Source organism: Aquila chrysaetos, chromosome 3 (genome assembly GCF_900496995.4).
Source record: "Aquila chrysaetos chrysaetos chromosome 3, bAquChr1.4, whole genome shotgun sequence".
Taxonomy (NCBI): domain Eukaryota; kingdom Metazoa; phylum Chordata; class Aves; order Accipitriformes; family Accipitridae; genus Aquila; species Aquila chrysaetos.
In genome coordinates this window covers 1,580,714-1,685,885 of record NC_044006.1, presented here as the reverse complement: position 1 = coordinate 1,685,885, position 105,172 = coordinate 1,580,714, and the positions used below count along the sequence as shown (strand labels likewise).

General features: G+C 45.1%; 3 protein-coding genes and 1 long non-coding RNA gene across 18 annotated transcripts; 2 read left to right on the top strand and 2 right to left on the bottom strand.

The window, feature by feature from the left end:
- Positions 1–3,856: 3,856 nt before the first annotated feature.
- On the bottom strand, positions 3,857–56,883 carry RTEL1 (regulator of telomere elongation helicase 1). Of its 13 annotated transcripts, none has more exons than XM_041122548.1 (37): positions 56,820–56,883; positions 56,313–56,430; positions 54,941–55,139; positions 54,478–54,571; positions 53,445–53,526; positions 52,772–52,832; positions 52,449–52,524; positions 51,649–51,733; positions 50,431–50,496; positions 48,441–48,594; positions 48,064–48,102; positions 47,334–47,412; positions 46,529–46,626; positions 45,136–45,191; positions 41,496–41,570; positions 40,508–40,589; positions 36,330–36,462; positions 36,057–36,170; positions 32,484–32,524; positions 31,304–31,389; positions 30,449–30,526; positions 29,631–29,708; positions 27,527–27,670; positions 26,604–26,719; positions 25,655–25,778; positions 24,356–24,509; positions 22,567–22,721; positions 19,636–19,731; positions 18,165–18,375; positions 16,764–16,901; positions 16,098–16,214; positions 13,939–14,181; positions 12,147–12,323; positions 10,787–10,972; positions 10,168–10,271; positions 9,860–10,057; positions 3,857–4,818 (listed from the first exon to the last, which is right to left on the bottom strand). In XM_041122548.1, the coding sequence occupies exons 2-37, from the start codon at positions 56,412–56,414 to the stop codon at positions 4,744–4,746; spliced, it is 4,116 nt and encodes a 1,371-aa protein (XP_040978482.1). In that variant the 5' UTR covers positions 56,415–56,430; positions 56,820–56,883; the 3' UTR covers positions 3,857–4,743. The 13 variants fall into 13 exon arrangements, 10 of the variants coding, with proteins under 10 accessions (XP_040978482.1, XP_040978480.1, XP_040978481.1 ...); XM_041122546.1 differs by lacking the exon at positions 56,820–56,883 and adding an exon at positions 56,573–56,744; XM_041122547.1 differs by lacking the exon at positions 56,820–56,883 and adding an exon at positions 56,573–56,744 and having other exon boundaries at positions 16,113–16,214.
- Positions 56,884–61,451: 4,568 nt separating this feature from the next.
- On the top strand, positions 61,452–80,861 carry STMN3 (stathmin 3). 2 transcript variants are annotated; one of them, XM_030009398.2, is made up of 6 exons: positions 61,452–61,603; positions 62,815–62,964; positions 72,378–72,473; positions 72,955–73,130; positions 73,959–74,150; positions 74,671–80,861. In XM_030009398.2, exons 2-6 carry the CDS (start codon positions 62,946–62,948, stop codon positions 74,728–74,730), a joined length of 543 nt encoding a protein of 180 aa, XP_029865258.1. In that variant the 5' UTR covers positions 61,452–61,603; positions 62,815–62,945; the 3' UTR covers positions 74,731–80,861. The 2 variants fall into 2 exon arrangements, with proteins under 2 accessions (XP_029865258.1, XP_029865257.1); XM_030009397.2 differs by lacking the exon at positions 61,452–61,603 and having other exon boundaries at positions 62,683–62,964.
- A 1,670-nt stretch (positions 80,862–82,531) lies between these two features.
- Positions 82,532–85,031, bottom strand: LOC115339494. The gene is made up of 2 exons (XR_003922743.2): positions 84,927–85,031; positions 82,532–83,671 (listed from the first exon to the last, which is right to left on the bottom strand). It is a non-coding gene; the product is annotated as an uncharacterized LOC115339494 (long non-coding RNA).
- Positions 84,877–103,776, top strand: GMEB2 (glucocorticoid modulatory element binding protein 2). Of its 2 annotated transcripts, XM_030009555.2 has the most exons (10): positions 84,877–84,998; positions 87,946–88,137; positions 92,914–93,011; positions 93,826–93,953; positions 95,413–95,516; positions 98,295–98,452; positions 100,176–100,247; positions 100,802–100,939; positions 101,505–101,627; positions 101,834–103,776. In XM_030009555.2, the coding sequence occupies exons 2-10, from the start codon at positions 88,007–88,009 to the stop codon at positions 102,478–102,480; spliced, it is 1,599 nt and encodes a 532-aa protein (XP_029865415.1). In that variant the 5' UTR covers positions 84,877–84,998; positions 87,946–88,006; the 3' UTR covers positions 102,481–103,776. The 2 variants fall into 2 exon arrangements, with proteins under 2 accessions (XP_029865415.1, XP_029865416.1); XM_030009556.2 differs by lacking the exons at positions 84,877–84,998; positions 87,946–88,137 and having other exon boundaries at positions 93,831–93,953.
- The last annotated feature ends 1,396 nt before the right edge of the window (positions 103,777–105,172 follow it).

The following is a 105,172-nucleotide window of genomic DNA, read 5'->3' as shown; positions in this document are numbered from 1 at the left end:
ATGGGACAGAAAGGGCTTCCCCAGGCAATCTCTACCTTCTAGGGAGATAAGAGTCTGGGAGAACAACAACCTCCAATTAATCTTTTTTCTGTCTGGTTTTTTACTTGCCCAATGAACCTCCCAGAATGGGTTTACGGGGTCACTGCCCGATCACTGGAAAGCAACAATTCGACTCACTACTGACTTTCTGACCTGCGGAGGGAGCTTAGAAAAGAAATTCAGCATCATATTCTCATGGCTCTGATTTCACTTCCCCACACAGGACATCATTTCACACTTCTGAGAGCTTCAGGCTGTCCAGCAGCACAGCTTTTCGAAAATACTCTTGCAAAATCAGGTTTCTCATTAATATTTAGAGAAAAATCCAAAAAAGCAAAGAAATTCCTTGTTCTCCGTCAGTAGCTGCTTCTCCAGGCAAAGACACAATTCATCTCTTTCCTCACACGACAGTTGCTTTGTTATTTTTGGTCTCTTTCCCAAGTCCTTTCAGCTTTATTTGGGAAAAACAGTGGGAAAATTTTTTTCAATGACACATCACTAAAATTGGAGACAATATTGCAGGTATAGTCATAGCACTGCAATGCAGGGGCAATAAAGAGAGATTAATATCTACTTCCTTCATGATCCGTAACTTGTGTGTCATTTGCTTCCCAAAATCAGCAAGGAGTGTCCGTCATCGGTTTTCCTCTCCCCGAGCACTCAGTTTGGATCAGTTCCTCTACCCACATAGAACAACATAGATTTTTCTGAAACAATTCTTATTTTCACTTTCTGGTCTTCATAAATAATGTATGATCTCCATCTGTCATTCTTGTAAATTCAAGTAGTTTCAAGATGACAGAAGATCGCTATCTGCAGCATGTCCTGACAGCTGGTTCCTGGAGACCCTCTTCTTCAAGGTTTCATTGGAAGCAGCTTTATCACTGGGGCAGGCATGGGAGGAAGCAGCACTCTGAACACATTTAGGAGGACCATACTGAAGTCACCAAAGGTTCGGTGACACACGAGCCTCTGAACATTTCTTTGGAAGATGGGGAGTGGAAACACGTATGCACTGTCCTTGGTGAGAAGTGATTCTTGAGCAAGCTGCCATGGGGAATGTGTGGTTGACACAGTGCTCGGCTGCTGGGCAGAGGCTGGAGAGCTGATCGCAGGTCAGATAACATCGCTGCCAGGCGTCTGCCGTAAACCAGGGAAGGATGCCCTGGAAGCCCCAGCATAAACACTCTCCTAACAGGTAACAGGGCTGCTATTTAGTGACACCAAGTGATCTACAAGAGTAGAGGCCTTGAGACCTGCTCTCAAGTTCAGAATCGTGTTCTCCCACAAGAGGAGTTCCTTCAGGTTTACTCCTTGGTGAAGGACAATACCACATAAAAGCCTATTTGCTCCCCACTGGTCAGGGGTGCAGCAGCTTCCCCCACCCCACCCCCAATTGACAGGCATAACTCTTCAGCAAACCTCTCCAAGATAGGTGAGGAATGACAGAATCATTAACTTCTGTTCATTATTAAAACTAAAAGTAAGCGATGAGCAGATAAGGCACAGACAAGGACAACCTCCTGCCAACTGGATGTTCTCCCGTCACCAGTACGCGTTAGCGTCCATCTGTCCTGCCCGAGACACCGACAGCGGGGAACCAAGACTTCCAGACCTGCTACAGTGCAACCCCCACCCCACCAGAAAGCAGCAACAAACCCAGACCAACTCCAAATCAATTCCCTCTGCACATGGCAGATTCACTGACGGGGACACTGAAGTGTTCCAGAGCTTGTCAGGGTGGGTTCAGCTAGTGAAGGCACATAACAGTAAATCTTTTCAGCAAGATGATCCAACTGCTTAAGAGTAAAAGAAGGAATGTGTGAATCTCTTCAAGGCACCGAGATATTTTTAACATAGTTCTCTGCCCTGTCTCACTAGCAACTGACCATTCCCAGGTAGGAACAGTCTCCAGACCTAAAACAACTCCAGTGGCAAGGAAAAAGAACAGCTAGAAAACTACTCTAGTTGAGAGGAAAAAAGAGTGTAATAATTTTTGTCCCAGCAAATCACACATACCTTTTAAGTGTTTCATTCAGTCTTGCTGGATCTTACAGCATTTTTGCAGTCCATAGCAGATGATTTCTTAACAGGCAAACCTAAACAAAACCATCATTTCCCTGCCTCTCTGAATATGTTCAAAGCTCATGTCCTGTGCTGTGGTTTCCCTCCAGTGGCATAAGCAGTAAGCTGCAGTTCTCCCCAAAGAAAAGACTTCACGGAGTAGACAAGGCACTGAACTATCTTACCACTAAGTAACATTTTACTGTTCACTACTCCCAGCCTTCATTCAGCTCTTAGAGTTCCCATTCCACTCCTCGCCCAGGCTGAGAGAACGCACCAAGAATTCAAAATGAGCAGCCACAAGAAGTCACAGGGACCTACTTGGAAGCAGCTGTGAGCCTTACCCCACACGGACAATTCAGATTGCCCCAAAGCTGCCAACTGCAAAACATCAGCATTGGCCTGATCTGCTTTCCCCCTCGAGAACATCAGCTCCCCCCGCCCCCCCCCGCCCTTTTTTGAACTTCTGTAATGCAATAGTTATTGCTATACTCGTTAAAAAAGCAAAAGAGAACAAGTCATGATAAAGAACACTCAGGGCACAACTTGTGAAGGTGCGACCTCAACAAAAAACACTTGACCAGCAAATAAAATGAAGCACGTTTCAGGTATGGAGTTGCTTTGTTTTTTGGGAAACAAAGCTGTCTTCTTCCATGTTTCTGGCTAGATTTCAGTCCAGCAAAATGTAGCTTTTCCATCATTAAACATAACACAGTCACCAAGCTACAAAACTCAGAGTCCTTCTGAAGGACGAGAGTTTAATGCTACCGCCTTCTTGACACCATTGCTCCAACCCTTTTTCTGTTCATTTTTACAACGTATATACACATACATACATATATTTTTCTGTAATTTTTTCCACTTAAAATTCAAATATCTAGGGCTTTCTTGGCATTATTTATTCTTGTTTTCAGAATCTAAACCCCTATCAGTAGTGCACTGAATAGATACGTGAGAACAGATAGAAGGTAAAATTCATTCACAGATTTAAACGTGTCAGAATATGCTAGCCCCAAATTTCTAATTGTCAGTTCAATGAAGTATGGAAAGTTCCTGTTTCACTGCCATTTAAGAATACCACTTTTCTTGTTCTTCAGATAGTCTGACCACAGTGAACCCCGACTTGAATACACACGTTACTCAACACTGTAACGCCCGAGAGGCACAGGATCACACACACTACTAGGTTGTTTCTATGTAAAGTGGATTCCAATCTGGAAGAAGAAATTTCTCATTGAGGACCAATCTCCCAGCAACTATGAGATTTGAAGTGACACTGGGTTTGAATTCTATAACAGGGGGAAATAAGAACCTTTGAATTTTTTGTTAAAATGCAGCTCACTTTTCAATTTTGAGTTATCAATTATTAACATAAAATTTTCCAAAATTCCATTGGTATGAAATCCACCTACAGGCTGAGGAAAAAACCACCCCTAAAACTATTAAAGAATATATTCTCCCAGAAAATTCTGAAAACATTTGCTATATACAGTGTGTCTGTCATCACAGGAACTCCAAAACTAATCAGCAAGTGAGAATACAATCCTTTGCTCATTTCTGTCAAACAAAAACATTCAAGTGTCAAAAATCCCACAGTATAAACCTTTCCGTTCACTCCTCCCAGGGCGATTGGGACTCAATACCCAATGTTTTTATATCTGGTAAAAATTAAAAACAAAACAAAAAACAACAACAACCCCTCCCCCCAAACCAAACCAACCAAACAAAAAAACCCCAAACTACCAAACCTCAATTAAAACAAAAATGGTTTTATTTATAGTTTAATTTACAGCAGCTACTGAAGATTTAAAATTGATACAATTTTTCAGGTTAACCACTTATATCCACTACTCATAGAGAGTGGAAGTATTAAGGAATTTTTTTTTAACCCATCTAACTTGATTTATTTTAAAGTTTTAAATCAATTAGTTCCTTTTTCTTCTTGGAAAGTAAACATCAGGTAACACAGGGACAGCAGAAATATCAGTACTGAGCAGCAAATAGAGCCTTCTTAGAAGCATGTTCTCAAAAATCCCAGCACAATGGAAAGAATCAGGCTTTGGGGTACACAGCAGATGCAAGGGAGTGTTTCTGCTCACTATCCAACCGCTGGAATTTGTTTTTGAAAAACATCCTTTCAGTGTTTTCTGCTATTGGAGACAGCAGCTGCTGCCAAACACCAGTGAATGTGAATCACTTTTTCCAGGAACACCAATGCAATACGGATGGGTAGCCTGGCCTTCTTATTTAGCCAGCTCAGTTCCACTGCAGTAGCTAGGGCTCTGCCAGGCTCTGATATTACCTGATAGGCCCATGAATGACAGCCGCCTCTAGGGTATAAAATTTCGGCCTAAGAGTGGCCACAGTAGCATTTACAGGCTAAAATAAGGAAGAAATTAACCTTCTTAGTTCCAACAGAGGACAATATTCTGCTTTGTCTCCTGCTGGTGGTTGAAGAGAGAAACCTTTCAGACTTGATCACCTTTGTAGGAAGAAATGGTATGAGTTTGTGCACAGCATGTAATCCAGAGCCAGGGATCAAAGATATATAAATGAACCTTCATCCTGCTTCCATTCAGCTTGAGAGCCAGAGTGCAGCGATTTCTTTCTGCTGACATGAAGTACTTTCTGTCAGTAAGACTACGACCAGAAGAAAACTTGGATTAATCGCTGCTTCTTCACATCACTGTGGCACTCTGGGCACTTCTTCACCATCTATATAAATAAATGCACAAAATACATAGATAATATATTAAATTTCTCTATCAAGTTTGCAATTGTCCAATATGAACTATAAGCCATGCTAGTCATTTGACAGTCCCCAAGATACCCTATCTCTTATTTTTAAAGGTGGTGTTACCAGGCAGTCATTTAACTGCTAGTAATAAAAAAATAAAATGAGGAAAAAGAAAGCCTCCCAGTGAAGTAGCAACAAATTTTACAGCAGTCATCTCGTTAATTACAGCTATGACATATCTGGAAGACTAAAATACAGGAACGAGGAAATACAGAACTGCAAGAGCTGTTGTGAAGTACAGATGTACTTGTTATTAGTAAAATCCTATCAGATGGCTGGTGAGTTCCCTGAACTCCTGCCTCCTCTTGCACAGATGAGAAGGAAGCGATCTCCTGGGCATACCAGGACATCGGTGATACATGTGGTCATGACCAAGAGTTTTGTAGGGGAACCAAGTACATTTATTTCCTCCTACCACCCCACACCTTTCTTGGTTAACAGCAGAAGACTGGGTACATGAGGCATTAATTTCTCCACCCAGGTTTCAGTTTGCTTCTTCGCTAATCTGAAATTTTGAAGTTGGTCTTCAGCCATTTTTCCTACAGATGAACCCCAGCTGTTCTTTTTATACTTTGCAAGTTACTAGTAAAACTAAAATGCTCTGCTTATTTCAAACATGAGATAGTAAAAAAAAAATTTTTAACAATTAATCTTTATGAGAAAATTGCCAGCTCAGTAGGTTAAAATGATGGTTACCTACATCAGTGGTGCTGCACAGGCTTCCCTACAGTATCGAAGTTAATCACTGCAACAAAAGATGTAGACTGCAAAGTAGGCTAAGGCACTAGTATTTTGATTCTAGAAATATTAATTGAAATACCATAAATGGAGGGGGAGAGGAAAACTCACTTTACCTCCCAGTAGACAGTGATTTGTCAAAGAGCTCTAAAAATTTTAAGTGTAATATATAATTGTGAAATATTATATTATTTGCCCACATTACAGATAGTCCAAGTGAGAATAACTCAGGCTCTCTGGAAGACCTGCAAAGAGAGCATGATAAACGATGCATTTAAACACTGAAAAGCAGCAATAGACCTCTGCACAGAAAACTAAAACTAAAAGCAGCGTATACTGGCACAGTCTCTGCAAGGCTTCCCCTAATGCACTGAAAAATCACGCAACATGCACAAGCACTAATCCCTCTAATACCCCTCCAGCTGCAGGGAATTCTGTCTGCTCCTCCAAAAGCTTCTAAAATGTTCCAAAATTGTTCACTGCCTCTCCCCACCACTAAGCTATTTCAGTAAAATAACAAATTGGAAAAGACATCACAATTTGCAAATCCCAAGTCATTGTATTTTGAATGATAGGCTGTTTAGTCACTTCCTCATAGGACAATATGCACAAAAAGTGCTTTTGAGCTGAAGAAACATAGTGAGTAACTTGTTAGCAAAGCAAAAAGATGTTTTCAAATTCATCCCAGTCAGTGGTGACAAAACCAGATGCCATCTGATGAGAGTTCAGAGCTCAGACGCAACAGACATGGTTGCTCATTTCCTGCTGGTGAGGATACCTCTATCACAAACAAAGCCCTTGCCACGAATGGAGGCAATTGGCTGTACAACCAGCCAACACATGGATAGGAATGTGGATGGAAGTACTGGGAGATGGTTCCTCTGGGATTGGTTTCAGAGAAACATGGAATAATCTTCTTCCTGTTTGCAATCCTGTGCTCTCAACCAAGCTGTTCTTCCTCCTCATCTGCATGACTAGCAGAGAACAGTTTTGTCTCATCACTGGGAGAACTATCTCCCTCCATCAGTCCTCAAGTAATATCCCAAACTACAAGATAGTTGACTTTTCATTAACCAAACTACATTTGAATAGTATCATAAGCAAGCTAACGTTACTGTATACTGAGAACCATTCATCACTACAAAGGTATGTCATAAGTAAGGTAAGAAAAGGTGACGAGACCATGTAGTTTCATGTTCTCCATAACAAAGGCTATAGAATGCCAGTCATGCTGAACCTTGAGGGGTGCTTGAACAGTAGAGCAAAAGGTCTCAGCTGATGAGAAGATGCTTCTTACATCCCCCACACCCAACAGTTTGTTGTTCAGAGCAAGAAAAAGAAAACTCAAAAAACCCCAAACAAAACATTCTTAGAAATAAGGACTTTGATGTATGTTGTCTATGGAGAAGGCAAATGGATCACACTGTTGGTGTATGTAGAAAGACTCCAAAGGTGCACTTATGAAGGACAGAGTATCCATGACGCATTTTTCTTGAGAACTGGAAGAATATCTTGTTTGTCCTTTTCAAACAAGCTGGGCATTAAACTGAACTAGCAAGAAGCAGGTTCAAAACGGCAACAAAAAATGTGACAGTTCTTCACATAACGTTTGGCTAAGCTGTGGAAGTGCTTGCTGTGGGACGTGGATGACAAGTTCCTTTGTTTTCAAAGGGAATTAGGCAATGTGGTGGAAATGCTTCAGAGGTTTCTGAATATACAGAAGCAACCTTTGGCTCAGGGAGTTCTTGTGCTACAAATAGCTTCAGGGCTGAGAGATCACCTGCAAGAATCATCACTCATGCTTGTCATGTTCCTCTTTCCCAGCTGTCATTTTTTGGCCACTGTCAGAGACAGACTGCTGGGTTGGACAGACCTGTACTCTGACTCAGTACATCTGCTATTATGTTCTGATTATTTGCTTCAAACTGTATCTGTCTTTCCCTATCTTCACAAATTATAAGACTGTATTCACCTCAGGGGGCTGTGCTATGCTACCACAAAACAAAGCTCTGATTCACCTTGCTAAGAAAAACACAGATCTTTTCTTTCCCCTGCCACCACCTGGTACAACGTGGGATGAAGTTTCACTGTAACTAGCAAGATTATTCAAGGTAGTGACTCATTTCCCCAAATACAGTTTTTTTATTGGATACCTGAATAGAACAGAAAGAATACTTCCAGTTGGAAGGGACCTACAATGATCACCTAGTCCTACTACCTGACCACTTCAGGGCTGACCAAAAGTTAAAGCATATTATTAAAGGCATTGGGGCATCGACCACCTCTCTAGGAAGCCTGTTCCAGTGTTTGACCACCCTCTCGGTAAAGAAATGTTTCCTAATATCTAGTCTGAACCTCCCCTGACACAGCTTTGAACCGCTGCCACATGTCCTGCCACTGGATTCCAGGGAGAAGAGATCAGCATGTCCTTCTCCATGTCCCCTCGTCGGGAAGCTGTAGAGAGCAATGAGGTTGCCCCTCAGTCTCCTTTCTCCAAACCAGACAAACCCAAAGTCCTCAGCTGCTCCTCACAGGACATGCCTTCCAGCCCTTCCACCAGCTTTGTTGCCCTCCTCTGGATGCATTCAAGTACCTGAATCTGAAATACAGTCTAATCTAGTAGATCAGACTATTTTAATCCCCAGTCTAAGAGATGTGCAATCAGATAAAGGAGTGATTAAAAAAAATCTAGACTGAGCAAGTTCTGTGATTTATCTATGAGCCATGAAAATGCACATGAACTTGGGGATTAAGGAGAAAACCAGACCTCAGAATTACCAATTTCAAGACAAAAACCACAGAACAGGGCAGTAAAATTGCTCAATATACAACAGTTCTAATTTTGTGGATTCGTAATTGTTGTTTCGTCAGCTTAAAAGTTACATGTTACTGGCAAAAGGAGAGAGTTTTTCCCCAGACACTTACAAGATGAAAATTTATGAGCTGAGATAACATAATCTCCCTGTAGGATAATAAATGCTTGCCTAACCAAAAAAAACTCCCCAGGGAGCTCATTCTGTTCCTTCATCAACTCAAGTCTCAAGCAGCAGAGATTATAAACACATGCTAGTAAAATTCTTGTCATGACTTTCCTAGTCTTTTCTGAAGTGGAGTATGCCAACTGTCAGATGTTCATCCCCGTATACTTTGTCATAAAAGGAAAAATTGAGTATTCAGTGGTAATGCCTATTCAAGGCAATTGGTTTGACTGCCCAATCTGCAGCAAACATGAGATGCCTTCCTTTGGCTTTCTTGTACTTTCTTTCATATATTCCTTATAATCCAATACTTTTGGATTTTAACATTTTTAAAGAAATATGGCACCGCAGACTGAGGATGAAATTTAGTCGAACAGCTATTCTGAATTCCCTCTAGGAGATACATGCCTGAAAACATCAGTCTGGACATTATTCTATATTTCTCTTGGACCAAGTCTGTCTTGGTCACTGTATTTTATTTGGATGTTCATATACTGTTTATTTTTGACACTTAGCTGACGTAATTCACTGTCGTCTTCTGGAGAAAAAGACCTTTCTCTGGAACTCAGAATGACTGATTATTTTGTACTTGCTTATAGATTCACAGGTTGAAGAAATTTCTTTTCCTTCTGTACTGTTTTTATAGGTTCCTGAGCTCCATTGATTAGTAGCCTTCTTCATCACCTATGAATGTTTATTAGACTTCCATACCCAGGGTCACAGATTATTAATACCTGGCTGCCGAATCAAATGTTGGGCAAGATGCTACCAAACACATGCACTGTGGGATCGGTTACATCCTCTTACCTAAAGAATTTAAACCACCAATTTACTCATCCAGGAAAACCAAAGGACAGGATAACACAAGAGATATTTGAGCATAAATTTAGAGTCGCAGATTCACAGAATCGTTTAGGTTGGAAACAGACCCTTAAGATCATAGAGTCCAACAATTAACCTACCACTACCAAGTTCACCACTAAACCATGTGTCAATTCTTTAACGAATGTTTGAGACATTGACTATAATTTGTCAGACTATCACACCATGGCCCTAAGCGCCACGTAAACTTGTCTTAAATACCTCCAGGGATGGTGATTCAACCACTTCCCTAAGCAGCCTCTTCCTGATTTGCCTCATCTCATGATAGTGCTTTACAGTAGGTTTTTAGATAGGGAAAAATATGAAACTAAGCAAGAAAATAAAATTAAAATAAAGGTTCAGATGTAAAAAGAAAACAAACACAAACATTTTTCAAGTTGACTCCACAGCTCGTTGCCTGTGTAGCTCTAGACAGGAAAACATGTGGAGGCAGCTCAGAAGAAAATGCAAAGGTGTAAAAACCACACCATAAGGCTGAGGTCTGCCTCCAATCACATTGCAGAACATGGTAAATAATGAAATAAGTGGTAAATCTTCCATTAGGATTTGGGTGTTCTCCCTGTAAACAGAAGAATTCTGTTTCCAGGGCTATCCACGTGGTTCTCCTGAAAAGCATTAAAAAATTCACCAGCAGTTTCAGGAAAAACTGAAACCAGTAAACAAGATAACCTTTAAGAACTGTTCCCAGCATGTTTTGCAGCAAGTGAAGTCACATAATGGACATTTAAAAGGCACATCATCCTCAGATTTGCAGTTAGAGCACTGGAATCTTCCTAGAACAGGGGCAGGGAGTGGGGGAGAGAGAAAGAGAGGGAAGACATGACTAAATTCCAATAACGACCTGTGAAATTCTCATGCATACATGTTTCCAGTGCAGTCCAGAAAACAACCACGAGCTTTACAAACTACCTTAACAGTGCAGTACCTGGCCCTGTTACATTATTTGTTTCACATGACCTCACTCAAGTCTTTTGGTGCTGCAGGTCCCCATTCAGAAACTGGGGTTACATCCTCGCTTTACAAGGAAGTTGTTGAGAAAAGTCTGTAAGTTCTCAGGAAACTATTATACCATTGTGATAAAGACAATGAAGTACTTTGAGAGAACATATGCAAGTAGCAGAAAGTACAATTCTATTTAGCAAGCCACAACAGTCATTATTGCACCTTAGCAAATACAGGCATGAACCAGTCATCATTTAATAGACCATCAGCATAATTCTCATTTCTATAACGTATCTTTATTCCAGAATATTAGAGAATTACATCCAAAAATCTCACCTATACCTACCACACTCTGGCTCCATCTCTAGTGGAAAGATAGGGACAGCTCCAGAGCCTGTGGGTGCTCTAATGTTACTGGTTTCTTTTGATACTTTGGTCTCTGGCAATTCAAGTTTGCTTTTCTGGTTAAAGTAGAAGGAGGAAATCTTCCTCTGAATTTTTTCTGGTGCCTCACCCTTAGAAGTGGCTGCATCTGATTATAAAAAAAAAAAAACCCCAAAAACAAACAAAAAACTCACACCAGCATACAAAACACTATAGTGCAGAATACAATACGCAGACTCCACAAAACACAATTAGCAGTAAGTTCAGTAAGTTCTCATTATATAAGAAGAAAAACACAAGTTGAATAATGTCGTGGTTTAACCCCAGCCAGCAACTAAGCACCACGCAGCCGCTCACTCACTCCCCCCCCACCCAGTGGGATGGGGGAGAAAATCGGGAAAAAAGAAGCAAAACCCACAGGTTGAGATAAGAATAGTTTAATAGAACAGAAAAGAAGAAACTAATAATGATAATGATAACACTAATAAAATGACAACAGCAATAATGAAAGGATTGGAATGTACAAATGATCCGCAGTGCAATTGCTCACCACCCGCTGACCGGCACCCAACTAGTCCCCCTGCGGCGATTCCCCCCCCACTTCCCAGTTCCTATACTGGATGGGACGTCCCATGGTATGGAATACCCTGTTGGCCAGTTTGGGTCAGCTGCCCTGGCTGTGTCCTGTGCCAACTTCTTGTGCCCCTCCAGCTTTCTCGCTGGCTGGGCATGAGAAGCTGAAAAATCCTTGACATTAGTCTAAACACTACTGAGCAACAACTGAAAACATCAGTGTGTTATCAACATTCTTCACATACTAAACTCAAAACATAGCACCGTACCAGCTACTAGAAAGACAGTTAACTCTATCCCAGCTGAAACTAGGACAAATAACTATTTTTTTATGTCATGCTTCTTGGTAACAGAAGTTTCTGATACTAACACATGCATTATTACTGAAAGCGACTCTTTATATTGAAATAGTTCTGTGGAAATTCTTCCTAGACAGAGCGGATCTCGATCCACTCATGCTCCCACACCACTTAGATGCAAAAATTCTGCCTTCACCCATAACACACTTCACTGTTTAAAGAAGATGGCATTATAACAAATTTTTGTCTTGTTTCCTTGCACTGCCCCATCTCACATTGCCTTCCATCTTACACTTGTTTTTCAAACACAATTTGGACACGGCCAATTGCTTTGATCTTCCTTTACACACCTAGTGCAGGAAGGCCCTAGCCCACAGCTAAGGCAGCTGGACACCACCCATCATAATAATAAAGAAGATTCTAAACTTCAGACAAATGTTCCTTCCCAACCTTGTACGTGGCTGTCTTCTCCTTTAGTGCACCAGCTCTCCAAACTCAGAGGGCTCCCTTCACCTTGCACCTGCTGTTGTAGTTGCTTCTCTCCCTCGCCACAAATCATTCCAGTCAAATCTTTACACATCTGTTTGAACTGCTCTTTGTGATGAGGGCGCACAAACATGTAAAACCCTGTCCAAAAGAAAATACAGTCAAACGCATAGGAAAATAAATGCCTGACCATGGAAGACTCCTTGCTTTGGAGGGGAGAAATTCTTTGGAAGCTGAACAATATCAGCCATATTGCTCAGAGTATTTTCAGGTTGGTGGAACACTTGATGTTTTTATTGATTTTACGATTATGGGGTTTTCCTTGCCAGAAGACCCATGAATAGTTAGTATTGAAAATAATCTCAACTTACCTCAAAAGTCTTCTGTTCTCTATAGCTAAGCATAAATACCTGATTCAGCCCTTCACCTGACAACTGATCTACTGAAATCAGGTACATACACAATATCTGAAAAGACTTTCTCAAAAAGGACATTTCTTTTTACTGTTTGATTGACAAGGATTCACAACACATATACAGAAATTCTAAAAAATCCCAATTATGACTTACTGCCAAGCACGGACAATTCTACCACAAAGTCTTCTGAGATCAAAACTTTTGCTCAGTAAAGATACTGACTCTCTGTCTGTGGGAAAGAATGCTCAGGGGGAGATTATGACTCATGGTGCCACACAGTTCATTTCCCTCCCACTCTTCACTGTGTCAAGACTAATCTGACTAGTTAATACACCACAAAAACACCACCTATTTTCTAAAAATTTGGAGACTGTGACGTTTATTCAAGGTCAATGGAATACTTACTGTTATTTCCTAAAGACAACAAATGAAACTACATCAGCATTTCCCAGCATACACTGTATGCATCATTTCCTGTGGAGGAGTTCACACCAGAGACACAGAAGAAGGTGAAATTGAGGTGCTACATAGCACAAGACAAGATGTCTCCACCAAGGAGATCAAGACAAGCATATAATCCCCCCTCCTTTTTTTTTTTTTTTTTTAAAAAAAAAAAAAAACCAATAAAGCCTGATTTCAAATTTTGAAAACCTGTAGCGTCCTAAATCCTTCCGTCATTAAACCCATGAAAGGAAAAAAACCAAACCAAACCACTTCTGAGAACATAAGTATCAGCTTGAAATTTCTAGAAGATTACTATGAATGATAAGGATACTGAATTATGACACAGTTCCATAACTATTCCCAGGTAAAGCTCTGTAGAAGAACAGTGAATCAAAAGTGTGACTGCTTATCCCAAAACCTGGAAGTGATCCAAGAGCTTAGCACCAGTGCAGCAATCAATGCTCATGAGAAAAAAATTGAGTCAGTTCAATAGTCAGCACTGTCTGTTCTAAAGAGCAATCACTTGTAGTAATTGAGGAGACAAAAAGGTAATTAAGCCATTTGATTGAAGTTAGCTTGACTGAAGGTTAGGACTGGAACTACTGAGGTCTTATCTAATATTTTTAATGGACAATTTCTAACTGAACAAACAGAGATCTCTGAATGACATTAATTTAACATATCTTTCCTGCTGCTCCATTTTTCTGGTCTGCTAAACCAAAAGATGGGAGATGTGAAGTTTACCCATGCTAAAAGTTTTTCCTAGAAGTGGAGAATTTGCAAACTAAAGACCAGTGAAAAGTTATTGCTCACACGAGATCACAGCACCTACATCTTCTTTTCAACTAAATTAAAGTGATTAAATAAAAAAAATAAATAAAAAAAAACCACCTTACTTTGCAGGAGATGAAAGTCTTCTGGCCTCTCAGTGGTGAGGGCTGCTATCACTGATATCATAGCATCATAGTTATCTGTCTTCTTGTAAGCTAACAATGCTTCATAGAAACGGCTGTAAGTGCTTTTGTTCAAAGCCCTTTTCACATCGTTGAGATAGGTAGCCCTGAGGACCTGGTGGTGATCTCTCCTAGAGCTTGAAGCTTTTTCAACATCTTTCCTTGGAGCTCGACTGGCATTGTGCCCTGAGAGACAAAGAATGCACATGAGCAGGGCTTGGGGAGGAACAAACAGGTCACTCCTTTGTATCAACTTCTCTTTTCATTCAGAAGGGGGTTCCTGGACTACTTCAAAGTGGTAAAGCCAACACTGCCTGCACAGCCACACACCTCCCTCTGGCATGGCCTTGGGCAGAGCCAAGACCTGCACCTGGAAATGGCAACGGAGCAAATTAATTCTCGGGATCACTTTTAGCATCTTCGGGAGGCTTTTTTGATCTTTTAAATGGAGAAAAGTATCAGACAGTCACTAGGGAATGAGAAAAAGGCGACACAGAAGACACTGTGCATGGAGGTCAGCAATAAATCAGGTTTTGTGATATACTGAAGGAGTAGAAGCATTTTAAACAGATGGCTTAACCAACTCTGCTGGCCTGACACATGGGCAAGTAAACAGTTGAGAGCAGTTTTAAAGAATAGATTTCTCACCCCTTATTAATAAGAGGAGAAAAGGCATGCGTGTGTGTGCGTTTCCCAACAAGAAAACAATGTCAAAAAAAAAAACCCTAACCTGAAACAACACACAGGATAGCACAAGAGGAAGGTAGGAGCACAACAGAAGGTAGGAGCAGCTATGAACATCTTGCTAAACTCCAAGTGAACTTCCGTTCAAAATGTCAGTCTTTGATTTGTGATACATTTTAGAGGAAAAAGTTCTCATGTGGATCTTGTAGGCATGCAAATATGGATGAAGTATATGATAAGAAACTGATTTAAATTAACCACCCACATCTTTTGGTATTTAGATCTTTATTCTCCACTTTAAGAACTTTAAAAGAAGTTAAAGAAGATAATTAAGTTTTAAAAGATGGGCTTAGTTCAATTTCCCGACAGAGGAAAAACTTGGGTGTGAATTTTATAATCAGTGTCTTTTACTGCATATCATACAGCTTTCTGACACTTTCACAGGAGCATACTCCACTTAAGGAGTGAGCAACAGAAATAATACATGCATTTATTGCTATTATTTTCTCAATTACTTTTAGTGGAAACAAGTTTCTGCAAAAATCAATCTCATGGACCTCAGGACAAAATAATCACCAAAGATTCTATTCTGTTCAAATGTTCTTAAAATACAAAACAAAACAGGAAAACAAATCAAAAGAAATAATGTGGCTTCATACATGAAAAGCTTTTAAAGCCTTCCAGGAAACATTGGCTTTTTTTTTTTTTTTAAAAAAGAAAGGATTAGCCTTTGACTATTCTTTACCCTCTAAAGAAAGACTTCTAAGCTGTCCAACTATCCTACTCATTTCCTTGTGAGAAATACAAAAAAATTCCCAGCTGTTCTCAGGAAGATCTTTAATCAAATGATAACTGAGCCTTTGACTTCAAAGATAAATACTGGACAGTATGAGATTAGAGGGATGCATACAGAGATTACGTGCAATTGTGAGAATATGTTTGAGAGTCTGTTTCTGCAGAAAAAAAAAAGACTATCCACATGAGGAGCGTACACATTACCAATAACGAAACAGGAACTGTTTTCTTCTTCGTACCTGGATTCATATTGACCTAATCTAAAATGGCATTCCTTAAATGGCTCTCTTTCATGAGCCCTGGACAAACAGGAAGCCCAGCAGTCTTGTGCTCAACTCACCCTTTCCCTCACTGACGTATGCGAGCTCAGTCTCTAGTGCAGACTTCTGGCTTTAGTTGGTTTCTTTCATATCCACCTTGATTTAATTTATTGGCTTCTGTGTTTTGGTTTGTACAATGCTTGCTGAAAATTCTGAATTACCATCACTCCTACCTACAGATAGTGAGCCACTGTGCTAGGTGAACACAAAAATCATTGGCTTCCGCCAGAATTTACAGTCAGTGATGAAATAAAACAACACGTATTACCATGGGACTGTGTTTTAATTTAACATGAAGGGTACCTGCACTATTCAGACCTGCTGTCAAGTGGGATCCTCCCCGGTTCAAGTGGAGGCCAGGGTTTAGCTGAGCACACGAGTCCTTTGAGAACGCAGTTTTCTGCTGACTCCGTTTTTCTTCTGTTAAATCAAACCAGTCCGTTAACAGTGAACTTAGGGAAGAATGAACATAGAATGGTGCATTTCAAAGCATGCCATTCTATGCTGAAAACACCAGAAGTTGTAGATGTATTTCTCTGATAAGAGGGGATGAGCTAACACACCACTTTTTTTAGTACTTTATTGTTCCAGGGTTTCAAAGATTTCACAAGCTCTCTGAGGACATGATTACCCTCTACTCACAATTCTGGTGGCACTATGTGGGTAGCAAAGAAGACACAAAGTTTTAAAATCCACAGACTAGATTAATGATTTAAAAAGATCTGTAAAATCCCCTTTTGAAATAAAATGGCATCATTACTAACTACGCAATGACTAATGCTCAGGCACCTGCATATGCTCACAGGAAGGCAGGCAAGAGGATCATGCAGAGCAGAGACTTAGCTCAATATTGATTAAATTAAATTGCCTTCCATCCTTGCATTTCTACATTAGATGCATCTTGCTCCACGATTGGGTAATGTCCATCAAACCATACAACTGCCTGCAGAGCTGAAACAAGCTCCTCACCTATTTTCTTGGCTAGTATCTCTCTCTCTTCCCGCAGGAGGCTGTGCTCAGGTTTGTAGCCACAGCCCACTCCAGTCAGATTGCAACATGCTTCATCAAACTGTTTTTTATGTTGAGGTCGAACAAACTGGTAAAATTCTTTTATTAGACAGAGGGAAGAGGGGAAAAAAAAAAAAATTTTTAAAAAATCAGTCCACAACAGGTAATAAATGCCACAGAAACCTACAACAGCAGGACTTCTAGGTTAGGTAACATGAAGATATAAAAGTGCAGCTAAATAACTTAAAATCTAAGTGTCCTTATCTAATATTTATACAATAAGCACACTTACAAGTTACACAAAGGTCAGCTATCATTCAAACTTCCAGCAATATTATTACCGGCAGGCAATAACTGTAATTTTTCACTGTAAATATGAAATAGCTTACCTCTTGGTGAAACAGGTAATTACAGCAAAAGGTCATAAACTGTGGGGTCAAAGTATCTGCTAGGCTGATACGTTGAATAACTGACATACTGTTAATTTTTCACCTCATCTTACTTACTTACCATAAAAAGCTTCCCAACCAAAAGCCTAAATATCAAATGAACTTTAGGTTTCAGGTGCCTGCCACTTTCGAAAACTAGACTTAGGCCTTAATTTGGCAATCAAATATTTTCTTATTTATATATATAGTAAGATCAGCAAATTGGGAAACAGACTGTGGCTACTATTAGTACTAAGTGGTCATACTGAGCTTCCCATTCCTTAACCTTAAACAATTTACAAGATGCGTAACTATGCTTTTTTATTGTAGTAGATGAAAAGTCACAGAAAAATCTGCCCATTTGCTCACAAGTTGAGAGGGAAATTAAATTCACAGAGAAAACACTCTGTTAAACTAGAAGAGGTGTTGGTGGGAGTCCAGTTCCTGTCAATGCAGTTCTTAAAAGCCAAGAAAATACAAACTAAACCAGTAAATATCCATGCTTGCCCAGATCACTTGCTTTATACTCAGCATTATTTAAATAGATAATTTCTCTAGATATTCTGTCTACTTATCTACTGCTTTAACACTGAACCCTTATGAATGCATCTATCCAACTCACACAACCACACTCTTGATCTTACCTCCTAGATCATAGGGAATGAGCTATACTACTTTTAGGCAAAGTTTAAAATAACACGAGCTTCCATGGAATGTGATTTTTTTTCAGGCCTGTCAAGATGCAAACTAACATATGATAATTAGATTGAGAAGATTTTCTGTGTGATCTGGAGATATAAAGTGATGAATGTTCATGATTATCATCCTGATTGATCTGTACTTCAAATCTAAAACACTTACCTCTGAAATACCCAAGTCTCTTCAAAAAAGAGAAAGGTCATGTCCTATAAATATACTAGGGAAGTCATCATACCTCGTAACAAGATATGCTTTTTTTCATCCTCTATAAAGAGAGCGCTCATTTGGGATAACATAGCATGGAAGTCGTCTGTCTTCTTGTAGTGCTGAAGAGCCTTAGAGAAGAGATCATAGTTCTGTTGGCTTAGGGTGTCCTTCACCGTTGCGATGTACAATGTAGCTCGGGCCTTCTTTGGCTCCGTCAGGTCTGCTTTCTTATCAGCTTGCTGCAAAGACAGGAAGACTTTTCAGTAAACAGTATGACTTGAGGAGTTACTCTCATGTGAATTCAGATAGAAGCAATATATTTACAATTCCATCAGCACACAGAACAGTGAATGCTTTCAACTAACAGGTTACTGTCTCTTGCAATTATGGTAGTCACGGAAGTATCCACGTGCTGTTTCCACTCCATCCGCCCCCCCCCCCCCCCCCCCCCCCCCCCCCCCCCCCCCCCCCCCCCCCCCCCCGCCAAAAACCAGCTTCAGTACCACAGAACAAACATATCTATTTCTAAAACATTAATCCCTCTAACGACTGTGAACATTCATTCCCTCACAGAAGAAGAGCAATGCTATTCACGTTCTGACAACTGACTGCTTCAGAAGAGTATTCCTAGAGAAGGCAGCCAAGTCTCATTGCACAATTCTCTTCTTAGGAGAAGGCTTAATAAGAGAGATAGCATTTACTCCAAACCTTGAGGGCTAGGCTGACTCATCATGATATCAGATAGCAACAAATTGCAAACACAACTTTCTGCAATGAACCTGCTCCCTTCCTCACACCTTAGATATTATCGGCTTCAGGATCTGTTACTACTTTTATCAGTTTCGTTTGCTAGGTGACTGGAAGTCTGACAGACAGCACCCAGTTAGGACAGTACCTTGGACGACTACTGGCACACACAATCATCCAGGGGATTCTCATGAATTTATCATGACTCAAGCAATCAGCTGCATAATGAGCTAACTGAGTTTGGAGGCAGGGCAAAACAATAATGTAGAACTGCAAACATAACACACAACAATGACACACCGCACATGAGGTTAGGATGTGATCGCTTACCCAAACAAAACCGGTCAGTTATACCATTTGAGGCTCTACCAGCAGCTAGACTAGATGATCATTGTAGGTCCCTTCCAACTGAACTATTCTATTCTAATAAAAAAAACAAAACAAAAAAAAACCAAACCACCTACCACACCTGGTCAATGGGAGAAGATGTTCACAAGGTAATCAATGCCAGAAAATGATTCTTTTCACCTACTAGCCCTAACTGGACATGTGCTTGATTGGGTCTGTGATGTCTAGATTTGAGAAAGAGCGTGACAGAAATAGATTTCAGATGTGCACTGACAAATATTTATAATGTGGAGAAACAAACATAATTGTTCTGGCATCAGTTGTCTGTCTGCCTGGAAATTTCCAATTCAAATTAAGGCAGTCTACAGATCAAAGGGATGGCACAAACACATGAAAAAACATACTGTATTGCTGACTAGCTTTATTTTCTTCCTTCCTCCTTTCTGCTCATCTGTTAACCTCTTCTCGTACTGAAGGGAAAGCGTTGACAGACGTTGTGCCTGTGAAGATTAAAAGAAAAGAAGAAAAGTTAAAAAAAAAAAAATGCTTTTCAAAGTTACTGTCCATTTAGTTTAGCCATTTCCAGTAGTAAAGCTTGTTAACCCAGTTTGTGACACCATTCAAGAAAGTGAAAGAAGTCAACCTAAATTATTGCAACAGAGCCTGGGACACATACATGTTTCTAGAAGGTAATCACTTAGTGGACAATTCAGAAGAGACCAAAACAGAGGAAATTAAAGACAAAATTAGTCTTGAGGGTGCAGATTCCCAATTAAGCAAAGCTGGACTTATAGCTAACTGTTTCAGGGTAGCCCTGGGAGTGTACACATACCTGTGTGTAACTGATGCCTCATGTGCCTCTTCACTTTCCTGGCTGGAAGTACTTCTCTTCTGAAGAAAACCTATATCAGGCTTTTTTGGGTTACTGAGAAAGGAAGCCTAGGCAGTCTTGTAGAAAATATCAGGGCAGGTAGGATGGGACAGTAGCAGAAACACTTGTGGGTTGACAAACTCTTTAGCCTCTCCCATTCCCACTAACGAAGAATTGCGCTTGTACTGCAGTGACTGGGAATATTGGTATATACAAAGCTCCAAAAGACAAGTGAGCAGGCATAAGCAAGAAGAGTGGAACTGCTTAATAGCAGAGTCTCCAATATTAGACAAGCCAGTATCAACCACATTAAAAACAATCACCTAAGTAACAGAAAAAACTGTGAGATAGCCCATATTGCCAGTTGGTTTCTACATACCTGTTGAGAAAGCAGGTATGTGAAGTGATTTATTTCTTTGCTCTTGGCCAATAGAATTTCATAGCAAGTATGCGACTATCAGCGCATTTACAGAATAGCGTTGTTGATTTGTGAGAGGAACCAGTGAAACATAACAGTACCCCTATATATTCCACTGTGACTTCTAAATATGTCTATTCAGATCACGAAGCTTCAGAGTAAAATTTCACTAAATACAACTAAAACAACAACACTAAAAATAAACAAAACCCTAACCCAATAACCTCAGATTTGCCAGTTTGTAAAGTCGGTTGCTGATACTCAGAAATACAACCTTCAGTGCACTCATAACACTGCAAGAATACTGAATTCCAGAAAAGCCTGACCATGATTTAAATGCCTATTTAAGTGTATTTTATTTAAGCATCATGGAACAGAATGAAGAATTGGAATACAAGCAACAAGTCAAACATTTATGATACGTGCCATAAGTCAGAAAAATGAACAAAAACATCTTAATCCTGGACTATGTAAAGGCACCACCTTGAATAGCATGATCCAGAAGAAACAAGGCTTCTGAAAGACAAGTTTCCATAAGGCATATCTCACAAGGAAAACTGATTAAGGGGAACTGTCAAATTATTCTTTAAATGGATTGAGAGACTATTTCTTGTATTTTGAGATAACAAAGGCTTCTCTTCTTCTTTTTCACCCCAAGCAAATTGTTTCAGAATGACAGCAGCTAAATTTCCATTATTTAGGGAACAAGGGTACAGTATAACCTTGATAAAAGAAAAAATGGTAACACAGATACTATGATGGATGGGGAAGAAAGATATGAAAGCACACCAACCCCATTATCAGTCCAAATTCAGTACTTATTAAAATCAGCTCAGTGCTAGACTCAGAATGAAAGCTGGCTCCCTCAGAGGCACTGCATGTCTCAGGACTACACTCCGCACATCTCTGGTGCCAGAGTTCATCAATTTAGGTGCAGCACATGATGACCACACAGTTCTCTGCAAGCCACAGATGAGTAGTAAATGGCAAATATAGAAAGCGGACACAAGCTGACTCACTGCCAAGCCATTAGGACCACCAACTTCTCTGACTTAAGGAGATGCTGAACTATGCTAAAAGCAGTGCAGCTGTGTTAACAAGATACTGCAGCTGAGTTACCGAGTCCCTGGAGATGTGCCAGGCTTTCCAAAGAATAAGTTCTGGTATCTATGACATGATGGCCCATGGGTGATGGAGCCAATTTCTCAATCAGCTGCACACAAGTTAAATATTCTCTATCCTCGTTCGTTTCTCCAAGTTTGTACATTCCCTCTGTTTTGTACATGCTTCCAGCCATCTCCCTTAGGCCTTCTTGGATATTTCCCAGATACTCCTTACACCTCCACGCTTTCCCTTAGGCATTCTTCCCCTAAGCATTATTCCCCTAAGCCAACTGCTTAGGTATGTTGCAACAGGCATTCCTGGAGTCCACACACTAGTTACCAGCCAAACTGAGTCTGCAAGCCAGGAGTTTAATATTCCTGCTGATGGTAGCCAGGTAAGGGAGCTACCCCACCAACAACTGCAAACAGGGATTTTGGGAAAGCAAGAAGAACACAGCCTAATCACTGATGTATTAAAAATACCAATCCAAGAGGAAAGAAAGTGAGCAGCACAGAAGCAGCTTTGTTGATCTTAATGCAATAGTGGATTTTTGATTCAGATAAAATATTCTGCAAGTCTGCAATATTCACTCTCTGAAGCAAATAAAAGATTTTCACCTGACACAGATTCCACCCAGGAGGAACCTCTTCTTTGAGAGCTCTTTGCTCTCCAGAGAGCACCATTAACTTCCAGGAATCTACGTGGTCAGCAGCTATAGAACACAGTACAGGCATGTACCTGTTGGTCATCTAGTTGAATGGGGCAAGAAAACCCTTTGATTAAGCTTAATTGTGAGAACTTGCAGTTACCAGTGCCAACTACAGTAAGTTTTTCTTGAAAGACAGTTGAACTGGTACTCTTAAATCAATGCCAAACTTACTTTGCTTTTGAGTCTGCAATTTTTACTTATGAGCAAGTATTTTGCTACACCATTGCCATTACCTTTTCCTCTCCCGACAAGTCACTTTCCTCCTCTGCATCTTCGCTGCTCTTCTCATTGCGCTCCAATGCATCCAAGAGCCCAACACATTGTCTTCTAGGTGAGACAAGCTCTTGTTCATATTCCATGCATAGGCTGGATGCTCCATCTCCATTTACTGGCATCACAGCATAATACAGATAACAAATTAACATTCCACATTATCTCTTGCATTTTCTTTGACTTAGTAATACCTCAAAATCTTACACAGCAATCCACAAAGATGTGCTGGTTTATTTCATCTTCCACATCTTGCAAAATTGCATTACATGACTTAGTAAGAAGACTGCTTTGGTTAATCACTCCCAAAATTGCTCAAGCATTTGTTCCATAATGTGGTGGACTTCTCTCAAACTTTTCCTTAAGTGGTGGTCATATTTAACCTCCAAATGTCTTAGGATCAATGGAAAAGAAAGGTCTTACTGCAATGGTTGTCTGTCTAACTACTTTAGCTTTATGGATTTCCCCAAAATTGAGTTCCTGTTTTTAAGAGATTCTGGCATGAAATATGATTTATTATTTTTAAACAGGACAAGTTGTTTTTTTTTTTAAAGCCTACAATTCTCACAGTATCAATACCTATAAGTCATAGTCACCCTCAGGTCCCAAGAATGCATATTCTCACTAATCAGGATCCAGGTATATTTGGTTTTACATATAAGAATTTAGAGTTGTAGGTAGTGTTAAATTAGTATCAGTTTGCTACTTCTAAAAGGTGTTCTCTTCAAAATATATTTCCACTACTTTGTGAAATCACTTCAACAGTCAGTTACTAAGAAAAGTGACTATCTTGAGAAGAATGGAAGTATATTACGCTATAAATTAAAAAGTCAGTACAAGAAACTCTTTAGCCAAAACTATGATTACATGTGCAGTTTGATGTTACAGATGATGCAATGCAATTGAAAATCTGTATCAGAAGAGGCAATGCAGCTTCTTCCCTTTACCTCCAGTCACACATTCCAGCCCATCCTCTGAGATGGATCTACCAGTCATGTGGATGAAAGGTAAATTGGTTCAGCAAGCTCTGCTTGCTCCGCAGCTGCACAATAGATGGATTCAAATCAAAGGAAGGAGCATAAGCGCACGGTTGGAAATTGAGGAAGGAAAAAGTGGTGGCCAAAGTAATCCCTTTCAACGACAACTTGCAGTCAGATTGGCTTAGATCTAATGTGAAATCACCCACACACTCAGTCATAACTGTTTTGGAACCACAGTTTTAAACACAACTTCATTGTTCTGTTCCAAAACAGCAAGCAATCTAGAATGGAACATTCTGAAATAATATCTGACATGAGAAATACTTTATTCTTTGGCATTAGCTAACCACAAATTTTAAAATGCTGTTTTGTTCCAAGGTCAATGCTGTCTTTCTATTTTCTTAGTCAGACTACTGTGTAAGAGTCATTTATACAACAGGATGGAAGAAGGACATATGAAAGTCAGTGCTACTCAGAAACAGACTTTCAGTTCTTACTTTTTAAGCTACCTATGATATTCCACCAAACGCCTCCTGTTCTGCAGGACACTTTCAGGCCCCATCTGCCTCTTTGCTCTGTAGTTGCAACAGGCTCCCCCATTTTCTACTGCTGAGCTATGTCCCTTCTGATCAGACTTTTACATTGGTCTTTGAGCTCTCCTTGCTTTCTCTCCCATTCCAGTTTCTAGTCTCTTCCTCCTCCTTTTTTGGTTCAGCTTTAAAAAAAAAAAAAAAAAAAAAAAAAAAATTTATCTGCAAGAACCCAAACCTACCTTTTCTTTTCCTCTTCAAACTGGGAACATGGTCATCCAAGTTTTTTGCTTTTTTCAGGGAGAGGATCTGCTCAGATGAAGTAGATGGCACCGTATCGCTTTCACTTAGGGAACCAGCAGAGCCAGAAGGGCATTGTGGCAGTGGTGGGGGCATCTGCAAGCAGTTTACAAAATGTTAGTAGACAAAAGCTACTCTTCCACTCCACTTCCTTTGCAACCAAAAATCTCAGCAACAACCCAAAGACATCTCCTTTTTCCCAAATAACCCCTGAGGCAAGATTGTTAACGCATTCTGGCTTTATGTGCTTTTGAAAAAAGGACCCAATAACTAGGAAGTGAAACAGACAGATGAAATGTAGAAAGCAGGCTTAGCATTGACCTGTTTAACAAAAAAAAGGCCATGACCCCGCTAAAGAACAATTGCTTCCTAACACTATCCCTGCAACATAGCTCATTCTGGCAAAGCACATTGGGTTGTGATTCTTATTCACCATGAAACTCTCATTTATGATCAGAAAAGATCATCAAGTCATCCACTATCATCCATCTGTAACTTAATATTTTGAACAACTTGTATTTGGCTAAAGCATCTTCCAGGAAGTCAGCCAAGTTGGCATGTGAAATTGTGTTTATTTTAATCTTAATCTCTATTTTGGGGACAAAGAACTCCTCATGCTGGCTTCCAGCCCATTTCTTGTTACGACTTTCTCCAGTCAATTAGAAGTCTTTTTACAATATTACTATTTAAATCAAGGAACTACTACTGAGAAAGAGCTGCTTAATGCTAAAAAAGAAGCCATATTAGTACAGATGACCCACTGATGAACTGTAATAACTGATGGGTTTGTCTCACACTTTATACCGGTCAGCTTCGATTTAAATTTAAGGGTTTGACTGATTGTTCCACACATATACCCTCTCCCTGAGGGTGAGGTAGAAAGCTTTTTGCTTCTGACATTAGTTCCAGTATTTGCACACCATCCAATGAAAGCTGTGTTTATTTAGGAGGAACCAGAAGAGGAAGTTATTTTTGTGACCTAACCTAATGAGTCGCCCAGCATGACAACACATCCTCTCCCAGCTCGCTCTTCAAGAAAGACGAGGTGTATCTCCTTTCCTGTAAAGCTGCCAATGTGTGGAAGTGACAAGTGACTGCGTCGCATCTCTCACCTGGCTTAGTATTTCCAGTTTCCAATACTATCAAGAAAATTTGTTGGTTGTTGGGGTTTTTTGGGGTTTTTTGTTTGGTTGGTTGGTTTTTGGGGTTTTTTTTTGTTTTTTTTTTTTAAAACCACTTACAATTTCTTGAGCAACACGAAAGAAGACAGAGACACTTCGGACTGCATGCCCAAAGTTGTCATAAACATTCACGTAAGGACGGACCCATGAAGGCAGCTTGCCTCTTACATCACTCATTGTGAACCTGTGTAGGATTGGAAAAGGAGAGAATTATTTGCCAGCTTGGCCTAAATGAATTAAACAAATGCTAGATCAGGGTCAAAAATGACAAGGGAGGAGCAGCAAGACAACAAATGACTGAAACAGTGCAGTAAATATAACGGGGTGATGTCTTCACTCAGGAGAAAAGGGCTTTGTTGATACCATGTACCATGCAATCAGCTAATTCCCATCTTTCATCAATAAAATCTTTAACTGTGCAACAGCAAGAGTAGTACTGAGCTGTGATGCGCTCACTGTCCCCAGTTGAGCCTCAGCATTGAAGGCTATCAATTAAACTCTTATTGCCTATTATATATGTATTATATTAATTAATGTTATATTACCAGATATTAATGCAATATTAACATATTATATTAATTTAGATTATATTTTTTCAGTAATACAATCTTTCCTCATTTTCACCCCCCTCCTCTCAAAAAATTGCAGTGCTTGTGACTGCCTTCTCAAATGAGAGATGGAGAAAATGCAAACCCATAAGTTATTATCACATAATTTCCAGTAGCATTACAAACATGAATTCAGCAAATTAGCTTATTTTGCATTAATACTATTAATCTCTTTCTGCAGCTCCCAGACAGTACGTTCTGGGAGCAGAAGATAACAATCTAGTTACTTTCTTAAAGTAGTGCAGTATTTATATAACCTGTTATATAAAATAATTTAATTACTTATGAACTGTAGCTTTCCCCAAACAGTAATATCAGCACATTTATATACAAAATACCATTACCCGTGTTGGGATATAAAGATGTTGATGTATGTTTATGTTTTAGAACCAAGGTTTTACCTGTGGTCACACAGGAAGATAGCACCATAGTCTTGGCGATGTCTGATGACCCTGCCGATCGCCTGATTAACAGCCCGGGAAGCTTGCTGACTGTACCACTCACGTCCAGATAAATACTGTAATAGGTGGGAGGAACAATCAACATTACTTACCAGGTAAAATGTAATCACCGTGCCGTACAGTCACTATTTCTTTCTAAAGAAATAAATTAAAAAAAATGTATCCAACAAGATCTACTGACAAATCTCTAAAAGCCTAGGAAAACCAAATATAGGTTGACTCAAATGTCACACCTGACTTATGGTGCACAGAAAACTCAAGTAGTAATACCCAACTTTAGGAGCTATTTAGTGTATGATGCACTGACAGCTTTGGTAGTACAATAGACTCACCACATTATTTAAGACCTAACAGCTATCCTGCAGAACAATAAACTGAATTTATAATGCCATTCATTCTCATGCCTGAAGCAGCAGAAAAAAAAAACCAACACAAAGCAAAACAAAACCCAAAAACCCAAAACCAAACAACACCTGCCCCTCCAAACCACCAAAACAAAAATCCCCAAACCAGCCAGCACAGGCAATTCTTCCTGCCCATCCTCTCTCTGGATGAAATAATTCCCTTAGAAAGACAGATGGATAATGCCTACAAAGATTTTGACTGAAACTTTAATTATACCATTTTTTGAGCCTATATTTGATTGAGGCCATGTCACCAGAGACAGAATTTGGAACCCTTACCATTATTAAAAGGAAAAGGTCACTGTATTTGTGACAAAATCCCAAGGTTGTTTGACTTTTTCATATTCATGGTCCCATGAGGCTGGAAGGGTAACAAAAGCCAAAATCCACAGAGACAAGAGAGAGAAACAATAACACAAACCTGAAAACAGCCAACAGTGAAAAGTTGTCCAGCATTACCTGTGCACCTGCACCACTTCTTCTCATTTCATCCAGGAACTGCATCTTTAAAATTACTCTGGGCTCCATACGAGGAGGAAATGGAAGCCCAGTAATGATGACTCCTCGTCCATTTATGTCTGCAAAGTCCAAGCCTTCACTGGCCTGAAGAGATAGTTTTTTCCATCATCAACAGGATTCAAAGTGACAATTCAGAGCAATTCAGCAGTTAGGCCTTTTTTCGCCATTAAATTAAATCCCTAGCCAAGTGTAGTTTATGAATATGTAATGAACAATTTCAACTAGATTTGTTGCTTTTATTACCAGGACTTTAAACTTAGATTTTTCCTCTAGGAGGTCCTGGACAAAGCATTCCTCAGCCAATGCCATTAATGCATGTCTTATTCCTGGATAAGCAGAACATCTGTATTCAGAAGACATCTTAAAAGTCAGTCAATACCTCTGTTTAAACCTTCCATACCCTGAATTGTTAACAAGACGTGATAAGAACACAGCAAACCTTCTCTGACATTAAAAGTGAATAGAATCATTTCAAAGCAATAACGGAAAGCTATCAGGAATCTGCTCAGAATCATAGTGTCATATTCACCAGCTACACTGCTTACATCCACTCAAGTATTTGTCACTCATGCCCCCTGTACATGGTCATGTCCCATGCTGTGCTGGCAAATCACTTTGTGAAATGAACAAAATCAGAGTTGAACAGACTGAAAAATAATTGGGGTGGAGGGCTAAAAATAGTTGGTTTATTTTTCAGCTGAATCAATTCTTCAATCTCATTTACCATGCCACACAAGCGGCTGTGATGGAATATAACATCAGGGATGGATGGGTGCGTAGAATGACCAACTCTACTCTGCTTTTAGTGGCAGTGCTAGCTTAAGCTATCACAGCTTGCACTGTAATCCATCTGGAGCTAGCAGTCATATAGTTGTATTTATGCACATTTTATCTTGGGCACAAAGGAAATTCCGCAGGCTCCTAAGAACCTGAGAAGACCAACCTTAGAAAACCACCAAAACAAGCCTGCCCTTCACCCACCCAAAACAGGAAAGAAAATTCCCATGAACTTTTAAAGACACCCCAGGCCTAGATACAGCTAGCAAAAGAACTAGAGCAACTGGGACAGAATCTCCTCTTCATAAAAAAGACTGGTTTTTTAGGTTTCTTTCAGGGAACAGAGAACACAAAAAAGCTTGCTAGAACCTACTGCCAATGTAAAAGCTGAGCAATAACCTGGGAGGGAATCCTGAAGTGGTGGCTGAGAAGGGAGCTAGTTTTAGAGCTTTTGACAACATGACTCTCTTGGTTTATCTTCTCAAATATTTTTAATTTTGCAGTCATACTATTAAATCTGTGACTACAACAAACTAAACAGTCTATCCTTCAACTGCATGTTACTGCAGACCATAATCTCTCCACAGACTCTATTCCTCTTGGGGTAATACACTATTGTTGGAAGGGCAGGCATATTCAGCTGAGAGTCCCACCCAAAAAAGAGCTACATCTTTTCTTCACTGATCCAACAGCCACTTTGGAGACTGGGACTGAAGGTTCAAAAGAAGTTGAATCTTCTCTTGGTACGCAGTAAGCAGCAGCAAAAGTGATTTTATGATTTTGCAAATATTTACACTGATAATCATAAATCAATTTATCAGCACTGGAAAATGTAAATGAAAGGCCATCAAATGTGTCCAGAGGACCTGAAGTTAATGTAAATTTTTTAAAGGTAAGCAATAGTTTTGGTTTTCAGCAGTGGTGTTCTAACATGCTTGATTACAAATGTTTCTTTTAGCTCTCCTCCAAAACAGTTGTTCTCATCTAATGGGTTGAGTTTTCAGTGAGCAGCTACCAGGAAATATAAGTATGATGCTCATCCCCTTTAAAGAACTCAAAGATGTATCCCTTTAATAAAAACAGGATTAAGGCATATGTAAACCTGACATAATTCTGAAAAGACTTTAGGGCATCCTACTTCTTGTGGGTTTTTTTTCCACATATAATTACAGCCAGATAACAGAAATGTACTGAAATCCAGAATGATGTTTTTTCCAATCAACTATATAACCTGATCTCAGATGAAACAAATTCTCAGTTACATTACCTTTCCCCGACATACTGCCAAAAAAGCAGCTCCGTTGGACTTAGGACAGACAATTTTATCATAGTAGGCATCCATTACCTGAAAGATAAACTAGTTTAAGCAAGAACAGGAATGGTATTATTCTTTGCATTTACATAAGTAGAAAGCTTTACTAGCTAAATTTGACTTGTACACTAAGATCTAAAATGTGATTAATCTGGCTTAGTGTAATTTTCTTTACTTTTACTAACTGCAGATGTGAGAAGCAGTTTGCTTAGCAAAATCCTCACATTACTCTGAAATCGAGAATGCATCTGGGTAAGCACAAAAGTAATATCAGATACTTCTGATGAGAAGGTAAAACACGGACTGCCCTGTGTTTCTTCAGATCCTGGAGTAAAATAGGCAAACCAGGAAAGCAGTTCAAGGATATTATTTACTCTAAGAAGCAAACAGAGCAGTTATAAATAAACAAGATGACACTGCACAATTCCTTAACACCCAAAGCACGAGAAGCTGGGAGAAAATGTCCCACGGAACATTAAAAGATGCTGACTACTGAAGTGACAGCTTTCTACCATCTTGATTATGCAGTACCTATGTATGTTAGCCACTGCTACATCACTGTATTTCAAATGAAGACTGTACCCCACACAACCAGCCAAAAGAGTAAAGGAAGGATGCACAGAAGAACTACACTTCAAAGAAGCACTGAGAGTTTTAATTTCATCCTAGGATAAAATTGGGGTGTTTCACACCCAAACACATCTTAGAGAAGGTATTTAAACATAAAAAACAGTTTCTGAAAATGTTACAGGTGTGTAATGCAAATAATCAACCTCTGCAAAGCTTCCTTTGTTCCTGGGTTCCACAAACATTGGCTTCACTTCTTCTATTCTTTTAGCAAAATCATGCTCCTGTTAAACAGATAATGAACATATCAGAAATGGCCATGTGAAAGTAAGCACATACCAGAAGTGCCCACAAGAAAGGAAATGCTCAAGAGTGGTCACCACAGACTTCCCTAACACAGTCTGTTCCTCTCTTGCCAAACAGAGGAAGAGATGGAAGCAGAAACATACAATCCTAACAACACTAACAGCGATTCCTTGCAGTTGGTGCAACTCGGACATTATGCAGACAGGAGATCCATTTCTTTTCTTTCTGACTTGCAAGTTCCCAACATCCACCTCCCAGAGACCCACTCTGCAGTATGATACCTCTGTCCCAGCACTCACTTTTAAGGAGGAGGAGCATTTAAAACAGAACTGTGCTACCAAGTCTCATGAGGGACACTCAAGTCATGAGCATAGCAGTTACAAAAGTTACAGCTGCAACAGTTACAAATTAAAAATAAAGAGAAATGCTCATATCGGGGTTCCCCCCAAAGAGTTGGAACACTTAGACCAACTATAATTTGGAGGTTGAATAAAGAGAAGTCTGGTGAAATTAAATGAACTCTGAGATCAGATCAAATGAGGTATTAAGATTCTTTTGGGTTTGGTTTCTGCAACGCTGCATTTCAGAGTATTGTGATCAAAATAAAAGAAGCCTGACCTGGGTTTTTACTTCACAGATTTTATAATTTACTTATTAACAAAGAATTTTTAATGACCATGGTTAGATAGCATAACTACAAACTGTCTGAGGTGTGTAACTAAACCACCTAATAAAAGGCAGAGCAATTAACATACTCTCCAATATTCCAGGCTCTTATCCATGACAGGATATGACGGGAAGAACACCAACAGTCCATGTGGTACAACTCGCACAAGGTTACCTGCAATGAGATAGGCAAGCGCATAGCTGAGCATATTTTCATCCTGGGATGGAGTACACAGACAGCAGAGGAAAAATAACAGCATGGGTTGCTTCCAAAAATCTTTTCTACTTTCTTGACATGAACGTTCGTGTATTGAAAGTTGTTCCATTTTTTAAAATCATTTCAATAATCTTGTCGTCAAGGTATAAACTTTAATACAGATGCCTAACTAGCTTTCTAAAGCGTAGTTTTAAAAGGATAAAAGATATTATGAGCTACACCAAACACTATAGACAAGATACATCATCTGCCATATTTTCCCTTGTGACAGTAGGATCTATTTTTAGATAATTTTCTCCACTCTTTGAGCACTGCTGTCCAAACATTCAAAGCAATGGGTGAGGTACAAGATTGCTTTTGAGAATTTTCTGGTCAAATAGCATACACTTTACTGAAAAAAACATTAATCTGCTATTTTGTGAAAGCATTTTCTTAATTTCAGCTTTTAGGCCAAGCTGAACACCTCAGAGCACCCTCCTCCATTTCCTTCAAACATTTCTAGATGTAACAGATTCCTTTCAATCATATCTCAGCCAAGCTACACAAACGCTCTTCTTTTATTCTGTCATATGTTAAAATTTTGTAGTTCTAGTATATTTGTAAAACATTACCAAAACAATAAATGCTGACGTAAGGACGGGCTTGACATGGTGCCTTTAAAAATATCACAAAAAATTACATTGAATTCTTGTGATCTTTAATTGCTCTGCAAATGATGCTTGGCTGCATCATCTCTGTGCATTGATTTTCTAGTTTGCACCACTTTCTGACCATGTTTAGGAACCACATTTTTGACCCAAACACAAACACCTGACAATAAAAATGAACTCCTAACCCAGAAATATTAAACCAAGGACTCAAACTCATTTTTGTATGCATTACAGTAGCCAGCTGCCTGAGCAAACAGAAGCATACAAAAACAGACAGCATTTATGTATGCAACGCAATCATTTACCTTTCTCCATCTTGTCTTCTTTAGTATTTCTCCTTCTAGGAGATTTCTAAAAATCCTGTGCAACAACCCATTTCCGAAATTCGAACACTTCACTTACCAATCGTTTTCCCCAGAGAAGATAAATAATCCTCTGAAAACCTACAAAGAAGAAAAATCAAGTAACATCATTGTATCTCCTTTTCTATGTTTTTCATACATATTGACTTCCTTTGATATTCATCTAAGATAGCATATTCATACTCACAATTGCTCCCCTTCCTGTGGCAAGCACCCATACCAATGACACAAAATTAGTAATACCTTGACTACACATCACTATTAAATATTCTTATTATTAGCACTGAAGATGATCTAAGCTTCAATATTATCAAAACGTAACAAGTAGAAATAGGCAGCCGTATGAGTTTTATGATTAATACTAGCAATTTAATGGTGAAAGTTCTGCCAGAAAAGCCTGCAGATGCTGTCAAGCCCGACTAACATTACAACTATTTAAAATAACTACTGATGAATTAGGTGTGGTGAGGCTGTAGGGGCAAAAAGAGTGGATATGGTTACTATGGTTATTATTTACTTGTGGCATAAGCCAAGTAAATCACTTTTGCTTTGACTGAAAAAGTACTGCTCTACAACAAGCAGTATTTATGTTTCTTCCAGCCCTGACTGAAAAGTCACCTGTCTCCTCATGCCTCGGTTTCTTTCTTTTTATTGCCCTGTAATTTTGTATACTGTTTTCCCAGGAAACTTACATATGCAGGGAAAAAAAAGAACATATTTATTTTTATAAGACCTACAAATACCAGTATCACCACACAGACATTGTCAAAACGCAGCAAACACTATGAATTCCCTTCCTTCAAAAAAAAGATGTTCTATGCCTTAGGGAGGGGATCCCCAACCTTGCCCCTTTGAAAGACAGTATCTTCATGTGGCAGGTTGACCCTGGCTGAATGCCAGGCGCCCACCAAAGCCGTTCTATCACTCCTCCCTCCTCAGCTGGACAGGGGAGAGAAAATAAAACAAAGGGCTTGTGGGTTGAGATAAGGACAGGAGAGATCACTCACCAATTACCATCACAGGCAAAACAAACTCAACTTGGGGAAAATGAACTCAATTTATTACCAATCAACCAGAGTAGGGTAATGAGAAATAAAACCAAATCTCAGAACACCTTCCCTCCACCCCTCCCTTCTTCCCAGGCACAACTTCACTCCTGGATTCTCCACCTATTCCCCCAGCAGCGCAGGGCAACGGGGAATGGGGTTTACGGTCAGTTCATCACACGTTATTTCTGCCGCTTCATCCTCCTCAGGGGCAGGACTCATCACGCTCTTCCCCTGCTCCAGCGTGGGGTCCCTCCCACGGGAGACAGTCCTCCACGAACTTCTCCAACGTGGGTCCTTCCCATGGGCTGCAGTTCTTCATGAACTGCTCCAGCATGGGTCCCTTCCACAGCGTGCAGTCCTTCAGGAGCACACTGCTCCAGCGTGGGTCCCCCACGGGGTCACAAGTCCTGCCAGAAAACCTGCTCCGTGGGCTCCTCTCTCCACAGATCCGCAGGTCCTGCCAGGAGCCTGCTCCAGCGCGGGCTTCCCACGGGGTCACAGCCTCCTTCGGGCACCCACCTGCTCCGGCGTGGGGTCCTCTACAGGCTGCAGGTGGAGATCTGCTCCACCGTGGACCTCCATGGACTGCAGGGGGACAGCCTGCCTCACCATGGTCTTCCCCATGGGCTGCAGGGGAATCTCTGCTCCGGCGTCTGGAGCATCTCCTCCCTCTCCTTCTTCACTGACCTTGGTGTCTGCAGGGTTGTTTCTCTTACATGTTCTCACTCCTCTCTCTGGCTGCCGTTTCTGTCTGTCCCGGCAACATTTTTCCTTCTTAAAAATGTTATCACAGAGGTGTTACCACTATCGCTGATTGGCTCGGCCTTGGCCGGCGGCGGGTCCGTCTTAGAGCCGGCTGGTATTGGAAGCTTCCCCTGTGTCAGACAGAGCCAGCAGCTTCTTACAGAAGCCACCCCTGTAACCCCATCCCCTACTACCAAAAGCTTGCCACACAAAGCCAATACACTTCAACAAAATACTAAGCTTCTGAAAATGAAAAATACAGCCTGAGGGTTTTCCAGACTACTACTTCTCTGCACAAAACAATTACAATTGCTGAGTCCCTTTCCGGTGCTGTGGAACACCTGGCATTTTTCCCTTTTTTTTTCCCCCCAGTAAAAGCTCTCTGAGATCTTTTTTTTAATTTTTCTGTATTGCTGAAAAAGAGTAAGTCAGGCCTGCAGCAGGCTAAGTTACAGAATTCTCAGCCAGAGGTTTGTCTATAATGTTGAAATTGAAATAGATTTAAGAATGTGCCAACACAAAAATGTGTGCACTACAGGAAGAAAGTTAAATGGAAGAACATGTGTATCATACACAAGGAACTGATACTCATTTCAAAATACTACAGAAGGATTACATGCCTAAACACAGTACTCACACCAATGTGATGCCACCCTTCAGTAAGTTCAGAGAACTGGCAAGCACAGAACCTTCTGCCATGTGCAGCAAAGCATGAAACTGCCTTTTAAAATTATATGGAGAGATGCTAATGAGACTATCATATTGCACAACAGAAGTCAATATACAATGAAATTAAGTTTTGGCCTTCCATGCTGGCAGTATATTCTGCTGGGAGCAGAAGCTGCAGCAGAAGCACTGTCTACTCTGAAGAACAGAAAGACACAGGCAAAATGATGGAAGACCAGAGAAAAGCAAGAAAAATTGTGATGAAAAGCTTGACAAATACTTGGATAAATTTTCCTTAAGAATGCAACGCAGAGGTAAAGGAAAGGCTGGTCACGGTGACAAGCTTTATAAAAATAGTTGTTGCAAAGGCCAGTCATGTTTCAAATCAATTAAGCTTTCAGCAAAGAAATTTAGGATGGGGCTCCATGTCAGTGAGGGGAGACTGCTCTGTAAGGGACAGGGCAGTGGTACCTGAGCATGATATGAAAGCGTGCAGGGCAGGGGTCTTGCCAGCCAGGGCCCAGACCCACAGTAACAGAGCAAGGCAAGCAGGAAAGACTCACATGCAGTAGCCAGGCTCAATCACAAGTCCAGATCATCAGGCAAAGTCATGGTGATGGAGAAGGTCCAAGGTCAAGCCAGGAATTCAACTCGGTAAACCAGGAGCAGATCCAGTGACAGTAACGAGCGTCACAGTCCAGGGATGGTGAGGCAGGACCATAGTGACAGACAGGTCCGAGGTCAAACCGGGAAGTCAATCAGTAGGTCAGGGTCAGATCAACAGGGTCCATGGCCAGGTGTGGTTTTGATGGAGCTGGAGACAGATAGTTCTATAGCTTGGGCAGTGACTGAAGGCCTATGCCAGACCTTAAGTGGAGCTCCTGGGTGATGGTTGTGGGTGGAGGTCCCAGCTGAGGCTGGTCAGGGCCAACAAGGACTATTGGTGCACTCAGTGCCCTGACATTTGATCCCTTCTAGCCCTCCAGTTCTAAATTTTTAACAGTATTGGTTAGAGAGTGTTGTTATTCAGCAAAGTGTTTATCCAAGAAAAGAACTACAGAGACCACTTATTTCACTAGCACCGTCCTGTAAGCAGAACCCAAGATGTCAGAACCCAAGACTTCAAAGCAGAATTCTGCATGGAAGTTCATTACCTTCTTTCATAGGTAGAAGTAAGCACAGCTCCATCAGGTCCCTTAGGAATGATCCCAACCCAGAGCTGGTGTTTATCAATAACATGAGGATTCTCCAAGCAAACAGGAAAAGGGCTAAAGAAACACAAAAGTAAGATCCCAGTCATACTCATTATACGATTCCCTAATGGCTAGCAGTTCAGAACACTCAAAAATCCAGAGATAAAATCTAAAATCATGAGAGCAGATTGTGCATTTTCAGTAATGGTCCTGTTCATACATCTAGGTACTTACATCTGCATTTCCATTGTAAATGATGAGAGTGGGGAGAGAGTCCCACTAGTAAGGATAATTGTCCTGACACCCTGTCGAACAAGTTCATGCATGCTGTATCCAGGGCTGAAACACCAATAGCTTAAGGTCTTTCCTGTATAAAATAAAGAGAAAACACTAAGAAGCAAGTCTGTAAGTGGAAACATTGGAATATGAATCGCATATAAGCACAATGCATCTGAACTTCTGAAAGTATAACAGCCAGCATCTGAAACTAAAATTCCAGATGTATGGTATGTTCTGCTTTGGTCCTTCCCGGAGTTAATTATTACACCCAATCAAAAATATAGTTTAAAAGGTCATTGCTCCCTCACACCTTAAGTAGATTATACTTTTAATCAAAAGATGGTTATGGAAAAGACAGAGCATCAGATCTTTTTGTCAGCAAGTACCAGGCAGATTGAGCAGATAAAACTACTCAGTCCTCCATCCACTGATGCACTTCCTGCTGTCAAGGACAATGGGAAGGGGAAGCATAGTAGAAGAACTGCAGAATACTGGGATGAAGGACAAACAACTGAAGTTACTAAAAAAGAAAAAAAAAAAATCTCCAACCCTACTCTTGCTTGAAGAGAAGAACATCTTCTCCATCAGGAATTTCCAGTGGCTATAAACCTTTCACCTAAACTTTTCATTTTCCCCACAGTCAACTGCCAAACATTTCAACTTCTGCTCAAATCTTCTGAGATGTGGATATATAATATGCATGACACTGAAAATCTAATCTATAAATTATCAACAGAAAGGATATAAAGAAAAATGGATAGATCACACTAGCCATTTCTTTCATTGCTCAGCTTACAGTTGCACCATTGCCGGTCTTGCTGAAAACTTAGCATCAGCTTTTCAGAGACAGTTTTGCACGATTAGTTTCAGTAAAAAACCCCAACTATCTAGCATCCACATATCACATGCATGTCTTTCAAATGTACACACTTCATTCAAAAACTATATTTCTGAAAAGGAGCCAACAGTTTCAGGAAATCCCCACTAATATATGCCCAGTGAGTCACTTACTGCTTAGAATTACAAGAGAACATTTATTATAAGGTAAAGTTTTATCCTTCTATCTCATTTGGGCAAGTCCATCCAGATGACGTCCAGATTCTAGAAGAATCACATTCCAAAATTTAGCAAATTCTGTATCTCTTTAACTCACACTAAGAATTGGTGCAAATTACAGTTAGGATCTGTATATGGACAGGCCAGTAAGTATCTACAGACAAGAGCAAAGTCACTTATGTCAGGAGCCTAAGAAATTCCAGCATAAAAGCAAACTGTGCTGATATGGGATGGCCTAGAAGAGACGAACACCAACCACTCACATGTGTCTCGCCAATGCTCAGTTTGAAATATACCTCTCTGTAACCCTGCAGGATGACTGCCAGGCACCAGTTGCCCAGTTCTTGGAGAAGCTGGAATTGTAGTACATTTTTAGCCTGGTGTTCTGCAATTATGTCTTTAAGCTCAACAGCTTAAATCCATTTTAAAGGTCCCATTCACCAGCAGGAACTGTTGGATGTTAGACAAAGTAGACCTCTGCAGCAGCTTTTTCCATTCCTGGTACAAGGAGCAGCTAATCCACAGAGAAACAGTTTGCTAATAGTTTACAATATGGTGATTTAGAACAAAACAAGAGTAAGAGCATTTTATCTTATTGTAAAACTGCAACAGTTCAATATTGCATTCATAAGTGGCATCTGTGCACAGAACAGATAGCTAGGGCAGTCATCTCATCAGTTATCCCAAGCTATGCCACTTCTTACCAATTACAGTTTGTGGAGAATTACGCTTGAGTGAATAATTTCCACAAAAGCCTTTGAAAACAGCTATTCTTAAAAGGTTTGCATTATTTCTATACTATCTGCTATACCACTACAGGAAACTGGAGACTTGATCAGTCTTGTCTGGCCTCTTTGAGGTTTGCACATAGTGCAAGTCTCAACAAATTGCTAGTCTGTTGCATAGGTACTTGCAAATACTGTTTTTATTTGAAAAGCAAATATATCAGCAAGTGTCTACTAAGTCACAGAATTCTGTGACTCCTTTGTATTGTTTTTATGTATAAATCCTCCAAATTATGCAATAAACCTGAAGTGTTTCTATTGGCCTTTTCCTGCACACGTATTTAACAAAATCTACTTAGAATTATTCCTGTAACTTCAAACTCCAATTGAGCAATATCTCAGGAAAACAGTATTTGCACATTACCAAACTGCATGCCTCTGTTCATAAACAGAACTTACTCCGTGGAACACTGAAGGGGATATTATGTGCAAACCCACTAAATTCCTGGAAACTCATTCTTTGAAAAATGTTACTTCTCTCCCTAAAAAAGGGACTTCTGTGAAACAAATACATTCTCAAGAGCATTTAACTGAGTAATTAAGTAGATAGTTATGAGGCAAGGTATTTACAAAGATCCCTGGAGAGTATTAAGAAGGCTTAGGTAAAGGGATCTGCATCTATCTTCTCTAATCAGAAAATGATTTGTTTTCCACCCAACTGTATTTATTAAAAAACAAATTAAAATATCAGAAAGAATGAATGTTGAAGTCCAACAAAGCCAAGTTTGGTGCTGCTTTATATGAGCCTTAGGATAAGCCTTTGATTCAGAAGCCAAGTTTTCTTTTCTCCTACATGTTATTTTGAAGCATGGTTATATTGAGGTAGTTCCAGATACCAAGTTCTGCAGAGCATAAGGAACAAAATAGGTGGGAGGAGAGAGACAAGGAGGGGGAGAAATCTCAGTTGAACAAGAAGAACTGAATAGTACAGTTGAGGCTGAAACCATCAAGAAGTGACAACATGCCCTGAAGAACTTAGGAAGTTGCTCAAAAAAAGTCATATCTCAGAAGGTAACAGTGCCCTGAGGCTGTTACCTGTCATGGCATTTTCTGGCTAAGAATTCACATTCTCAAGTGTTATTTCACTGGCACACCACATGAACCTTCACTACAGAGCTTCAGAATGAGGCAACCAGTTATAACTCCTCCACTATATATGAGTAATTTCAACAGAGATTAAGAACTTTCATGGAATTTACTCTTATAATACCTTTGGCACACATTTTCAGTATCATACCTATACATGAATCTCCTTCTTGTAAAAGGTAGTTACAGCCTTAGCAACACTAATTTTGTGTTTAACACAACACAGTTACACAGAGAAATATAGCCAATACGAGGATAACAGAACATTTCATAAACCTGAATGTCAATCCTGAAGGAGGGTTTCCCATTCTTGGGCTGGTCTGAAGATTTTCTCTACACCAATACAAGCAACCATTCCATAATGGAGATGATTTTCTCTCACTGGAATAATTGCACTAGAAGAACTCTAGCAGTGCACAAAGCAACACTGGTACAAGAATGCTTTTTGTTGAGATTGCTTATGTCACCTCCCCTTTAGAAGTAACTATAAAAGTGAAAAGCACCTCCCCGACGTATTTTATCCGCAACAGAGCTGTACTTGGAAACATAAAACTGCAAAAGGAACAGCCTCAAACAATCCTAGAATTCTTCAAACTTAAAGTCCCAAAGCCTTAAAAATCTACCCTGCTCTAGAGAAAGAGAGCTCTGGGGCAACACTAACGCTCCAAATCTCTTCATCTTACAGAAGATGACTAAAAAAAAAAAACAACCCACAACCCCAAAAAACACCCACCCTACAACCAAACCACACACTGGTTCTCTGCTGAGTGGAGGGGGAAAAAAAAAAAAGAAAAAAAAAAGTCTTTCCCAATCCCAGATCTACTGATGGTTTTAACTTGGACCATGGCAACAAGGCATACTAATCATGCACTTAAGGCTTTCCAGCTCTGAGGAACACTACTATGCCATTTGGGTTTAAAAAATTTTTTGCATATAGGCAGGTCTGGAGCATGCCCTCGTTAAGTTATTCTGTTCAGCCCTTTATTCCTCAGAGTCGTTTTTAACATCTAAGATAACATAGGTAGTGTTTCACTCAAAATCCTACAACGGCATTCCAAAATTTGCCAGAGGACTCCCTGTTCACAAATGTGAAATAATGCAGATTGGGATGTCTTCAATTGTTTTCTCTTATTTGAATCAGAAAGGAGCAGCTGAGTAGTTTTCATGCCATCTTTGTTTGAGCCTCTCCAAGACCAAGTCCTGTACCTTGTTTTTTTGCAGATGATGAATTCCAGAGATCTGTCCTTTGTTTCTTCTTCTGATTACTGTTATCCAGATGAATATGTACCTGAAGGGAAATAACAGAAACATTTCTTGAGATGGCTACAGAAATGAACCTGCACTTCATCCCTCAAAAAAGCCAGCCCATATTAAGTGTAGTTAATGTAATTAGTGTCATCTTTATAGTGTTACTAAGGTCATATTATTTCCTGTCTGTCTTTCCTATTTTGTCTCCAGTCTTTCATAACATATCTAACAAGGAGCAAAGAAGTGTACCACCATTTAACCAGCCATTTTGAGTCAGTTTATAGGAGCAGCTTTTCATGGGCTGCCCTGAGCAGGGACAAAGAACCCAATTATTTCGGTATTGTCCACCAGAATAAAACACGCAGACTAGGAAAAAAAAAAAAAAAAAAGTATTGTGTTAGAAAGTCTTGCTTCATTTGGCAACAAAAATAGTATCAAGTCTTAAACTTCATATGAAAGTTACCTTTTATCTAAAAAAAAAAAAAAAAGTCTGTTCCTAAAATTCATTATAGTATCCTAGCCCGTAAGTCCCAAACTCTAAATAAATTCTAAGGACTTCGGGAGGGAGGTTCAGTGGCTCTCCTGTACTTGCTTGGTAGTAGGCTAAACTTAAGTCAAGAGAACGGTTATTGGAAGAGCACATCAATTCCTGCATAATATGCAGTATCAAAGTTTTCAATAATTCACATTTGCTGCACTTTCCTAATTTCATTTTAGAGTTTCTTTAAAAACTACTGTATAGCACCCATTTTTCCTTGGAACCTACACTAACCACAGTTCCTTTGGTGTTTTATTTGCTTGTTTGTTTCTGGAAGAACTTACATATCCTCCCTGTAACCAACACCATCATTTGCTATACTATCCACATCGTTCTGAGTCTTGGATACACTAAGCAGAGACATTAAATGCCAGCAAGGAAGAATGTAGATCACAAAGCATCCCATACCTTATAATATTTAGATATCGACTGATGTAGCATAAAACCTGTTGTGCCTTCTGGAGAATCAATGTTGAATACTGTCTGGAAAATGGATGTAAACAAATGGAAAGATTTAACAATGGTTTCCGGCAAAACCCCTAAGGTATCTTTGCACTGAGAAGTATCTCCACAAGTTACTGCTGTGATAACCTTAAATCTATCTCCTTGCTCCTGTTATTAAATACAGAGAATCTTGAATAAATACATTTTTACAGGTAATTCCTGCTAACTACATGGCTTTCTCATTGTTCCAAAAAAATGCAAGCCAGTATCTAAACGTGTTCAAACTATACAAATGACAGTATTATTATTCACACTGTTCACGACTTCTGGCTGTGGATAAACACAAACACACTACACGTTCATGAGATCACAGAGTTACAACTGGGTGTAAAAGAACTTTTTGAATTTCCTTAGTTTAAAATTTCAGCCATGATACCCTACACTAATAATACTTTGCTTAGAAAAAAAAAGTTGTAATCATATCTAGTTGTCCATATATTAAATTAAAAGTTTCTATCAACTCTTCTGCATAGACTTATGCTTCTTCCCCTTTCCTGTATGTGATGTCTTATGACTAAGGGTGATGCTCTTTCAAACATACGGCATTCCAGTGCAACTTCAGTGAAAACAGCGGTGGTTCTCAAGTATTTATAACTTCTGTTAATTTTTCTAAACAAAATTTCTTCAGACATTTAAGAGGAATTATCCATGCTCATAAGAATATCAGGTAGTTGCAACAAGAAAGCTGTTCTCCACCAGTTGAAAAAAAAAGTACAATTCCTGCAAATACTAACTTCTGAAAAACAGCCAAAGATAGGTTGTACAAAAAAGATTTTGGTAAGTGTTATTCTAAAAGGAAGAAAAAAAGTTATTGTTAATAACAAGCTGGTTATAAATTAAGTCTTGAAGACAAGGCTCTGCATTTAACCAGTGAAGACTCTGTGACCTAGTCCTACTTGAAAGTATCTCAAGACAACAAACTATCACGTGGCAGATGATTTGCAATAACTGTCCATGTGCATGTCCTCAGCAGCAGCAGCAAAGGGATCTTAGCTTTCAGTGAAAGACTGCTCTTCCAATTCAAATCACCTTTCATCTATCCACAGGCTAAAAGAGCACATACAGACATTTAATTATTCCCCGTCCTGCAGCACACACCAATCTGTGGGCTCCAGTCACTGGGGTCAGGAGACCTGGCTTCTACTTCTGAATCTTCTCATCTCTCAGCTTTGAAACGCTGCAAAATTAATTTAAATTAAGCATACCTCACCTTCCCCACAGAACAGGGACACTCACCTTCTAGTACAAATCATTTTGGTATCAGTGTACACAAATTGCTACTACCGTATCAGAACATACACATAGGTTTTGTTGAACCACTGCTATAAAAATGAAATACTGTGTATGCCGCTGCAAATACACCCTCACAAACATCCATGCATTCGATGAGTTCAGTATTGCAAACCTACCAGGACTGTTCAAAAAACAGCTAGATAACTTGTCTTTATCATGCAGGTCTGCAAAGTTCGAATACATTTCTTCATTTTTAGTTTTACATGGGGTGTTATTCTGCAGTGTCATTTTGGACATGTATGCTCTCCACCAGCATAACAGGTGCAACATGACTTCATACTACTAGATGTACTACTAGACAAAGCACAGAAAGAAAAATGAATCATCTATAGGAATTACTGTGTTAACTGGAGCTGTCTGTTTTCTCACAAGCATCTAATAATGTTTTTAAGAAAATTTTAAATTACAAAGATTATACTTTTCTATTAAATTCCAATTCTAGAAGAAGAGGATTCAAAATTAAGCTAAGATAGCAAGTAAATTCTTAGGTGAAAAGCAACAATACTGAACAATTCACACCTCCTCTCTGTAAGATTTTCTAGCAGTCAGGAGGAAGACTACCTGAATGTTGTCAGTAGATTTGACCTGAGCAGTGTCATTCAAAATAAATAAATAAAATCCAAGACTCAGGATAGGACTTATAGAGAACATGGCTAAAATCAAATCTAGATTATTTAATCCCTCCTAGTCTACTTAAAAGGGACACTAAAACCTATAAACAGTAATAATCTCAAGTAAAGGGAAAAGTAAGTGAGACTGTTATAAATCCTTCAGCAAAAAGGGAAAAATGAAGTACATAGTCAGTACCGCACCCAGATAGAAAAGAATTTTATTACAAATCTTCTAACGAGTGTTCTGCAAATAAGGAAGAATATTGAGGAAAGAAAAAAAGAGTTCATATGCTGTTGCCAAATGCAGCGCCAGACACAGAAGTAATTAACTTTTCAGATTAAATAAATTGCTGTGTTCTTCCTCATTTTTGCTCTTGCATAGATTTTACTCTCCTCCTGCCTGTGTTTCCATTATTTTATCACCTTTTTTGACACTCCTGTGCTTTCTATAAACATAGATGATACTTGTAAGCAGCACATTTTCCAGAAGAAAGATCTACGACATCAAGGATTTCTGAAAAAGTCTGGCAGCTAATCTATTAGGCAGGCTACCAGTGAGTAGAACAAAACCAGAGAACTACAAAGAGGCTGAACATTGCCAGCCACAACAGACTTAACTTCATGGAATTTCTTGCATCAGTGGCTGCATTATAATTTTTAATACAAAAAAAAAAAAAAAAAAAAAAAAAAAAAATCATTAAACCAAGACAGAAAAGCAATGATTAACATACATTAAAATGTCATCATTATTATCACCCACCTACTAAAGATGGATCAAAAAGATCTCTTTCCCCCCAAAGAACTCACAAGCATTTGGGAAGTAAAGGTCTTGTTTCACTGTCAGGAAAACATCTAATTCAACCTGACACTCAGTAACTCAGGCCAAGATGATGCTCTGAAATCACCAAATTCTGGGAATATAGTGAACTTAATCCCAAGTGTCAGCAGATTTTCCAATATGTAACACTATAGCTAAGATGCTATTGTGTTTGAACTTCAAGCTGTCCAAACATTACCCTCTCTTTGAGTACCACTCAAGACTATTAGAGCTTTGGTCAACTTCAGAGGGAAGCTAGAAATTGAATTTCAGGCCACTGGCCCATTGCACCTTCTAATTTTATGGGGCCCAGTTTTTCCATGTGCACAACAGGGAGAGGACTGACAGCACCATATGGATACCTACAAGTGTCACATTCAGTTCCTGTGGCACTACAAAGATTTTTATTTTACAGATCCCTTAATTTAATAATTAAATGAAAAAAATAGAGTTAAATTATCTTTTGTTTCCTTTTTTTTCCTTAGTCTGTCCCATTATTTCATGAGAAGGTCTCATATTCCCAAATATTGCTGCTAGAAAGTAAACAGCTCAATAACCCAGCTCCACCTGGTGGAGGCTAAAACCAGACAAATTTAAATCAAGCATCTCCAGAAAGGGACATCAAAACTGTAAAAGAACAGCCTGGGTAAAAATCAAAGTAGACCATCCCATTAGGCAGCAGCTTTCTCCTCAAAAACCCACAGACTTCCATCACTGCACAAGTGTACATACAATCAAGAATAAAAAGGATCCAATGTCTTTCCACGTTTTTTTAAACGAACTCTTCTATCCTTCAGACATATATAGAAGCAGAATTATTTACCTGGATAATATCTGAGAGCTTATGCAATCCAGACGTATTGACAAACATCCCAGTACCTAGACAGAATAACACATGATTACTTTTACAACACAAGTATACACCCATTTGTATATATCCCTATCTTATCTGAACAGCACAATGCTCTGCATACAATGACTTGAAAATACAATCTGAAACAAATTATTTCAAGTTTTTCATCATTATTCAAGATGCAAGGAGAAATGTTAAAACTGGCATTCCAAAGGAAGTTTCATGTCTCTGACGCATTGGGAAGCTGTCATCTGAGACAAATTACATAAACTTCTTAAGGCTCCTCTACATTAAAAATTGGAAAGGAAGTAATTAAAACAAAGATAAGCACGATTAAACTGTTTGGTTACTTTTTCAAAAGCTCATACAACTAATATTAGTCTCATGAAAAAAAAAAGAATAGAGCATTGACTACCCCATTATGCAGAGAGACAAAACTAACCTTTGCTATAGCTATAAATAGCCCTTTACAATCATCTCCAAGCTTCTAGGAAGTAGAAGAGGAGACTATACTTAAAACAGTGACTACACAGGAGCAGTTAAAAGAACGTTATGAAATACACTGAAGACGAGAATTTGACCACAGAAATGATAAACATATGTGCCTATTAAGCCAGAGTGCAAACAGCCTAAAAGGAGAAAGATGCTGGGGAAAAAAAAAAGGAAGGATAGATGTGCTCTCAAAAGATGCACTTGCAGAACTGACAGTCTATACTCTAGTCTCCATGGAGTGGGCTTGCTCTCTTCAACGATTTTTACTGAAAAGTCTGCTAAGACTAAGAACTAAATAATTTTCTTAGCACATGTAGAAGTTGGATATTTTTCTTTGCAGAAGGGCAAATTAAGAACAAGATGCTGATAGACAGTAGAGCAGAAGCTTGCCAAATCAAGAAAAAAACCAACCAAACAAACCCCACATTGTGTGATTCCCAGCATTCCTGTTTCATAACTCCATGACCAGGGAAGAACTCAAGACACTAAAAACACCATCAGCAAAATGTAAACAAGCTCCACCCCACAATCCTTCTGGGTTTAGAGAAGAATACTGTTGTGGGCAAAAACCCTCTATGTATACATACATGCGCACACATACGTTGGTACACACTCAGGTTTTGACACAAAAGTGGTTCTTAAAACTAGTTCTGTTGCATGAACAGACATAAAACATGTTTCCCAGCAGAGGACCTTGCAGCAAGTCTTGATAAAAAGAGACAGGTCCTCAGTATCAGATTTTAGCTTTTAAAAGCTTTATAATTTAAATTTAAACAAGCCTTTCTCCTCCTCTCCCCGAACAACGCAAACTTCCAGTTACTTATATCAAAGAGAAAAGTCTGAGTGAAACAACTAATAAATTTACACTTACGGCCTGAAAGAAACTGTAAAATCTGCTCTAGTGACTCCAAGAGCGACGATTTGGTCTGGAATGTTATTTGGGCCTCTGCAAACAGATCAAAGATGTAGCTGCAATTTACAAAGAAAAAGCACAAGTGGGTAATCACTGTAAATAATCAGATGGACACAATTACTGTTACTCTTTTATAACAACACCAATTTCACCATCTAGTAGCAAAACATGTTCTTGTCTCCATGACAAAGACAAATTTACAGGAATAGAAGTAAGTATTTAGTTATAAAGACAGCAGACAATATTGACATGACGGAAAGCATACTGACTACATCCTTCACATCTTCCATGATTTCTCTACAACATACAATACATACTAATTTAGAAACAGATTTGCATGCAAGTTCCATGATTTTTTTTACAACATACAATATGCATTAGTTTAGAACTAGACTTACAGAGCTCTGAGGTACCTCAGACCAAATCACTGCAGCACTAGTACCTCTGTTTAAATCATGATGCAAAATTGAAAGAAGTGCAGTGACGAGCTTCTTCCAGTTCAGAATACCCGACAGGCATACACACAGCATAGGATTTTCTACTCTTGAAACACTTTAAAAGGGACTTCCACCAGAAATAATGATTACTACAGAAAGGGGATTTAAGGAAACCCAAACCCCTGAACAAACACTATTCCCAGAAACTAGAATAGTACTGCCAATCCTAACAGCTGCTACCAATCCTAACAGCTGACCCAGTTTCACCTAGGTCTAGAATCTGCTATACTTTTAACATGTAAACATATTAACAAGAAGAAATTTACCTTCCCTCTTTGGTGACTCCACTATCATTCGGTGGCAGCTCCACTGCATCAATAGCACTTTCTAGCTGAAGAAGAATTTCTTTAAGAGAACCAAGAGGGAAAAAAGTTAGGGTTCATGGAAACTCACTTCTGGGACACATCTAAGCCTCTTTTTCAAATGTACTTTATTACAAAGGCTGTTACCAAAGACAGAAACCTAGCTATTTTCTTGATTCTGTAAACAAATCAAAATGATCAAAAACAATTTCCTAGATATCATCTCTAAATATTCATATTCAACTTCAAAAACTTTTATGACCTCAATTCTTAGATGAAGCTTAAGTTATCAGCTCAATGTTAAACTCCTCCCTACAGAAAGGGAAAGCTGTTCTTGGAAATGCTTTGTAAACATGAGACATCAAGCCCTTGCTATTAACTTTATATAGCATCGTGTTCCTACAGCAGAATGATGCAACTAATACAATTCCAGCACACTGACAAGATTAGAAAACAAGGGAATTTCTAGCTAAGAAGAAAGTAATGCATTCATCTGCATTATCTCAACTTCTCGGGAAAAAAACGTAACTAAACATTCCACAAAATTCTTGGGAAAAAAAAGAGACAACATAAACTTCCATGAATTTCTCAGTTATGAGCAACATCTACAGAAATGCTACGTGAACCTGGTTTATAGTTGTTCAGCTTTCGAAACTGTTTCAACAATTTTCAACAACACAAAAAATAACCTTACTTTTTATCTTTGCTATATCTTCAAGTTCCATGTTCAGTCCTGTTGAAGAAAGGAAAGATTTCAAAGAGGATGTTTCATGTCTGTTTCATTCCTATTTTCTTTACGCCTTTTCAGAAGTTATGGGCATGAAGGCTAGAACTGTGTACACGGAAAGACATCTTCTGTATTCCATTCACTGTTCTCTTTCATGACCCCTCGTGTCACATTGGTTTGGCCAAATCTTTCCGTATTTGTCTGGCAGTGATTACTAATTAACCATAATTTATCTTCTAATGAGAGTAAATTTTCCAGAAACTGTTAGGAAAAGTTATTTTCCAGTTCTTGGTAGTGGCACCCTATAATCCCAGTGAAAGAGTGGTTTGTAGTTGTCAACACACCTGAATTGGCCAACTCCATATTGAATTCAGCATTTATTTCATTCTGTTGAACTACTTTGGCTTGTTCTTCCAGTACAACATTTACAGCATCCATTGCTGAAACCAAATCATAGGGTGTCAAGTCAAAAGAAGATGACTCCTCACACAACTTCTCCTAAAACATCAAGGAATGGAAGCATTACTTGGACTGCTCAATGTGCAATTTGCTCAGGCAATTTCATAGATGATAAAGTCCAGATGACCAGGCTTGATTTGATTTCTGATCTCCAGCTCAGACCAGAGGACAATTTATAAACACCTGAAGACTTCAACTATTACTAGTCATTCTTTTCTTCTGAAATGTAGAAAAGATTTTTGCCTTTTCCACATTATCAACATTCTACCATTCCTATCTAGTAGAAAATCACCGTCATCATTAAGATCCCTTTTGTTTTTAATAGGTGCCACCTCCCCTGTGTTCTTAGTGTTGCTGCTAATTGACTTTTCTTGACATCCTTTTGTTTTTCCCATGCAGTTGCCAAATAGCTTGCTGCCTGATGACAAGTTGTCCAAGTAGAACATTTTTTAGTTAGAGAATCAGTTTGTCCTTCGAAAGAGCTACTTCCTGGTCCCTCTCACACTCTAGGAAATACTCATATCCCTATATTCGCTCATATGAAAAGACGGTCCTTGCCCCTCATGATCTTGCAGAGATGTGGGCATGAAGAAAAAAAAGGGAAGGGGGGGTCATGAAAAAAAGAAAAAAACCCCAAACTGTAAAATGCATATTATTCATATGTAGACTTTGGGCCAAAATGCATGCCAGAACAAATATTATTATAGACAAGGAAGGAAACATACTAACTTCCTATTAAAAAAACCACTCACCAAATTGCTAAGTTTGACAAAACTCTTCATGACCTTGAAAAATAAGTCACATTGCTTTGTCACAAACTTTTCTTTCACAAAAAGAATCATTTTCCCTGAGGAATGAAGAGAAATAGTAAGGACTACTAACCTACACAAAAATTTTACTGCAATACCTATGAGGAAATAAGTTAAAGAAAAAAATGCTGAACTAGCTCCATGTGTAAACAATCTAATCAGAAAGAAGTCAATTTTATTTCAGAGTAATTACTAAGTTTCCACATATTAACCTAGAACAGACAGTACCACGGGAGAACTATTGCAAAACAAGGAGTTCTAGAATAGCTGTTCTGGTTAATTTCTGCATCAATTAATATTTTTTAAACACTGTAAAGGGAAAAAAACCCAACAAAACAAAACCCAAACAACTATGACTGGATTTCCACCCATTTTTCAACAGAAAAAAAGATGTTCTGATAAAAGGAGCAAATACTGGATGCAACTCTGTGACCATCTCTACTCAAACATAGCACACCCTCCAGTGGCCTGTTTACTGAAAGAACATGCAATCAGAAAATAAACTTTGCAGCTGTTTAGCAGAAATCCCACTGGGAGACTGTGCATGTGGCAGAAAAAAGGGACATGTTTCAAATGTTCCTTTGCACTTCATTATTTAGGCAAAGGGCTGCAGTTTCGAGCCAACTAAGAGAAAGATCTCATAATGCAGCATTTATTTTTTTTCTTCTTTTCTCTATGAGTGAACACCTGGAAATATTACAAGAGTCACGTTTGCCATCTACTACACTTGGACAGCTGATGCAGCTGAGCTTCAAGAATGGATCTTTCATGATTTCTTACATCCTGGACGAGAACTCTCCAAACAAGAAAATGAGTGCCCTCATAAATTTGGAGACCCACCCTTCAGGAAGAAACTATCACCTTGTGGAAAATCACAGTAGTGTCAAAGGACTGTTAATTAAACTACAAAGCCTTAACTGTCACAGAAACAAGAAATGTTCATGATAATGAACATTAACAACATATAGCCGAGTATGGATTTTACAGACTGTTTCTAGCAGGGCACAGGTCTGTTTTTCTCTTTGGATGAATTTTGAAAAATGGCAACAGACCAGAAATAACTTACCACATTGTGAGCTTCATCAAGTATTACCACAGTCCCCTTCAGGTCCAAGTTGTGCGCTCTCCGGCTCTAGAGACGAAAAAGAGAACGAGGGAATGGACAAAAAGGCCACAGAGAAATATAGATTTGATCGACTGAGAAATTGGCTCATGAGACAGATTTAGGTTTTTATGTATTTTGAATATTTCTTTTTTTTTTTTACAATACAGCAAGTAATCGCTGTGGCTACCTAATATATAAACCACAGAATTGTTTTCTCTGGAACTGAAGGTGCTAAAATGCATCATGTAAAAGTTTATGGAGGTTACAACTGACATCGTAATAAAGAAGAAAGCAGATGTACCATACCAGGATGCACAAGTTTATCAGAATTAATTTCAGTCACTATTTTGGCTGACAGGAATGTGGAAGGAGTGGGGTGCAAAGCAGGGGCATTTGCCTTGTTTTTACAAATTTATGCTTGTGTCATCTTTGCAAGAAGCGGATGCTGTGAAAACACCCCCAACAATACCAGATCACATAACTTCATTTCACAGTGCTTCTTTGCTTAAGGTGGTCAGAGATTTTTAAAATTTTATTTAATTTATTAAACATTTGGTCTTTCTGCCTTTTGTAGCAGTGGAATGTAATCTGGCTTTTACTATAATTCATTAATTACTCCAAGTTGCACGAAGATGTCAGCAGATTTGTTTCCTCAACAGAGTTTTCAAAGGTTTCATTTTCTATCCATGAAATATGGACAACTTATTGCAACAGCTTTTTTTTACAAAGCCAGCAATTATTTCCAAGAGAGATGTCCAATCTCTACTGAGAAAGTTTCCTTATTCTAGAAATCATGCAGCTGGCTGCAGAAACAAAAATGTCTCAGAATGCATGCAAAAATACCGCACAGTATGTGACTGAAGATTTGTATTCAGGAGGTGAATATCACCAAACAACAAGGGCATCACATTCTGTAAAGCTAATTCTATAAAAATACAAGACCTCAAACAATAAAGAAAAAAGAAAATATTTTTTGACTGTGGGAAAAAACTTTACAGAGAAAAACCACAAAATGGCATCATCTATGGTTCTGAATTGGAACTGGGTTTTGATTAGTTTTGAAGTATACCACATAATGCATTCACTTGGTATGCATCAGTTCTTCACAGCTTATCCATTAAAAGACAACATAAGATAAATAAAATAACAATTGCATTTAAAAGCAAAGATATATGTTACCTTTGAGTCTAGTAAATAGTTGTAAGGCATAAAAATAATATCTGCTTGCTGCTTCAGGCTTCGAGAGAGATAATAAGGACAAGCTCTGTTTAAAAAAAAGTAGTACAAACTATAAAGTAATACTTGCAGAAATATTAAGAGTGCATTCAACATTCATGTACTATGTTTCATACTCTCAAGGGTTTCTGATCAACTTTAAGGAGTTGAAACTGGCATGTTTAATTTTAGGGCAGATGGTTAGCTCCATTCACAGAAGACAAGTAAAAAGAAGTGTAGAAAATAATACCTAGCTGTGCAGTTCAACAAAACAAAGAAAAAATAAATTAAAGGAGAAAGGGTGGCATTTATTACTGCATTATCATTTCACCCCTTTAAGCTAGAAGTAAATGCTGCACTAGACTATTTTATCTCAACAAATCAGTCACCTCATCCTCTTACATCTGAAACAAAACTGCAATATCATTTATCATGTCAGATGATATTGGTAGCCTCTGCTCAAGTGAGAAATAAAACATTGGTGAGCCTGACTCTGAACTGATTCAGTCTTTACACAAGTAAGGATTGAAATAAATTGCTGTATGATGAAAACTGCAGTAACAGAAGTTAAGACTTTAGCATACACATGATTTTGTTGGAAGGTGTCTCTGCAACATATTTAGCCACTCCACTTTGCTCTCATCATTGTTCTGCTACTTTAGTGTACATCAAGTTCATACCAAGGTATTAATAAAAATAAGCAGAGAAATAGTTTTCACTACTTTCACAAGTAAGGGCGAGGAAGGTCAGAGGGGATCATTCACCTGTGCTTGTTTCCATTTTTAACCAAGTCTTCAATATCCATGATTGAGTCAATCAGTTCCTTCTCTGTACTCTTTTCTGGCAAAAATTACATTAGAACCACAAGCTTAGATAAAGGTATCACACAAAGATTTGTTGTTACCCTGATCATCACGCTCATCCACTTCCTAACATTTCATTCTTTAAAAACATTAACACAGAGCAAAACACACACCCACATGCGCATGCACCCGCAGATTCTGCCAACTCTTCCAAACTTCTCTACCTGCCTAGCAAATCTCTCCCTCTCCAAAAAACAGGGCTTTACTTCCACAGCCAAACTCACCTTCCACATTGTTATAGAAATGACAAGCACGAGCCATCACTTTCATTCGGCACATGTAGATCTGTAAAACATAGTACATTTTAGCCAAGAGTTGCACAGCCCATCAAGTACTGAAAAGCATGTTAAGGTGTGAAGAGCTATTAGTTTTCTGTAACACCAGCTAATGAATAAATGCTAATCACAGTTCAGTTTTAAAATTATGTGTCCCTTTGTCCACCTTAAAAGTTAGGCTCTCTTTTATGCAGCACAGAACACTTAGATGCTCAGAAGAAATTTTGTTGTATTTTGCCACTAATAATATCAAAGATTACTGTGTTGAAAAGTACTTGTAAAAAATAACAGGTAAATCAATCACTGAAGCACTATTTTGAAATTATTGTTGCTCTTGAAAAACACTTAACTGGCAGATCAGAAAGTAAATTGCAACTATTAACTCTCATGTTCTACACAATGGCATCCTTCTCTGGATGGAAAATGCTACCAGAGACTCAGAATTAAATTTTGCACTCACAAAACTAGAAACTAGAAGTTCCTTGAAACACATTTACAACTACTGTCTTTCCCTACAGCCTCAAGTAGTTAAACAATGTCAGAGTTAAGAATTACACACAATACGCCAAAACAAAACACCTCCATGTTCTCACTGCGCACGCTTCCAAGGCTCTGTTCTCACCTGCATGTGGTTGCTCTCCTGTCGCTTCACTTCAGGATTGATGCAAAGCTGCTCTCTGGAACCCAAAACACATATCTTTGGCCTGTTCAAACAGAATACACAAAACTGATGTTAAAAATAAGGCAAGAGAGAAGAACACAGTTGTACATGCCTAGGCTGGGTATAATATATCAAAAGTGAAAGGTTCAGGAGAAATACATAAGCCCAAAATAAGGGTCAGAATCAGAAACAGTAAGTAAGTTTGTCTGTCTGTAACAGCTATACATGTTATTTGACTTTATGGTACTGCATTTCTACTGGTAGCAGTGGGTGGTAATAAGCAGCAGTTTACAGCAGGAGGTAATGAGTAGCAGCTTACATCATCCACTATAAAATCTGGGTTCTGTTATGACAGGTCAGCCCAATAAACTGGGGCCTGCCATCTATTACAAGCTATTGCAAGCTGGCTGTGATTTTTAAAGTAAGGTTATCACAAGAACTAATGCACTACAAACATTCACAATACTTTTTTTCCTATGGCAAGGCTGTATCTTTACAAGAAACATACAAACAAATGATTACTGCCTGTCCAAAGAGCTTGGTCAACACACTGGCATGTCAACAGCTGAAAACTGTGACAGACATTGGTATAGCAAAACCACAAAGTTCTTCGTAGATTTACATCAGCCTAAGGAATTCAGCTTTGTAATGGCTTCCCATTGCCTTACAGAAATGCCCCAGAAAAAAAAGGAAAAAAGGAAAAAAAAAAAGGAATTTTGGAAGTAAATGTGTGAAGTAAAGAACCAAACCCAGACCAAAATCAGGAGATTCTATAACAAGAAAGGAAGGAGACAAGAGAGGCTGTGAAGTATGAAAAAAACCCAAACCCAATCCAACAAGAAATCCAGGTTCTATACATGCACATTAAGAGAACTACATTTCAGTGGATATCTGTTTTTTATACATTCATCCACATAAATTCAAACAATAACTAAACTAGACGGGTTTCTCCACCTTTTCTTTGAATAGGAACATTATCCTAAATCATATTTACCTGTAGACTGTGTTCTTTAATTCATTAATGACCTGTGTAAGTTGTGAGTGAGTTCTGGAGGCATAAATTATTTTAGGAATGTCAGTGTAATAAGCTGCCAAATAGAGGAGAAAAAAAAGCAGAATAACATTATTAGCATGGAAAGAAGAACTAGAGATATTATTAGTCTCCTTTCCCAGCTGGTACTATGGTAACAGTTTGCCTTGTAGAGACAGCAAGAAATTTTGTCATCTAACTATTCACACACACAAAATGAACTAAATGAGTTTCTAATGTTCTAAGAAAACATAAAAATACGTAAAACACCTTTAAAATCTATAAAATGGTGAAACCATGCTTCAGCTGCTAAGCAATGGCTCCATGACTTTTATAGTTACATAATTATTACAAAAGATAGATAAAAGCAAGTGTTCATTAACATTCCTGTATCACCCCTACTGAGCATAAAAATCACAGTACTTACTTGGGATATCAGCATCTGTGGCAGCATTGCCCCAGGATGACATGGGTCTCTCAGGAAAGAGTTCCACTCCATTCATACGCTGTGCAATTTTGCGGGCTGAGATAGTGTCTTTGAAGTGTTCCCGCCAAGCCAGAGTGGAACACAGCAGGCAGAGGGTCTTTCCTGTGCCTGTAGGACTCTCCAGAATGCCATTTACCTTCTTTATTGAAGAGAAATAAAAGAAAAAGGGAACAAATGAAGAATCTGGAGATTCAGCTAGCAGGTCTTTGTGCAGTACTACATTTCCTCAGTAAAAAAAACAATCACTACCTGGTAAACTCTACCATACGACAGAAACACACATATACCTCACATAAAGTTTTTATAAATGTGTGACCTGCAGGACCCTCTAAACAACTTAGTGAGGCTCAAACTAGAACCCAGAGCCAGCTATTATCCTTTATGCAGCAGAGGAAGTCTCCACTCTTAGAGCAACTAGAGTGCACCACATTTCAGCATAAAATACATGAAAATATTATAAGTTATTGCAAAAAAAACCAGGAAGTGACCCTTAGATTACAGACTGCTAGTTTCCTTTAGAATTAAGGCTATATCTCACATCATAGTTTAGGCAGAAAATCTTGCAAGCACTTTTAACACCTCATCCTACTAGATGTTACGATTTTAAAGCACATAAGAACACTACAAGTTGCAGAAAAATGAGCAGCTGCGCTTGCACTGCCATGACAATTTGTGTTCAAGTGTATGAAAAGAATTTATGTATATAATAGGCTTACAACACTTCTAATTTAAAACAAGGACGTTCCAAGCAGGAACCAAGCCATTGCCCAGAACATGGAGGAAGGCTGAGCCATGTGGAAAGCCAAAGCTTCTACCATAAGCTTGTTTGATCTCTCACAAGAATAGGGACCACAGAGATCTTTTAACCAACTCCAGAACAAAGATAACTATTGTAAAAACCATTTTCTTATTTGACATTCATTCAGTAATATTATCCTAGCATAGATAAAATGTTGAATTACACTAACAGTCCAAGGACTAACAATACAAATGCAAACCCCAGACAGCTAAGGACAGACTGCACGAACACATGGCCTACTTGCTCAGCTTTTCTTCCTCTTCCCAACTTAGGCAGAAACGTCCTATCTACATTTCTACTGACCGCCACCCGCACACTTCTGGGTTTTTAATAACTATATAGAAAAACAAAAATACAAGTAAAAGAAGGTCAGAGAAGATTTGCAAAAGGCGGCATATGGACAACAAAAAGCAAACTTGAATTCTGACAATCTCTTTTCAGAGGAGCCCTTTATTATTGGAAATAAAACACAGTAAATGAACCAAAACGCCTCCGGGCAGGGGAGGCACTCACCTTCTGCAGACACTCGAGCACCTTGGCCATGTAGGCTTCCTGGCACTCGTAGGGTTGGAAGGGGAAATCCACCGTGATGCCGTTCAGCGTTATCTTGGGCATGTTTCCCGTCAAGTCCCTGCAACGAACCGCAGGCCCGCCATTTACCCTACCGCCACGCCGGGAGGGGACCCCACCGCCGGTATCATCACGTAGAGCCACGGACCGGACCGGCGGCAGGTTCATTTGCACGACGAAATACCCAAAGGCCCGGATTTTACCTCATATTTCGGGACGGGACGTTACCAGCGGACCCGCACCGCAGGAAGCTCACGGCCACTTCGGGGCCCGGCCGCGGCGATGCGGAGGAACCGGCCCGGGGCCTAGGAACCCCCTCAGCCGCTCCGACCCGCGTTCCCGGGACCCCTCAGCCGCTCGGGCCGGCGTTCCCGGGACACCCCCCCCCCCCCAAGCCGCTCCGGTGGCGGTTGCCATGACAACGCGAACGGCACGGCGGCAAACCCTCACCTTCCGCTCCCGCCGTTCGGAATCCCCGCGCCTGTATCACGTGGACCCCCCCCCTCCCGCCTTCCCGCGCGGTGCGTAACTTCCTGCCGGGCGCTCTCGCGAGAGCTGCGGCGTTGCCATGGGAACAGGGTGGGGAGGTTGCCGGTGGGCCTGGGCCTGGGCCTGGGCCTGGGCCCCTGAGAGGGGCGAGGAGCGAGCGGGGCTGAGGGGGTAGGTCTGATGCCGTCTCCTGTGAGCTGCTGTGGAGGCCCGAGGGGCCGTGGGCAGGAGGGGACCGAGTCCGGTGGGGTTTGGGCCCTGGAGGAAAGCGGGCCCTGGGCCTGGGGAGAGCCCCCCCCCCGACCCCAACCCCTGTCAGACGGTGAGTGGTTCAGCTGGAGGGTCCCTCAGGCGCTTCTGCCCGCTGTGCCCCGGGGCAGAGGCCAAGGTTTGGCCCCGAAGAGGCAGGTGATTGGCTATTTGGTTGCTAAAACTAGGAAAGCGGCTGCATTTCGAAAGCCTCTCGGCCCTGGTTGGTTCCCCTGGAGCTGTGAGGGCTCCTGGGCCAGGGTCGCCAAGGACTGCCGTTTCTTCCCTTCATTAACAACTCAGGGGAGCGTGTGATAAACGATGCCCTCAACCAGAGTTTGCCTCCAGTGCACTGCTGTGCTTTGTACTGCATATCTGCCACCCTTCAGTGCTGCTGCATATAGGAGAAAGCAGAATACTACAGGACTCTCTGCTGAAATTCTCAGCATTTAAGATAGGAAGGTTTCTGTCTCATTGTGTTGAGCCTTTTAGCTTCTGCTTCAAGAACCGTAATGAATTCTGACAGGTACCTTTTGTTAGGGGAGAATGTGCTGCTCCTTTGTTCCCTGCTTTGCTTCAGCACAATTCTTTCAGCCTTCAGTTCCCTGTCAGTGTGTCCGTGCACATGGTCAGGAACGGCTGCGTCGGCATTTCAGTTGCTCAGGCTGCAGGTTGGTTCCACATGTATGTGATTGTAGTGAACTCTGAACTGCTCTGGGTTGATGGACTGCTCAGTTTGTAAGACTCAAGTGTTTTAATAAATGGATAGGCATGGTTTACCTGGATCCCCAAATTTTACAAAACCATATTTTATGCAGCTGTATGAAGAAGAAGTTCGGAAGAAAATATTTTACGTGCATCTCTGTACTTTATTGCTGCCTCTCACGCTGTTAGATGGTTACTGTGTAGATGTACGACAGGATGTGGCTTGTTCTGTTGTAACCTTAAAACACCTTTATTCCTAGCAAGCTGCACAGCTTGTTTTTATCTAGAAGTGTTCTAATATTTAAAGAAAGAAAAATAACTATTAAAAGGAACAGACCTTAATCTTCAGTGTATTAGGTAACCTGTTCTCAAACTTCTGGTACATTCTGTGTCTTCCAGGTGGTCGGTTAGGGGACCTTATGGGTGTTGCTGTTTTGGTTGCTAGCCTTTAAACTCCTTGAGCTGAACTTGCCTGGATTGTAAGCTGCCTTTAACTGTAGCAAAGGGGCTAGAGAGCACTGAGTTATCCCTTCGGATCTTCACAGCACTCCACACAACATGTAACAACTGATTTTGTTTGTGTTTCTGACTGTGAACTCTTTGAGTTGATACCAGCTGTGCAAGATTAAGCTGCAAAAGAAAAGACTTTGTAAAGCTTGTAAAATGAGAGTGTGGGATAAGGTATTTATAATGGAGAGTAAAGGTTTAAAATTCATCATAAATATATGGAATGCTGTGTTGTTACTATTATTTCCTGTAAATATGTCTTTCCTGCACTGAAGAATAATATCAATAGTGTATCAAATCAGATTATTTTAACTTATTTAAGTGATATTGATTGAACCTTCTGAGAGAGAAGAGCTGGAAGGTTACCAAACCCCAAAAGAAGTGTGAGTCAGCAGATGTGCTGGTGTCCAGTGGCAAAGATGAGTCAGCACCGGCTGAGGGCTCTTTATTCTTCTGGAGGGTTGTTCCTCTGCACCATTTACCTTACTTGACCAAGGCTGCAGCGCCAGCATTGGCAAGTCTCTCTTCAGCATTGCTACACCAGTTTCTTCTGAAAACTGAGAACAGAGAAAATAAAATTTTGTAAGTTTAAAGAGAAAAATGTATTTCTTATTAAGGTTGCAAAAGAATTGTGATGTTTTACTGAAGCTACAGCATCTGTTTATGTTGGGATATAGACATGATAAAGGCAGGCATTGGTGTTACACCTGAATAGTCATTGTGGTGTTTGGCTCCCTAGGATAAACCCTGAGTTCTTACAAGGCAAGAGTTTGGAGAGGAAGGACGAGGGAGAAGAGGAGAGATTTTAAAAGTTGGTCAGAGAGGCACAGAAGATTATATGAAAGGCCAGTCTCTGCACCTATAACAGCATCTACATGCTACCCAGACAGCAGGAACCAGGGCATCTCCACTGTTCACTCGTTAGTGGACGGTGAAGGTCTTGAATGAACTATTTTTCATTTGAAGTGGTGCCTTCAAGGAAAAAAAAAATGCACAAAAGAAAAATCTTGGAAAAGATAATCCTTAAAACTCTGTGGGGAAGCGGGTGTGTGCGTGACTGAACCGAACTGCAGAGAACCCTGCAAGCAGAAAGCTTGTGCCATACAGAAACACAAAAAGAATAATCATCATTTTTGTTCAGAGGCTGCCTAGGAGGATTTCTCTTCCCAGACAAGCAAGAATCTTCAGGAATGGGACAAAAGAGTTTGAAGAGCAGCAATGGCTGGCTGTGAAACTCCTGCAGTTCACATGAAGGTTATTTTTCCCCTTTCAGATAGGAGAGGATTAAGTTGCCATTCATTGTCTTTCTGAGGAGATGTGATGGTTCCCATAGCAACAGTCTAAAACTTTTGTTTGACCACAAAATTATTTGATTCCTTTGAATCCAGATAATCCAGAGCCTTTCCGTCTCTTTACTGTTGGGAAGTAACAAAATAGCTTTCCACTTTGACCCTCCCATTTTAATCACATTCATCCTGTTATTAGGAGGGTGAGTAAATACTCATTTTACAGATGAAGGTGGGATTAGTGATTTGGTGGAGGCCAGAAGGGAACCACTAGAGCAGAGTTCACAGCTTCACGTCTTCCAACATTTGCTGCTCTTTACCATTTGTAGTTGCTCAGTCATCTAGCTTGGCCCTGCTAACTTCATGTACACACAATACCCGTTGTAGCTGAGCAGACCCTAGGGTGACCCGAATTCCCAGCTTCCTTTACACCTCTGCGTGACTGAATTAGTACAACTCTTCTTCCTGATCCAGATCCTTTGTACAACTTGGCCTCATTTCTCAAGTGCACATGGTAGATACTGAAAAGGAAACATCAGAAAAACCCTCTTGTTTCTCTTGCCTTCAGGGAAGCATTTTCCTGCATTAGTGCTGATGTTGCTGTCACTGGTTTCTCTCCCTCAATTCTTTTTCTCCTTTCTCTTTTACTATTTTACAATTTCAGGGGGTTGACCGCTGCCCTGTGTGGAATTTTTATTATTATTATTTCATGCCAACTAAGGGAGCTTCTCCCAGCTTGAGACTGCAAATGGTACTGGGAGGTCTTACGCTGATGCTATTGCCTGAGCACCATGAGTTACAGCCTCCTGTATCGCAGCCCATGCTGTTCCTTTCAGACCAGATGATTTTCATCCTTCATATTTCATTAGTCACTAGATAAAATTGTTCCCCAAATATTTCTTGTTGGAAGCTGTGCTTCTGCAGGTTTGCAGCCACAAATAGCAATGTAAGGTGTGTAGAGCCCGTGACCCTTTTGGTAACAACCACAACTTGCAAATCTTCCTCGGTGAACTGCCCTAGGTGAATGTTCCCTGTAATGAAACATGAGGAAACATGAGGATTGTTACAGGTCTCTGTTTTGGGATGTGTTGAAGAGAGAATCTTTTCTGTCAGTTTGGGAATTCTTTTTCCAGCACTGTTGAAAGTACAAGTTATTGGAAGAAGCCCTTCCTACATCAGAAGACATCTAGGAATATTTAATTGTTAAAAAAGTTGAAAATATTTGCAATGAGGTAGTGAAAGAAGTGCATGCTACAAAACCAACTTCTTTGCTGATTCTCCATGAAAATCTATTGTTTCCTGATAGTCTGCCTGGTCAGATGTCATGTGTGACAGAGGCACAGGACACATTAGCCAAATACTCACCAACTTTTCCTAATCCCTTGGAAAAAAGTACCCCGTGCCTTCTGATGCTCCCTAGTGAAAATCAGGGAGAACTTGAAAAGATAGTTACATTTAAAATAAGGAAGATATATTGCCCAGTGTTACAGACAGATCCAGAATTAACTCTATTAACATTATTTATATGACAGGTTATCTGGAAAGCGTCAACAATATTGGAGCTAAAGTGTACAATGTGTGGCGTAGCCACATAAATCGTTTGTTCACCATTTCTCATACAGGGTATTCCACTGCGATACATGCCATGGCAGCTTGAAAGCATTCTGTACCTTTTTCTGAATAAAAGGAATAAAATGCATACCAGATTTATGCCCAGAAAATCCAGAACGTCGCAAGAGGTAGACAGACCCTCTCAGGTCTGCTGGGTGAGTCAAAGCCAGAGCTTGTCCTGAACAGAGCGGGGGAAATTATTCCAGCATTCAGGTGCCTGAGACAGCCGCCTTCATCTGTTAATGGGGAGTGTGCTTTTGAAACATAGACAATTCAGCCTGCTGGCTTCAAGATAACCTATAAAGTCTTAGAGATTCAACCCAAGGAGAAAGTAGAGGGAGTTGCAACTACAAAACAAGCCTTGGACAGATCAGGGAGCAGTTAACGGTAATTAAAAAGCTCCTGTTGCAAACACGCATTGAAAACTTGTGGATAGTGTTAATATTATTCTGACTCAGACTTATTTTCTATTATATTTTTCTTCTTTTTACCTACAGTGTTGAAGGAATAGGACACTTGGAGATTGGGGAAGAACATTAGGAAAAAAGGGAAATCTCTGTCTTTTTAACTGAATTTAGTAGGCACTGCCTGTGGGTTCTGCCCTGGCCAAGCCAAAGCGCCGGCAGCTACTCCAACAACCTGTAGTTCCCTGCAGCAGCTGGAATTGTTTGGGAGTGTCTGCATTGCAGCGTGCTGGGAGATTTGGGGTGTTTTCAGCCAGAGGGGATGTGCAGCCGGCAGGATAACATCTGGCACGAGAGGGCCAGAGGCAGGGAGGATCGCGTGGGATCGCAGTCGCAGGCCCCAAGGTGGGGTTTGTGCAGCCGTGGTCGGATGGATGCGGCTGGGCAGTAGGGACTGGGGAGGGTTCCTTGGTCCCAAATGTGTGTGTGATACTCTACAAGCACAGGTGCGTTGGCCCCTAGCAACAGCCACAAATGGAAATGATAGAAATGGTAGAAAACAGAGCAGAAAAGGAAAAGAAAAGAGGTCCTGATGCCTGGAGGGGGAGAAACCCAGAGAAGTCCCATTGAATTCAGAAGGCTCCGTTCTGCTCTTCCTCATCTACTTTCACAGCGGTTTCCCCCCCAGCTGCAGACCCTTTTGTGCCCCAGTGCTGGTACAAAAAATAAGATGCCTAAAAATGCCGAGCCTGTCTGGGAGCCTTCCTCCCTTCGCTATCTGCCTAAAGCTGCTGCAAGATTTGGGTTTTACACCTCAGCCTAGCTAAGCTAGACTCCAGACCTGCCCCTGCAGGTGGGCACCACCTTGGAATGGATGGTTTAAAAAAAAAAATTTTTTTTAAATTCAATTAATTTGCTTATTTCTGCTTTCAGCAAGGGAAAAGGCAGTTTAGCCCATCTAGAGCAGACAAGAAAGGGAGGAAGAGGAGGAAAAATCATCTTTTGCCAGAGCCCGGCTGGGTGTGTCTCCTCGCCCCCCCCCGCAGTGGGTCTGTGTTTCTGGCAGGCAGTCTTGCCTGGGAGGGATCTGCCGTCAAAGCCACCCAGGAAAGGAGGCCTGATACGCTAATTAATATTCTGAACTAGTGACCCTTCTTTTTCTTTCCACCCCTTCCCTTTCTCTGGGCTCTCCAGCCTCTCCCTGCCGCGGATGGCTGCAGCCCCCTCCAGCTGAGTCAGTCCTCCCTCCCCGCAGCATTGCAGCACCTCCGCAGCTCCCTGCGCTCCTGCTCCTGCAGCACCCGCTCCGCTCCCACCGCAGCAGCATGGCCAGCACCGTCTCAGGTAGGACACCGTCTCTTTTGGGGGGGCTTGTCATCAACCCTCTTATAGAACCATCAGGTTTTAATTTTTTTAATTGTTATTCTGAGGGTTTGGGGGTTTTCTTTTTTTCCGTGCGTTTCGGGGGAGTTCTCTGATGAGGAGGCAGCTGGTATGGCAGCATTGTTCCCCTTCCTCCCCCATACACACACCCCTCTGATGCAAGATAGCAGGTGGGCTTTTTATTTTAATATGAATACACATGCGATAAACTTGCCAATTTAAAATACTGCTGCCGTTACATTGTGCCATAAGAAGATGCTGCTGCATGCCAATTAATTATTATTTTTGTAATGTGATACAGCTTTTTTTTTCCTAAAAAAAATGTACGTGCCGTGTAGCTGGATGCAGAGAAATCAGAAATTACATTTTGTTTTGTGAAGATCGTGTATTACCGAAATGGTAATGGAAAGAAAGACACGGACAAGAGACTGACAGTAATGCCCTAGAAAATCCCCCCCAAACCCAACCAGAGTAACCTGGATGTGTTCCTGTGTATTCTCAGGGCTTTCCATCCCTAGATTTCTTCCACAGCTCACGTTTCTTCGTTAGAAGATGCTACAGGGGAGCGGTCCTCTGATGGCGTTGGGTGAAATCAAATGCTGCAAGGGAAGCCCTTCCTCCCTCCTGCAGCAATAACAGGACTCACAGCGCGGCTGCCCACGAGCCTGGCGCCGGGGTCAGGTTTGGCTGCAGGATGGCAGTCTGCCCCTGAGGATGCTGTCCTGCTTCGGTCCAGCCGTTTCCTAAAGACGTGTCTTGCCCCTTTTAACTGGGGAGGAGGGATTCAAACGGCTGAAACTGGGAACGTAGGTGAAGGAGAAGAAAAGCCTGAAATGGTACAATGAACAGGGGGTGGGTTTAGAGGGTCTTTTTCTTTAAAAAAAAAACAAGTTCTCTCTTGAAATGGTTCTGAATTCTGCAGTCCGTAAAGAGGGGCTTGGGCGGGGGAAGCTAAATCCTGGAGGACTGAGATGTAGGGCTGAACAGGAACAGCAGACAAAAAGGAAAAGCGGGCAGTGCTTTGTGCCCCCCCAGCCAGGGAACCAGCCAGAAGGAGACCAGGCAACACTTCTTGCTTCTTTCACTGGTCTTTTCCCGTGTCTCCTGCTGTGCATTTTCTATTCCTTTCTCCTTTTAAAAGACCAGTAGATGCAGGGGAGAGAAGGACAGAGAGATGGGGGGGCGGGGTATAAGGGTGCAGCTGATCCTGTTTGGGCTTTGCATGCAATTAAAGATGGTAAAGCAGCATTGTAAAAATGTGTTTCTATGATAAAAAATCTCCAGTTATTGTATATATTTCTGCGAGTATCCCTGTCTCAAAGAACGTGTGCGGCAGTTCACGCTCGGGAGTCCCACCCATCTCCCTGCTGTCCCTACGGAACAGGATTGGACCCTGTTTGCAGAGTGGGGGTGGGAGGGACGGCTCAGGCTTACCAGCCATCTAAACCAAGGTTGCATCGAACTTGAGATGGACGAGGTGGCGGATGAAACACGCGTAGGCATAACATGCATTTTCCAGTTGGTGCATTCTCACCCTCCCAACCCACCACATGCCTAATGGCATATTTCATCTTCCCAAAGACGCAGTTTTACTGTCTTAGGATCATGAGACTTAGGATCATGAAGAAGCGCGTGCTTCAGGGAAACCGTGCTTCCTTGTGGCTCAGATCAAGTAGAGAAACAATTTCAAGGAGTAGAAAGTCGTGAGAAACCAGTGCTGTGGCAGGAGGAAAGAGAATAGGGCAGCATTTGCCAAGGGAGGGAGCGGGGCTGAGCCTCGCCCAGCTGCCTTTGCAAGGAGCAGCTCTCCATCGCCTATAGCACTTATAGCAGGAATGGAGAGTAGCCCAGAGTGGCAGGAGAAAAAGGCAAGCAAATCCTTAAATTAAGGAAAGAGTCTTGTTTGCTTTCTTCTTTATCCACAGCAAAAGCAAATGCGTGCTGAGGGAGAGCAGCTGCAGTTGTCTGCAGCTGATGCTCGGGGGCTTATCCCCCTTGGGAAGATTTTCTTGGGTTTGTTTAAACAAACAAACAAATCCCTGGGATGAAAAGAATTGGGGCTTGCTTCCCTCAGCCCAGCAGTCCTCTCTCTTTTCTCCCTGCCACCTCAGGCATTTTCTCCTGGCCGAGGTGGCTGTTTTCGGTGCTAAAGCAGCGGAATCGGCAGCACATGCTCAGTGCAGGCTCAGCTGCGGTGCTGGTCCTGCTGCCGGGCAGACCTTGCAGGGGCAGAGCCCTCGCACCTCCTCCCCACAGCATCTGCACAAGGCTTTGTGCTTTTGTACATCATGGAAGGGGAGCCTGGCTGGACTCTGCAGGACTATATGACTTTCTCCACCATTTGTAGGCATCGGGGTTGAATAAAGAGACATGAGATTATGAAATGATGCAGTAAGGTGACAGCCTCATGGGCTTTTCTCCAACGTTAGCGTGTCTGAGAAGGTGGAGCCAAGAGGAAACACCGGTTTGTCATTCCTGGTCTCACGACTGGGCATGGTAAATGTGCCTTGACAGATCCCGAGGTTTTCCCCTCCTACACTGAAATGTGAGAGTTGTGTGACTTTATGTAGGTCTGGGTTATCCCCTTTTCTGGATGGTATTGGTGGACACCATATGGTATTGCCCTGTCCTGACACTTCTACTGCCCATGCTGGAGAGTCAGAGTCCATTCTATCAAGCTTTCCATCTCTCCGTGTTCTCAAGAAATCACTGTTTTCTTTTTCTTCAGGTGTTGATGGAGTCTATATGGCCTTAGAAATTTATGGTACTTTTATTGGGACTTCAGTTTTACAAGCCAAAAGAATCTATTGTAGGCATTTTTTTGTATTTTTTTTTTTTTGCCACTGTATCCAAATGATGGATCTAAATCCTTGGAAAATACCTGTTCTTTCTAAAGTATAAATCATGTCTTCTTTGATGGCACCATGTAGACTCTGTGAGGATCCCTTAGATATCTCAAAAGAGCCCTTTCTTGGAGCCTATTGATGTTGGTTCAGATCTGGTGAATGCATTGTTTTATCAGATGAACACATTCTCCTTCTGCAAAGGAAAAGCTGAGATTTTGTGGTCTGATGTGGCAACTGGAAGGCTGCAGATAAGACCTTTGTGACAGCAGTGTGGGCAGCAGGATGGATTGCAACTTCAAGCTTTCTTAGGGTGAACGGGGCTGATGATTCTTGATTACAGTACTTGGAGGAGCCTGAAGCTCACTAAAACTTCTACACCCCTAAATTAACTGGAAGCAACATGCCTGGCTAATCCCTCCCAGTTTCCCTACTGACATGGGCTTCAGTCTTCCAGGTGTAAGATTACATTTTTTAAAAAAAGTCTTTTATCCAAAGGGGAGTTAAACCGATGGCCAAATCTTTGTCTGTGATTTAGAAATACATAAGAGCTAGAGAGCAACCAAAGACCATGTGCATGTGCTGTAGCACTTTGGCACATCCCAACTGGTGAAGAGCTGCTCAGCATATTTCCAAACAATCCTTTTATTCTTTGAAGGTACCTCTACGTGTTTAGTGCCGTACTAGAGAATCTTATATTCTCTGAATGTGTTTATGCAAATAATACCCCTGTGTAATGGGCAAGTACAATAATCCTCAGTTAATGCAAAGGAACCCAAGATCCAAAGAGACCAAATGGCTGTCTGCGGTTACACAGCATGTCTGTACCTGACATGCTGTGTGACCATGACACATCATGGCATTGGACTCCTGTCTTTGACTGGCGCCTTATCCGGTCCCCAGCCCCTTTGTAGCATTTTGTCTCATCCAAACCTGACCATCTGAACCTATGTTTGCCCCAAATCCACAAACACTCTGGGACAGCTGCCTCCATTTGGCTCCTTCCTTTGCTTTATCAAACAACCCAAGCCATGATTCTCTTCTTCCTGACAATCAGTCACACACCCAGCCCAGGCTGCCGGCTCTCTGCTGCACAGCTTGGGCCCTTCTCTCTTGCTGAGCCCATAGAAGAGAAGATTTCCCTGGTTATTTTCCTGAGGGCAGCCCACATGTTCCAGTGCTACAGCTTGAGTGATTTGCAAAAAATCCATTGGCTGTGCATAACATGGGTTGATGTGCTATTCATGAGCTGCAAATGAAACCTAGGGGGGAAGGAGCAGGGCGATTGGAAATCGTTCCTGGGTGATAGTTTAGCAGATGTCTGGCAGAAGGCAGAGTAACCCTCGCATCTGCCTGTTCTCATGGATGATTCCACATGAGCCCATGGTAACTTCTGGGCCTCAAATCTCATGGTGAGCAGCTGAGATGGTGTATGGCATCAGTGTGGGGTACAACTGCTGATCCAAAAAAAAAAAAACCACTAGTGTTTTCTGGTTGTGTGAGCTCTCCTGCTGACCTGTTTTTGGAAGTTGGGGAGCAAGAAGGTGGAAGTGAGTGAGACTGAAGTGAAGGTCTGGCCATTATTTTTATGAAAGGATTCATAGCAGGTGAGAATATCTAGAGTCTGTTGTACTCTTAAGGCTTATTGAGAACTATGGTTGCTTTTGTTGTGTATGTGGCATTGCAGTCTTTGTGCTCAAGGACTCGATTCCCTGTCTCTCTAGCTTCTCTACCTTCTGTTTGTGCTTCAGCTACATCTGTAATTGGAATCTTCTCATTTTTTCCTGATATAATAACCTTTATAGAAGCAATTTTTATTTCTCCAAAGTTATCTTTGCAAACCAAATTATTTTCTTGTAATAACCTTCCTTTGACCTTGCTATCAGACATAGAACATCCAGCCTCATCCATTTAAATTGCCTGAATTCACATAAATTAGGCACATAAATGTGCCTCTGGTTCATTATGAATGACTCTGTATCAGTGTTGTGCCTAAATGGCCTCACTCTGTTTTGCTGGACATCATTAAACACCAAACAAAAAGACTGCTCAAACAGTCTACAGTTTAACTTTATCTGGTTAGGAAGCAGAGAACAAAACTTTTCAATGAATAATAAGTGGTGAGTCCCACTGGCCAGGCACATCACAAGCGAGAAGATGGTTCCTGTCGCTTGCGCACCGTGCCTGTCCCCAGCCGTTCCTCTATCTCCTGCACCGCAGCCGCTCGGGGAGCAGCTGGATAGTGTCTCCGGGGCTTAACCTGGAGATAAACACTTTACACGGATAAATGCGATATATAGTGCTCATGTGAAGCAGCAGGGTTATGGAAATGCAGTATGTACTGTACAGCACTAGAGGGAGCACAGGAAATGAGTCGCTAGAGAGAAAGCAAGCCGAGAGCACCCTGACACTCTTGGAGGTTTGGTGAAGGCCCAGGTAATCTCCCTTCTTCTCCTTGCAATAGGGACAATGTAATTGTGCCCATGCAATATATACAGTGCAGAGAAAAGTTAGATGAAAAATTTTAATAAAGATTAATTGTTGCATGGGGTGTGCAATGGAATATAAACAGAGCAGGATCAGACTGTGCTGATTACAGGGCATGAATATTCAGAAATGTTGAGGAACAGACTGCACCTTTTTAGATAGGATTGTAGCTTAGTCACTAGCCAGGGTCCTATGAAGCCAACAAAATGCCCCACATCACAGGATGGGACTTGGATACATTTTCTATAACTTCTACAGTTTATTCACTTCTTAATTTACACAGCTCAGTTATTTGCAGTGTTTCACCCCAATTCTAATATGAAAGCAGTGGAGTGTTATGACTTAGTGATGAAGACCATACCAGAGTGAATGAACTTGCTACTGATCCTTCTATTGCAGTGTTTGCCTAAAAAGAAATGTAAAGTATCAGTAATTCACACCTGAGTGAGCAGCCTGTCCTAATCCTCTACCCATCAGCAAGACAAAGCTCTTGTTGCACCTCTGAGACCAAAGTGATGCTTTGGTATAAAGTCCCTTAGGAACTGAGTCAGATAGCCTTACTGATTTATACACATATACAATATTTGCTCAGTGTAAGCTGAATTTATTTTTACTAACTTAGCAGAAGTAAAAAATGCAAATAGATGCTTAAATAAAAAGTTCAGCATTTCCTGTCTAATTGTTCTTAAAATATGTACATTTGTGGACTGGAAGACATACAGTCTTTCCTGGAAGGGACTTGTTGGCCATGTCATGTTCTAGCCAGCCTTGGTTCAAGGATTTTTTCCACTGGCATAAATAATGTCCTCAAAACCTTATATCTATTGGCAAATGTGAGTGCAGATATTTCAGAAGTAAATTGTAGTGCTGAGGTTTGCAGTGCTGATCTTTTAGCCCTGAGAGTTTTAAGCATGCCCTTTCTGATGCAGCTGTGATTGAGACATAGTCTTGCTTCAGGAAATCTTGGGTTTGATCTTCATTGACACAGTCTCCTAAATAGCGACCCAGAGGTTATGTTTGTTACTTTCATTTACTGAATCAGAGGAGCTCCCTCTCCTCATAAGATGCCTTTTCTTATTTTAGCCTATTAACAGTGTGTTGGACACACGTACCCCCTATTATTTGTCACTGAATGTGTCAGGTCAAAAGCGCATGAGGACGAGAGCGTCACAGTGGATGCTCTTGTGTCCCACGGGTGTAACCGCTGGCTCCGGAGCAGAGGCGGGGGAGTTTCAGCAGTCCATTTATTTCTCGGGGAGTAGAACAGGGGTGATTTCTTCAGGGGTCAGTCCTTCTCCCTCTTCCTGCCGAAGCCCCCCGGCCTCAGTGCCGCTGCCTGGGGGCTCCCCCGCGGTGGTGGTGAACGGACAGCTCCCGGGGGCGGGGCGGCGGGCGGTGGTGCTGAACGGACAGCTCCCGGGCCGGGGGCGATGGTGCTGAACGGACAGTTCCCGGGCCGGGGTCCCCGGTACCGGGCCGGGCCGGGGCGGGGGGCTCGGTCCGCTGCCGCCGTTCCCGCTGCTTTCCCCGTCCCACCCCCGCCGCCCTGGAGCGCCTGGTCGGGACTCTTCGCGATCTTCCCCCCACCGGTCTCCGGGGCCGCGGGAGCTCCCAGCCCTGCTCCCCCGACCCGTGTGCCGCCCGCATGCTGCTAATTGCATCTGATGGCTGGCGCCGGGGTGCAGCTGCAGGCTCCAGCGTCGGGAGGAGGACGCGCAGCACTTCCACAGCTCATTAAAGCACTGCCGCAGCTCAGTGAAGCGGTGTCCTTTTGTCCTCTCGCTCCTTTTCATTTTAATTGACGGAGAGGGACGGTCAGTTTGCTCTACAGAAGGGAAAGCGGGACGGGGAAGATCCCGATGGAATGGAGGCAGCTGCGAAATCACTACAACAGACCTCCTGAAAGGCAGGGACTGCAGCATACGCTCATCTACACAGAGGACCGTGAAACCGGTACTGGGCAGACCGGCTGAAGTTCAAGTAATGAAATACAAAGCACTGTGCTCTGGAACAAGTGCTAGGAGACAATTAAACGAGTGGGTTAGGGGTGTGGCACATCTGCTTAATGTCTTGGTTTCACCCAGGACCAGACATAATGGTGGAGCAACGACCTCGGTGCGCGGTTTGTATTAAATGACAATGTCTCTCATTTAGCCCAGGGGACCCTCCTCAGCGCTCTTGGCAGCACATTATGAGATACATTAGCTTACTGCTGCATGCCACGACTTCTAGCACCATACAGCACTCTCAGAGGCTTTCCAAAGACTTTTTTCATTAAGAACAAAATCAAAAATGTCCTGCTCTGTGGCTGTCACTGCTGATGTAAACTGTTCCTATTTGGTTCCCATTTAACAGCAGGACTGGGCAGGGTATTAAAATCAGAATGGAATGTGCTCAATAAAGATCTAAGCTTCAAGGACTGTTGATTAGCAAAAGGCAGGTGTTAATTAGGATGAAGTTCTGTACCTAGGAGGAAAAATAAGTGCAAGTATGAAGTAGGTATATGAAACCACTGTTTTCCCACCTGAGTAGCTGTGGGAAGGCAGAGGAGAAGATCTGAAAGGTGTTCCTGAGGGCATATGGTACACAGGATGATGTTTTTTTAAAAAATTGTTCTGCCTCTAATGCCTTTTCATATCACAAAGTTTGGGGGATTTCCCTTTCCTGGCCCAGTGGAGGGTCTTGCCCTCAAGGTGGCATTGGCAGCCAGGTTGCGGATTCACCTCTGGCTGGAGGTCGAATCAGGAGCTCAGTGAGGAAAGGACAAACCAAGGCCAGAAGCACAAGGACATGTGGGAAATCCAGAGGCAGAGCCAAGGCTGGACACCAGAATGCCTGTGCCCTGTGGTGAAGGCAGGAGGAAGAATGGCACAAGGAGGCTCAGGGCAGGTTTGGCAGGACACACAGCCATGAAGACTCTGTCCCCACATGCCTGGGTGTCCTCTGAGCAGCCAGTCCAGGACAGAGCCTCACAGCATCCATGAAACAGCAGCACCCACTGCTGAGCCATCAGCTGCTGACCTGCAACATAGCAGTGATGCTGTCAGGGTTACACTGATAAAGAACTTGACAGCATGACAGAGCACCTCTCTGTTTTCAAGTCCTTTTTCTGAGGTTCTTTGTCAGGTGTGTGCTAACAGTTCACTGCCTTAAATGTGCTAAACTCCAAAAATAGAGGTGAAGATTGCCCTAGAAACAGACCCACTGCAAGCTGTGGGTGCTGCTGCCATTAGGGCAGCACCTTGTGCCCTTGTGTTCACGGAAGATGCTGTGGTGTGTCCTCCAGTCACAGGAATGTTGAGCAAACTGCAGGGCTCACAGCAGCAGAGCTCGAAGGGATTGTGTATTTCCCTGTCCTTTGTAGGGGACAGCATTTACTGTCATTGCAGACCAGTATCAACCTCTGCCTGCATGGGCCAAAGTGGTGACAGAATCCAATTACATCCTCTCTTATCTCCTTCTGCAGGGAAGGAGGTACCTCGGGAAGTTGGGTAACAGCACTTCCCCCCCATTAGCAGCACCCCTGAACCGTTTCTTCACTCAAATGCCCATTTGCTTTCCACATAGCTGACTGCTTCTTGCCTCTTCACTCTGAGGTCAGAAATGCTGAATTGTGAAATATTCCTAACTTGTCAGGGGCTGAGCAATGTTTCCAGGTGTTGATGGGTGTCATTTTACCTCTTGAGTGTGGAATTGGAATGGAGAAAGGGTCTGGGCAGTTGTCCCGACGTGGTTAACTACACAGGCTGCAGCGTTTCAGCTCCTTTGGAGGGAAAATCCTCCACAGAAACTTATACTTCTAGATGTGGTAAATTCCTATTGTGTGTCTTCCCACGACATTTGCCACACTGGCAGCTATTTTAGTCCACTCTAGAACAGATGCTTCTTGGGGACCTTTTGGCAAGCTATGGCAGCCTGGAAAATCCTCTGCAGAGTTTGGTAGATGCAAATGGGTTTCCTTGTGTCTACTTGTTTCATTTCTCCATGAAAAAGAGCTGCCATTACCATTAGACTCTCTTCTCATTGCTATTTCTTATTTTTCAGCCTACAAGGAGAAAATGAAGGAGCTGTCTCTGCTCTCCCTCATCTGCTCCTGTTTCCACACCCAGCCCCATCCTAATACCATCTACCAGTATGGAGGTACGTAACCTGCTCTCACAGGAGCTACAACATCATTTGCATGATGCTTCTGCAGGCAACATGGGAGCTCATCAGCATGCTGGGCTGTCCCATGCCGGAGCAGCAATCCATGTCTCAGCCTGGGGTCTTTCTGTTTAGCCTCCTTTCACAGTTTATTTTATTAACGTAACCCACATTTTCCAGGAAAGAAACTGCTTGCAGAAGCTGTCTGCTTCATACTGGGGTGACATACATGATATTAACAGCAATATGGCCTTTCTGTAATTATGCTGTGAATTTAAATTAATTGCATTGACTTGGGGGGGGGGCGATGAAGCTGATCACTAATTGGGAAATTTTGGAGCTAGAACAAAATCACCCAGGTCGGAACATGGGAACACCCTAATTCTGATGTGAAGATCTCGGTGCCCTCAGGTGAACGCTCTCCTCCTGAGTGTCACAGGTCCACAGAGCCTCTGTGTTTTTTTTTTCCTCCCCAAAGATATGGAGGTGAAGCAGCTGGATAAGAGGGCATCAGGCCAGAGCTTTGAAGTGATCCTGAAGTCCCCTTCAGACTTATCACCTGAGAGCCCGATCCTTTCCTCCCCCCCCAAGAAGAAGGACCTGTCCCTGGAGGAGCTGCAGAGGAGGCTGGAGGCTGCAGAAGAGAGGAGGAAGGTAACGAGATGTCCTGCAGAAGCAGTGACTTTTCTGTGATGGGTACTAATTGCACCAAACCCTAAAACTGGCTTAGCAGGAGCAATCTAAAACAGCTGGGAAGAGTGTTCTTACACTTATTGTTATATTCCACTGTAAATTGTCAGGTGAGACATGGGAGTCATGGAGTGAGGTTCTGCAGCCTGGTTTAGGCAGGGCATTGGACTCAGTGATCATCATCGTCCTCCTGTTCTTAAAACCACACCATATGGGGTCCTCTCGGTCCTCTGCGTGTGACCTGGCTGTGGGGGCAGTTCTCACCAGCTAATGCTGCAGGAGATGTAGCAGTTGGTCACACACCAGACTTAAACTCCAAACCTAAACACAGCCTTGTGTTTCTAACAGCTGGCTGTGCCACATTTTATTTTAAGTGCGGTATAAAATGTCTTCTGGTGAAAAGTATTGAAAAGGAGAAAAACAGCAGATTAAAATGAAGTATAAATGTTACAAATGTTGTTGGGTAAGAGGAGAACCAGCTGAAATAATTCAAAGAATGAGGTGACACTCAGAGAGGGGCCTCTGCGCCCACACACATCACCTCGGTTTTGCTGAGCCGGTGGGCTCAGCATTGAATCACCTGCCCACCCAGAGCCCCAGCCCCAGCAGACATTGCCCCATAGCAGGAAAAAAGGTGTCAAAGCGCCTTCCAAGCAAGAGTGCTATGGGATAGAGGGGGGTGGCAGAGGGGTTTTGAGCAGAGGAGATGGTCAGAAAGCCTCTCTGGGGAGTTGAAGGCCAGCAGAGCCTCTTCGGTTGCCTTACACCTCTCCCGACACCTTGCCTCGGCAGACCCAGGAGGCACAGGTGCTGAAGCAGCTGGCGGAGAAGCGGGAACACGAGCGGGAGGTGCTGCACAAGGCGCTGGAGGAGAACAACAACTTCAGCCGCTTGGCCGAGGAGAAGCTCAACTACAAGATGGAGCTGAGCAGGGAGATCCGCGAAGCACATCTCGCCGCCTTGAGGGAGCGGCTCCGCGAGAAGGCGAGTGCGGTGCCCCGGGAGAGGGCCGGGTGCTGGTGCCCAGGGCAGGGTTTGGGGTCTGGTTCCTGTGGGGTCGTCCCAGTGCAATGGGCACAGGGGAGCGGGCGCTTCATTTCTGGTGGAAAGCGGGCTGTGGAGCAGCTCCGCTCTGGAGCAGCACGAGGAGGAGGGGGGATATGTCCTTCAAGGTCAGTACAGAAAATACCGTCTGGCTGATCTTGCAAAGTGCAAGCTCAAAGGCACAGGATCAGGCTCACCCCGCATCCAGGGGCTGCGTGGCCGAAGGGCTTTGCAGAGAGGAGCCATGAACGCGTTCGCTGTAGGTTTGCATCACCTCCAGGCTCCCGCAGATGAGATGCTTCACTCCTTGCAGGTGTAACCCACTGTCCTCGGGTTGCGTTGGATGGGAAACTGTTCTCTCTTTCTTGTCTTGTGTAAATCCTGTGTGCAGGAGAGGAGGAAAATAGAGATTGCAAGAGCAGAAAGTGTTAGCCTGGTGTCATCTCTCCCGTCTTTGCAGGAACTGCACGCAGCTGAAGTTCGCAGGAACAAGGAACAGCGGGAGGAGATCTCTGGATAAAGGGCTTTTCTACACATCTAGCACCTGATTCCTGTTAACAAACCAACCAATCGACCAACCAACACATTTTACTTTGTTTGTCTAGATGCAACATTTGGTTCTCCATCCCCCCCTCCCCTGGTGTTTGTCCCCCAGCTACACGCTTCTCTATCTCTGCATCCTTAATCGTCAGTACTTGTGGGGATTCACAGATCATAGGGACCTCTAAGCAGAATAGCAACTAGTTCACATGAAATAGAGAATCAATCGATCAATCAGTCAATCAAACAGCTTCTTTGGAGGGTTTTGTCCTTTTTTAAAAAAAATATTTCTTAAACTGATGTAAAAAAACCTAAGATATTAATAAATTCAACCAGCAGTGTCACGGAGATACGGATTTCTTATCCGGGGCTTTTACTCCTCTTGGTGTTTGCTCTGAGCCAAATATCAGTTTCAGAATAATGGGAAGTAAGTGATAATTTCTGTGTGTGAAGTGGAATAGGGAACAGCCCCATGTTTGCCAGTGGTAGGAGAGAGGAACGAGAGAGGGATGGATGGCTCAGGAGACGTGGCGTGCAGACCCCCCCATCTCTTGGCTGCATCTGGAGCCAGCCCAGGCAGGCAGTGACCCAAAGTCCTCATCTTTGGATGATTCTTTGATAGCCCGTGTGCAAGTAGGTGAGGGTCTCCACCCCGAGCTCGGTGCCGGGTGCCACATCACGGAAGGTCCCTGTCGTGGCAGGCACCGCCTGATGCTTTGGTTGAGCCACGGGCTGAAGGAGCCCGTAGACTGAGCCGCCCTCTCCCCGGCAAAGCGGGGACCGAGAGGTCTTGGCTGAGAAGCCCGGGAGAACCGCAGACGGCGATTGCATCCCTGGCTCCGTGGGAGCCCTGGGAGAGGGTGCTCGGTCTGCGGGCTCTCTGGTGCTCCCACATGAGATTTCACTCCAGTAAGAAAGCAAATCCAATAGAGACGGTGCATGGTTGTGAAGTAGCCTTTTAGGGAACAGAATAATCATCCTTCCCTCTTTCCAAAGATGGATGTGACTCTTCAGTGCCATTACAGGGCAGACACCGAGACCAGAGATCGCCAGGTGAGCCCCGGAGCCCTGGCTCATAGGCAGCACCCTGGGAGGCAGGGCACACCGGCTGCCTGCCTGCTACCTCCAGACCTGCGGCTTTGGATGAGATGGAGCCGAGAGGGGAGCAATTCTGCAGGAAGGGTGAAAAGATGTCCCCATGCTCATTCCTTGTCTATCTTTAGCTTTTCAAGGCCTATTTTTGAGAAAAAATTGTCTCTTGATGGAGGTAGGGGTGAGCAGAGAACGTGCAAGAGTGGCAGTAACGTCTGATCCAAATAGGTGACGGTCAAAGCCCATGGACTTCCTCATCTTTGAGTGTTGTGGCTTATGGAGGTAGCCAAGGTCCAGGCAGCCACCGCGCACTGCGAGGGGCTGCCATCCTCCCGCTGAGATCCACAGACCTGCTCACCTTGCCCCAGCTCTGCTTCTGCTGTGAAAAATTAAGTGGAAATGGCGCATCTGAAGAGCAGGGAATGGCCACCTTCTGGCAAGCGGGGCCTCGTAGGATGGGGTGCTGGGGACTCAGCCCTGCAGGAGCACGGTCCTACAGCAAAGTTTGGCAGAGGAGACGGTGGAAGCTGCTTTCATTTGAAGCAGAAGGTAACAACAATTCCCCTCTGTCCAGTGCTTAGAGATTACTGGGCTGTTATTTTTTTAACAGACCAGTGCAGTGTTTCGGGGACGTGGCGCAGGGTGCCTGGGTGGTATTTGCACCAGGGCACCGCTTCCCTCCTCCTCGCGATGGCCTCCATCCTGGCTGCCCTCTCAGACCCCAGAATAAACCAAAGGGGCATCCAAGGCACCAAAATCTTTAATTATTAGTAATTGGTATCCTCTGCACGCTGTGCCTCCAAAGAGCCATTCTGTGGGTGGGAGGAGGGACTCCTGCGGCGGGCTTTGCAGGATCCTTGGGGAATAACTGAAGTGCAGGAGGGATGCAGACGTTGGCACGGGCAGCCCGGCAGCGGGGCACGGGCACAGCCCAGCCCGGGGACCGTGCTCCGCACGGCGATGGCAGGCAGCGACGGGGAGCTAGAGCAGATGAGGGGTCTGCACAGGGAATAACGATCCCCTTGCCTCTCCTCCCCGCTGAAAAAGAAATCATCACTGAGTCTTGTCAGAAGCTGAAGTTTTCTGTCTACCCTGTGCTTTAATTAGGTAAAGGATTGATTACGGCCTGTCGCGAGCATCAGGCGGTTGCAGAAACCCCACGGAAAGCCAAAAAGCAGCAGCTGCTGGAGATCATGTTCCGGGGCTCTTTGCTAATCTCCCCAGAAATCCCAGCTGGATTCGGGAGGGATCCCTCGATGGCCACGGTTTGATGTTAGGGGACTCTGCTCCTAAAAGGAAGGGCTACCTTACTCCCAAACCCCTCCGCCTGGGCCGGAGGGAGGACAGGACTGTTAGAAAGCCCCAGCGCTGTCAGTGACAAAAAAAAATAAGATTTAGGGCAAAGAGGGAAAAGGGAAGGAAACTGAGGGTTGAATTTCTTAACAGTAGCTAATGATCAGTTTATAGTAGCAGCTGTCTTAGATAAGCATCTGTGTAGAGCGCGGCATCACCGCCAGCATCACCTCATTCATATAGTGACGAGAAATTTTAAAAAGTTTAAAAAAAAAATTTAAAAGTAATTTAAGCGAAATGTTTGTGTGTAAGAAATGGTTGAAACTGTCAAATGTCTGTGTCCCGCGTTGGTGGGATCTGAGAAGGTATCTGCGAGATATTAACCCTGTCCTACTCTCTGTGGTGCTGAGTGTTTGCTTGGTGTGTAATTCTGACCTGGAGCTTGTTGTAAATACTGTTTTTAGTACTATGATTATTATGATTATTATGATTATTATTATCAGAAATGTTGTACTCATGAGCAGGAGTTTAAAACAAGGGAGACAACTGTTTTCCCGCTCTCCTGGGGGCTCAGAAGGAGTCGGAGGCTGGGCTGGGTGAAGGCAGGGTGCTAGCGGGTGGGTTGCCGGACCAGAGAGCAGCTGGAAAATCACCAGAGTCGGGAGCTGGAGGCAGCTGAGTCCTGCGGGCAGGGCGGGTGAGAGCGGGGACAGGCTGCTCCTCGTGCTGGGAGGAGAAGGAAAGGCTGAGAGGTGGAACAGAGGTGATGCTTCAATTCTAGTACATATATTTTAATGTTAACCCAAACCTCCTCGTGTGAGGGGGTCCAGGCTGTTCCCTGCAGCCCCGGGGGAAGCCGGAGGAGCCGTGAGGTTTGGCGTGTGCTGAAGGAGGAGCGGTCGGTGGCAGGTTGTGCTGGGTAGAGACGTCCTCCCCAAACAGCTACCAAGTCTCTGGACTCGGTTCCTGCCTGGATCTTCCATCTCGGTCCTTTGTGCTGCCCCGTGCCCGCTCTCCTCCCCTTCCCTGGAGGCCAGCCTGGATCTCAGGTGGGGACTTATTCTTGCAATAGCTTTGCCCGGCAAAAAAATCCCATGGGAAACGCACAGGAGAGTGGCCCAGCACACAGTGCTCATGCAGGTGTGAGCACTGGGAAACTCATTTTTCTCACCTCCCTCGGGTCGGTGCCGTGAGGGACAGTGGATGTGGCTGGAAAATGTATTACTGCAGGGTAAGCTCCTGCGTCAGAGGAGCAGGGATGTGCAGGGAGAGTTTTGCATTGGTAACGTCAGGTAACTGCTGCCGAGACGCGTTGTGCCAAGGAAACAGCCTCATCCGTGGGGCCAGATGCTTTAGGTGTAGCAGAGCGATGTTTGCCCGGTGCAGATGAATGTAGTGGGGATGTTAGGGAGCTTGACATTTGTCCAGTGCCACTGGACGCTATCAGGGAAACGTGTGATTGCTTTGGCTGCGTGCACCAACTCCCGCGGTTTTGGCTGGACGAAGGGTGTCCACCCACCCACCGCGCCGCTCCAAGCCCCCAGGGACGGTGCTGCCGGCGCCAGCAGCTCACGCGGTGCCGTGCCCAACCGGCAGCACGCGGCACGGTCTGGAATCACGGTTATTTCATGCCTCTCCATCTCCCAGGGTTGCCAATGGTTGTGTGCAGCAGCATACTTCATGCCTCAATTGAGACTAATTAAGTATCCTCATTAACATCCTTACCGTCCCAGCCTCCCTCATTCCCGGACCGTTCCCACATACCGTGGTCGCGGACATGGCATGCAACCCCCCCAATTCCCAGGGCCACCTTCCTTATGGTAGGGCTTCAGGTTCTTCACTGATTCCCATAGATGTTTATGAATCAAGCCTTGTAACGACAGTTAGCAGCCCCACTTTTGCAGCAGCATATGAACACGAGACTTTGTGCCTGGTAGGGCAGCATCCCTGCCCGGACCACGAACATTTGCAGTTGTGTGAGGGAGGAAAGACGAGATGGTGACAATTTATTATGTGCATGCATACACCTTTGAAAGACCACTCCTGGAGAAGGGCCTCTGATTCGAGCAAGACAGAGAAGCTGAAGCTAAATGAGTTCCCAGCTGGCATCGACAGCCGGGCGATGAGCGAAGCTGCACGAGAGCCGGGACAACTGGCCTCGTATCCCAGATTAAAGCTCTGCGCTCACGTTATCCCTTACAGCGAAGAGCTCAGCTCTGCCCATAAATGGGTGTGCTGGCCCCTCAGACTGCTTCTGGACTGAGCCTATTCCTTGTCTTGTTATTTTTGAGTCATTGAAAGATCTTGCTGTAACCCAGACAGGGGATTACCTTTGAGTTGACCTTCCGGGAACGGTGGCAGTTCACGATTGCATGCATCCTACCTCGGGGGTAGGTCAGTATTGCTGCTCCTTTTAAAATGTAAACTTCAGCTTGCTTGCTTTTGCTTAGCCCGGTGTGACTCTCTGGCCCTGGCTCTGCAAAGCCCGTCTCATGGGGTTCGTTTAATTCCCTCCCGCTGCATTACTTTCCTCCCTCGCAGTGGTTGTGCACTCGGCTGTGCACACGCGCACAGAAATGCATACGTGGAAACGATATATGCACATACACTCTTATACCACTTGAAATGAGTCAGGGAATGGCTGTTTACGGTGCTAGAGATTTCTTACTATCCATGCTAGGGATGAGATGACATAGTAAGACCAATAAACTCCACCTTTGTAGTCAGTTGTCTTTAAGTAAAGCAGAAGAGGGGCACTGGCCAACGCCTACATTCGGGTGCTCCGTGGTCCCCGGGGTGCAGGGAGGCAGCCACCCCCACCCGCTGCCGGGACGGCGGGACCCGAGCGCGGAGGGCAGCCGGGCATCCCAGCCCCGGCATCCCGCGTGCCTCAGTTTCCCCCCGCCGCGACAAGGGGCACCAACACTCCCTACCCCATGGGGACCACGGGAGAGCCGACGCATCCACGTCTCTGAAGTGCTCTGAAAATGGAAAGTACCAAAGTACCGAGTCGTGGTACGCAACTGTCCACCCCGGGAGGAACAAACTGGCCCGGGGCTGCAGGCAGAGGTTTGGAAGGTGACTGCGTGGCCGTGGGGCTGAGCCGTAACCCCACGGCTCGGCACCCCGGCTGCCCTCCCAGGCAGGATTCACTCCTCTTGCCGCAGCCCGTGGCCACCTTTGCTCGTGCCGGGTGGGCAGCCGGGTGGGGAGCTGGCGCGGTGTCGTGGAAGGACTTTCCATTGCTAACAGAGCCTTGTCCGGTTCCCTTCGGTCTACCGCGTACATTTCATTGTCAACTTGAGGTTGTTGTTGTGCAAAAGAAGTGATTATGAAAAAAAAAAAAAAAGAAAAAAAAAGAAATAAACTTGGTATGAAACCAGATGTGCCCGTCTCTCTCCATAAATGGATTGTTTTAGTTCTGAGGCTTCTCTTTGTATTGTGAGAATACTAATAAAATGCATTAAATGGAAAACTGACCTAGAGATTTAACAAAGTAGACTTTAAGCCTCTGTATGCTAAATGAATACCTTGCACCCAGCATAAAAGACGCAGAGACCCACAGTTTATCACCATTCTCAGAGGAAAAGAATAATAAAATGCTTGAATGAGGGTACTGCTGACATCCCTTGCGGCTGGAAAGGTGAGGGTATGCAAAGTCTTTACAGAGGAAGATCGAAAATGGTGTAAGACAATTACAAATACAATAAATCCAGTTCTGGAAAACATGTGAGCTTCTTTTTTAAAAGAAATCCAGTGCTTGCTTAACGAGCTTTTCCTGAGAAATGGTCCAGCCTTCCCCCTGGGCTGGACACAGCGCGGGGGAGTGGGGCTGCGGTTCCCAAGGAGAGGGGACCCGAATGCTCCAAATCACATCCCTGGGGCCAGATACACAAAAACGCCCAAAAAAGCTGCAACTGCAAACGGGGAGGTTTGTAATCCACGGGGACGCCCAAGGGGAAGGTGCCTGGTTGCTTCTCCCCAGCTGCTGTAGAAGGGATCCCCCCACCCTGGTGTACGAGAAGCTAAACCGAGGGGAAGGCAGAAGGTGGTAAATTTTAATTCCCAGGGCAGCTCTTTGATAAGAGCGGGGAGGACAGCGCTGGGGCCATCACCGCCGCGGCGGGCGAGCAGCCTACGCCCGATGCTCTTCCCATGTGTGCGTAGGACGCTGCCGCCCACACAAACAGGAATTCTATTTTTGCAGCGTGACCTTCCTGATTTTAGAGACAAGGACCTAATGGCAAATGCAGTGCTGCTGACTTTTCTTCCAAGGTTTGCTATAGACCACTAACCCAGGCTCTTTAAAAAGTGGATGTAGTAAAGTAAGCCTCTGCATTTGTCTTAGGAAAATAGGCACAGTCCTTGGTGCCACAAAATTCAAGATACATTAGAGACCAAGCGTGGTCACCCTCTAACTAGTTAATTCAAGTCAGATCCTTCATCCTCGTGGGATCTGAAGGAGAAAACCGCAGAGGAATGGGATCTGTTGGGGAGAGGGTGGGTGGGAGGAGCAGCGGGTGTTGCAGAGAGGCTCCCACTGCCCTTGAGCCTTTGCCCACGCATGCAGCCCTGCAGGGCTGAGTGCTTGCAGTCAGCACCGAGAGGGCTTAAGGACACAATACTGAAGTCTTGGACCAGATTGTATCACCCTCCAAAATGCTTCTTCCAAGATCAAAACCAGGCCAACAAAGCAAAACATCCTAAGTGACTCTTGGAAGGATCCCTACAAAGTGCTCGAGCCACATCTGAGTGAGGGGAAGGGAAGAGAACAGCAACTCTGGCAAGCTAAATGCAAAAGCATACCTGGGCAGGCAAAAAAAAAAAAAAAAAAAAGATTTTGCAGGGTAATTTGCTAAAGGTCTGAAAAATTACAGGACATCCTTTCTCAGCGACCTCACGGGCACTAAGGCTGAGAGGAGCCTGCCAGCCAATGAAGGAGCAGACTGCAACACAGCGAGCAGAGAAGGTGCCAAGAGGCAAATTCCTCCCGGCCATGGGTGCTGGGGAGGAGGAGCCCAGGGAGGTTCCCATTGCCTGGGGTCTGACAGCAAGAGCAAGGTTTTGCTTTCCAAGAGGCCACCAGCTGCTGGGAAAACTGGAGCAGGGCAGCGTCGCTGTGGGTTTGCTGCCTTCTTACCGTCTTTGTAATGCCTCTGCCGTTGGGCACTGTAGGGAGCCGGTTATGGCGGCAGAGGGACCTTTTATCTGCCCCGTCCAGCCCCACTTCGGTCCCGAGGACACAGCTGCCAGGGCAGGTCCCTGGGGAGCCGCTGACGGAGACGCTGGTAGAATTACAGACAGGCTTCCACGGAAAAGGGCGTCACCATTTCTAGCGAGTGAATTAACATTGGTGGTTACCGTCGGTTATCTTGGAGAAAGAAAAGAAATAGGACTCCTTGTGAAATATCACTTTAATGACTATTAGCTTGGGTAAACTGGAAAGCGAAAAGGAACACAAGGGAAATAGAGCTGGCAGCTGGTTATCGGGCAAGGTTGGTTTGGATGGGGAGGATGGAAAAGGAGAAGGAAGAGCCTTGGGAAAAACAAGCCTTAAATAAACCACTACCAATCTGTCAGTCAGGTTCATTAGAAATTCATGGAAAAAAATACTGCTAACCAGACCAAACACGCATGCGATGGGCCAGCCACACCACCTGAACCCAAGGCAGAAAAAGCCACTCGCCAAGCAGATGCGAAAAGCCAACAGAACTAAGACACGTCGAGAGCGGTTCAAAAGGGGACTCACAACTTGTAGGGCCTCTGGTCTGGCTCGTCCTTTTTCAGAACGTGTTAACCGCCCACTTGCAGAAAAAGTGCGATGCGGTAAGATCGCGCCAAAAGTCCTCCCTGAAAAATCACTGCACGCCTTTCAAACCCCAGACCTCTCGGGCACAGCTTGCAGGGGAAACCCAGAAACGGCAGAAATTACACCAAAACCTGTGAGAGCTTGAGGCCGCCGGGGGAAACCCTGGAGAGCAGAGTGGCAGCATGATATTTAGCGCTGATACGCAGCAGCATGTCTTGGGTGCAGCAGCTCGAGGACGGCTCCTGGGCTCTGCAACGGGCAGGAAATCACTGACCCCGGATCAAACAGCAGCACCGCAGCGTGGTACAGCGCCCGAGCACATCGCACCCCCAGGCGCCGTGCGAAGCCCCCTTCCTTCCAGGGACAACGGCACTTTTCAGTCACTGAACAGCCTTTGGACGGGACACCCACCAAAGAGTTTGCAACGCTCAGGGACGGCTTGCAGGCATCTGGGGTAGGAGGGAGGTGACCCCCGTAACGGAGCAAACCTGCAGAGCGTTCCTGAGCTGCATGAAAAACTGCCGCTGAATCTAAACACCTCCACGGCCACGGCCACTTTCTCCTCCAGGTACAAACCACACCTTTCTATCTCCCCTTTTATAATTCATTGCTGATAAGGACAGTAAAAGAGTCCTCCAAGAACTTCTTTATCTTGTTAGTTTTTATTAGGCCTTTTGAATCGGATGCAAAGCAGTGCGGCAGAGCTCTCGCAGGGCGGCAGCGTGTGCTGTAAACACAAGTGAAACACGTATTGGAAAGCAGATGCCTGAAGCTCTCCCTCGAGGCCAGTGCCAGCACAGAGGGAAGAGGCTGGAAGGTCACTGATGACACCTTGATGCCTCCTCTAAATCCTGGCAGCCTCCAGCCCTGCCCAGCAGCGCGGGCAGGCGGCCTGCACAGCCTGGCCACTTGCTTGGGGCCAAACAAACAGAGAGTGTGGGTGAAGAGGAGCACGTGTGTCCTTGCCACTGGGCAGAAATGCCTTGGGCTGTGTGCAGGACACCCCAAAATGCCGTGGGGACTGGTACGTGCTGTGCCCCAACAGCAAAGGCAGGTGCTGAAAGTTCCCCAGCCCCCTATCAAACGTGTGCACAAGCATTGCTCCGCACCCCCAAACAGCACGCATGCACCTCCCAGCCATGCACATGCACCCACAGGGAGCAAGGGAAAAAAAGATACGCCCAGCACCCCTGCTGCACTTGGCTTCAGGTGCACACACAGCCTTGGGGGGTGAAGGGGGGGGGCATGCATGCCCAAGGTGCATACAGATCCCCAGTGCAGTCATGCCCTGGGCTGGAGGGGGGGGGCATGCAAGAGCCCTGGGCACATTTAGGCACACATGGCGCATGCACATGGTGCACGCAAGGAGAAAGCATCACGCACAGGTCCCAGCGGGTCACACGCAGCTGAGACCCACGCACGAACCCCTGGAACGCATGTGGGGAGCCGGGGGGGGGGGGGGGGGGGGCCGCAGGAGACGCGAGGGGCGTGCAGGGCCCGGGGGGGGGGACGGGGACGACGACGACACGCAGGACTCGGGGGATCCCCCAGAGAGGCGGATGCCGGCACAGCAGCTGAAACAGCAGCAGAAACAGCAGCAAAAGCAGCAGCAAAAGCAGCAGCAAAAGCAGCAGCAGAAACAGCAGCAAAAGCAGCAGCAAAAGCAGCAGCAAAAGCAGCAGCAAAGCCCCGGGCGCGGGCACCCCTCCCCGGGCCGGCGCGCGCGCGCCCTTGCCCCTCCTCTCCCGCCCGCCCCCTAGTGCGCAGGCGCACTACCGCCGGCCCCGGCACCTATTTCACAGCCACTTCGGGCCGCGGCGCCCCCGCGAAATAAGTCCCGGGAGCCGGGCCGGGCCGTGCGCCTGCGCGAAGGCCGAGAGCCGCGCGCGGCGGAGCCCCGCTTCCCCCCCCCCCCCCCGTTTCTCTCCCCCCCCCCCACACCCCCCCCCTTTTACCCCTCACCCTCCCTTCCCCCCCCGCACCCACCCGCCCGCCCAGCCGGAGCGGTCGCCGCCGCCGAGAACCGGAGCTGGGTAGCGGGACCCCGGCCTGAGGTAAGCGCCGGGCCCGGCCTCGTTCGTTCGTTCGTTCGTTCGTTCGTTCGTTCGTTCCTTCGCTTCTCCCCGCCCGCGGGGGCCTCCGCACGCGCCGTCCGGCCGCCGGGTCCCTGCGGAGCGTCAGGACGTTACGGCGGCGGCAGGAGACGACGACGGCGGCGGCGGCAGCGCCCGGCCGCCCGCCCCGCGCCCCCCCCCCCTTCCTCCTCCTCCTCCTCCTCCTCCTCCTCCCTCCTCTCCCTCCTTCCCTCCCTCCCGCGCGCCCGGCGTTGCCAGCGTGAGCGCGCCCACGCGCGCCCCCCCCCCCCCTTTTCTCCCCCCCCCCCCCCCCCTCGCCCCGCACCGTACCGCCGGCGGGAACGCGCGCGCCGCCGCGGGCGGGGCGGGGTGGGATGGGGGGGGGGGGGGTGGGCGCACCCTTTGCCCGCCCGCGCGGCGCCACGCGGAGCTCCGCGAGCCGCCCCCCCCCCCCCCCCCCACGCGTGTTCCCCCCGTTCGTGCAGCCACAGCCCCCCCCCGCGCCTTCCGTGCAACCTCATGCAACACCCCACCCGCTGCGCACCCCCCCCGTGCCCCTGCTGAAGCCCCCTCCCCATGCACCCCCCCCTCTCCCCACGCTCGCATGCAGCCCCCCCCACCACATGCACCCCCTCCCTGCATGCACGCCTTCAACCCCCCTCGCGTGCTCCCCCCACGCACCCAGTGCCACCCCCAACTCCTCCCCTGACAGCACACCCCCAAAATCTCTCCCTCCAAGTGGTGCAATGCTACTTTTTTAAATTTTTTTTTTTCCTTCCTTCCTTCCACCTCACCCCAAATCTTTCCTGCTTGCTCGGTGCCAGCCAAGCTGCAGCAGGAGGGACGACGTGCAAGCCCTGGTAGAGCTGGGGTGCTCCCCGCCGGCCCTCGTCCCCCTCCCGCTGCACCCCACTGCTGATGGTTATTTGTCTTTTCAGCCCAATTTTTCTCAGTCCCATGCTGGTTCTTCCCCAAAGGTACCCAAACAACATGCGCTCAAGCCTTCCCGTGGTGCCAGCCCTGTCAGCGCCGGCGGGATGTCCGGAGCATCCCGAAACCGGGCACCAGGGCACAGACCATCGTGGGTAACGCTAACGCTGCAAGAAGGGTTTTTACCCCAAAACGAAAGACGGGTGTAGGGATAAAGCAGCAACAACAACAACAAATTGCAGTAGTTAAACTGAATTCAGCCAAGCATCTGCGCTACATATTGCATCTTCGTTCACCGACGTGTAGCACCCCGGGGGCTTTTATCCCGGTAAAAGGCAGCGGCTGCCGTCCCGGTGCAGGAGCGAGGGGGACGGGAAGCAGGGAGCCGGCGTGCGTTTGGTACGCTGCAACCCTGCCCGGTTCCGCCATCGTTAAAATGCTGGTTTGTAGCAAACCCGCCTTGCCCTCGGTCCGGCCGCCCTCCCTCGCTTTGTTCCTTGCTGCTGCAAAAAAAACGAAGCGCTTCTCTTGGTGGCTTCGCGCTGGGCTTCACTGGAGGGACCAGTCCACCTTTAGCTCCTGGTCTCGGATAAACCTCGTGGAGGGGAAGATCCTCCCGCGGGTCAGGCAGGTGTTTCTGCAGGGCCTGAATCATTTTGCAAAGTCACGTCAGACACGTCGGGTCGGAGGACGGCTCCGGTGGTGGCCTGGGGAAGGTGGTGGGAGCCGAGCGGTTCCTCCACCGTGGTCCGTGCCGCTGCTCCGAAGGAGCCCGAGCTTGGCAAGGGGAGAGCTCGCACGACTGTACCCTTACCTGTCTCTGTAGGTACTACAGGAGATGCGTTGTAGTCGCCTAATTCTCAACACCTGGGCATTAGCGTGTGAGTGAGCGCTGCTCGGGTCTTAAGGGGAGATGCGGACATGGTTCACTCGTGGGACGGGGCTGAAGATCTCGTCAGAAGCTGATTTGCAAACAGTTCTATCTCTCTAAATAGTGTATGCTAACTTTACCGCACTGTCCTCGTAGCATTAACGACCACAGGGGTGTTTGGAGGATGTTTATGCATGCGTGTATATGTGTGTGTTGGTAAAGGATATTTATTTCCCTTTCTGACCTTTCCTATTGCTTAAATGGCTTAAAACTGCTTTTGACTCTACAGTTACCTAAAATCCCCGGGAAAGAGGGCGCAGGGCGTGAGCTGGCAGGAGGGGTGGACCGTGCTGTCCCCAGGGTACCGGGGCTGTCCCCCGTGAGTAACATTGCGCTCGGGGTATGGAGGCTGGAGCAGCCGGGGATGTAGCGCAACCGTGAGAGCATAAAGACGCACGGCTCCTCGTGCCTTTAGTTAACTAGGGCTTGGGTTTTTCCCCCCAGGTTCCTTCTTGCGTATGAAATACTGGCTTTGCAGGGGTGGGCGCTGAAGTCAGTTGTAAATGCAGTCTTAAATCTATTGCTAATTTATTAGAAACACACACTTTGAAATAGTTTTCAGATGTCACTTTGTTTCTGCAGTCTTGAAGTGCTTTTTTAATTTGATTTCTTGAGTGTGACTTTGGAGGAGGGGAGAGTTCCCGCCGTGGAGGAGACAGTGATGAGCTCCTCCAGCAGCGTGCAATCCTTCTGAGATAGTTTGAAATAGATTTGAAAATGCACCTTCAAACTGAGCCTCATCATAGAGTTTTTGGTGAATGACAGGACCATTTTTTTTGCTTCCCATCTGCTCCCACGCTCTACCCCTCACCACCTGCATCCCGGTCCCTTCCCGTGCCCATCACCCTCGCCCAGCCTGCAGAGCGCGTCTTGGGTTACAAGCCTCCCCTTATCCCTCCTCTTGGGATGGAGCCGTTGGGGATTTGCTAATCCCCTTCTCCTTAGGAACGCGGATTCCCTGCAACCCCCCTCTCCCCTTGTTGCCACTGCACCGATGGTCTTTCCGTGACCAATTTTACAGCAGGGAGACCTTTTGACGTGGAGCTTCCCCTCGTTTCTCTGTAGGCAGCTGGTGACCGAGGGCTCTCCCGCCCGGCTGACCGTCGCTGCCCGCTCCTGCCTCGCGATGGCGACTCCGGACGTCAGCGTTCACATGGAGGAGGTGGTGGTGGTGACGACGCCGGACGGCGCGGTGGACGGAGGCGGCGTGGAGGAGGTGAAGACGGTGCTGGTCACCACCAACCTGTCCCAGCACGGGTAAGAGACGGGGTCGGCGTATGCCGGGGTGATGTGCCGGAAAACCTCCCACCCGTGGTTGTAGTCAGCTGGGCTGGGAGTATTTAATGACCTACTACTTACTCCTGTGTCAATTCTCACAGTGGGGACCTCAGTGATGTCTGGGCAATCTCCGGTTCTTCATTAGGTCCTCGCTGCCACCCCTGGGACCAGACCCAGGGCTGTGGGCTCTGCAGCTCCGGGCTTACAGGGCAGAGCAGGGTCCCCTGTTTTTCTGTTCAAGCTGAGTTACCACGGGTGGTTTTAAGCCGGTGTTACCCAGAATAAAAAGCAATGCAACAGTTTGGTTTGGATGTTTTGGAGAAAACAAGAAAAAAAAAACCAAAACCAAACCAAAATATCTTTTCTGAGTGGATGTTGGAATGGACACAAATCCGGTTGGAACAAGACACCAGTAGCTAAATCAATACTTTTCTGCTATTTATTTCACGGTTGCTTCACTAAGCTGTGTAACTCTGAGAGATGAGTCGCCATCCGCAGCGCGGTGAGTGCGGTGCGGCCCGGCTCTTCTTCCCAAGGGGGGTTCGGGGCTGTGTTTTTCGGCAGAGTTCTGCAGGAACCTCAGCTGCCGCTGCTGGCAATAGGAGTGAGAGAGGTGGCCTTGAAACCATGCGGTGTTGAATGGAGAGGCACTGCTCAGAAAACCAGAGTGAATACGTCTGATTTTTAAAGCGTTGCTGCTTTGCCCGATTTCTGCCTTTCTTGTTGGCATTTCAGATCTGGGGCTGCTCTTTGTTCAGGTCCGGTCTGGTCTGTTCAGCCGGTCGGTCAAGTCTTTGATTCCACGGCCAAAGTGCCTGGCTGGTACCTTGAAGGCCCGTGTTGCGATGGGCTCTTTGCTTTATTTCTCTACAGTCTTTCACAGGACAGTGCCCAGAGACATTTTAGTGCTTTGCTCTTGTGGTGGGCAGAAAATCCAACTTGACACCCAGAGCTGGATCCGGGCAGGTGTGTCTGATCCAGAAGTCCCTGCATTTGAAATAAGTGGGTAGCGAGCGGCTGTGTCTTGCTCTCCACAAAACACGTTTGTCTCCTTTCCTCAAATACATCCTGCTGTTTCTGCGTCAGGGGACAGCTTTTACGTTACAGTGCAGGTGTCGTTCCCCTCATTCTGCTGTAACGGGTATAAAATTTGTTAACTCCTGGCAGGGGCAGGCAGCAGCGAGCCGCTGCCTTGGTGGGACTCCGCGTCCTGCTCACCTCTCCCCACCGAGGTGGAAGGGGGTGAGAGCCGGGCAGCAGCGATGCCGCAGGCAGGAGCTGCCCCTGCTGCTTCTCCGCATCCCAGGTCCACGAGCGCTTCCCAGAGCCTTTTCCATTCCCCCAAAAATGGGTGATGGTGGGGAAGGAAGGCTCTGCTCCTCTTGCTTTTGGCCCACAGTGACTTCCTTAGCTCCCTCGGTGGAGAAGCAGCCAGATGTGAAACTTGGGATGTGGCTTTTCTTGGATGCAGAACGGTTTCTGGTTTTAATGTGGCTCCGAGTCTTTGCACACCCACGTGCAGCAGCGCAGCATAGTCCGGGAACGTGGATCATGGCAGAGGCTGGCTCAATCAGTTTGTTTTCCTTTTGCTCTTATTTCCCCTCCTGTTTTTCTTTGGAAACCTTTTCTCATCCTCCCAGTGTCCCCTGGATGGTCAGGAGCAGGACAGCTCTACACAGCAGAGAGAGGATGATTTTTATTTAGCCTCAGCTACAAGCGGAGTGTATCCTAGCAGGCATTAAGAGATTCCCTGAGGGTTTTCCATGCAGCTCTCTGGAGAAGGGCCGGTGGGCAGGCTCCTCGCTCCCCCCCGTGCTCCGTGACGGCAGCGGATTGATGGGAAGGACGTGGATCTCGGGCTCGTGAAGCAAAACCCACCCAACTCCTGCTGCGTGTGCCGGCTGCCGGCACTCCACTCGCCGAGCAGGGCTGTGGGGCTGGTGGTGGGTGGCAGCACGAGCCACCCACGGTCTCTCCGTAGACTTGGATGGTTGCCTCCGCCAGGCTCCGCTCCTCCCGGGAAGACGCCGTAGCGGTGCTGGCTCCCTCTCCCTCTGTTTTCCCTTTGCAGCCCCAGCTGGCGTAAGGAAAGCGGCTGCAAGCACGGGCTGGGATTCCTCGGCTTTGGCTCGGTCACCGCTCACACGGGAAGCTGGCTTTGAACTCGTCTTATGTGGCACTTAGAAACCAAACTCAGCTTGGGGCTTGATGCCTTGTTCTAGCACTCCTTTGGGTATGGTTTTGCTATTTAAAAAAGAAAATTATACAACCAATGGTTAAGAGCTTAATTCGTTAGTGTGTGTTTAAGATTGAATGGAAAAGGCAGAGGGAAATGGGAAAACAGTAATAATCAGCAAGAAGCTTTGCTCTTTCATCAGCGATCGGAAGGGATCTGTGCTTGATGCTCTGATGAGGTGCTTGTGTTTCTGATCAGCATCCCCAGCGCAGGTTTCTGGTGGAGACTTTCCTCTCTCAAGTTTCGAGGCGAGGCAGGAGTGGAGGAGAAAGGAGACGCAAGCCCGCTGCTTTATCAGCACGCATTTTCTTCTCTCCCTCCCATCTGGTTTATGGATTCTCCCGGAGAGGAAGATGAGAGCCATCCTCCCCCAGCTTTGTCATGGCAACCAGCAAAGGCAGGACCAGCTTGGTGGGATGCACCACTGGGGCTTGGAAGGTGTTTGAGTTTTCTCCTGCATCTGCCTCAGTTTGTTCCTCTGGAATGGAATGGGGAAAGCAGTGTGGGAAACTCACCTTTTTTTTTGTGTGTTTTCTCTTCCCCACCAGTTACGGTTGTTTGCTTTTCCCCGGAGGATGGGGTTTAAGATGTGGGCTGGGTTATTTCTCCCAATCCAGTCATGCCTTTTGGTCATTTTTTGGAGCAGTGCGAATGCGATGGAGTCCTGGAGGAAGCTGTTTCAGGTGCTGACTTTCTGCTGGGGTGTTTCTTCTAGATAAGTCGGTGGAGGTTTTTGATCTGGTGGCAGGCGGAGGCAGATCAGAGTCAAGGCTGTGGAGTGCTGGGCTTTGTGCATTGGAAGTGCCTGCTGCCTCCTGCAGCCCTGGCACCCTGCTGAAGTGGTATGGCTGGCTTTTCTCCAAATGCATCTGGAGAAATGCGAGAACCGAGCAGCAAACTGGTGAAGGAAAACCAGGTTACAGTTCTTCCATTTTTCTCCTGTCAAACTGCTGCTTCTGTAATATTCATCTGTGTGCAAATGTGTTAGCTCTGAGTTTACCTTTTCAAGTCCTTTTGTGTTATGCATCACCTTTCCCTCCCAGGGGTCTGGGTTGTTGGTCACTGCGAGCTGCAGAGGCAGCGTGACATTCCACGGTGCCTTTCTTCCACAGCTGGGGCTGCCTTCAGCTCTTGCTTCTCTGAAGTAGCATCTCCCAGGTTACTCACCCGGTGAGGCTGAGCTGCTGCCCACACCGGTTCCCTTATCTCGCTGCTGCTCCCCGTCAGGTACCTGCCCTGCAGCTGGCAAGGGGAGGGATACTTTGAAGCTGCAGTTCCACCCTGGAGCTGTGTGTTAGGAGGCCAGGATGGAAAAACCAGTTGCTCTTGAATTTGCTTTTCCCTGTGGCACCACAGGTGGGAAATGTGGGTGCCAGTGAGTCACTAGGACCATTCTTTTAATTCACGCGTGGTACCAAAACGGGGTAGATTTCAGGTTTGTTTTCTCCTTACAGTCTTCCTTAGGAAGTTCATATGCTGAAGTATGTGAAAAGTTAACTATTTTCCCCCCCTTGCCCCTGCAGGACAAGCTTGCTACAGTAATTAGACATCTTCAGTAACAAAACCAAACGCACATCTTAAAACCCATTAGGAATGGTCCTGGCTGAGAGCTGGCTGTGATGCACAGGTTGGATCCGTAAGGGTACCAGCGCGGGCTTCCTTGCGTGGGTCCCTTGCAGTCGAGGGGGTGAGGAGCATGTCCTGGATCGCAGCCCTAAATGCCTTTCCCGTCTGAGTGTGCACTGAAGCTCGTTAGAGGGGCTTGGGGCTCTGTACGCCGCAGTGAGAGCTGGAACGGGCGAGCAGTGAGGGTGTGGATGCTGCGCAGGAGCAGCTGTGTGTCTCCATCGGCAAAGCACCAAGAGAAGCCGGAGATTTCTGGGATGGGGAGGATGAAAGCAGTCAGGTAGCCAGCTATTAGTTAATATCATGGGTATATTGAGTTGTAAGAGGCTCAGAGATTGGATCGTGAGGGCCTATAGCTCGTGTTGTGTTATCTCTGCTCACGGATCCGCTGTTAGGGTTTGTCGAACTCCTCTATAGCATGTTTGCGGCTCCTTGAGGTCCTGCTCCTGGGAGCATCCCGCGTACCAGGGGATTCAGCCAGTCCACCGCCCAGACAGCGGCAGCATGTTTTGCACATGTTTTTCCTGGGGAAATCTCAGGCAAAGCTGCCAGAGGCTGGCAGCGACTTCTGAGCAAGGGGCCATGCTGACAGCATCCCTCCACGCCAGCTCCCCAGCACGGGCTGTGCCGGAGGCAGCTCCATGGGGCTGGGATTAAAAGGGAGGCGAGGCAGAGCCGGCCAGGCTGCTGGCAGCAGGCCTGCCTGCCTGCTGCGGGGCTCTTCATCTCCGTACGGAAAAATGGAGCTGAGCCTCTCAAAACCAGAGCTGACTTTTAGCACTTGTGGGAAAAAGTAGTCCGAGTCACTTTTGAAGCAATGTCTCCGTGGGGCGTCGGGTGTGGGGGTGGCACATCCACGTGGCTTAACTCTGCCTCTCCAACTCTCTTACCAGCGGTGACATAAATGAAGACACGCTGGAGACCGAAAATGCAGCTGCTGCGGCTGCCGCTGCCTTTACAGCCTCCACGCATCTGAAGGAAGCGGTCCTAGGTAGGTTCAGCCCGTGCCGTAGCCCCTCGGTTGAGCCACGCCAGCTCCATCACCCCAATGTGGCACAACCCTGTGCTGGTGCTGGCCGAGAGGGTCCGGCCGCTGCTGTGCAGAGCTGCCGGCTGGCCCTGGGGATGCTCTCCCGGGGGTACCAGGGATGCTCTCCTGGGGGGTCCCCAGGGATGGTCTCCCCAGCATCCAGGGAGCTTGGAGAGCTGCAGGGGCTGGGTGATGGGAAGGGAGCTGGTGGCTGCTGGCTGGGCTGCTGCTGCCCTCTCCTGGTGCAGGATGAGACCCTGTGTCTGGCCACCACCAGCTTGCAATGGGGATGTCAGTTTTGCAGCGAACTTGCTGGCTTTGGTTACAAGTAAAGGTGAATTTATTTAGTGAGCAAAGACTGTGACCAGCTGAGCTGGAGTTGACTTAACAGTTTGACTCTAAAACCAAGGGTGACTTTATAGTTACCCGAACAGCATCATTCCTTTCATTTTTGTCAAGAATTGAATTTTTTCAGCCCTGGCCACTGACTTCTCAGATTTCACACACGTAGCTGCAGCCAGGTGGCCATAAATCTGCCTGTGCTGTTTTGCCTGAGAAATTTGTGTAGTCGGATGCTTTAGTAGCAAAGTGCAAGTGAGTGGTGGCCACAAAGCCCAACACACCCTGCCATGCATCATCTACTTTTTTTTTTTTTTTTTTTTAATCCTGAGCATCAAAACTGCTTTATCGCTGGATGTGTGCCTCAAGGTGGTGAATTGGGGCTGTGACTCATGTTTCTTTTTGGTCTGTCCCTTCCTCTGTTCCCTGTGAGAAGTGAAGATGGCTGAAGATGAGGACAGCTTGGAGGCAGAGATTGTCTACCCCATCACCTGTGGGGACAGCAAAGCCAACCTCATCTGGAGAAAGTTTGTGTGCCCTGGGATCAATGTAAAATGTGTGCAGGTGAGAATAAAGACCCCCAATGCTGGGCTTGTGCCTTCCCATGCCTGCATTGCAGGCTCACCTGGCTTGCCCTGGTTTTGATGAGCTTTGGTATGCTGCTTTGCATCAGAATCACATCATGGTGGGAAAGGAGGAAGTTTTCTTGGGACTGTGGTACTTGATATTTGTTGTCTTGGCCAAGCTGAGCAGTCCTGGCTGGAGATGTGCTGCCTCAATTTAGCTGCATATTTGGAGAGTTTGAGAAATTTGGGCACTTCCAGGGCCTGCTCAGTTTGAAAGTTGAGAACTTGTTGAGGAGTTTATTGGTAGGAGACCTACTGAAGAGCTTCTACTGTGTCCTGGATAACTCATGGTTAAAATTTGCATGAACTCAGGAACATACCGTGAGTGATGCTGTCATAAGCCATTGCTGGTATTTGTACACAGACTAAACAATACCCTGCTGAGGGAGTGTCTCCTCTGGGCTCTGTTGCAACAGAGCTTTCCAAAGGACGGTCCTTGCCCTTTGTAGGAGAGATGGTCCTTTCCATCCCTGAGGCAGAGGACAGGTACTGCTGCAGATAATGCTGCTGCTCCTGCTGCCTAAAATCAGTCCTCTTTGCACCAAAGCCCATGTACTTGTTCAAAGCAGCACTTTGTCACAAAGTAATAGTGAGTGATGTCTATATTGGTCAACGTGGGCCTTGAAAAGAGGAGGGCTAGACTTGGGAAATCCTTTCTGAGATGGGCTGTAAAGCAGTTCTTTAGAGGACTGCCTGATTCTGCAGCTTGCTTGTAGGTCAGCACATGGGTTCAGGCACAGCTGGGTGTGTAGGGCAATAAAAGAAGGGGGAAGAGCTTGCCGCTGATACGGTGTATGCCAACTCCCTAAAGCTGGTTTTCGGCAGAAGTGGGTGTGTGCCGTTCACTGATATCGATGGTTGGGCTCAGTAGCAGGAGGTCAAAGACCGAATGGCCTTCTCCTTCCTTCATGTGTGCAGGGCATAGTGTGCCCGTGGACCCAAACGTCACCAGGAGCAGCCTGGCTTTCATTGTGAGTCTGCTCGTTAGTGGGAGTGTGAGCGGCTCACTGCTGTTAATGATACTTTGCACAAGCTATGGGGTTTTTTCCTGGCCTTCCTGGCTGAGCTGGGCATTTAGCAAATTCCTCTGTGCTGCACACCCCGCCAAACCCTTGGCTTTGAGCAGCTGTTAACTAACCATCCATGAAAGCAATATTTGACTTGAATTTTTTTTAACTCGGTCAATGTTCTCTAGTCTGGGGAAGTGTGTGTCAGCCATCTGTTTTGGTGGTGTTATTTAAACAGCACGTTGAGGCTGTGATGCAACTGCATTCCGCTGCTGGGCACCGGGAAATGCCATCCAGGCAGCCTGGCTCCGCTGCCAAATCATGCTCGCAGGGCACGCTTTCGGTATTTTATGGCCTGTCGCACTGATGTTGCACTTCTGCTTTTTGCAGTTTGACGATCACCTAATCAGTCCCAAGGAGTTTGTCCACTTGGCGGGCAAGTCAACCCTGAAGGATTGGAAACGGGCGATTCGGATGAACGGGATCATGCTCCGGTTAGTACCTTCGTTTGTATCTGCAGAGCAACAGCGGAGACTTCTTCTTTCTAGGGGATAACAGTGGGGCGGAACAAAGCCTTTGGCACAGTTGTTTCACTCCTGAGAGAGCAAATGGGCCGCTGAATGTTTGTCTTGATAACAGCCTGACCCCAAATGTGGTCTGTCCAATGGCTTTGCTTTATCCTTGTTCCTAGGGAGCCATTTGGGGCAAGAAGTGTTTCCCTGGTCTTTTTAGGACTTGAACCACACTGAGTTCCCAGCTGGCATAAGGTCATTGATGACCATTAATGGCTGCTGGTGGTCGGGCTGTGCTATCTATGGGTTCTCAGTGTGACCTACTGTTGTGGTTTAACCCCAGCCAGCAACTAAGCACCACGCAGCCGCTCACTCACTCCCCCTCCACCCAGTGGGATGGGGGAGAAAATCGGGAAAAAGAATCAAAACCCACAGGTTGAGATAAGAACAGTTTAATAGAACAGAAAAGAAGAAACGAATAATGATAATGATAACACTAATAAAATGACAACAGCAATAATGAAAGGATTGGAATGTACAAATGATCCGCAGTGCAATTGCTCACCACCCGCCGACCGGCACCCAGCTAGTCCCCTAGCAGCGATTTCCACCCCCCCCCAGTTCCCAGTTCCTATACTAGATGGGACGTCCCATGGTATGGAATACCCTGTTGGCCAGTTTGGGTCAGCTGCCCTGGCGGTGTCCTGTGCCACCTTCTTGTGCCCCTGCAGCTTTCTCGCTGGCTGGGCATGAGAAGCTGAAAAATCCTTGACATTAGTCTAAACACTACTGAGCAACAACTGAAAACATCAGTGTGTTATCAACATTCTTCACATACTGAACTCAAAACATAGCACCGTACCAGCTACTAGGAAGACAGTTAACTATCCCAGCTGAAACTAGGACACCTGCCAAATGGAAGTCAGTCTGGTCATCAACTAATGCTCCCATTGCAGCAAGTCTGCTTTATACCACTTTTGTTTTGCCAAGGACTTATTTAAAGCTTATTTATGCGAGCATTTCTCTTCTCTAGTCTTAACTACAGTAATTTAATTCATTTACGGTCTTCTTGAACACCAGCCTGAGACTGTGATTTAATTAAAGTCTGTCTCTGCCTGTAGGCAGGATAAAAAAGCATCACCTCTTTCCCCAGGAATTGTCAGTGGTTTTGTACTCTTTTAACAAGGTGACATTGCCTTTGCCTGTATTCTTCTGCTTCAATGCAGGCATCTCCCATGTTCCTTCTAAGCAGCTTTTGCTCCACGTAGATTTTGCATAATAGGCTTATGCTTTGGCAAGGCAGGTCTTTTCAAGGAAAAAAAATTTCACGAGGAATGTGTGAAAGCAAGCCCAGCAGCCCATGGGAGCAAATCTTGGGAAGCTCAGGTTGTTGGCCAGCAAAGCCTGGGGATGCTCTGGAGAGAACGTGCTTAGACTGGGAAGATGACATATGCCAATGTTGCAACCTTCTTTGCTTAAGTGGAGAGCCCTTATTTTAGTTTATAAATAGGGTTATGCGCCATCTCTTTTTGAGGTGTAGAGTCAAAAAGGGAAGGAAGAGACTTCTGGCTATCTGACCCTGAACTGAGACTTCAGCTGACCCTTCTGCTGGAAGCTGCAGGCGTGCATGGGGTGGGGAAGGTGCTGGTGGGACCAGACTGGGACCCTCTCTTCTCCTTCAATGAACCAGGAGTTCATCATTCCCAACAAGGGTTCCTAGTTAAAATTACAGACTGCCGTGCAGCAGGGCCTGCTCAGAGAGGTGGGACCCACTCTGAACCAGCTTGTTTGGAGGCCAAGCATTGCCCTGCCGTCAGGAGGTGGGAGAGCAGCAGGTCGGGGCGGCTCTGCCTCCGCCGTGGGGAGCCCCACGGGCACGTGGGCACGCTCGGGGTAGGTGTGTGTTGCTCCGTACAAAGGCGGGGGATGTCCTCAGAGCAGGTCAGGAGACCCCAGGGAGGAGGACCCTGTTCAGCATCACAGGCTGGGGATATAACTGCTGCGTGGGAGCATGGGCTAGGGTGATGGGGAAAAGCTCTCCCCACTTCACTGCCGTTACAGGAATGGCAGTGTTCGGGCTCTAAACGGTATGTTTTCCCTGAAGGCTTCTAGCCAGCAGAAGGTCTGCTGAGAGCAGTGTGGTTTGTCCTGATGCTTCTTAAGGTATGTTTAGTTTTACAGGGATATATCCTTAGGAGAAGCTCATGTGTCTCTTGAGCTTCTCACCCAAGCTGAGTGCTCCGGGGGTGAAGAAAAGGACTTTCTTTCTTGGACTAAGGAAATTCATCCTCTCTGGGTTGGACTTTGAGAGGAACCTTTCCAGAGGGCTGAAGTCCTGCTCCCCTCCTCCACCCTGCAGGAGGATGTGGGATGTGGCAGGGAAGTGGTCAGAAACTGATTCTGCTCCAGTCCTTTACCACAGCTACAGCACGAAGGGCTTTTTTCTCCCCATCCCAGCCTCCTGAAAGGCTTTACCACCACTGGCATATTGCATGGTTGTTGGATTTGTGCGCGTGGCCAGTACGGAGCAGGCTGTGGATGCTGTTTTAATTAACTCTTAGTTAATGCTGCCTCTAAGGTCAGGACACGGGGGGACTTGTCAAGGGAAATTCGGACTGTTGCTTCTGCCTGCTCTCCTGGCTTTTGCTTTTTGTCAGGAAACTTTGAGAAGTTTGGGGGTGAAGGCTGCCAGGAGCTGTGTCTCAGACCGCTCTGTTCCCGCTGACGTGCCTGTCCCTGTGCTTGCTCCCTGTCTTTCAGAAAGATCATGGACTCAGGAGAGCTGGATTTCTACCAGCACACAAAGGTCTGTTCCAACACCTGCCGGAGCACCAAAATCGACCTGACCGGAGCCAGGGTGTCCTTGACCAGCCAGACATCGACAGAGTACATCCCTCTCACTCCTGCTTCTGCGGATGGTACGTCCAGCCATTCCTCACACCCTGAACAGGGGCTTTGAAGCATTAAAGCACAATGAATGTCGCGTGACCAACACCCCTTACGGTTGCCTCTCTTTTTGGCTTTGCGGGTTGTTTTATCCTCTGCTTTCTCTCCCTGCTCTGTTGCAGGGTTCCCCATAGCGGAGGTAGGCAGAGTTGTTGTTAGAGCATCTCGGGAGAGATGCAATAACTCACCTAGTTGCTCTGTAACACTGCATGACCCAAAGAGCTGCCCTTCTGGCCTCCTGCCTTACTCCAAACTGTAGCTGAAGCAGAAGACTGCAATTAATCTGTAAGAAAACAGTACTTGTTGCTCAATGAAGTTCCCTTCTGTCCTCGCTGCTGATAGGACACTGTGTCCGTAGGGCTCATCCCAGGAGGCAAGGATCAGCCTGGCTTCTGCTGCACAGGGTGCCAGGGTAGGAGTTCCTCCTCCTCCCAGCTCTAAGCTGACTTTTCTGGAATAATTTAGGGGTTTTCAGTTAAGGCTCCCTGGCTGAATTATTACCATGTTTGTCTGATGAAAGATTAAAGAGAGCTAGGGGATACAACAGATTTTTTTTTTTTTTTATCTGCACTCGTGTATGTAGTTCATAAAACTGGATTTAAATGATGTTGCAGCTATGTAGCTGTAGCCCAAAACTTAATTTGACTTATAATTACAGGCACCTATTTTATTGGAAAGCTTTCAAATTTCTAAGTACTTCTATATTTCTTACCTCCTTTTGCTTCTGAGAGTTAAGAACAGCCCCCGAAGAGCCCCACATCCTGAGCTCCTGCTGGTGTCTGTGGGAGCAGAGCAAGGACAGGGCGAGCCCCTTGGCTGGCCCTGCAGAGCGTCTTCGGCACCACAGCCCGGTGTTGTGGTGGGGAAGCTGATGCCGATGCACGGTGCAGCCCGTCTCGAGCCCTCCTGTTAAACATGGACATCAGCTTGCTGACAGGGAGATGCTTCCCATGCTGCTGGGCTGCACTGGAATAACCAGAGCCCTGAAGGCTGCAGAGTAAAGGAGCAGAGTAATTGGATTTAATGGCAGTGGCCGAGCATTACAAACGCTCTGCACAGTGCCACGGGTCCCTGTCCAGATTCCCCTTCATCCCGCTCCTGCGTGCGGCTCGAATGAGCGTGCGGCTCGAATGACGTCGGTTCCCCCAGCTCTATGGTAACAAAACTGTTGAGATTTGGCAGAGCTGAAGGGAGGGAGGGAGCCCCCCTGCATCCCTGCACAGCAGGGGGATGCTCTCCCCTTTGAGGCTTTAGAAACCCTCCAGACATCCCAGTCCTACAAAGTGTAAGCTGGGCAAAAAGAGGATTGCCAAAGAAATCAGACTCTAAATCTATTTGACTTTTGCCCTAGGCAGTACTAGTGTGTATGCAGGGGGGAATGGGAGGGGAATGCTGCTCTTGGGCATGTGTTCTTGTGCAAGGGTTGCAGAAGTAATCCCCGGGGTATTGCACTCCAGTGCGGAAAAATAAGTACTGCCGCACAGGAACCACGTGCGGCTTCACCATCCGCTTGGGCCTCTGTCTCCGTTCAGCTTTGAGAGCTACATTCAAATAAAAGTGGTTCTATGCAATAAAAAGGAGAAGTGGCAGAAATGCAGCAAGGGAGTGCTTTGCTCAGAAACAGCCCATGAAAAATACAGAGGAAAAATCAGGACTTGGGGTTTTTTTTCTTTTCTTTTTTGCTATTGGTTGCAGTGAACGGATCCCCAGCTACAATTACCATAGAAACGTGCGAGGATGCCAGCGATTGGAGCACCAGTGTCGGAGGTATGGCTTGGGATCCCACCGAGTGCGTTCCCTGAGGGGAAGAGGGAAATGGCAGGGATGAGGAGCAGGACCCTTCTTGCTGGAGCAGCCCTGCTTGAGCCTCCACTGGGATTATTCGTTTGCTGCTTACCGGCACATAGCGCTGCATTATATCCCGCCTGTGTGCAGTCTGACTGCAGCATCATCTTGGGATGAAATTGTTTCTAAGCACTAGGATGTCAAAGCGTAGCTCAAATGCTCGGTGTGGCTCTAGGAAAAAAAAAAAAAAAATCAGAGGGGTCCTAAAATCATTTTTGCTCCTCTGGTGTGCTCTGAGCAATGGGCTTTTCTGTAGCGTTAGTGTCCTGTTTGTGTGCGACAGAGGATGGGGAAAGCGTGTCCTTTTCTAGCTGCCCCTCCTTCGGGTACACGCTCCGGCTGGGCTTTGCCCCAGCACCCTGTACCTCCAGCCTAGCAGGACTTCACCCTTGGAGGAGCCAGAAGGGGAACCCAGAGCGGATCACAAAACCCGCTCTGAGGATTTTGAGGTTCTCCCTTGCTTTCTCTTTCTCCAGATGACACCTTTGCTTTCTGGCGAGGCCTGAAGGACACGGGTCTCCTGGAAGAAGTTATCCATGAGTTCCACCAGGAGCTAGTGGAGACCATGAAGGGCTTGCAGCAGCGAGCGCAGGATCCCCCGCTGCAGCTCGGTGGTAAGGACCCAGGCACAGGCATTCAGAGGCATCTCAGGAGAGGGGCTTGTGGATTTTTTTTTATTTTTTTTTTTTTCCCTTAGGGATATCTGGATGACACTATAGGGACATAGTTCGTCATAACTCAATCCCATTTCTGGCTGCTTCCCGAGCAGGCTCTCGGCTGTGCTCGGGGATGCTTCAGGTGGCCTCATTCTCCAGTTCCCCGTGCCTGGGGCTTCTTATCTGTTGGCTCTGGGTCTGGACAAACGCTTGGCTCGGGAACTGAGGTGGAATTTAGGCTATCTTAGGCCACCAGAATAACGATGCAGCAACCAGCTACTGTGCCAGCAGATTACTTATCACCCCTGCTAAGCAGGAGAGGACTGTTTATATGCTAGTGACCTCTTGCACTTTCTCATGATTTCTCCTGTCTGCTCCTCTTCCCCAGCCTCTTGCGTTACCCTCGCACAGATTTTGGCCCTCTCAGCTGAATATGTTGGCTGTCGTATGGCTTTTTACCAAGCCACAAATAGTTTTTGTGGGGAATTTTGCTTTCCTTAAAGATCTGCGTCTTGTTTTTAAGATGCTGTTTTACTCAACAACGTAGTCCAGAACTTTGGTATGCTGGATCTGGTCAAGAAGGTCCTGGCCAGCCACAAGTGTCAGATGGATCGCTCAAGGGAGCAGTACACGCGGGACTTGGCAGGTATGCCCCTGGCACATGCCGATGCTCCGGCACTTCTCACCACCGCCAGCGCGTTTTCTTTCTGTGTAAGAAAGTGGGATTTGTGTTAAGGCTGGTGCATGCTAAACCAGCCGCGGTAGGACTGGCTGCTGCTCCTCCAGGCGTTGCCGCGGTCCCTGGGAAGCTTGTCCTGGGTCCAGGCTGAGCCAACCCTCTTCTCTCTCCAGCTCTGGAGCAGCAGTGTGACGAGCACCGCAAGCGAGCAAAGGAGCTGAAGCACAAATCGCAGCATCTCAACAACGTCCTGATGACCCTCACGCCCGTCTCCGTCCCCACGCCTTTAAAACGTCCCAGGCTGACCAGGGCCACCTCTGGACCAGCTGCCATCACCTCCCAAGTCCTGTCGCAGCCGGCGCAACTCGCCGTCACCCCCGGCGTGCCCGTTTCCCAGCTTGCCAACCTCCCTCTCGGCAAAGTGGTCTCAGCCCTCCCGCCCTCGGTGCTGGGGAAGACCCCGTCCCAGCCTCCCACCTCCAGCTCCCCGGCCTCCCCGCTGCTGGGAGGGTACACGGTACTGGCCTCCGCCGGCTCCACCTTCCCCGGTACGGTGGAGATCCACCCGGACGCTTCCAACCTGACGGTGCTGAGCACGGCCGCGGTCCAGGACGGCAGCACGGTCGTGAAGGTGGTGAGCCCCTTCCAGCTGCTGACGCTGCCGGGACTTGGCACGACCATCCAGAACGTGACGCAAATGGCTCCCGGCGGGAGCACGGTCGTGACTGTCCCATCCGGTGCCACCGAGGCCACCGGGGACGAGCACGCTGCCACCTCCATCGAGGTGACCGCGGTGGCCGATGAGGCAGAGCAGAAGTGAAAGGGGGGGGGGACTTACCTGGAGGGACGCTGGCCGTGCCGCTCTGGGTGGAACTGCCTTTTCTCTGGCTGCGCTGCGGGATGAGGAGCGGTGTAACGAGGGGCGTGGGTTAACGAGACTCAGAGCGGCTCCTCGGTAATGAGGAGTTTCAGGTCAGAGGGAAGGAGGGGGAAGAAAGATGCCTGGAGAAGGGAAAGGCAAAAATGCTCTGCCTTGTTTGGGGGAGAGAAAAAAAGAAAAAAAAAAAAAAGCTTATTTTTTTATAAAGCTCTCTTCCCCCGTTCTCTTGGAGTAGTTATTCTGTTCTAGCTCGTCAGCCCTGCCTTGTTGGCAGGCGTAGCTGGAGCAGCATCCGTTGTAGGAGCAGGCAGGAGCAGGGCAGGGAGAAGGTGGTAGCGAAAGGAAAAGCAGGTGAAGCGCTGAGCGGGCACCGATCCGCCTGCCAAAGGGGTCTGGCGTGAACTGATGGGAGACGTCAGGGAGCCGGCTGCTCCCCGTCCCCGGGGGGCTCCAGGGGAGGGAGAGGGGATGCCGAGAGCAGGCTGTCCGTGGGATGCGGGCAGTCGTCGAAACCAGGAGGAGGCTTTATGGCAGCGCGGGCGCAAGCCCTGGGAGCTGCTACTGTGTGTGATGCTGGCTTTGGGTGGCAGAAACAAGCGGGAGCTCTTGTGACCGTGGTCACGGTGGGTTGCCCAGGTCTGCTGGGGGAAGGAGTGGGAGAGAGAAACCCAGAGGGCTTGGTGAGCTGTAACTTCTGAGGATTTAGGGTCTCTTTCTAGTTTTCTCCCCCAAAAATCCATTCTTTGGGATTTTTTTAAGCAAACATCGATTTTCAAGCAAAGCCCTTTGGTTGTGAAGATCATGCTGTCAGGCAGAGATGCGCTGTTGAATGTGCAGAGAGATGAGCTGAACGGCCGTGCTCCGAGGAGCCTGCACTTACTAACGAGCTGTGACCCTGGTGCAGGATCAGGCCGGTTCCCGGTCCCCAGCATCTCGCCAGGCACCTCATCCTGTGGGAGCCGGGCGCTGCCGTTCCCTCCCCACTGGGTTTGAGCAGCCGTTCTGTAACGGGGTGGTTGACCCCCCCCCAGTACCGTTCGACCATTCAACTCGCTGCGCGTCTCATCTGGTCCTGTTCTAGGGCACACGTGTGCCGTGCGGCTGCAGCGATGTTCACACTGTCTCCAGCTGGAAGGAGTCGGGTGCTTGAAGTGTTGGGGTTTCTACAAACTTGATCTGGCAGCAGCAGCGGCGACAGGTCACTTTAATGAGCTAATAAATATTTTTTTGAAAGAGTGCTGCTGGTTTATTGTGTTTCTGTCTCTGGTTGTGGCAGCTGGGGTTGCAAAGTGGGGCTAAGTTGGGACAGGAACACACTTGTACATGTGCATTTATATTTATTACATGTGCTCTGTGCTCGCTGCCATCCTCACGTGTGCAAAGCTGCTCCAAATCCTTTGAGGGTTGTAAGCACGTTGTGATGCTCTGTGACTATCCTGGGTATTTAAGGATTGTCTGGGATGGGATGTAGCCCTGTGTTTGGGGTGTTTATTAACCACAGGGAAGAGAAGGGGGTGTTCTGTCTGTCTGAATCTGCTAGCTGTGTTTGGGGGTGCTGGTCTGGTAAAACACCAGGAGGAGTAAAATGCAGGGAAGAACCCCTAGGGTTTGTTAAAGGAAGATAAGACCAGTTTTGCATTAGGAGAGGGTGATTCTCCTGTTGGAGGGAGGAAGAGAAACCTCTCGGTGCTGGTGCGGACCCTGGCAGATGTGAGTTTAAGCAATTTTGGCGCAACCTCTGTTGAGTGGGAGCGGTTTTATCCCAAATGTGTTCATGGAATAAAAGGTTTTATTATTTTTTTTCTTTGCAGATGATGCTTTTAATTTCAGGAATGGGAAAGGTTGGTGCCACCCTGTAAGCCTGGCAGAGCAGCAGCCGTGGGGAAGATCATCCGTCCTGGCTGCAGGACGGGGCTGTCCGGGCTGAATTAGGAGCCGTGGCTGTGTCGGCACGTCCCGGCGCTCCGGGGAGGCACTGCGGGAGCAGGGCATGGAGCGGAGAGCTTGTGTGCATGTGCTGCTCCTGGGGAAGCACCTGGAGATGAAGCGCAGGGGTGGCCACGCTGCAGCTCTGCTTAAAGTGGACGCTTGGCCCTTTCCCAGCGCAGCAGACAGACAGACGCTGTGTGTCTGTGGGGAGGCAGAGCCTGTTTGTGCAGAGTTCCTCTTTGTTAGCTGCAGGGTCATTATTCAGAAACCTCTAGTTCTGTGTGTCACTGCCCCAGCAAAACCGTTAAGTCAACCCAGTATTGGCTAACTCTGCCTCTTCAGCCAGGCTAGCTTTGACTGTCGCTTAGGTCCTCCTCGTAAGTAAATTTTAACTCCTTCCTTGTCCTGGGGAGGGGGACAGCACGGCCAGGCTGGCCCTTCTACAGGGACGGGGGTGAGGAGGTGTGCGGGGATGGGGGGCTTTGGTCTAACGCGGTGTCTGGTCTGCAGCTGGTTCAGCCGTGGTCACTGGGGTGGGTGGGCGAGGACACGGCTCAGCGGTGCCCCGTGCGCCGGCAGCCCCCAGCCCCTGCGGTGGGCACGGAGGTCCCTGGTGCTCCTGGAGGACGGAGAGGAGGTTGCGAGGGGGTTCTTCTCCATGATCCTGTGGTTGGGTGAAGGTTCCTGCATCCTCTCTTGAGGG

What these genes read in the sequence shown, in the direction of transcription:
- RTEL1 (XM_041122546.1), bottom strand. An exon ending in TATGGAGTTGGCCAATTCAG is followed by an intron (nt 48,103 to 48,440) that starts GTGTGTTGACAA and finishes TTTCTTCAACAG; the next exon opens with GACTGAACATGGAACTTGAA. An exon ending in ACAAAGGAAGCTTTGCAGAG is followed by an intron (nt 29,709 to 30,448) that starts GTTGATTATTTG and finishes TTTATCTTTCAG; the next exon opens with GTAATGGATGCCTACTATGA.
- STMN3 (XM_030009398.2), top strand. An exon ending in CTGCAGAAGAGAGGAGGAAG is followed by an intron (nt 73,131 to 73,958) that starts GTAACGAGATGT and finishes TTGCCTCGGCAG; the next exon opens with ACCCAGGAGGCACAGGTGCT. An exon ending in GGGAGCGGCTCCGCGAGAAG is followed by an intron (nt 74,151 to 74,670) that starts GCGAGTGCGGTG and finishes CCGTCTTTGCAG; the next exon opens with GAACTGCACGCAGCTGAAGT.
- GMEB2 (XM_030009555.2), top strand. Translation starts at nt 88,007, where the DNA reads ATGGCGACTCCGGACGTCAGCGTTCACATGGAGGAGGTGGTGGTGGTG. An exon ending in ACCAACCTGTCCCAGCACGG is followed by an intron (nt 88,138 to 92,913) that starts GTAAGAGACGGG and finishes CTCTCTTACCAG; the next exon opens with CGGTGACATAAATGAAGACA. An exon ending in TCTGAAGGAAGCGGTCCTAG is followed by an intron (nt 93,012 to 93,825) that starts GTAGGTTCAGCC and finishes CCCTGTGAGAAG; the next exon opens with TGAAGATGGCTGAAGATGAG.